Raw genomic sequence first — 132,140 nt, forward strand, 5'->3', positions numbered from 1 at the left:
CAAAAAGAGGCAAAAGATAGACCATGTTCTCAATGAGTTTATAGTCTAATGGTGGAAACAAACATGCAAACAAATACATAAAAAAGTAAACTCTACAAAGGATAAAAAATACACACTGAGTAGGACTGAGCCAGAATGTGCATCTCACTGTATGTCCCTGCCATCACTCAAGTGCTGCCTATGGAAACTGTAGGCGATGTAGCCCACGAAATTATTCCCTATGGATATTTATTCTCTCCATCACTCTATGAGTAGCAATAACCCTTGGATGACCCTTATTCTCACGCTGTTCTTCACTCAAACCATTCCCTTCCCTTTTGCCTTATACTTCCTCTCAGTTCCCCTCTCTTAAAAAAGTATATAGTAAGTGTTTAATAAATGCTTGTTAATTGATTGTAAAATCAGGAGGTTAGACTCTTGCTCCTTCTGTATCTAAATCTATAATCCAACAGATGTTATTATATCTCTGAGTCTTTTCTTGATGACAATTACTTCAACAAGTGAGCATGAACAATTTTATTTACCTTTCTTGCTTATTTTTACACTGTATTCCAGAACAGGTAGCTCCAATCATAACTTTACCAACAGTGAATTAGAATGCTTGTCTTTTCCCTTCTAAAAATGCATTTTCCCATCTTTTAGTGTTTTTGATCTCTTGTTCCACAGTATGGATAGAGAATGCAGGACCATGGCTAGCTCCAGACAGGCACAGTGGAAAGCCACCCTTCTGGTTTGTTGGCAGGGAGGGGGAGGGTGTTAAGCATTTTTTTTTAATTTTCAAAATATATGCATAAATACTTTTCAACAATCATCCATGCAAAATCTTGGGTTCCAAAATGTTTTCTCCCTCCCTTTCCCCTTCCCCTCCCTTAGATGGCAAGTAATCTAAAATATATTAAACATGTGCAATTCTTCTTTATATAATTCCACATTTACCATGCTACACAAGAAAAATCAGATCAAAAAGGGAAAAAATGAGGAAATAAAAATCAAGCAAACAACAGCAAAAAAGTAAAAATCCTATGTTGTGGTCCACACTCAGTTCCCATAGTCCTCTCTGGGTGCAGATGGCTATCTTTGTCATAAGGCCATTGGAACTGGCCTGAATCTTGTGGAAAAGAATCAATGTCCATAACAAGTAATCATCATATAATCTTGCCGTTGCTGTGTACAATGTTCTCCTGGTTCTACTCACTTCACTCAGCATTAATTCATATAAGTCTCTCCAGGAGGCCACTCTTCTGACATGATTTTAGGACATTATTGAGAATGGGCTCAAACTACCCAGATCACTTTAAGTCATTTTGCTAACTGGTCTACTTGAAGTAAAAGGATTTGAGTCTTTTGTCAGGTTATAGGTGAAAATTCTCTAGGCATTAGCAGCCAAGCTCTGACTGCTGCCAATGGGATATCACTTAAGTACAGATTTGATCACATCACCCCTACTCATAAAGCTTCAATAGCTCCCTATTGCCTTTGGGAGCAACCAAAATTTCTGTTTCATATTTAAAGACCTTCCTCAAATCTCCCTCTTCAACATTATTTACCTTCTTCCCATTACTCAACCTTCAGTCCAATCAGACTGCCCTTTAATTTTTCAATTCAATGAATTTATTAAGCACTTGCTTTGTGTTAGGTAGTGTTCTAAGCACTAGGAATACAAAAAGATATAAAAGATAGTATCTTCCCTCAAGGAACTTATAGTCTAATGGGGAAGACAACATGAAAATGAATATATGCAAAGCAAGTCCTATGTAGGACAGAAAGGAAATTTTTAACAGAGGGGAGACAGTATCAATCAAGAAGTAAATATTTGTTGAGTGCCTACTGTGTGCCAGGCAGTGTCTTAAGCAATGGGAATATAAAAAGAGATCCTCAAAGAGTTTATAATCTAATGGGAAGATGACATAAGACTTCATCTCCCATCTCCCTGACTTTGCACAGGCTGTATTCTGTTCCTGGGATGCACTCCCTCCTTACCTCTAGCTCTAGAATCCTAGAATTTAGAAAATCTAGAATTCTTATTTTGCTAGAATAGACTTTCTTTTTTCCTTTAGTACTCAGTTTAAACTCTCTCTCAACAAAGGCATTTCAAGATTTCTCCAGCTATTAAGACTCCTTCTAATAATCTATTTATTTTGCCTTCCTAAATATAGGAAGAAAGGAAACATTTATTAAGTGCCCATTACGTGTAAAGCATTTTACAAATAGTATCTCGTTTGTGATATTATAAGCAAATTAGAAGAATGAAGGATAGCTTACCTCTCAGATCTGTGGAGAAAGAAGGAATTTGTGGCCAAAGAAGAACTGGAATGCACTGCTGAATGTAAAATTTTAGGATAATTTGGACTATATTAAGTTAAAAAGTTTTTGTACAAACAAAACCAAGGCAGACAAGATTAGAAAGGAAGCAATAAACTGGGAAATCTTTTTACATTCAAGGGTTCTGATAAAGGTCTCATTTCTAAAATATATGGAGAATTGACTCAGATTTATAAGGATTGTGGGAGATCAAATGAGATACTAGTTGTTTTTTTAAAAAAATTAAAGCCTTTATCAAAATCCCACAATCCTGTGAGGAAGGTGTTATTATCTCCATTTTACAATTTAAAAAACTAAGGAAGCCAGAAATTAAGTGATTTGCTCAGAGGCACAAGGCTGCAAAATACCTGAGATTTGGATTTGAACTCAGGTCTTCCTGACTGCAGACTTAGTATCCTGTCCACTTAACTGCCTAGGTACATATTTTGTATATTTTTGTTCAATTGTTTCAGTCATGCCCAATTATTCATGACCTTTTGAGGTTTTCTTGACAAAGTTACTGGAGTGGGTTTGTCATTTCCTTCTCGAGCTCATTTTATAGAAGAGGAAACTGAGGCAGGGTTGGTACTTACTCAGGATCATAAAGCTAATGAATTTTGGAGGTTGGTCTTGAATTCAGGTCTTTCTGACTCCAGGCCTGGCACTCTATCACTATACTGCCTAGTTAACCTATAGATATACCAATAAATGAAAAATACATATATACTATACACAGATAGACATATATATTTGTGTATATGTAGATAGACAGATAGACAGACATGCATATATACACAGACCTCTCCCAGACAGAATTAAAGCTCTTTAAAGATAGAGACCGTTTCATTTATGTCTTATTTACTTAATATTTGGCATAGTGCCTGGCACATAGTAGGGACTTGATAAATGATTTTTAATTGGCTAAGAAAGTAATGGGAAACAAATACATTGAATTTAACAGTCTCCATTTATCTATTGGCAGAAAGCTTTCCTTGGGTAAGCTTAGCAAACTCATCAATCTACAGTTGGAAGTCTTTGCCTTACAATAAATGATAGCATTGCACAGGTGTTCACAGCATGGAGACAGAAACAGCTCAAAATGGCTAACGCTGTGTCACCATGGAAACCCTCATCAGATCCTTCACTAGCTAAGTTTTCCTAGTCTGACCTTTGCAATAGCTCCTCTTACTTACAGATGAGAAAGGAAAATGGCAAACCTGGCTCAGAAGCTGAACATAGACCTGTGGCCCCCACAGCTTCTCTGAAGGAAGTAACGCAAAGATTATAAAGACATAGTTGCTCCAGTCCCAGTAAAACACTGACATTAGTCATCTGTGCTTCTGTCGCCATTCATCCAATTAAGAGATCATTTAAAAAGCATTTATTAAATGTTTACTGAATACCAGGTACTATTAGGCACTTGGAATGCAAAGACAAATTAAAAAATAAAGCAAACAAAAAACAAGCAGATTGTCCCTGCTCGAATAATAAACAAAAGCATTAGATGGGAGGAGACATGTACACATGAATGAATGAAGCAGATTTGAAAAGTATATCAAATCAAAATTAAACCATCAGAAGGGAGGAACTAACAACAATGGAGATGAGGAAGGACTTTATATAAAAGGTGGCTCCTGAGTTGAGTTTTGAAGAAAAAATAAAGATTTTTTTTTCTTTCTATTTTTTTTTTTTCTTGAGGCTCACATTAATTGACTTGCCCAGGGTCACACAGCTAGGAAGTGTTAAGTGTCTGAGATCAGATTTGAATTCGGGTCCTCCTGAATTCAAGGCTGGTGCTCTATCCACTGCACCACTTAGCTGCCCCCCCAAAAATAAAGATTTTAAAAGATGGAAATGAGGAAGAAGTGCATTCATGACACAGGAGAATGACATGCACCTAATGAAATCCATACCCATTCTTCCTTCTTTAAAAAAAAAAAGTGGGGGTAAGGAGACATTCTTGATATTCTTTCTTATAAAGAATTATCACATTTCTAATAATTCTTCCTCCAGTAGAATTCTCCTATATAACAAACCAGAACATTTAATCCAAATAAATCAACATATTGTCCATGTCTGCAAATGTGCACCCCATTCTTCACTTCACCACTTCTCTGTCAAGGGAATGGAGCATCCTTCATCATCAGTCTACGAGCTTACAGATTAAAAGGATCTCATAGGTGCAGGGAATTTCACAAACAATCTGGTATAATGTGTGCCTCTACAAGAAAGCTTTCTACAACATCCCAGACAAAGGCTTATTCCATTTTTGCCTGAAGACTTTCACTGAGGAGGAACCCAGCAACTTTCAAAGCTGCCTGTTTCATTTTTCCAATATCTGTTTTCTTACTAGAGCTAAAATCTAACTTTATAATTTTTATCCACTACTCCAAGTTCTGTCCTCTGGGACCATCAAAGGGTCTGGCATTCAGAGACAGTCCTTCCTCAAAAAAAGTACTACTTTCTGTGAGGTGGTTGGAGGTCACAGGTTAAAAGTTCTCCACTGGAATTCTGGAGCTCAAATGCTCCCAGAATGCATGTTGCTTTGGACATAAAGCCTGAGCTGAAGCTCAAGGTAGACATTGGTTTACTGAAAAACAGCCCCAAATTTGAAGACACTCAGATTCAAATCCTAACTTGGCAATTTATTCTTTCTTGCTTTTTGTCCCTTTTCCCTCCCTTTTCCTTCTTTCTTTCTTTCCTTCCTTTTTTCCTGGCAATCATGGTTAAGTGACTTGCTTAGGGTCACACAGTTAGTAAATATCTGAGGTAGAATTTGAACTTGGGTCCTCCTGACAACCAGGATTGATGCTCAATCTGGATGCCACCTAGTGGCTCTACTTGATATCTCTCAACAAGTAACTGTGTTTCAGTTCCTTATCTCTAAAAATAAAGATTTATATTAGTTGACCTCTAAAGTTCTTTCTAATTCTAAATCCTAAGATCCTAGGAATAGCCTTCCTATTTTAAAAGAGGAAAGAATTATCAATCTAGAGCCAGGAATTTCATAGATTCCTCTTTTTTGTAGATGAGAAAACTATGATACAAAGAAAAGTGACTTGTCTGAAGAAACACAACTGCTAAGTATTTGAGGCTGCATTTGAACCCAGGTTCAACTGACTCAAAATCAATTTTATATCCTAATAATAATAGTAACTATCTCCCAGGGTTGTTGTGGGGATCAAATGAGACACATTCTCTCTCTCTCTCTCTCTCTCTCTCTCTCTCTCTCTCTCTCTCTCTCTCTCTCTCTCTCTCTCTGTCTCTCTCTCCATATAACATATATATATATATATATATATATATACATACACACACACAAACACATCCCCAACATTTTACAAACCATAAAATATTAGAAAAATACTACAGAACAACTAGGTGTCAGTGGATAGAATATTGGACAGAACCAGGAAGGCACATCTTCATTAATTCAAATCTGGCTTCAGACACTTACTAGCTGTGTGACCTTGGATAAGTCATTTAACCCTGTTTGCCTCAGTTTCCTTACCTATAAAATTAACTGGAGGAGGAAGTGACAAATTAGGTATTTTGCCAAGAAAACACCTAATGGGGTCCAAAAGAGTTGGACACAATTGAACAACAACTAAACAAAAGTAATAGTAGTGGCTAAATGGCACAGTGGATAGAGCACCCTGGAGTCAGGAGGACCTGAGTTTAAATCTGACCTCAGACACAACATTTACTAGTTATGTGACCCCTGGGCAAGTCACTTAACCCCAATTGCCTGACAAAAGAAAAAATTCAAAAGTATTAATAATTATTATTGTTGATGTTGTTAATATCCTGCTGCCTTTCAAGATTGTTGTCTTTGGGTGCCATCCTATTGCAAGAAAGGACACTGAAATTCAGGGAATTGAACTGAAAGCTCCTGCTGTTTCAGCCTTCCCCTCCAACATAAGAACCATTTGAAGATCCTAAAACTTCTCAGGACTGCATGCCTCTAAGATTCATGCATCCACGGTTAGTCAGAGGCCATGCATCCAAACATTATCATTTTACAGAGGATGGAACTGAGGCCCAAAGGAGCGTCTTCAATCCTCAGTTAGCAAAAATAAATAAGTTCCATGGTGATGGGATCCTACCATTCTGCCTTTATTGCTCAGCAAGAACAGAAAAGAAAGCATTAAGATAATGTCTCCATTAATGTACTTCAATCTCTTCCCTCTCCTCCCCTCCTCTTCTCCCTCCCCCACTTCCCCCTGCCTTCCAACAAGCACTGCCTCCCCTCTCCCAGGGACTCATCTCTTATTACTCAAATGAAGAGGTGGAGAAGAGTCCACTCTATGAATCCCTCTCCCTCTTAGAGTCTGCAGAAACCAAGAAAAAAAACCCTTTACCCAATCTTTAACTTCTTTGGACTGGCTCCTGCAGTACTGGAGTTCTTGTGAGTCTCTTGGATAGCTTTAAATTCAAGCCAGCATGGCAGAGGCAGACTGCCCACCTGGTGTGGACAGGCTTCCCCAGAGAGGTGTCCTGATGGACAGCAGCAGCTTTTGTCCCAGACTGGAATCCCCCACAGACTCTAGAGACAAATGGAACAAGAAAATGGATTTTCTCCTGTCAGTCATTGGATTTGCTGTTGACTTGGGCAATGTCTGGAGATTTCCTTATATCTGTTACCAGAATGGGGGCGGTAAGGAGAAAGGCTTTCTTTTGTCTTCTTTATTTATTCTAAAGGAAATTGAGTGCTTGTATTAACTTTGTAAATGTTAAAGCTGTTTTTCCCATCACCACCTCTACTTTTGCCTTTTTACAGTTTAGAAACTATATTTTTTATCCTAAGATAGGCAGAGGGGATCATTTAATACCTCCTGGGGTTTTCTTTGGCTTCTGGTTTAAAAACTCACCAATCTCTCTTCACTTTATACAGACAAAAAATGACAGATGGTGTTGTGGCAAATATAGTAGGCTGAAATGGGAGTTGAGAATCTGAATTCAGATCTTGGCTCTTCTACTTATTAGCAATGTGACCTTGGGAAAATCCCTTTGGGGTAGCTGTGTGACTTTGGATTAGTCACTTAATCCCTTTGCACTATTATTTCCTCTTCTGTGAAATGAGTAGATTGGATTAGAAGATTTCTAAATTCCTTCCCAGTTCTAAACACTACAAAATTATCAGTGAATTTTTCAAGGCACAAAAGAGTAAAAACCAAAATAAGGATGAAGAGAACAGACATTTATCAGGAGCTTACTATGTAAGCCAGGCACTATGCTAAAAGCTTTACAAATATTCTTTCACATTGTGATATTATCAACAATATCACAATGTGAAAGAATATTTGTAAAGCTTTTTATCATCATTTTTATATCATCTTGGGGTAGCTAGATGGTGGAGTGGATAGGGCACCAGCCCTGAAATCAGGAGGATGGAGTTCAAATCCAACCTCATACATTTGCTACTTTCTAGCTGTGTGACCTTGGGCAATTCACTTAACCCAAATTGCCTCAGGAAAAAAAAAAAAGATATCATCTCATTTGATCTGTTTTCAAAACAAGTTAAAGGTATTTTTTGTTCTTCATAAAATTGTGAAAGTCAAGCTACAAATTAATCCCCTCATGATTGTCAACTTCTTTCCTAAATTAAATATTTGCTGAATCCTTGTCAGAGAGTGATTTTAGTAAAGTATGAGTTTTCACTGGAGAAACGTCCTTTTTAGCCTTCCAAACGTAAGAAAGAATAGAGCCTCTTCTTTGAGAGCTGTCCATGGTACCAAAATTCCCCATGCCTCTGATAGAACGCTACAAACAAGCTTAGAAAGAAGTTAGATAGTAATAGAATAGTTCAGAGGAGGAAAGAGGAAAGAGGAAGAGAGAATGAAAGAGAACAATCTATCAACTGAATATTGATAATTGAGAAATGTGGAGTTTGTTTTCCTTTTAATCACAATCTAGTAGAATCATAGCTTCAAAGCAGAACTGTATGATACTTCAGTATCTCATAAGATATTTGGATAAGAAGTTAAAAATAGAAAGGATTCTGGAACCCAGGAAGTTCTCACATGTAGAGACTAAGTCTCTAATGTTCCTCTGGCCCCAAATGAAAAATTCAAAACCTGAGAATTAGGATCTTATGAGTTGTTTTTTTTTCCTTTTTTGATAAAGTAGGAACCTGGAGAGCAGAAAATAAAGACACACAGAAGGAGGATCCTAAGATTTAAAACTGGAAAGAAACATTAGGAATTATTTACCCAATGTTCCTTTTGGAAGAGAAGGAAACAGGTCCGAAGATGGAGAAGTGTTGCACAAATAAGATCAATAGATTTTAGAGTTGAAAAGATCCTGAAAGGTCATCATAATAGTTGTTCAATAAATGTTTATTGACTGAATGACTGATTCCCTTATTTTAAAGAGAAAAATCAGTCATTTCATAGAGATATGACGACTTCCCCAAAGTTACAAAGATATACCCAGGATTCAAACTCTCACTCTAGGACTTTCTTCACTGTCCCACACTTCCTACTGATTCTTCCTTGCTAAACTACAGGTAACAAAATTGCTCCTCCTAGTTGGAATTGCATATCTTGGCTCCATTTTTAGCAAAAAAAAAAAACCCAGTAATCTGTCTTACCATTTGCTATAACTACAGGGAGCTGCATCCAGTTCTCATGTTTCTTCCTTTTTGGTGGTGTCATTTGGGTCAGTGCCTGCTTCCCCCGAGGGGTTCTGTCCTTTACCTAGAGTGTCATGACTTGTAAATCAAATTTTAAAACCCTCAGGCTATTTATTACTTAATGGAAAGGAGGATAGACATATCATAATCATATATAGCTTTTTCTCTAAGTTAACATAAAATAACAGAGAACAATATTTCTGGGGCTCTGTTTTGTCTCAGATAACAGTCATTTGCACCAGAAAGTCAAATCTCTTTCTGGTCACATATCTGTTTTTGAGAATTCTTTTTTTCCCTGCCTCCTGGCCATAACAAAACCATTACAAAATAATTCACTGTGTATATTGAATTATTGTCATAGTCTCTCTTCCATGCAGTTTCAATCCATACTTCTATGAAAGGCTTCTTCAAGCAAGGTGACAGAGCAGAAAGGACACTTATCTTGTAAGAGAGAGATCCCATGTTCAAATCCTAGCTCAAATCAATTGCTGCTCCCTCACCCCCATCCTGTGACTTTGGATGAATCACATAATTTATCTTGGCTCCTTATTTATATAAATGAAGAAGCCTAAACCACATGCTCCCTAATATTCTTTACTTTGTTAGGCTTAGGAAAATTTCATTTTAAAAATTGAGTAGACATATCAAATGCCTTGCTCAATGAAAAGAGAACCCAGTTCTGCATATTATATATATATATATATATATATATATATATAGAGAGAGAGAGAGAGAGAGAGAGAGAGAGAGCTTAGCTACTATTTTTATTTGTTAAGAAAATGTGGAATTGTCAGCATCCCTTCTCCTTAAACCCCACAAAGTTGGAAGATTTGTCATCCTTCAATAACAAGGGAAGCATCTTCCTTTTGAAGAATCTTATAGACAATAATCATCAACAGAAACAAATAATGACATCCGTACAAAATTAGAGGCAAAACCTTATATATAAGCCTTAGCATGTATAGAAGTCCAGAGCAAAAAATGATGTTTTTGTTTTTTTCCTTTTCTAGGTCCTTCTGAAGTTCTAGTTCCTTTCACCTGATTACCTGCCTTTCTTCCTTTCTTTCCTTTCTTTCTCCATTATTTTCTATATTTAGTCCTCCCTCTTTTTTCTTTCTTGCTTGCTTGCCTACTTCCTTCCTTCTTCCCCCCATCCTTCTCTCTCTCTTTCCTCCTTTCCTTTTCTGTTTCCTTCTTTCTTTCTTTCTTTCTTTCTTTCTTTCTTTCTTTCTTTCTTTCTTTCTTTCTTTCTTTCTTTCTTCCTTTCTTTCTTTCTTTCTTTTCTTTCTTTCTTTCTTTCTTTCTTTCTTTCTTTCTTTCTTTCTTTCTTTCTTCTCTCTTCTTCCTTCCTTTCTTTTTTCTTTCTTTCTTCCTCTCTTTATTACTCCCTCTTTTTGCTTCCTTCCCTTTTTCCTTTCTTTCCTTCTTCCTTCTTTCCTTCCTTCCTCTCTCCTTACTCTTTCTTTCCTATATTTCTCCTTATATTTCTTTATTTCTCTATCTCTTTCTTTTTCCCTCCCTCTTTTTTGCTTCTTTCCCCACTTCTTTCCCTTCTTTTTCTCTCTCCTTCCTTTCCTCCCTTCTTTTCTTTATTTTTGCATAGTCAATGCGCCTATATCCCTGATTATGGTCATCATCTTACCACATTGTTTTTTTTTTTTTTCCTAGGGAACATGTCTTCAAAGTTAACTGAGTTAATATCATATCCCATTTTTTCTCCCTATTTATTTGTAATAGCAAATTGAGTCTAAGAAGCGCAGATGAATGAATCTGGTTTCTGGTTGCCATGTGAGATAGTCACAGAGTCTACTGTTCCTTTTTTTTGACAATGAGCTTTTGTGATTAGGAGAGGGAGAGTTATGGGAAAGAGAACAAAGAGAAACCTTGTCTGGCTGTAAGAAGTAATGCCTGACTCAGTATGGGGATAAGAGTGTAACTTTAAGCTTTCCTTTATCTCCTTCTATTGACATTGACTTTGATCTCTGATGATGCTAAATCTTCTGATCTACCCATCAGGGGGTTATAATTCAGTGTGATATAATGGAAAGACTGTTAAATATGAGGTCAGCATATGAGATGGGCAGTGATCTAGACAGATTAATATGCTCAACCTAGAGAAAGGAAGACCCTTTAAAAAATGTATTCTCTAAGTGACCATAGTCACTTTAAGTCTCTTTAAGCCTCAGTTTTCTCATCTGTAAAATGGGAGTGGTAATACCTATAAATCCTCATCTCCCAGGGCTGTTGTTGAATGCTAGACATTATCATTAGCAATTTCATTTTCCTTTCTTTTCTTCATCCATCAGAATCTAACCTTGGGTTTAAAAAAAGTTATCAATCACTTATCTATATTTGTGTGATGAATTTAAGGGTGGCAAAACACTGGAGCCTAATTTGCCATGTGACCTTGGGCAATAAAGTTCTCCCTCTTAATTTTTTTATTTTTCTCACCAGAAAACAGTCCCTTCTTGTTTTAAATTCATTATCACAAAAGGTAACAAGGAGTAGAGAATGAGCATTGAATTTGGAATCAGAAGATCTGAATTTGAATCTATTAACTCTCCCATTGTTTTCCTGGTAAGATCTTGGGCAAATCACTTCTCTCTAATACATAATTGTCCTTCTATTTGGAATGAGGACATTGAAGTAGATTACCCCTAATGTGTCTTCCACTATAAACTCTATGATCCCCATGTTCCTTCTTCAAGTAGTTTTATTATACCTAGAGTCTTGTCTTCAATAGAGAATGCAAAGTCCTAACCCTTAAAGGAATCCTAAACTCTGATAAGCAAGAAGATACAACTTACTTTGTAAGGAACACTGTGGAGGGGATTTTGGTTTGGGTATAGGTTGGCCTACAAATACAAATCTGACCATGTCATTGTCTTCCTCTAAAAACTACTGCCTCTAATGGAAAATAGAAACTGGTATTTATAGTCCTTCTTAATTCTAGTCTACCTTTTCAAGCTTATTGTTCATGACTTGCTTTCACAAGTCTGATAATTTTTGTCAAACTGGCTTAATTGTTGTTCCTTAAACTTGGTATTCCAACTCTCATGAAAACATTTTTTGCATGGACCTTTCCTCATGGCTAAAACATACACATTCTGCCTCTTAGAATCCCTAACTTCCTTCAAAGTTTAATTCACCCACCACTTCTTACAGGACACCTTTACTGACTTCCCCTCCCTGCTCAAACTGTCACCTATATACTTATCTACGTATATATTTGACTTAATTCCCCATTTTTTCAAGTAGATCATAAGCTTTTTGAAGACAAGAGCTGTTTTGTTTTGTATTGTCTCCCCAGATTCTAGTCAAATATCTTGCATGCAGTAGGAGCTTAATAAGTGTGGATTGGGTTGTATTGGTTAGGTTATTTAGTCGATAATCTATTAATGATTTACTCTACACAGCCTATTTACTAAATGCTTAAGATACCAAGGAACGGAGGAAAGACAATTCCTTCCCTCAGGATCTTACAGTCTAATGGAGGGAAGTCAACATACAAAAGAGAGAGAAGGTAACCAGTGCTAAGACATGATGTAAGAGCACAGAGAAGTGCTTCCAAGGGCACCCAAAAATAAGAGGAAGGCATAGATGGGACCCAGGGACAAAGGGTCTCGAGAAGCTGTGACTTCCAGGGCATATGTGATCTAACAAGATGAATAGTTTCCAAAGGCATCGTAGAGAACTCCAGAGGAGTTCAGATGGGTGGTTGACATCCAGTGAGCCTCCTAACCCTGAAATCCAGTCACTTTGTGACCAAAGTGATGAGAAGGCTAAAGATCATATAATACTGAAGTTAAAAGGATTGGTTGTATTTTTCCTGGAGAAGAAAAGGCTAAGAGGGACATGAGTGCAGTCTTCAAGTATTTGAAAGTTTGTCTAGTGGAAAAAAAGATTCAGTTTACTCCATTTGACTCCATAGGACAAGAGAAGCAATGGGAGGAAGTTGCAAAAAAGTTAATTTAGTCTGAATGTTGGCAAAACTTTTGTAACTGGGAGAGTCGATCAATTGATAAACATTTTTGAAGTGCCTACTAAGTGCCATGTACCATACTAAGCGCTGAGAATACAAAAGGAGGCAAACCCCAGCCCCTGCCCTCAAAAAACTCACACTCTAAAGTAGGATAAAATACCTTAAGAGGTAATTCCCTTCCCAGGATGTCTTTAAAAAAAATTTGAATGATAATTTCTGGTGATTGATGGAGGGTATATCTCCCTAGCTAGATCTTGACATCCCTTCCAGATTTTCACTCCTATCATCTATGGATTCTCATAACCTTTAAACTACATCCTAGAACTAGTTACCTGCTCCAAGCCTAGACCTCCTGACACTACTATCTATCCCCACAATACTGCTGAGAAAACAATCACAAGGAAAGCAACAGATTATGCAGTGAACACCCAGGTACAAATATCAGTTAAGGGTGAATAGTGTACTGGATTTGGAGTTAGGATTCAAATCTCATATCAGACACTCTCTAGGTGACCCTTGGTAAGTCCATTTATGTCTCTAAGTCTCAGTTTCACCATCTGTAAAATTAGGGCAATGATAGCATCCATCCATCACAGAGTTGTTTTGAAGATCAAATTAGGTTTAAGAGTGGGAATGGATTATAGAGGTTATCTAGTATAATCTTCTCCATTTTGCAGAGAAGTAGACTGAGTCCATCTGGTCCAACACTCTCATTTTACAAGGAAAGGCACTGAAAAAATAAGAAGAATAAAGGATCGGAGGAGATAACATGGATGATTTTATTGTTAGATTGTTATGCATAATGTAGGTCAAGTGATTAATTGTTTAGATAATTTGAAGAAAATTCATTCTATAATAAAGTTCTGGCCAAGGAAGGCTAAGGAGGTGTCATGTTGCTCTGGAGGAGTGTTGGATGTAGGGTCAGGAAAATGATGAAATCACATTTCATCAGTTTTTATATAAAACTATACACATTCATGTTAGGATTCTGCCATGTTTATATCCATTCATATATGTAAAGTGCTTTGAAAAATTTAATGTACAATAGAAATGTGAGAGGCATTATGGGGGGAGGGGAGATCATAATTCTGAAAATCTACTCACTTAGAATGGGTTAAAGAGGCAACACTACATATATACATGTATATATACCATATATACATATATACCATGAAGGGTATAGCACCCTTCAAAAATTTATAAAGAAATAAGAGGGGAAGCAGCTAGGTGAAGTGGATAGAGTACTAGCCCTGAAGTCAGGAGGACCTGAGTTCAAATCTGACCTTAGACACTTAACACTTCCTAGCTGTGTGACCTTGGGTAAGTCACTTAACTCCAATTGCCTGAGAAAGAAAAGGAGGGAGGGAGAGAGAAAGGAAGGAAGCAAGGAGGAATGGAGGGAAGAAGGGAAGGAGGGAAGAAAGGAGGAAGAAAGGAAGAAAAAGAAAAAAAGAAAGAAAGGGGAAGGGATAGACAGAGCAGAATGCAAATGTGAGGGAAGAAGACTAGGGAGGGATCCATGAGTGGGGGAAAGTTAAATAATAGCAAAGCAATTTAAGGAGCAGAATTAAAGCAGAATTAGCAGGGATAGGGAAAAACAAAATAAAATGAATGAAAGAGAAATTTGAACTATTTGCACGGCTGCCTTCAAAGTCAGGAAAGCTGGTTTCAGGTTCTCTCTTAGATCCATAACGCTGTGTCACTCTGGGAAAGTAACTTGACCTCTCAGTTCCCCCAAGCAATTCTGTAGGTTTCCAAAGAGATGCCAATTGGCATTAGTCAAGGGAATTTCTTCTTTGGGAATTCATTAAACTGATGAAATCACAAGTTGATACCAATTATTATTTAAAAAGATGTAACATGCTCCAGGCATTGCTGATAGAAATTACTGCTACCATGTTGACTTTCCTCTGGATTTGTAAGAAATTACCAGGCTGTGTGACCTCTGACATTTACTATCTTCCTTGGGCCTCAGCTTTCTTATCTCTAAGATCTCCATCTTTCTTATCTCTAAGGGGACTCGAGATCCTTTTCAGCTCTTTGAGTCTTTGATCCTAGGAACTTTTGGCTGTCTCTCTCAATGCCTACTCAATTACTGAAATACTTTTGAGATCTGAGATATTCATGCACAATAATGAAAGTATTTGACCAATAACCAGAGGGCTGCTGCTTTATCATCAAAAATCTGGTTAATAATGAATGTCAAGAATATTTGGTCAAGGAAGCCATGCTGGAACTAGTGTAAAAGAAAAGAGAATGGGTGAGTAGAGTGGGTGGGGGGAGTTTACAAAGCTACAATTCCAAACACCCAACTCTTGTCCTTACCCCATCCCAACCAGGTGCCTTCCTCATCCCCTATGCACTGATGGCTGTGTTTGGGGGGATTTCCCTCTTCTACATGGAGTTGGCTCTGGGACAATACCATCACATGGGAGTCATCCCCATCTGGAAGCACATCTGTCCTATTTTCAAAGGTGAGGATATAAAAGCTGAGTTTTGGGTCCAGAAAGAAAGAGAAAAAGAAAGAAAGAGAAAGGAAGGAAGGAAGGAAGAAGGAAAGAAAGAAAGAGAGAGAAAAAGAAAGAAAGAAAGAAAGAAAGAAAGAAAGAAAGAAAGAAAGAAAGAAAGAAAGAAAGAAAGAAAGAAAGAAAGAAAGAAAGAAAGAAAGAAAGAAAGAAAGAAAGAAAGAAAGAAAGAAAGAAAGAAAGAAAGAAAGAAAGAAAGAATGCATTAAACTCATCAGATAATACTTTGGAGGGAAGTAAAAATGAGTTGACAACTATAATAGTGCCCTATTAGGGACTCAGAATGAAGCAAAAAGAGAGGTTGGAAAGAGGAAGAAAAAGGAACTAAAGACTGGATGGGCACACAAAGAAAACTTTACCTGATCCCCAATTTTACTAAGAAGCTGATTTAGTATGGTCTAGTGCAGGGGTTCTCAAACTACAGCCTATGGGCCAAATGCAGCCCTCTAAGGACATTTATGGTGCCCGCTGGGTTGTGGCAAATGGGCTGAGGGATGGAGACAGATTGTGAGTTTTTGTTTTTACTATAGTCCGGCCCTCCCACAGTCTGAGGGACAGTGAACTGGCCCCCTATTTAAAAAGTTTGAGGACCATTGGTCTAGTGTATATAAGACATTGTTATTGGAGTAAAAAAATCTGGATTTTATTCCTGGATTTACCTCTCTGGGCTCAGTTTCCTTACCTGTAATATGAGGTCCTCCTTAATTTTGTTGTTGTATCTCCATCCCCTGGCACAGTACCTTGGTCCCAAAAGTCAGACTCTTAATTAGTGCTTGCTTCCTTCTACTAACCCCTCTGAGGTATCTCTTTCCTGGTGCAGGGATCGGGTATGCTGTCTGCATCATTGATCTCTATGTCGCCTTTTATTACAACACCATCATTGCTTGGGCCCTCTACTACTTCTACTCCTCCATGGGCATGTCGCTGCCCTGGACCCATTGCCACAATCCTTGAAACACCCCAAACTGTACCAACTATTTTGATCACAGAAATGTCACCTGGAGCAACTTCTCTCACTCACCTGCTGAGGAGTTTTACATGTGAGTAGGGCTGGGAGAGAAGGCAAGTAGGGATCCAGAGCAGGCATTGGGGTAACAAGATTGAAATGGAAGAATCCAAGATGCTTAGCTCAAATGATCTCCATTATGCTTTTCCATAAATTGGCTGCTCCATTCTCCAAAAAAAAGCAGTTTTTTTTATTATTAACAGAAAAGAGGGAAGAATCCTTTGGCCAACTGGAACTAAATGCCAAGCCCTAAAACAAACCATATGTTTATTACATCTCAATGTTCTTTATTTGGCATCATTTGGTAAATCTTACCATGTTTCCTTGAATTATTCATATCCTTTTAACTTCACAGACCAAAATTGATCAGCCAATTTAGGAATTGTTGGGTACACGTTTTGTTCCTAGATTTTTATTATCATAAATAATATGTCTATTAGCATTTCTGTATCTATGCACTTTTTGTGCTGTCGATAACCTTGAAGTATATGAAATCAAAGGTTCTAAGCTGGAAAGGACCTTAGAGTTCATCTATTACATCATTCTTACTTTAAAAAATGAGGAAATGAAAACCCAAAGAGATTCAGTTACCCATACAATGTCACACAAGGAATAAAGTGGAAGAGCTGGGATTCAAATCTAGATCCCTTGACTCCAAGCCCAGTGATCTTTTCATTGTACCACATTATTCCATATTATGGAAGCTCTGGGATAATGAGAATGAAGAATATAATTATTCTTGCATCAATCTATATTCTAAAAGTGGAAAGAGCTGCCTCAGGAATCAAAGGGTTGCTCCTCTCTTATTCTTAAAGCAATGGCTGGATAATCATTTGTTGCGATAATGTATAGGGGGGACCAGTGTTCAGGAATAGGTTGGACTAGATAGCTTTTAAGTCCTGAGATTCTCTGACACTCTGTGACTCTATGATTTGATTTCTCATCCTGTCTTTCGCTAGCTCAATGAGCATGGATAGCCTCCCTAGATCTCTTTTCTCATCTTGAAAATGAGGAAATTGGACAATATAGCATAGTGGAAAGAGTTTTAGAATCAGGAAGAACTCTGAAAATTACTGTGGAAGCTCTGACAAATCATTTCACCACCCTGAGTTAAGTTCCTTCATTTGTAAAAATAAAAAGTTTGGACTAAAGAGTCCCAAGGTCCCTTCCAGATCTAGTTAGCTCTATAATAGTAGAATCCTGTAGTCTCTTGATGTATGTTTTTTTTTTTTCAATCTGACAAAAAGAAAGAACTCCTGCTTGGGCTACCTCAATAGACTGTAATTAAAGATCAGAGAAGACTGAGTTAAATGAGAAGTATAAAGCACTTTTTGAAAAATCCCAAACCTTCAAAATACTAATTAGTAAGTGAATGCCATGGTCAGGGCTGGCTCTAGTGCCCTAGGATGATGTCAAACCTCCTAGAAATCTTGTTTTATGCAGAGGATTCAAGGTGTCACCAACAAAATACATACAGCCAAGATAGGGATCATAGTACCTAGGATCTGTCCTTGGTTCTGATATCGACACTGGCCCTTTCATTTGATTTTACTCAAGCATTTTCCTTGTTCATCTCTATCATTCCTTAACCTTGCTTAACATTCTTTCACTGTCTTGGAGAGGGGTGGTACTCCAAGTGCTGGGGTTCAAAGAGTGATTGAGCATCTCAGGTGATTTCCCAACAGGAGAAGGGTCTTGGAGATTCAGAAGTCAGGTGGCCTACAAGATCCAGGAGGCATCCGATGGCAGCTTCTACTGTGTCTTTTCCTCATCTTCACAACTGTCTACTTCAGCCTATGGAAAGGAGTGAAGACTTCTGGGAAGGTAGCTGAACCGGCTCACACCCTAATCAAGCTCCCCCAGAGCTCCTGTCAATCCTCCCACTCCAAATAAAAGCCCTGGATAAAGGAAGGTGAAAATAAGAATGGGACAAGAGTAAAAGATATTTATAGAGCATTTAATAACCCCCTTATTCCATTGGGTTCCATAAGGTTAGTGAAGGGGCATTATTGGGATAACTATAGAATAAGAAGTATAAATGTCTAAGGACAGATTTGAACTCAGTTCTTTCTGCTTCCTGGTATCACTCCACTACACCACTTAGCTGCCCAGTCTTGGACACTTATTAGCTATCACTCTTGGCAAGTCACTTAACCACTGTCTGCCTCAGTTTACCCAACTGTAAAATGAATCAGAGAGCAATTGATTCTGAGAGTCTTTTGGTGGTAATAGAGACTTTCTCTTATAATATTTAAATTTCACTCCTTACAGTGGATTAAAAGAATTTATCCTACAGAAGACATTTTAAGTATTGTCTCATCTTCTGGGACAGTATTCCTTTTGTGCCTTTGTATCAAGTTGGCTTGCTCTCTTTAGGAGAGCAAAGCTCCCTTCATATGATATTTCCTGCCATATTCCTCACTTCTTCCACCACTGTGTATATTGGTCCACTCCTTGCTTCCTGATCTTATCCTTCCCTTCCTAGGTAGTGTGGCTCACTATTACCTTCCCCTACCTGGTGCTTTTCATCCTCCTGATCCGAGGAGCCACCTTACCTGGAGCCTGGAGAGGAATCGTCTTCTACCTCCAGCCCAACTGGGAGAAATTTCTGAGCATATCAGTAAGCCAACGAGTCTTTTTTCTGGATACTCCATGTTTTTTCAGGGTCTACAGCCCTGAACTATGATTCAGGGGATCAGGAATAATGATACCAAATCCTGCTCAGAGGACTTGGATTCAAATCCTGCTTGAATATTTATTCCTTGGGTGATATTGGGCAAAGCACTTAACATCTCTAGAATTTCATTTTTTCATCTATAAAATGTGGGAAGCAGTTGGTCAGACAGATTGAATGCTCTCAATTCCTGATGGTCAAGAGGTTAGTCACAATAAGAGAGCTGTTACAATACCCCCTTTAGATCGGCAGCAGGTTTAGAAGTTAAAGAATTCGCTTATTCCCAAATTATTAGTTGCAAAATGAAAGTTTATTGCTGGATAGAAATCAATTTGCCAAGAGACTGACTTCTATAGTGCCAAAGACCTGGTAGGGAAATAGAGTTTGGGCACTGAGAATGCTATCTCAGAGGGCAGAAGGGTCCTGGCAGCTGAGCAAGCTACCTTGCTTAGCTCTAGGAAGCTGTTATATTGAGTATCTTGGTGGGGGCTTCAGGAGCTGAGGTTCCCAGGCTTAGATTTTTATCAGTTTTCAGTCCGGATCTCCTATTGGAATTAACAACACTCAAAAGGGCCCCTTTTGACCAGGATTTCTAATTGAATCAAAGGCTCTGGCATCCTGGAAAGATGATATATCTAGGGGAAGGGCTAAGACTCTGAAAGGGATTACAGATCAAAAGGAAATAATTTCTTAAAGGGATCACAACTTTAGTAAAGGAAACAGTTCCCTCCCTCTTCAAGCCTTGGTCATTCTGACTCTAAATGATGGTTCTTATACTAGATGCCTCATTATGGCATTGAGGTGACTCTGGGATCTCAAAGGCTATTCCAGCAGAGCTTTGGGCAAATCACCCATCATTTCAGTGCCCCAGCCAATTCCAAATCCGTGTCTTATGAGGATCAATTGAAATAATTGGATATTTAGCCTGCAAAGAGAAAACTCAGGTGGTATGAGAGCTGCTGTTCAGTAGCTGAAGGGCTATCATGTGGAGAAATCCAACTGTCCTGTTTTATAGATAAAGAAACTGAGACCTAGGAAGGCTGTGTAAATGATTTCCCCAAATAGATCTTAAGTGTCAGAAGCAGAATTTGAACTCAAGTCTTTGAGACTCCAAGTTCTGCATTTTATTATGCTATGATAGATCTCTCCCCAAAAATAAGCCCTTTCCATACTGAGTTATAGAGGCCCGCAGGTAGTGGGGGAACTCTGGGTAAAGTATACTTGAAGCAAGGATACTTAGAGCAGGGTGTTTACTCAGTGTGACTGATGAGATAATGGTTGTCTAGTTCACATATACTTAGTGTGATATAATGATGTAATCAGACTGAGGTGTTTAAGAGCTGAGAGAACTGGAGACAAGAGCTGGAGCTCCGTCTCAGACCCAGAGTCAGACTCAGACACAGACACAGAGGAGACACAGATGAGGACTCAGACACAAAAGATGGAGACAGAAACAGAGATCCTCCTGGTGGTTCTCCTGCCTTCATCACTCCTCCACCTAAGACCAAGGCTTGTCCAGAGATCCTCCAGAGAACTAAAGAGGACATTACATTGAGTAACTTACTATCTCACAGATAGTAAATAAACATCTGGAGTGGGATTCAAAGCTATATCTTCCAAGGAAGGCCAGTGCCCTACCCATACTTCCTCTCAGAAGAGATTCCAAGGACATATAATTATAATACTAGTGTGCAAAGGGAGCATGATATTCAAAACAGTGTCAAGCTCAAGTAAATACAAGATCTCTACAAGCCCCATATTGACTTAGAAAACTACAAATTAGTAGTTCTATATTGTATTTTGTTTTTATTTATTTTGTTAAACATTTCCCAGTTACATTTTAATCTGATCTAGGCTGTATGCAAGAGTTTTGCAGGCCACATGTGGCCAAGAGTATGATACCTTCTGGACAGAAGACATGACACAGACCTCAGATTCAGAAATCTGGTCTCCAACACTTCTAGTCAAGGGATCTTAGGTCATTTCCACCTACATTATCTAACTTCCTACTATTTTTCTATTAATGACATAGGTTTTCATCTGCTCTGGTAGAGAGGAGTACCACACTGAGAGTTCCCTTGGTTGACCAAATCACAACCCTCCAGTTAGTTGAGTATTATGCCCATGACCAATCACAACCCTCCAGGTAGTTGAGTATTATGTCCATGACCAGAATTACAATAAGTTGGGCTATAGAGATAAGAGTAGAAAGATACAAATATTGGTGTATGAGTACAGTTCCTTGCCCCAAGGAGTTTATAATGGGACAACTGCTCCTTCCTCAATATAAACCTTCTCAATACTAGTTTCAGAAAAATTCACATGGGAATGACTTGGGTAACTTCAGGTGTTTGGGACAGCCTAAGGTTCAACTGCTTGAAGTCTAGAGTTGGGGGATGTGTCATAGTAATTGGGCAGCGAGCTCAGGCTGAACAGTGGAATACCAGTGGAATACCAGTATAGATAGATAGATAGATAGATAGATAGATAGATAGATAGATAGATAGAGATAGAGATAGAGATAGAGATAGAGATAGATATAGATATATTGCTGAGACAATTGGGGTTAAGTGACTTACCCAGGGTCACATAACCAGAAAGTGTTGTGTCTGAGACTACATTTGAACTCAGTCCTCCTGACTTTAGGACTGGTGTTCTACCCACTGACCCACCTAGGTGCCCCAACACCAGTATATTTTTTAAAAACCCACAGTTGGGGAGTTCTGGGGCTGCACCTTTCCTGATAAGCTCCTATGAGAAAATAAAATAACCAGACTCCAATAGTACAGTTCTGCACTAGAAGATTGTGGGATGCTGACATACTTGGGAAGAATGAACCACCCTCTCTTTCCTTCCTTCTTCAATTATTGGTGTTTTTGTGTTTGTGTGTGTGTATCCATCTAAGCCCCTGGCCTGGACTGTTCCATTCCTATAATTCCCCTCAAAAGGCTGATAAATAATTGCAATGATGCATTCAAATGTCCCACTTTTCTGGTGAAATCTGAACTAGGGAGGCCAGTTTTAGCTGGCTCAGATGGCTTCAGGAAGTCCTCTCAGGACATGAATTCAAGGACTCCCTCCCTTTGACTCAGCAATACCACTACTAGGTAAGTAAGAAAGCCAAAAGCCGGCCTTTGAGCTCCCATATAGACCAAAATATTTATAGCAGCATTTTAAATATTAACAAATACCTGGAAGGAAAGTGGGTAAGAAGGCTTTTTCTGATTTCTCCCCAGTGCCTCTTACCCAAAAATGACTTTATATTTCACAGAGTCACTGAATTGTAGAATACGAAGGGCCTTTAGCAACTAACTCCTAAATGAACCCTTCCCCCAATATACTCATAAAACAATTGTCTAGCCACTCTAGCTTGTAATTGCAGTCCTCCAAGGAGAGATGAGACCTCCCCAACGCAGTCCACTCCATTTCAGATAGCTCTCATTGTCTCGATTTCCTGGACAGCTACCCAGAGTCCGTCTCTATGTTCTGCTCTATGGGGCCAAACAGAACAAAGATAATCAGACCTCAAGTTTCAGAAGAAAATTATTTGTTTTCCATCTGTCCTGGATATAGCTGTCGTTGAACCAGTTGCATCCTCTGATAGAGTGTAAGCTGCCTGGGGTCTTTGGTCTTTGTATCCCTCTCCTCAAGCTCACTTTCTACGAAGGGATGTAGCATTTGACACAATTCAGCCAGTGCTTACTTTTATTAATTACTAGATTGTTGTTGTTTGTCCTTCGTTGTCGAAGAGGACCATGACATCGGGAGTTGGATTTAAGGGAGGCAAAATAACAAGTCTCACTTTCCTATCCAAAGCCTGGGTCCAGTGACAAGATGTAGATTAGGAAAACTAAAGATGGCCCTGTGTGCAGTGGGAGACATAAACTAGATATTGGGGAGAGCAAGACCCTAGTAAAATGTCCCTCCCCCCAAAAAAGCTTCCATTTATCTTATTTGAGGGTTGGGAATGATGAGTATATAAAGAAGCAAATACAAGGTGACCAAGAGAGCTAACCCAAACTCCATGAAGGAGGGAGCATTCAAGATGAGCCATGAAGGAAGGTAAAGATTTGTAGAGTACTATCCAGACATGGGGGCAAGGAGAGAAGAAGTCAGTTTACACAGGAGGAGACAGAAGCTAGGAGACTATAGGAAAAGGCAAGAGATAGGAGATGGTTCTTTCCTAAAAGCAAAGGACTCTCTGACCTCCAGAGATCATGTCCAGCTGGGTGATCTTTAGTGACAGCCTCTGAAGGCTCCGTGGGGATCTCTTTCCCTCCTCTAACATTTGCTCTCCTAAGTCTGCTTCTCTGCCAGCTGTCACTTGCTCTAATAGGTACCTCTAGCTTACGGGGGTTTCTCCTGAGAAGATCAGAGAGACCTAAGTACTAAGCTCATTATTCCTTCAGAAAAAAAAGAACAGGCTTACAATTCTGGCCTTTAGAAATGCAAATAGAAAACTGAACTACACATCTCATTTACCAGGCTAGGCTTTATGTCTGCCAGGGATCCTGCCCCTTTTCTCTGAAGCCCATTGACAATGGCCTTCCTGTCTGTAATTACATTGGACTGCATTAGAGAATTTTCATTAAAATTAATCAGCCAGATATAAGTTCTAATTAAAACTTTCAATAGCCAACATCACAGATAATTCATTTGACCATATGTGTCCCTCCTCAAATCTTTCAACAAGCTGAGGGTCTCTTTGTATCCAGGCCCCAAGAGAAAGCGACCCAAGCCCTGGATTTCTTGGCTCTGATCTGCCTGGATAATTCATAGAAGTGCCTGGATGGAATATGTAAGCTGTTAGAGGATCGAGAGAAATGGGAACCAAAAGGAAGAAGATGCTGAGGAAGCAAAGGAGGTGAAATTTAGGAAGTTGAAGGAAAGCATTAGCACTGTGAGAAAATCTAGAATGGATGGTACCCCCAAAATATGGAAAACATCCAAAGGAAGCTTCCAGGGCATTGACTGAATAGGTGGAATCTATGAAGGAGATTTATAGAAGGACTTAGATGAGAATCTTCAGAGGAAAAGGCGTGGATGGGCAGGGGATAGATTATCCACACCATTGACATCATGGAGCATGTTGAAGAAGGGCAAGTATGGCATCCCAACTGAGATGCAGAAAACTAGAATAAACCTTAGAGCTGAAATAGATCTTAAAAGTTGGGGTACAATGAGATCCTGGCAGTGGGAGTTGGGAGATCTAGGTTCAAAACTCAATCCTGTCATTAACTATTAACCACTTCCTCTCTCTGGATCTTGGCTTCCTTATTCCCTTAAAATGAGATGTTTCCCCAAAAAAATGAGATATTTTTTTTCTTTTTTGCTGAAGTAATTGGGGTTAAGGGACTTGCCCAGGGTCACACAGCCAGGAAGTGTTCAATGTCTGAGACCAAATTTGAATTCAGATTCTCCTGACTTCAGGGCTGGTGCTTTATCTACTGTGCCACCTAGCTGCACCCAACTGAGATGTTTCCAAAGAACATGACCGGGACAGTGAATGGACTGAAGACCATACTCTGGAAGATTTGGGGAAAGGAACTGGGAATGCTTAACATGGAGAAGGACATTTACTACGCATCTACCATGAGTCACACATCGTATCTATAACATGCCTGGCACTGAAGATAGAAAAGCAAAGAAATAAGACAATCCCAATGAATAACAATTTCTGGTCTAATAAGAGTTCCTGGCCTAGGCATATAATATAAATCAATCGACTGATAAGCATTTAGTAAGTGTTTCAAAGGCCAAAGTCAAATAGTTCCTCCTCTCCAGGAACTTATGCTCTCCTGGTGACTCCTGAGGTCCTTTCCCATTCTGAAATCTTTTGTGAAGCTCTTCATAGAGCAGAGCAGGGGCTAGAATCCCCAATATGCCAACCACAAAAAGATAAGACCTCACTCTTCGTGTCTTTCCACTTAGGTGACAGCAATTTGGTATAGTTAAATAAATGAAGGATAGTTACAACAGTTAGATAGATGGGTAGATAGATAGATAGATAGATAGATAGATAGATAGATAGATAGATAGATGATGGATGGATAGACAGACAGATAGATAAATAGATACATAGCTAGATGAATGGATGAATAGATGGATATATAGGCGGATGGATAGATAGATGGAGGGGTGGATAGATAAATAAATAGGTAGTTGGATAGATGGATGGATGGATGGATAGATAGATAGATAGATAGATGGATGGATGGATAGACAGACAGACATACAGACAGATAAATAGATAGGTAGATAGATGGATGGATGGATGGATGGATGGATGGATGGATGGATGGATAGATAATAGATAGATTATAGCAGACAGAAATTTCCTACAACTGTTAGCCATGCTCCTTCTGGGGCTAATCAGAACAAATCTAATCTCTCTTTCACATGATAGCTTTCTAGCTACTTGACATCTTTCCTGTCCCTTTCTAAGAAACACAAGGATAATAATAGAGACTTGAATCCAGGTATTGGTTCAGTCCCTAACTGGCCAGGTGGTCTAGGCAAGATTTACTCAAATGAAAAGGATCCAGAATCAGGAGTCACATGACAAATGACATTGAATCCTGGCTTTGCCATTTATTATCTGTTTATCCTTGGGCAGAGACCTTTCAGGACCTGAATAAATAGGACATATTTCCCTTATGACCTGATGATAACAGCTCATTTTGAGAGTTACTTTTAGTTGCTTTCACATGTTAGAAAGGCAGTTCTGTAGAAGAGGGATTAGGCCTGTTATGCTTGGCCCCAGAGGAGATAACCAGACCTAGAGAGTCAGATTTAAGCTGCAGAGAGTCTGATTTTAAGCTCGATGTAAGCAGAAACTTCCAAACTGAAAAGTCCAAGGTAAAAGGAGCTGCTTCTAGAGGCAATGGCTTCCTTCCCATGGAGCGAGAGGCTGGATGCTCACTTGTCAAGCATGTTGGAGAGAGAATTCTTGTTCAGGTGCAGGTTGGGCAAAGCGACCTCTGTGGTCCTTCCTAACTCTGAGATTTTGTGGTTCAATTGAATGCTCTCCAATTCAATAATCAGTGAGCATCTATTATGTGATAAAGACAGTCCTGGGCACTGGGAATACAAAAATTAAAGTGAACTCATTTTTCCTCTCAAAGACTTTACATTCTACTGAAAGATACAACATCCACTTAAATCAATAAGAAATTAATTATTAAATACTTGCTATAGGATAGACTCCATGCTAAACAGTGGCGTTACAAAGACATTTTTAAGGGCCTCTAGCCTCAATGAGCTTATTTTCTATTGGATGAAATGATAAGTTTATTCGAATAAACTTGTTCTTAACTGATTACAAACACAAGAATTTAAGAACAATTAACTAGCTGCAAAAAGCTCAGTGACATTGATCAGTGGAGATGAATTGGCAGTTCTGAGCCTTCTCTGGAGGGAGGGAACTCTCCAAATGCTGATTGCCCTTCCCATCATCCCACCTCAAACCCATACTCGACATACATTATATACAAAACCCATTACTTGTCACAACAGGTCTGGGTCGATGCTGCAGCTCAGATTTTTTTCTCTCTGGGTCCTGGATTTGGAGTCCTGCTCGCTCTGTCCAGTTACAACCAGATTAACAACAACTGTTTCAGGTGAGGATGCAAAGCAAGATCAATGAGACTGAATTTGTACAAGGTTAGAGCCAGGGACTGAAGTGGGTGGTGAGGTAAAAAAAAAGTTCTTTAAGTTCTGGGTTGGAATTCAAATTCTACCCCAGATTCATACCATCTTTGTGACTGTGGGTAAGTCACTTCCATCTCTCCTTCATTCATTCATTTCAAGAAGTATTTTTGGTTTTGTATTTTCAATTCCTAGAATAGTGCTTGACAAAAATGAAAATGTCCTGCCCTTAAAGAGATTACATTCTATAGTGAGGAAATATTATGTACAGATAAACAAATATAAAATATATTACATATATATGTGTGTGTATACATATATTGTGCTAGAGGGAAAAAAAGATACTTTGTGAACTTTATAGTACTAAATCAACAGTCATCAAAACAAATATAAGTAGGGGCAGCTAGATGGTGCAGTGGACAGAGCACCAGCCCAGAAGTCAGGAGGACTTAAATTCAAAACTGGCCTCAGACACTTAACACTTCTTAGCTGTGTGACTCTGAGCAAGTCACTTATCCCTAATTGCCTCAGCAAAAAAAAAAAAAACAAAAACAAACAAAAACAAAAACAAAACAAAACAAAAAAAAAAAAAAAAAACCAAATATAAATATGTGAAAGGCGTCAGTCAACAACCATTCATTAAGTACTTGCCAGACATTGTACTAAATGTTAATAACACAAAGAAAGAAAAACATGGGGTCTGGTCTCAAAAAAAAAAAAAAAAAACCCTCCAATTTAATGGAGAAGTACAAATAATCACGTCCATAATTATTCATTATTTGCCATTTACCATATTTGCCATTTACTCCCTGTTTAAAGAAAAATATAGTGTATTTAGAAGATAATGTTGAAGGGCAGGGCCAGAAGGGGAATAATCAGGAAAGAATTCCTGCAGCAGGTGGAGTTTGAGCTCAGTCTTGAAGGAACCCGGGAAAATCAGGAAGCAGACGTGAAGGGGGAGGGCATTTTAGGCATTGGCTATAGCTATATTTATTCACTCTGTCTCAGAAGACTAGAAGAAGGATCAGGTGACATTGAGGGTATGAAAATATTCTGGAGGCCTAGCTGTGTGACCCTGGGCAAGTCACTTAATTCATTTCCTCAGGAAAACAAAACAAAACAAAACCAACCAACAAACAACAACAAAACAAAACAAAACAAAACAAAACAAAACAAAACAAAACAAAAACAAAAACAAAAACAAAAACAAAAACAAACAAACCAAAAAAACAAAACAAAACAAAACCAAAAAAACCCTGACTAATAAGATGGGGAGGAGGGTAAAGTTGAAGGAAAAAAGGAAGTTTTCATTAATGGGCACACATAACCTACATCCTTTTATTGCTTGTCAGTGATCTTTGAAAAAAAATGCTGATCACAAACCAGTTCCAACTGTTCAATAATGACGAGAATCAGCTACACCCAGAGAGAGAACTATGGAAAATGAATGTGGACCACAACACAGCATTTCCACTCTTTCTGTTATTATTTACTTATATTTTTGTTTTCCTTCTCAGGTTTTTTTACCTTCTTTCTAGATCTGATCTTTCTTGTGCAGCAAGATAACTGTATAAATATGTATACAGATATTGTATTTAACATATACTTTAACATATTTAAGATGTATTGTGCTACCTGCCATCCAGGGGAGAGGGTGGGGAAGAAGGGGGAAAGTTGGAACAGAAGGTTTTACAAGGGTCAGTGTTGAAAAAATACCTATGCATATGTCTTGTAAATAAAAAGGTATAATAAAAAAATGATGATCAAAAGAAAAAAAAAAGAAAAGAAAATGTTCTGGAGGCACATTGGATAGAGCACCTGCCCTGTTCAAGAACAACTAACTAGCAGCAAAAAAATCAGTGGCATTGATCAGTGGGGATGAATTGGCAGTTCTGAGTCTCCTGAAGTCAGGAGTTCAAATCCACTGTGTGATTGTGGGCAAGTCACATAACCAAGAAAGAAAGAAAGATAGATAAGAGAGAGACTGTCATATGTGAGGATTACCATTTGTAAAGTTAACCAGCATAACTAGATTTTAGAGGTAAAAAAATGGAGAGGTAGGAAGGGGCCCGATTATTACATGATTACAGTGTCCAGCAGGAAATTTTATACACGATCTTGTAGAGGGATGGATTCGAGTGGGCAGGAAGACCAACCAGCAAGCTACTAGAGAGTCAAGATGTAAGCTGATCACCAGGGTGTTAGCTGTGTGAGTGGAGGGAATGGGAGAAATCAACAGGCAAACCAATTAAGTTATTACAATAATCCCAGTAGACGGTGATAAGAACTTAGACTAAAACTGTTGTGGCCATGAGGATATCCATATGCCAGAGATGTTTTGGAGGCAAAATGGATAAGACTCAGAAAGTGATTAAATGCAAAGATTAAGGCCAGCGATGCTCTGAAGGCAGAATGGACAAGACTCAGTGATTAATTAAGCAGAGAGGTTTAAGGGCAAGGAGTGATTCTAAGGCTGAGAATTCTGGGGACTAGGAAGATGATGATACTCTTGACAGAAAGAGGCAAATTTAAATGACGGGCAGTTTAGAGGAGAAGATAATTTCTATTTTGGATTCAATGAGTATAAGATGCCAACCTGGCATCCCAATGGAGATGCCCCATTGACCGTTGCAGGAGATTGCAGAGAGATGATCATTGAACTTTTGGGCGCTGATGAGATGATCAAGAGAGAACACATCACTCCTGTCTGCCTTTCTCTGTCATCTGCTGTGACCTTCAACCTACAGCTTCTGAAGGCTGCCATTCTATTCCTCCTTCCTAACCCCCAAGCCACACTCAGGCTTTCTGACTTGCAGGGATGCCCTTGTCGCCAGTATGGTGAACTGCTTGACCAGTTTCCTTTCTGGGTTTGTCATCTTCACCGTCCTGGGTTACATGGCTGAGATGAGGAACACTGAGGTAGAAGAAGTGGCAAAGGGCAGAGGTCTGTATCTCTTTTATCTGAATTCACCCTCCCTCAGTTCGGGGTCTAAGAATTTCACTGGCTGAATAAAAGAAGCAACAAATTGCTTCCATTTTTTCTGCTTTCATTATTTAACAGACTTCTGACTTGAAGTTATGAGACAGGTTCAAATCCTGGCCCTGCCAACTTACAAGCTAGGTGACCTTGGACACCCTGATTAACCTCTCCGGCCCTAAGTTTCCTCATCGGTAAATGAAAATAATACTTGTGGCCACCTCCGTAACATTTCAAGAAACATGCTCTGTAAACCTTAAATAGTTGTGAATTAAGATGATTTTTTCACCGCTGAGGTGGACTTGGCAAAGCAATTTGCCTACATTGAAAGCTCCCCTATTTCTGAAATATGTCTCACTTATCCCTACCACAGAGCCTGAAATTTTTATTTGGAGTCACCCCTTCAGAGAAAGTCCTCAGATAGTATAGAAATATGTTATTTGTCAAAAGAAACATGTTGACCCATTAAAATTTTATTACAGATTACTTTTTGATTTAGGGGAGTTTGGTTTGGGAGTGTGTTCGATTTTTTTTTTGTGTGACCATGACTTTTTAAGGATTTCAGGGGCGACTAGGTGGCACAGTGGATAGAGCACCAGCCCTGAATTCAGAAGGACCCAAGTTCAAATCTGGTCTCAGACACTTAACACTTCCAGCTGTGTGACCCTGGGCAAGTCACTTAACCCTAGCCTCAACAACAACAACAACAAAAAAAAAAAAAAAAAAATTCCTCCTATAGAAACTCCTCCTTCAAAGTGGATAAGAAATGGATAATCTTAGAGAGTTGCCTGGGACACTGACTCATGCAAAGTCACACATTAATACAGACAGAGTAGATGTAAACACAGGTGTTAGACCTCTAGCCAATAAATCAAGGCTGGTATAGGGATAAAGATAATGGATAAGAAGTCAGGGGGAACTGAGCTTGAATCCCACCTCAAACTCTTACCAGCTATGTGACGTAGACTGGTATCTAGCCTTTCTGTGACTAATTTCCTTAACTGTAGAATGAGAGGATTAGACTAGATGGCTTCTGAGTTCCCAACCAGCTCTGGCTCTTTGATCCTAAGATCCTCTCAGCGTCTCAATTTTTTGTCTCCAAAAAAGAGCAATGACAATACATGTTCACTCTATCTCAGAAGGCTAGAAGGATCAGGTGACATTGTGTGTATGAAAATGTTCTGCTTGGCATAGTAGATAGAACACCAGCCCTGAAATCAGGAGTTCAAATCTACTGTGTGACTGTGGGCAAGTCACATAACCTCAGAAAAAAGAAAGAGAGAGAGACAGAGACAGAGAGAGAGAGAGACAGAGAGAGAGAGAGAGAGAGAGAGAGAGAGAGAGAGAGAGAGAGAGAGAGAGAGAGAGACAGAGACAGACAGAGACAGAGAGACACAGAGAGAGAGAGAGAGAGAGAGAGAGAGAGAGAGAGAGAAAGAGAGAAAAAAGGAAAGAAAGAAAGAGAGAGTTACAAAGTACTTAAAAAGTAAAATGGGAATCCCAGTTTCCTGGAGGGCAGTAGGAAAACAAAGAGAGATTCATACCCACGTCTAGTTTCCCCCTTGAGATATTTGCACCAGAGCTCTCTCTGAGTCTCACTCTAAAACTTTCTCATCAGCCACTGAAGAAAAGTTTTGTTCTCTACAAATGGTTCCAGAAGCCACTGAACTCTCTTTGGAAAAATAAGAAAAAAAATTGTGCTTCTCTTACTCTTCACCAGGTCCCAGCCTGCTCTTCATCACTTACCCCGAAGCCATTGCCAACATGGTGGGATCCACGTTCTTCTCCATTGTATTTTTCCTTATGATGATCACCTTGGGACTAGACAGCACTGTGAGTGGTTTTGCCTGGCTTTGATATGGGAGAGTAGAATCTTAAAAGAGCACCTCATGCACTCCTCTACCTTCAAGGAAAAACAAATAAACTAGATGGTGTCATGAATAGAGTGCCAGGGTTGGAGTCAGGAAAACCTGAGTTCAAATCAGCATTAGCTGAATGATCCAGAGCAAGTCACTTCACCCTGTTTGTTCCAGTTTCCTCATCTGTAAAATGAGCTGGAGCAGGAAACAGCAAAGAACTGCCGTATTTCTGCCAAGAAAAATGAAAATGGGGTCATGAAGAGTCATTCAGGACTAAAGTGACTGAGCAACAATTATTCTTATACTTATCTTGACCTCATACTAGCATTGTGGGTTCTAGTTGAGCCCTTGTGCTGTTTATCTATTATATTTTGCTCTCCTCACATAATTGACTGAACTTTTCCAATCACATTTTCTGGATGATATAGTTTACATCACATCTTGCCTAAGAGTCATCACTGACATTGGTCCTATTTACTCCTTCCATATGATGGGAGACCCTCTGAGTTATCAGCTCTCTCTTCTCTCTCTCTCTCTCTCTCTCTCTCTCTCTCTCTCTCTCTCTCTCTCTCTCTCTCTCTCTCTGTCTCTCTCTCTCTCTCTCTCTCTCTCTCTCTCTCTGTCTCTCTCTCTCTCTCTCTCTCTCTCTCTTCTTCTCTTTCTTCTTCTTCTTCTTCTTCTTCTCTCTTTCTCTCTTTCCTTCTCTCGCTCTTTCTTTCTCCTCTCTCTCCTTCTCTCTCTCTCTCTCTTGCTCTCTCTCTGTGTCTCTCTATGTTTCTCTGTCTCTGTCTCTCTCTGTATGTCTCTCTCTGTGTCTCTCTGACTCTCTGTCTGTCTCTGTCTCTCTGTCTCTGTTTATATGTATACACACAGAAACACACATACACAGATACACACATACACTCCTACTTAATTGAATCTAAGATGGAAATCAATCAGTTGTTGAGGGCCAAATACTTGTGTGGCTCTAGTTGATATTAAGGCCAGAAGAGAAGTAGACTTTTCTCATTTGGGGGAGTTCTTGTGAAGTGTAGGGAACTCCTAATGTGGAAATATCTCCACTGGTGTAGATCAGTAACTCATCAATCAAAAAGCATCTAAAATTAAGTCAATAAGCATTTATTTGGTACCTACTATGTACCAGGCCCCATGCTAAGTTCTGGGGATACAGAGAACAAAGACAGTTCCTGCCCTCATGAAGATCCCAGTCTCATGGAGGAGACAACATGAAAATAGCTATGCACAAATGAGCTATTAATGAAACCTCATTACCAGAGCCTTGAGGATGTGGGATTTTAGCTGGGACCAGAGAAAGCTAGGAGGCGGAGATGAGAAGGGTGGCGTATTTCAGACAGGGGCATAGGGCAGCAATGAAAAAGCTGGAGATAGAACATTTTGTGTGAAGTCTGATGGGGCAGCACCATTCTCAGTCTGTAGAAGCTCCTTGAGGACAGAGCTTTTCTTTTGTCTTTAAGTGACACGTTATAATCTATATTTTGTAGAATCTGTCACTTACAGAAGACTTGCATAGAGTATAGCGTAAGTAAAGTGACTTGCCGATGTCATACAGCCAACCTGAACTTAAATCCACATCTTCTGGACCCCAAGCTCTATCTACCGCCCCACACTGTCTCCACAATCATATATGCTGATAAGTGGATGGTGTTTGTTTTGCAGTTAGAACAAGGTTGAGGATCATTTTCCTTGGAAGCCCAAGCTATGGACTTCAGAACAGGGAAAGTTCACATTTCCCAGCAAGCATAAACTCATAGATTTGGACCCAGAACAGACTTTGGAGATCATCGAGTCTTCATTTATAGAGAGGGAAACTGAGGCCCCTAGAAGATGAGGCTTGGCCGGGGAAACACGGCCAATGTGTCTCAAAGGCAGGACCTGACCCCTGGGTCTTTCTGACTATTCTGTTATCTCTCTTTCTGCCATGCTGTGATGTCTCTCACATCCCCCATTATAATCCGTTCGTCTGTGATACATCAGACATATCACAGACTCATGGGTTCAGAGCTGGAAGAGATCTCAGAAGTCAACGAGTAGAATTTTCTCATTTTACATGGGGAGAAACTGAACCTCCGAGAAGGGAAGGCATCTTGCCCAAAGCTCACCCACCCTGGCAAAAGCGAGACTTGAACCCTGATCCACTGACCCTCTGATCCCAAATCTGCTGCTGTGTTCACTGCTCTTTCCAATCATGTCCTTTGTGTTCCTGCTCTGGGCTGAAGTATGTGTCCCAGGGTGTATCTATACAAATTAAGAACTTTCCTGTTTGGGCATTTTAGAATGTTGAGAACTAGACCTTCCCCAGTGTTGTTTTTAATCTATTGAAGAAAAGAAAGAAGGGGACAAATTAGGGCATCTAGAATTGTCCCCCAGGAGAGGGACAGAAGCATCACTCCGACGTAGAGAGGGGTGGGAATTCAAGCTTTGGTTGATATTTTGTCCCACATCGACTTGCTCCACTGTGGTTCTCTCTGCAGTTTGGGGGCCTGGAGGCCATCATCACAGCTCTGATAGATGAATATCCGCGGACCCTCACCCAAAGGAGAGAGCTCTTGGTCCTGGGCTTGGTGGCCATCTGCTTTCTGGGTTCCCTCGCCACACTGACCCAAGTGAGTATGGCAGGAGTGGGGCGAGGGATACCCCTGGGCACTGTGGCAAGAAAAAACAGGATTCACACAAACTTGAGGATGCTCTGGTTATACTATGGTTTCTGTTTCTCGCCCTAATGTTTCCCACCTTTGGGGAGGCAGGTAGCCTAATAGATAGAGGGCTGAGTGATAGATTTGAAGTCAGTAAGCCTCTCACACTTAGGAGCTGGATGGTTCTGGATGAGTCACTTCTCTGGGCCTCAGTTTCTCCATCTGTAATGTCTGGCTAAAAATATTTGGCTATAAAACCTAGCTCCGAGGATTTTTTTGAAGGCACAGATGAGATAATGGACAAACTGTTTTACAATTATCAAAGCATTCTATAAATGCTAGTTCTAATCCAAAAAACAGTGCGATGTGCTGAGTGAAACGAGCAGAACTAGGGGATCATTATACACTTCAACAATGATACTGTACGAGGATGTATGCTGATGGAAGTGGATTTCTTCAACATAGAGAAGAGTTAATCCAATTCCAATTGATTAATGATGGAAAGAACCAGCTACATCCAGAAAAGGACTGGGAAATGAATGTAAACTGTTATTTTTACCTTCTGAATCCAATTCTTCCTGTGCAACAAAAAATTTGGTTCTACACACATATATTGTATCTAAATTATACTGTAATATATTTAACATATATAAGACTGCTTGCCATCTGGGGGAGGGGGTTGGGGGAGGAAGGGAAAAAATCTGAATAGAAGGAAGTGCAAGGGATAATGTTGTAAAAAATTACCCATGCATATGTACTGTCAAAAAAATGTTATAATTATAAAATAAAATAAAAAATTAAAAAAAAATCCACAAAAAAAAAAAAAAAAAAAAAAACAGTGCGATGTGACCCTTGAAAAGTCCCCTTAAATGGGATATTCTCCTTTCTTAAATTGCCAGTCTAGTTCAGGGCTTTGAGGTACAGAGAGACTCACGTACAACTGATCTAACTGGGATTTATTCATAGCAAATGAACTCATCCAGTAGGCAAAGGAAATTGAGAGCTATATGTCTGGGCTCCTCACAGCCCCCCCAAGTCTCAATTTGGGTTCTGATTTCAAAAAGTTAAAAAAAAACATACAACTGACCCAGATGAGCCTAAAGTTTGTCGATTTGTTCTATGGTTTGGGGCAGTGAGGGATTGAGTGGTTTTATATTTAGGTTGAAAATGGAGCAAAAGAGTTTTTTACAAATACATCAGTCTAGGATAAGTAGATGTCAGTCACCTCTGAATATGATGATGAGAATGAGAATGAGGAAGAGGAAGAGGAAGAAGAGGAGGAAGAGAAAAAAGAAAAAGATAAAGGAAGAAGAAATAAAAGAAGGAGGAAGAAATGATGATGAATAAGAAGGAGAACAAGAAGAAGACCAGCTAGCATTTATGTCACACTTTAAGGCTTGCATAACACTTTCCAAATATTATTTCATTTGATCCTTACGAGAACCATGGAAAGTAGGTGCTTTTTTTGTTCCCATTTTTCAGATAAGAAAACTGAATCAGACAGGTTAAGGGATTTTCTTAAAGTCATACAGTTAGTAAGTGTCTGAGATTGTGTTTAAACTCAGGGCTTCCTAACTCCAGAACTAATGCTCTATCCATTGGGCTATATATACTACTCATGAGCAGGCCAGATAAGACTAAATGGGCTTGTAGAATTTCTTTGTCATTAGGATCTATACTCAGAGCTATAGTTGGGCTTCGTCTAGGGTACTGAAATCTATTAACGATGGATCTTTTATCCTACAGCTACACAGCTACACAGAAACAATTAAGTTCGGCACTTAGTTAATAAGAATAATGGAAAATAAAAAATAAAGTTACAGTTACCTCCCCCTAGTGGCCACATCCCAGAAGAACTCTTCCCCATGTACCCCTTTCTCATTTTGTCCCAGCAACCTCCTCAGCAATGGTTTTGTGCTGTTTGCACTGTTCACCCTACCCTCCAAATACCAGCAAATGAATCAAGGAAGTGCTTCTATTGCTTGTCCTAGTACCAGAATTGCTGGTTATTGCTCTGGTTGAACATTGAAGAATCATCATTATTCAAGTTGTTATTCCCTAGAGAAGGAGCCCAGTCTAACCACTGCCCACCCATGCCATCCCTGCAGAAGTACTCATGAAAACCGAGCTAGGTAAATTCAGCAGAAGTTGATGGCAAAGGCGAGGATAATCATTGTATCTCCAATAATTTTTCTTCCAAGTCATTCTGCATCCTTCAGAAAGATTCTATTCCTCTTCATCAACTACTACTAAGAGATCTAGGACTAAAGGAAAATAAATCAGAGCTGAAAGGAGCCTCCGAGGTCATGGAGTCCAACCCTCTTATTTAATAGGAAAGGAAACTGAGACCCAGAGAGGCACTGTCTTGTCTAAAGTCACACAACTTGGCCAAACTGAGAATCAGACTCATATCCTGGGGCCAGCTAGATAACAAGTGGATAGAGGACTGGCCCTGGAATCAGGAAGATCTGAGTTCAAATTCAGCCTTAGACTCTTAATGCTTTCTAGCTGTGGGAGGCAAGTCACTTAACCCCGATTAGAATTGATCATTGAATAATCTTCTTGTTGCTGTGTTCTGGTTCTGTTCATTTCACTTATCATCAGTTCATGTAAATCTTGAAGAGGCTTCCAAAGCAATCTCAATAGAACTTTGGATAGAAAATGCCATCTGCATCCAGAAAAAAGAATTATGGAGATTGAATATAAATCAATACATGCTATGTTCACTTCTTTTTTTCTGTTTTTTTTTCTCTCTCGTGGTTTTTTCCTTTTGTTCTGATTTTTCTTTCCCAACTTGATTCATAAAGAAATGTGTATTTTAAAAGTTAATAAACATGTATAACTGGAAAAAAATAAAACAATTACATAAAAAAATAAAAAGGGCTCATGGTCCCCTAGGAAGCCATTGGAGTTTTCTTTTGCTACCCCAGTTCAAGACTCTTTCTTGGAATTCCACTACATCCCTTTCCCTTTTGTTGGGAATTTTTCACAGAAGGATGCTGCAAACAGCCCTGAATCTAGATTTCTTTTGTTGTTCTAGGGAGGTGCATATGTGATTAAGCTCCTGGAAGAATTTGGTGCTAATTGCTCCATTCTGGCTGTGGTATTCTTGGAGGCAATTGCAGTTTCTTGGTTTTATGGTAAAAACCATCTTTTAAAAATAATTCTTTTGGGGCGTGGAGAAGGGGAAAGAGACTGCCCATGTCTCATACCTTTGTATAAGAAACTAAGTCTTATCAGCAATCAGGACCATGGTGCAGATATCTATTAACCCATTAGTGCCATATTCCTCACATCAGATTATTTATGTTTCAGCAAAAAAAAAAAAAAAAAAAAGAAAAGAAAAGAAAAGACAAGAGGGTCAGCTAAGTGGCTCAATGCATAGAGTATCAGTCCTGAAGTCAGGAAGACCTGAGTCAAATCTGGCCTCAGACATTTAACACTTCCTGGCTGTGTGACTCTGGGGTTTCACTTAACCCCAATTGCCTTAGCAAAAAAAGAAAGAAAGAAAGATAGATAGAAAGAAAAAAGAGAGAAAGAAAGAAAGGGAAGAAGAAAGGAAGAGAGAGAGGAAGGAAGAAGGAAGGAAGGAAGGAAGGAAGGAAGGAAGGAAGAGAGAGAGGAAGGAAGAAGGAAGGAAGGAAGGAAGGAAGGAAGGAAGGAAGGAAGGAAGGAAGGAAGGAAGGAAGGAAGAAAGAAAGAAAGAAAGAAAGAAAGAAAGAAAGAAAGAAAAGAAAGAAAGAAAGAAAGAAAGAAAGAAAGAAAGAAAGGGAGGGAGGAAGGAAGAGAGAGAGAGGGAGGGAGGGAGGGAGAAAGGAAGAAAGAAAGATGGAAAGAATGAAAGAAAGAAAGAAAGAAAGAAAGAAAGAAAGAAAGAAAGAAAGAAAGAAAGAAAGAAAGAAAGAAAGAAAGAAAGAAAGAAAGAAAGAAAGAAAGAAAGAAGGAAGGAAGGAAGGAAGGAAGGAAGGAAGGAAGGAAGAAGGAAGGAAGAAGAAAGGAAGGAAAGAAAGAAAGAAAGAAAGAAAGAAAGAAAGAAAGAAAGAAAGAAAGAAAGAAAGAAAGAAAGAAAGAAAGAAAGAAAGAAAGAAAGATGGAAAGAAAGAAAGAAAGAAAGGAAGAAGGAAAGAAAGAAAGAAAGATGGAAAGAAAGGAGGGAAGGAAGAAAGGAAGGAAGGAAGGAAGAGAGAAAGAGAAAGAAAAAGAAAAGATTATTTATATTTAAGAAAATATTAACTTATCACTTATGATGCCTCCAATATCAAATACTTCCATTCTTTCCAGATCCAATATTATTTGGGTCACTCACTTCCAGGTCTTGGTTAAAGAAAAATTTGGTTAAAGTCCATGGAAGCAGAGTAATAATAATAATAGCCAATAGATATATATATTATGGAACACTAAACTTTCCAAACATTCCCTACATCCAACCCCATGGCAAACCCGACTTCTAGGTTGGAATCTGTTTCCATCCTTTCCTTCAGTCTCCTAAGTTATGAGAGCACAAGACAATCAGGAAGTTCATTTGCTTTATAAAATTGTCATCTCCATACAACATAAGAGCAAAGGCATAAAACAGCTGTACTAGTTAACTCGCAATAGCCCTAACATCTTGGAGTTTCCTTCTGCTCTCATTGGACAGGCTAGTATGTATTGGCCACCCTCAATTCCTCCTCCATCAATTTATGCTTCATGGTGTTAGTCTCTTTAGTTTATCTGCTTCCATGGCCCATCTATATGAAGTCAGAAAGCTTCCACGCCTGATTATTGTAGGCTAAGGAACAGGGATTTTTCCCACTGCTGCCATGTTTCCAAATCATTAATCCTGTCTATCATCCCAGAATGAAAAAATGGATAAATAGATGAATTAATGGACAAAAATATTTATTAAGCACTTACCAATCACTTTGCTAAGTTTTGTGAATACAAATTTTAAAAGTAAGAAAGTTTTTATTCTCAAAGAGCTCACTATATGAAAAAACAGAGAGAGCAATCCAAATAATACTAGATCTGGAAAAAATGGAAGTAATTGGTTTTAGAGGCGCCACAAGTGACAAGTTAAGATTTCTTAAACAAGAATAATCTGATGTGAGGAGTGCAGCACTGAGGGGTTTACAGGTACCTGTAACTGCCAGGAGGTACTCTGTTGGGCCTAGGACAGACTAGTAATTGTAACTGCCAGAAAGACATGTTACAGGTATCTGTGCCTCGGTTCTGATTGCTGATAGAGTTAATCTGCTGTTCAAAGGTACATGAGAATGAGGAGGGTGTTTTCTGATAGAGGAGCCACATTAGGAAGCATGAAGGAGGATTTGGGTGGACGGTGGGATTGCAGGGACAGAGATGGGTGTTCCAACTGCTTACTCAAGGTTAGACCCTATTTTCAGGGCCGTATCCCTTGCTGAGATTGAGGTCAGTGAGGAAGAGAGCCGATAATACTGTTTTCCCCGCTCAGGAATCCGACAATTCTGCCACGATGTGAAGGTCATGCTTGGCTACAGCCCAGGCCTGTTCTGGAAGATATGCTGGGTCGCCATCAGTCCTGCCTTCCTTGCAGTGAGTATATCTATCCTTCCTTCAATGCCCGGAGCTGTTTTAGTGCCATCCCTTCCAAGAGCACAAAACACAATATTTATCATCACATTTCTTTTTATTACATTCTGAGGAAGGGAAAGCATTAAAACTTATCACCGTTTTACAGAAATGACGTTCTAGTAAGACTATGACATTTCCCTCTGGGACTTATCATTCCGGACTCATCAAAGACAAGGTTGGAAAGGACATTAAAGTTCACTTTATCCAACTTCCCAGACTTGGAAAAACAACCCGAGTCACAAAGCGAGGTAATGATGATGTCAGAATTGGAACTCAGATCCCTGATCAGATGGCTTGTTGTCTTGGAGAGGCAGGAGCTAAAAGAGGGAAGGAGGAAAATTTGGAATGCAAAGTCTTACAAAAAGGAATATTGAAAACTGTCTTTACATGTAATTAGAAAAATAATAGAAAAGAACCATCTTATGAACTTAACTGGACAGGGAGGTAGTAAAGTGGTTAGAGTGCCAGCCAGAGTCAGAACTCTTGATTTGAACTCTTCATGAGTTCACCTGACCTCAGACACTTACTAGCTATGTGATTCCAAGAAAGTCATTTGACCTTGTCTGCCTCAGTTTTCTTCATCTGGATAATGGGTATCATAATGTACTTGTTTGTCCTTCATTTTTTTAAAAAGAACTAATGACATAATAATGATAGGGTCAGAGTGTAGTGTATTCAGTTGTGGCTGATGAGACCAATATGAAATCAGAAGATTCTATCCCAGGACAGGTACAAATAGTCCATATAAAGATTTCTAGTGGCGACATCTCTAAATTCCCACGTCTTGCATTTCTTTTGAGCTCCTGCAATTCCGCCTTTCTCATAGAGCACAGCCCCTTCTCTGATGGGGATGCGCCATGCTGGGCGGTCCCGGGCCCATCTTCCATGTCATGCAATCAGTTCTAAAGTTCCTTGGAGAAACTTTGAGTGTCCCAGTGTTGCTTCTTTTGACCTGCACGTGAGCTCTTGCCTTGTGTGAATTCTCTGTAAAAGAGTCTTTCGGGCAAACGCACAGTCGACAATAGGATATCATAGCCAGCCCAGCAGAATTGTGCCCTCTGCAGTAGAGTTGGAATGCTTGGCAGCTTAACTCCAGAAAGGACCTCAGAGTCTGCTACCTCATCCTGCCGGGCAATCTACAGAATCTTCCTGAGACAATTCAAATGGAAATGACTCAGTTTCCTGGCATGGTGCTCATTGACTGTCCAGACTTCCCAGGCACACAACAATGAAATCATCACAATAGCTGCGTAGATTTTCAGTTTGATAGGGAGCCTAATACCTCTTCTTCCCCACACTTTTCTTTGGAGCCTCCTAAGCACTGAGCTAGCTCTGACAATGCGTTTATTAACCATGATCTATATGTATACCCCCAGTAAGTCTACTGCCAAGAGAAGTGAGCTTGCTCAGAGCATTCCAAATTTCCTCATTACTGTGACTAACGGTCTCATGTTTAGACAGGGTGGTACTGGCTGATGAAAGACTTCTGTTCTCTTGGTTTTAATTTTAAGGTCAAAATGAGCACAAATGGTAGAGAATCAAGTCATGCTTTGTTACATCTCAACCTCCGAGGCTGTATTGAGTGCACAGCCATCTATAAACTAAAAGTCAAGTACCAATACTCCCTCTACTTTTGGCTTGGCTTGTAGCCTTTTCAAGTTAAATAGTTTATCATCAATGTAGCAGTTAACTTTGGTGCCATTTTCTTCCTCAATGAAAGCATCTGACATCCCAGAAAACATCCTGCTAAAAAACATGGAAGGAAGTAAACAAGCCTACTTTATTCCATCCCTTGGTGTCCAAGAAAATATGAGAGCATTATCTATTCTCAGAACTTATGCAATCGTGCAACTGGTGCATAATATTCCAAAACTCCTGTGGATAATCAAATTCCACCATGACCTTCCATAACTGACAGTATCAAAGGCCTTGGTCAGACTGATGAACATTGTGTCCAGAACCCTGTTCTGCTCCTCGCATTTCTCCTGGAGTTTTCAGGCAGCAAACACCATGTTGATCATTCCTCAGCCCTTCTCTGAGAGTAAATGGTTTATTGCTGACATGGAAGGAAAGCTGAGTCAGCGCAAGGTTAGCAATAGGAGAGTAGAAAAGGAGTGGGTAGCTTCCAGAGATTTGTGTTTGCTCCTCTGGACTGGAATACTCGCAACATCAAGATCGGGTTGACAAAAACGATGGAGAAATTCAGAAGCCGCTCCATAAGAAATGAGAATTTCACAAGATTTAACTGCAGGATGAATCATCTGTTTCCAAAAAGGCAGTGTTTAAGTCAAACAAAAATAAAGTGCAAGCAAAGTTTAGAGAGATGAGTTTTTTTGGTTCAGTAAGAAGGTAGATGAAATTCAACATTACAGCAACAGCAATAATGATTCAAAGTGCTTCTATGATGCCCGATGGCTCTATATGGACCAGAGATCTCTTGTGCATCTCAATGATTCAGCACTTAAGGAGCCACACTGATCAATAGATCCTAGAGAGAGGGACTGAATACTTCCATAATCTTTTCAACAGACCATCAGCCACCAATGCCAAAGCACTGACCATATGTGTAGAGGGCTGGAACTCTGGAAAGGAGGACTTGAATCTAAGACAGCGGAGCACTCAATGTTAGATAATGGTTCTATAAACATATACTTGGATGATATGGTGATGTGATGGCTCTCCTCAGACTGGTGCTTGCTGAATGTGTGGTGGTGAGATAATCGGAGGCAAGGATTGGAGGGCAGAGGGAGAGGGTCAGAGTCTCTCTGCCACAGTGTGGTCAGCAGGGAAGACTTTAGGCTCCAGACTTCAGAGTCCAGGTTCCATCTTTGATGAGTCTCGTGACAGCTTGCCTGCCTCCTTCACTTCTCCTCCTGAAGACCAAGGACTTTGACTGATCCTCACTCTGACTGATTCTGAGGCCCTCCAGGGAGCTAGCCCAGACATTATATACATACATACATATATATATATATATATATATATATATATATATATATATATCTCAGACTGTAGTCAATTCCTCTCTAGTCAAACTTCCAACTGAAAAAGAGATATATTGAATACCATTGGGCTCCTATTATGTGACAAAGTACCCGAATTAGCTCCAGCTAATTCTATTTCAGCAAAAATCTATAAGTCAGGAGAGGACACTGCTCATACAGAAGCTGACTGGAATCTTCTGGTTGGTATAACAAGAGATTATCCCCCAGAAAATCAAGGATGCTTCTATTGTCCATTTCCATAAAGAAAAAGGAAACCTGTGGGGAAAAGGTACCTCTCTCTTAGCCACTGCCAACAAGATTTTTTCCTGAATCCTTCCTAATAGGCTGATCCTTCACCTGAAAGAGTCAATGTGGCTTCAGAAAAGATATTGGGAAAGCACCTATCTCCCAGACTTGTTGTAAGAATAAAACCAGATAATATTTGTAAAGCACTTTGCGAATCTTATAAATGCTAGCTATGGTGATCATGATCATTATCATTATTCCAGAAAGAGAAGATAGCCTATGCAAAAGCACGGAGGAGGGAGATAAGGTATCATACATAGGAAAAAGCTAGTGGGTCAGTTTGGTTGGAATGGAAAGTGCATGGAGATCAGTAATAGGATATAACCTTGAAGAAGGTGGTGGGATTCAGATTGCAGAGAGTTTATTTATCTTTGTTTCTTCCTACTTGCTACCTCCTAATACAGTGCTCTGCATACATCATGATCACAATAAATGTACATCAAATTTTTTTTTTAAATGAGTGAATGATTGTAATTTCCTTTTTTCTACACTTCCATCCCTCCCACTAGTTTATAATCATCAGCTCCCTCCTGGACCAGTCTCCTCTTGTACTGTTTGACTACCGCTATCCAGACTGGAGCATCTCCCTTGGACATCTGATCAGTGCTTCTTCATGTATCTGTATCCCCATCTATATGGTCTACAAACTTCTCTGGACACCTGGGTCTCTCCAGCAGGTCAGGAAGGCAGGATATACCCCCATTTTCTCTCCTGGCTTGGGAAAAACTAAGGGTGATTTCTTTGGCCCTTGAGTAATCACCACTACCAAGTTTGGTGAAGGAGGTTGGGGAAAAAAATAACAGACAATGAGTTCGAAGTGTCAGTCATTCACAAAGATGCATTTATCTTAACTGGGTCGCTGCTGAGATCGAGAGGACAAATGCTGTAAACTCACTGCACAGTTTAGTTCCATCACCTCCAGTGACCAGGACTGAGACTATAATCTCACCGTCTTCTACCCTAGTCAGTCCTCATCTGGAAGATTGGGTTCAGTTTGGAACACCACAAAGTAGGAAGGACATTGATAAGCTAGAAAATGTCCCAAGGTGGATGACTAGGATGAAGTTCTGGAGTCCATGTTCTGTGAAGAAGGGTTGAAGGAGCCAGACATGTTTAGTCAAGAGAAGAGAAGCCTTTTTTGGAGATGAGAGATCTCTTCAAGTCTCAGGGAAGTGGGATTAGATTAACTTTGCTTGTCCCTAAAAGGTAAGACCAGGCAGAAGTAGTAAGAAGGCAGATATAGGCAGCTCATAAGTACAAATTTCCCAACAATGACACTGTTCCAAAATGGAATGGCCCAGCACGTGAGAGAATGGATTCCCATGACTTCACATGATCAAGGGAACACAGGCCAGAAAATAGTAGAGGGGACTCATTTTCTGATTATTTTGAATTAGACAGCTTCAGAAATCCCTATTTAAAAAAGTTGTAACAGAAGATTTTGCAAGGATCCATGCTGAAAAATTACCCATGCATGTGTTTTGTAAATAAAAAGCTTTAATAATAAAAAAATCCCTATTAAGTCTAAAAGTTGGTCATTCCACTGGTTTTAGTCTTGTTAAGAATATTGGAGGCAGAATTAACCCAAGTCCCTACTGTCTCAGAGTTCAACACCCTTCTTATATTAAGAATGCTGCTGGTGGAGGAAGGGTGAATGAGTCATATTTTTGTTTATTTGTTTTTAAAGTAGGCTCCTAATTTTACTCTTAACTTAGTAACCATGAACAAAAACAAATATTCCACACCCAAATGAGAATTTAAAATGATTTACACTAACCTGGACATTTCTAATATTTACAGTTGCTTTTTTAAAAAATGTGTGCATTCACTTTCACAAGATAATGATTAAGAAAATCACAGGTCTGAGCCCAAAGCAAACATGCGTGGGTTTGTTGGAAAACAAGTTCATTGATTTAGGGCTAAGAGGGAACCTCGGAAGCCATCTAGTCCAATCTGATCACTTTACAAAAGAGGAAACAAAGGCACAGAGAGGAAAAGTATCTTTACATGATAAGTGGAAGAGGGGGGCAGAAACCTTTCCCTCATGCCAAACTCTATTCTGTGTATTTTTTCTGGATTTCATGCCTCTTGTTGCTGCCTTTGCTATTATTTTCTTATAAAGTGTTAGATTTTGAGTTTAGAAAACTTGGGGTTAGAATTCTGCCTCTAATACTTTCAAGTTACACGATCTTAAGTCACTTAAGTCAGAGCTTCAATTTCCTCATCTTTAAATATAATAATATAAAAAATAAATAAATAAATAAATATAATAATAACATTTATATAACACCTGAAGGATTGCAAAACACTTTCAAAATCATCCCATCTGGTCCTCATCCTCCTCCTGTGATGTAGAAGCTGTTATTATTCTCATTTTAGAGTTGAGGAAGTTGAGGCTCAAAAAAAAAAAAAAAAATGTTCAGTGCCTTATCCAAGATCCCACAGCCAATAAGTATCAGAGGCAGGTCATCCTGACTCCAAGAGCAGCTTTCTATCTGCTGGGCCACTCCACAACATTGGTTCAAATCTTCATTGAGAGACTTGTATGTAGAGAGCATTACGAATTGTAAAGTACGCTATGAATCTGCGCAATTATGTTTTCCATAGTTGCCGTCAGAGGGTGCTTTCCTCCTCTGATCTGAGGGCTGCTACGGTTTTGTACCATTACTTGCAAGGCTATTGTAAAAGGACAAGTGATGGCACTAGGGAATTGGGATCCTACTGGATTAGAGGGAAAGACTAGAGAACATGGCCAATTGCCAATTTCTTACAGAACTGAATTTTGATAAGATCCTGAGAAGCCATTTGCCTATCCCAACAATGTCTCATTTCTTGTATTTTCTCCCAGCGCCTGGAGGTTTGTCTAAGACCAGAAAAGAAGCCAAGTCATGGCCAGCAGCATCCTGTGCCTCAGCTCCCCCAGATCCACCCAGGCATCTGAAGCCTTCCCACTCTCCCAGATCAGGACATCCCCTGATGCAAGATCTCCTGACAAACATGGGCACACTTCTTCTAATTGTCCTTCATTATCCTCCTCAACTCCCATCATGCCCTCTGCCCGCCTTAGATCAAGCATTCTTCTCTGCCTCCAAGTTAGATGTACTATCCCATCTTCAGTTTGCCCAACTCTGTGTGACTCCCTGGATTTTGTCCATCAAATCTTCTTGGCAGAGATACTGGAGTGGTTTGCCTTTTCGTTCTCTAGTGTCCCCATTTTACACGTGAAGAATTGAGGCAAGGAACATTAAGTGACTTGTCCAGATTCCCACAAGTGTCTGGAGCCAGATTTGAAATCTTCCTGTGTCTAAACTCTAACCACTGCACCACCCCAATGTATCCCCCAATAAGTCTCTGGAATTAGAGTCAAACCTAGGCGAACTGACAGGGTATAGATGGGTGATGAGTTTGTGTCAGCCAACAAATATTTATCAAATACATAATTACCATGTACTATGTCATAGCATATAAACACAAAGATAGGAACCAATGTTTGAATTCCTACAGTAGCCCTGGCCAATTTTCCTTCGATGTGGCAAAGTCTTTAAGATATTTTCTGTGCGTACCAAAGTTCCATTCTGACGCAAGGATCACAGCTAGAGTTGGAGAGGACTTGAAGTCATCGGGGATAATCCCTTTAATTTTGCAGAGAAAGAGAAGTGACATGGCAAAGGTCCTGCCATCAGTAAGTGGCAGAGGGACAGATCTGAACCTAGCTCCTATAACTCTCAATTCAGTATTCTTTCTCTTACATCACAAGAGTCTCTTCCACCTTAGGTTGTGAAAATAGCCTTGATTCAAGACCAATAGTAATATGGAGGCAAGCTTAGAAGCAGATTCGTAACATAATAATAATAATAGCTCACATTCACCAATGCCGGAAGGTTTTCAAAGCACTCTACATACATGATCTTCTTTGAGACTCACAACAATCTTGCAGTTAAGTGTTATTAGTCCACTCATTTTACAAAGGAGAAAGACAAAGGTGAGATGATTTACCCTGGTCATAGTGGCTCTTTCTAAATCTAAATCTAAATGCTACTTGCTTGAAGATCACAAATCTAGAACAAAGGACTTCAGGACTTCATCTTACAGAAAAAGAAACCAAGGCTCAGGAAACAACTTGCCCAACCAAGATCACACAGTGAACCAGCCCCTCTGACTCCATTTGCCTGCATTCTGTGCCTTAGCTCCCCCAGATCCATCCAGGCAACTGAAGTCTGTTTGTATTCCTTCACAAGGTCAGTCCCATCTCAGACCCCCTGAGAAATCCATGTAAGGTCATTTCTGCTTACGTCAGACTAGACGGCCCCTCTAGATTCCACATTTTTATGAGAAGTCCGATACTTCTGGCATTGGAAATAGTATGGAGAGCTGCCTTCCTTTTGTGAAGGGCAAAGGGCAAAATTAGCCCATGTCAGATTGATGCTAATTGCTCGGCAGTCGGGGCACAACAGTAGGTGATGTGGCCTTTCATACACAAGGAAGGGCTCGTGGCTACTATGGCAGAATTTATACAGAAAGCTAAGGATGGCCCACTGGCCCAGGAACTCCTTGCCCCTTGGGACGTGATGGTGGAGGGGAAAGAGAGCAGGACTTCAATCAGAAATCCTCTCTTTGAATCCTAGTTCTGATATTCTAGGGCACGACTTTGGACAAACCATCTCAGCCTCAGTTTCCTTTATTTGTGGAATGTGAATGCAATTTTGGTACTCCCTTCCTCCTAGACTTCTGGTGAGGAAAACACTTTCCAAAACATACAGACATGATTGTTTCCTTAAACACTATTAGAGAACTGTTTTTTATCTTTATCTTTGAATATTCTTATGAGAAATTAGTATCAATCTTCCTATTTCTTTTATGTGCTCAGGTATTGATATATAGTGTTCCAGATTTCCTATTTCTGTTTTAAACTAATAAAACTTTAAACTTTTAAAAAATTGTCAAAGCTTGAAGTCTCTTAGAGTTTGGAGACACCTCTGGAAACCTCTCATGATCCCTCACAATTCTTAATTGTCTTTCACTTGATTCAATGAACATTTATTAAGCTTTGACAGTGTGCCAGACATGGGGGAACTCAAGGACAAAAATGGTCCCTCTCATCTTATAAGGGAGACTTAAAATGGATGTGGATAAGGAAGTAGAAAGTATAGAGAGAATAAACCCAGCATGAGTTTTGTGGAGGACTCTAACAAGTATATTTTCTTATTTAAAAATTAGCCAACAAGGGCATAAAGCTTTCAGATTGGTGAAGCACTTTATAACCAGAGCAGGGAAGGATCAGCCTTCTACAGGGATCAGGAAAGAGTTCCCAGTTCCAAACTAACTTGCTATTTTGTCATTTAGCCATTTCAGTTGTGTACAACTCTTTGTGACCTTAAATATATTTCCTTGGTAGATACTGGAGTGTGGATCACCATTTCCTTCTCCCAGTTCATTTTATAGGTGAGGAAACTGAGGCACAGAGGGTTCAGGACCTGCCCAGGATCACACAGGCTGAATTTGAACTCAGGAAGTTGAGTCTTCCAGACTCCAGACCCAGAGCTCTGTGTGCTATGGCGTCCCTAGCTGCTCATTGCTATTTTATACATAGACCATCACGGTTTCCTTAACTAACCCCAATAGATTTCTCTGGAGTGTCCCTTCACACGATTTTCACTCCTTCCCAACTGGATTAGCTAGATTGTTCCCATGTATCCTATGCTTTGGATTCATTGATGCAATGGCAATATCTAGGAGGTGTCCAGTTCATATCTACCTGACCCTCCTGATTAACATGATGCAAAAGTAAGTCCCTTTCTGTCAGGATTGAGATCACCAAAAGTGAAGCAGTTGGTTTTTCCTAAATGCATTTAATGGGAATATCCATTTAGAGTTGGAAGCTCAGAGGTCATCTGTGTCATGGTGAGTCTAAGTGAATGGCCTAAGGTCAACCAGGTGGCAGAGCAAGGATTTGAACTCGGGTCCTCAAAACACAGATTCAACCATCTTTCCCAAGCTTCTTAGGATCAAAGGCTCAAGGCTGGGAGAGACTTTAGGGAACATTCAATCCAATCCCATCATTTTACAGAGAAGGAAATGGAGGCGCAGTGAAACAAAGTGATGGTAGGAAGAATTAGCACAGCTATGGTGCGCCATAGTGCACAGAACACTGGCCTTGACATCAGATTCACCTTCCTGAGTTCAAATCTGGTTGTGTGATCCTGGGCAAGTCATTTCACCTTGCTTGCTCAGTTTCCTCATCTGTAAAATGAGTTGAAGAAAGAAATGGAAAACCACACCAGTATCCCTACCAAGAAAATTCCAAAGTGGGTCATGAAGAGTTGAAAATGACTGAAATATGACCGAAAAATGATGGAATAACAATCTTTGATTCCAAAATCAGCACTTTTTCACTACATCATGCTGCTTGTTTGTGGAACATGAGAACATAACTCACAGGGACAGGGCTATGATTTTGACAGTATGCCTCAGGAAAAAAAATCTTAAATATATTTGTATTTAATGTATTGCATATCAATATGCTGAACACAATCTGAGAGACAGTGAGAGATAGTGGGGAGTGGACCCACCTTGGAGAAGATCTGAGTTCAAGTCCTGTCTGGGGCCTACACTGGCTGTATAACTTTGGGCAAGTCACCACTCCATAATCCCCCAAGAAATCACTGAGACCGTAAACCACTGTCCAGCCGACAGCAGCCATTTCTAAAAGTTTCTGCGTTGGGCATTACCAACATGAATGATATCACAAGTCTACACTAAACACAACAAAATTTATCGTAATTCCAAAATTGCATAGTGGTGGTTGTTATTTTAATGGAAATGATTGCACAAGATGGTGTATATCTGTAATCCCAACCCCCAGGAAGCTGAGGTGGATTATTTGAGTTTAGGGAGTTCTAGGCTGCAATGAGCTAAATCGAGTAGGTGTCTCTACCAGGTTCAGTACCAATATGGTAATCCCTTGAGAACAGAGGGCCAGCAGGCTCTCTAAAAAAAAATAAACCAGCCCTGGACAGAAAAAGAGCAGGTCAAAACTCTCCTGCCAATCAGTGTTGGAATTAAGCCCATGAGATCCACATCCAGTCTAGTCAAGATAGGTCATGCTAGTCTCAAAAAAAATTCAATGTGAATATATGAAACCCTAAATAAATGTGCTTTCCAGGAACATAATTCTTTTCTAGGAAAATAAAATACAAATTTGGCTTGTTGACAAAACACGTGGACACGTGGACACTTTGATACTTGGTTGTTTCTAAGTAGTTTCAAAATACATAGTTGCCAATGATTAAATGATACTAAAAGTGGGAACACATTTGCTGATCTCTCTGCATCAAAAGGAAATATAGGAGGCAGTTAGATGGCACAGTGAATAGAGCACTGGAGGACCTGAGTGCAAATTCAGCATCAGCCACTTAACACTTAGTAGCTGTGTGACCCTGGATAAGTCACATAACTCCAATTGCCTTGCCAAACACTCACACACACACACACACACACACGGAAAAGAAATATAAGTCCCTTCATGGCTCAACTTATTCCCTATCTCCCATAGAAAATCTTTCCTGATCACCTTAGCCTCTAACACTTTCTCCCTTATCCTCTATAATTAGGTAGAAATTTATTTGTGACCATGTTGTATCTTTTCAATACATTGTAAGCTCAAGGGGAGGAAGGATTGTTTCATTTTTTTTTCTTTGTTTCCCCATTATCCAGTACAGTGTCTTCTATTATAAAGATGGATAGATAGGTTGAGGCTAGGCTATTTAGGACTCTAAAAGCTCAACAAAAATTCTTGCAATTGATCCTAGAGACAGTGGGATCTCCCTGGATTTCACTGAGCAAGGGGAGTGACCTATTCAGACCCAAACTTTTGGAATCATTTTATTGACTGTACTTACAATAGATTGGAGAAGGAATGGACTTGAAGCAAAGGGACCAATTAATAAGATATTGCAATAGTACAGGTAAGAGGTAATGAGGTTCTGAGCTAGGATGGGGGGATGAATAGGAAAGGCGATAGAAACAAAAAAGGTGAAGATGAAATAACCAGCAATAACTAGATTAAAAATCTGAGAATCTTGAAAAATGGTAGTGTTCTCAACAAAAGTAGGGAAAATTCAGAAGAGGTGAAGAGTTTGGGGGTAAGGATTTCAGATATTTTGACTTCAGATGTCTACAGGACATCTTATTTGAAATGTCTAATAAACCATTGGTGATGTGGGACTGAAGCTTGCTCGGGGATGACTGGGGATGATCATACCCATTTGGGAGTCATCAGTATGGTGATATGTATGGGATATCACAATCTCAATTGGCATTTTCCTCTGTGAATGCCATATTCATATGGCACTTGTCTGAGCTAATAATAATAATGCTATTAATAATAATAATAATAATAATAATAATAATAATAATAATAATAATAATAATAATAATGTTATTCTTATAACAACCACAAAGAAAATGTTAATGGTGCTGTGAGTAATGTTTGGACGGAGTGACCATAGAATATAGTGTTTCTTTTAACTGTTCAGTCACCTATTCCCCCCCCACCATATTTACATGCTGTTTGGGTTAGTTGTGTCTCAACCACATTTTTTAAATTAACGATTATAGGTCATGGGATTTGGAAGTGGACTCCTTAGATACCATCCTGCTCAAATCCTTCGTTTCATAGCTGAAGAAATTGAGTTTCTAAAAGGTGCCTCCAGTCACACTGGTCTAAATCACAAAATGAAGATTTGAACCCAGGTCATCTGCCTATATCTACATCTAATATTCCTTCCCTTACATTCTTCTGCCCCAGAAAAAAATCAGTTCGCTCATTTTGGCTGATTTAACAAGTGAAGAATTGGCCATGAGAATTCCATTTGACAAATTGCAATTTACGCTGCAAAACACTGTACTAGACATTGGGAGAGACATAAAATTTAAATGAGTACTGCTTTTATAGGATATTACACATCTCAAAAAGCATAAGATGAAATAATTCCTGAGTCCATAGTACATGTACCCAGTAAGTCCATAAAAAACCAGTGTGATATACCTTAGAGTCAGTCAGATTCTATTACATTTATTTAGCCTAATCAGTCCAGCCATTCTCAAATTGATGGGTACACACTTCACGTCCAGATCTTTGCTACAACAGCATAGTGGTTGTTTCCCTTTGTTGTTGTTGGAGGTTGTTTTGATATTCAAGGTATATTTTCTATTGTATTAAGTGGAAGAAGGTTTAAAAGGAAGACTAATAATAAACCCTACCCTAAAGCCACCATTCTATGGTAACACACCAAACCTCCACCTCTTACCCTACGTGGAAATATGGGAAAGAAGAAGGATTTTTCTGCCATCTGAGGGAATGTGCTATAAGATCAGAGAATTTAAGAACAGAGGAAACTAGAGGAAAGAGACAGCCAAGTCCACCAGTCCTGAAGGAAAAGGAACTGCTATCCAGCTGGTGTCCATTCTGTCCTCCCTAGTTAAAAGTGAATTCCCCAACCCGGGAAAAGACTGAGACAGTTTGAAGCTTCTCCACTTTGAGAAGATCCACCATCCAACTAGAAAAGATCACTAAGTGAATGATAAGGAAATATAAGGGAAAAAATTGATATTACCAACTCTGATAAGGCAGAGAAGTCCATGGATTACCAAGAAGGCATTGAGCCATAAGGGGATGCTTATATAATATATAAATTAATATAGAACATAGAAGCAAATATAATAAAAGCAGGATTTATGATCCACTCAGCAAAAATAATCAGCAGAAAAGAAAAATTTGAATCCACAGTGGCAAACTGGTTGGGAGTACCAATATACAAAAGTGAAGAACAATCTGGAAGAAGAGAAACAAAAAGCAAGATTTTAAAACACATGATCTCTGTACAAACAAAACATAGTGATTTCATAGACAAAAAGTGTAGAGATAGCTTAAGAATCCTCCCAGAAAAGCATAAGTCAAAAAACCTGAATGACATAATCCAAGAAATAATATAAGAAAACTGTCCAGAAAATAAATGAAAGAACCCACTGATAGCCAAATACCTATGGTGATTTTTTTTAGGACTAAATTTAATAATTCCAATGGGAAACAACAGATTCTGCAATTGACCAGGATGAAGACCTTCAAATTTAAAGGAAAGGAAATTTGACTAACAGAAGACTATTCTGCTGGGATCAGAAAGTACAAAAAGGAATAGGAAGTATGTCACTCTGCAAACCTGAGCCTAATCACAGGATCACACATTCCATAAAAGAGAAGCATTGGAAGGATTTTTAAAAAGGAGAGATGTAAGCAAATTATTTGCTTTGCAAATATCCAAGAAAACAGAAACACAAGAAACAAAGTAAATAATGAAAACACAAGAAATCAATTATTCAGGAAAAAAAGAGAGAAAACAAACTAGAAAGAAAAATATCAGGTTAAAAAAAAATCAAATCACCAAAAAAAGAGATCATTGAGAAATTTCTCTCTAAGTACCCAAAAATGGAGGGAGATCAGGTGTGAACCAGCTTTTCACAATGACCTGCCTCCAAATGAACCAATGTTTTGAATGGGCATAAACTGCAGAAGAAGAAGGCCCCCAAAAAGGTTGGAGGAAAGAAGAAGATAGGAGGAAAATAATTTACTCTAATCAAATCTCCAATAGAAAATGAAAAGAAAACCATATACTCTATTAGGAAGAAGAGGATTTGCAAGAGAATGAGTGAGGTGACAAAGGAAAGGTTTGAAAATGAGGAAAAAAATAAAGTGAAATCTCAGTTTAGTGACAGAGGGTGTCCCACTAAAGAACATTCCTATGTAAGGAGAAATTCTGTAATGGGAAATGGGGACCATAAAATAAATATAAAATAGTAATATGAAGTAGAAATATGAAACAGGTTTGGGAGAGCATAGTGATTCATGACATGAAGCAATCATGTTAATGACATTTATCACAGATTACAGATTTGCTCTTTATTAATAAAATAGCTCATAGGCTTATGACTAAGCAAGGCAGAATCATAATGATTAAGCAATTTGTTTCCACATTGGGGAACTTTTACAGTTTCAGGGGAGAGGAAGAACAAAGATAGGATTTGGAGAGTAAGGGGAGATATGTGGGAGGAGTAAGAGATGAAGGAGGAGCCAAGCAGAATCTAGTGACTAACCAGGCTCCAAAACTTATCTAAAGATATATATTAATCAAGACAGTCTCAAAGATTGGACAGGATGGATGGAATAGAGTTACTAACAATGGAGGCTGGGGGAATTGATTAAGTGTTGTCTTCACATCATTATATTCTAACAAGACAGTCTGGGAAAACTGACCTTTAGCATTACCTGACAAAGGGAACAAAATAGCTTGATTTAGAGTTCACATCATAACTATCTTAACTATGTTAATAAGGTAGCTTGTATATGATTATGATTGATAATAGGAACAGGATGGGCTCATTTTAGCATTTCCTGACTAGGGGGCAGAATAAGGTGGTTTAGAGTCCCATCAGTATACCTCCAGATATTTGGGGCTCTGTGAGACCACTATTTCAGAGAGAATCTGGACAGCAGCCTATCTAAGGAGAAGAGGAATAATAAATTTTGAAGGCAACTGGCCTCCAGAAGAGGGTGTGACTGTGGAGAGGAGATTTTTATGGCAAATTAGAAAGTTGATGATCATGGAAGGTGTGATTAAGGAATAGAAATAAACCACACCCATTAGAGACATATCATAGGGTAATACTTTTATCCTCTATTTCCTGCAAGAAAAAATGAATACTTCTTATAGTCAGGTACAACAAGGGGGGCGGGAAGAGTCAAGAAGGGGAGATCTACAAAGCTTCAACATAGAAATTATTTAGAAGAAAGAACTCAAAATAGGAGCTCTAGAAGTAATAAATCACTTAGGAAGACCGAGACAAAATAGAGATAATTGGTTATTCAATCAAGTTATTCAATAAAGGATTGATTATTCAATCAAGTATAAGGAGAATGAATCAAAGAATAAACAGTTTGAATAGATAGAAAGATATTCATCAAGAAAACAAAGTCCAGGACATTTTTTAAAAACTAAAAACAAAAGGAGTAGAAAAGAAAGAGAGGAAGGGGAAATTTATAGGTTACTTAACTAAAAGAAGGCAAAAAAGAACAATTAGATAACTATGAAATGGCTGATGTAGCAAATGATATGGCACCTGGTGATATTCTTTAGGAAAAACAGCAAATGTTGCAGTTTGATCTTGTGAAGAATTCGCAATGGCCATTCTTGGCAAAAAGAGTTTTGATTGTTTATCTAATCTATCATTCTTTCATATATTAAATTGTTTTAATTCATTCACAATTAAGCTTATGTAAGTTTTCTGGTTTTCTCAATTGCTCTTTAATTTTTTAATGAATTTAGTATTTCTCCTCTCTTTCTTCCTCTTTAAAGACAGTTCTATATCTTATCAGTTATTTTGCTGAATCTTCTTTAAGGCAAACCTATTCCCAAAAAAAGTTTTCCCCTAGATGTGAGAAAACAGGGACACTGATACATTGTTGGTGGAATACATCCAGCCATTTTGGAGAGCAATTTGGAACTATGCTCAAAAAGTTATCAAACTGTGCATACCCTTTGACCCAGCAGTGCTACTACTGGGCTTATATTGCAAAGAGATCTTAAAGAAGGGAAAGGGACCCACATGTGCAAGAATGTTTGTGGCAGCCCTCTTTGTAGTGGCCAGAAACTGGAAACTGAGTAGATGCCCATCAATTGGAGAATGGCTGAATAAATTGTGGTATATGAATATTATAGAATACTATTGTTCTGTAAGACATGAGCAACAGGATGATTTCAGAAAGGCCTGGAGAGACTTACATGAACTGATGTTGAGTGAAATGAGCAGGACCAGGAGATCATTGTATACTTCAACAACACTACATAATGATCAATTCTGATGGACATGGCCCTTTTCAACAATGAGATGAACCAAATCAGTTCCAATAGAGCAGTAATGAACTGAACTACACCCAGCGAAAGAACTCTGGGAGATGACTATGAACCACTACATAGAATTCCCAATCCCTCTATTTTTGTCCGCCTGCATTTTGGATTTCCTTCACAGGCTAATTGTATACTATTGCAAAGTCCAATTCTTTTTGTACAGCAAAACAACTGTCTGGACATGTATACAAATATTGTATTTAATTTTACTTTAACATATTTAACATGTATTGGTCAACATGCCATGGGGGGGGGGGAGAGGAGAGGAAAAATTAGAACAAAAGATTTGGCAATTGTCAATGTCAAAATTATCCATGCATATATCTGGTAAATAAAAACTATTAAATTAAAATATCAATAATAATAATAATGAATTTCCCCCTAATTCTCAAGTCCTCTTCTCTTATTAATTCCTTTCCAAAGTTTTGGAATTTTACTTGTTAGTTCCTTTTTATTTATTCATTTTATCTAATTGATAAGATCCTGAATGGTAAATGAAGAAGAGATTACAGACAAAATGAAAAGATACAATAAATACCAGGAATAGTAAATATAAAATGGGATTGGAAGAACATAGAAAAAAATTTTTAATAATTAATGATGAAAAAGATAAGTTCCTTAGTGGAACTCACAATTACCTAGAAGAAAGGGAATGCCCCATGAAATTGGGGCATGCTCTTAACTGACAGGCTTAATCCTAAAAAGAATTTAGCACCCTAAAAGAAAAGTGAGGTCTGAGAGGAGACATCATAAGACATAGTAGGGTCAAGAGAGACACCACATAGCATAGGGGAGAGGTAAGGGAAAAGTGCTGAGGTGAACTGAACCAATAGAGTACAGTAAACATGGCAGGGGCCATAGGTATGAATTCCCCACTTCATAAGGGGAAAACAGTCTGGGTAAACTAACTTGATTATGCTTGATAAAAGGAACAAGATGAACTTGTTTCAATTATTCCTGAGAATTAGCTGGTTTAGAGTTCACATCAACTCTATTCACTGAACCAACTATCTACCTCCGGAAAACACCTCAGAAATATAAGAGATAATAATGAAAACAATAATGAAAAAGACACACACAGAACAAAACCTGAAAAAAAGATTTTTCCTCTGTATCAGGGGAATCTAGAAAAGCAGACATGTTTAGATGTTATTTCAGTATGAATAGGGATTAACATTGTGCTTAAGAATCCTAGATGAAACCAGTGAGAGTGTTAAATGCATATGATCCAAATGAATTCATCAGTTAAAAAGTAACCAAAGTAACAAGAGCAAAAAGATAGCAATAAAACAAGAAATTTCTATTCCCTCTCATTTTTTAAACCAATGTAATAGAAAGAAAAATGGTAAGATATAGAATTGAATAAATTTCTGGAGAATTTCCTTGTACTGCATGGAAGTTTTACAAAAATTGGCCATGTGGACATAAAAACAAGATGGATGACTAGATGTTTTCTCTGGTCCTTCTGATTTCTCAAATTTCTCCAAAATAGGAAATGAAATTGCACTTCTCTTAAGAACTAAATGAGGTAACAATCTGATAAACCAACAACAGGGAAAGTTAGTCCATAGTCCCCAATTCAATCATTCATCCGTCATCCTTTTAGCAGCCTCCATACTCTGGCAGGGAAAAACAATACAACCTTTATTAGATTCACATTCAAAGATCTAAACATCAATGCTTCAACATTGCTTTAGGAATCATAGCATGGACCTGCTATTAAATGTTTATTGAGTCATCACTAGTCATTCAACCTAATATTCAATTCATTTTTTTTTGTTTTTGTTTTTGTTTTTTTGCTGCCGAAATTGGGGTTAAGTGACTTGCCCAGGATCACTCAGCTAGGAAGTTAAGTGTCTGAGGTCAGATTTGAACTCAGGTCCTCCTGACTTCAGGGCTGGTGCTCTATCCACTGCACCACCTAGCTGACCCCAATTTATTGTCCTTTGTACCATTAACAGTCAGATGAAAATTGCAAAATTAAGCCCATTACTCATTCTATAGGTTTCCATTTTTTTATTGTTCCAATGATCATGACAATGGACAGTTGGGGAAGAGCCTTGGTTACCAGTGTTGGGTTGTGTAAAAAAATGATAAAGCAAATCAGGATAAACTACTGGTCCCAGTTTCTGATAATAATGATGATAATAAAACTTCAAAATTTGTTATTTAGTGGGTTTTCAATTGTATCTGCTCTTCATGATGCCACTTAGGATTTTCTTGACAAAGATACTGCAGTGGATTGCCATTTTATTCTCCAGCTCATTTTACAGATAAGGAAATTGAGACAGGATGAAGTGACTTGCCCAGGGTCACACCACCTCTTGACTCCAAGCCCAGCATGCTGTCCACTGTACCATTTTCTTGTCCTAAAATTTTACATGTATTATTGCACTTAATCTTCCACAACTCTGAGAGATAGGTGTTAGTATTATCCCCATTTTAAAGATAAAGAAACTGAGCCTGAGAGAGACTAAATTATTTACCCAGAGTTACACAGTCGGCATGTGGCCAAAGCAAGAATAGGTGGCCTGACTTGCATCTGAGACAGGATCTAAATCCACCTCTTGTCTCCAAGTCTGGTGCTAGAGCACTGCCTCAGATTGTTCCATTGACTGATCATTGTCTTCTGGACAAAACCCATGAATATCAGGGGCAGACATCCCATTCTATTGGGACACCTCACTGAAATTTTCACACACTGGGATTTCAATCTATAATTTAACATTTGTGAATGACAAGGAAGTATGAAGTCACGGGGAATTTTCTCTCTCAACAGAGAAGGACAATCAGGCTGAAAACGTCCAAGCAGGAGGCTGAGACCGTCTGGTCACCAGAGTGAGAACTTCCTCTTGCCTGTTTACATCATGTTCTCCACGCATCTCAGCGTTCCCACATCTCCATGGCAACTTCAAGCTGCAATTATTGGAATCCTCTGTCTGCTGCTGTTTGTCACAATCCAGCCACAATAAGGTCACTCTGTAAGTTTGGCAAATATTAAAATACTCTGACAATGGTCTTTCGTGGAAATTAAGAGAGGGATTTGGTAGAGGAAATACCAGCAATATCAATCTGATGATCATGGTGAATAGATGACAATGTTGGTTCAGGGGAGGGACCATCATGGACACCCATGAGATTGGGTGAGAACCAGCCATGTTGGAGTAACAGAGGCTCATCAAAGAGACCTCTGGGTGATTCTTTCTCCAAAGTAGCTCATGGAGCCAACATACAGAAGTGAAAAAGGTAACTATCTGTATTAGCAGAGGTATCATATTTCTCTGGGAAATAATGACTGTTTGAAGTGTAAATAAAAGAACAGCAAAGTTCCAAGGGCATGAAGAATGGCAGAAGTGAACATTTCTGAACTGAATGGAAAGGGTGATCAAGAGGGTGAGGTTGGATGGAGGTGGTGGGATCTAGAAATTAAAAGAAGGGTCCTAAATTAGAGGGAAGAAAAATTTGGATTCGGGCAGCTAAGTGGCGCAGTGGATAGAGCACCAACCTTGAATTCAGGAGGACCCGAGTTCAAATCTGGTCTCAGACACTTAACACTTTCTAGCTATGTGACCCTGGGCAAGTCACTTAACCCCAGCCTCAGAAAAAAAGAAAAGAAAAGAAAAGAAAAATTTGGATTCTGTTTCTAAACTGATAGTCTAGAAGAGAAATTGTTAAAGAGGCAAGTGATAGATATTAAATCAGAAATAACTTTTACATATTTTTAAATGAATGCTAATGATGTTCACATAAAGCTAGAATGAGTAGTTTGCAATAGCTTTTTCCCATGTTCTTTTCTCATAGCTTCCACTGATTCTAGGGAAAGTTTCATATGGAAGGTAACACTTAAGTTTTTAGGGATTCCTAAAAGGTGGGATTGGGGAAGGAGGGATTCTAATATTGGGGGACAGTCTATGCATAGCCCTGGAGCTGGGAGGCATGATGTCATGTGGTTGGATAGCAAGAAGGCAAATCTGGCTAAAATGTAGATTGTAAAGAGGAGAATAATGTAAATAATGCTGGGAGAATGAGGAGTTCAAAACAATACCAAGGTTATGTTTCCAAGTGACTTGAAAGGATTGCTTGCACTCTTAACAGAAAGAGGGAAGTTTGCAAAAGGGGAAAATGAGCACTTGATATTTTTTCAACTCAATAGGTCTGACTTTATTTGTGTGGAAAGTGTTTTGTAGTTGTGTTTATATAGTTCCTGACTTTGCCTTGGCATATAGACTCTCAAATATTTTATATTATCTACAATTACTTTAAATGGAATTTCTTTTTATATCTTTTGCTGCTGGAATTTATTGGTACCATCTAGAAATATTGATGATTTATGTGGATTTATTTTGTATCCTGCAACTTTGCTAAAGTTGTGAATTTCTAATAGTCTTTTAGTCGATTCTCTAGGGTTCTCTAAGTATACCAGCATATCATCTGCAAAGAGTGATCATTTGGTTTCCTCATTACCTAGTCTAATTCCTTTAATCTCTTTTTCTTCTCTTATTGTCAAAGCTAACATTTCTAATACAATATTGAATAGTAATGGTGAGCTGATTTTCCTTGTGCAACAAGAGAAATATATAAATATGTTTATACATATTGGACTTAACATATATTTTAATATGTATACCATATATTGAATTGCTTGCCATCTAGGGGAGAGGGTGGAGGAGGGGAAAATCTAAAACACAAGGCTATGCAAGGAACAATGTTGAAAAATTATCCATGCATATGTTTTGAAAAGAAAAAGCTTTTTTTAAAAAAAGGGAAAATGAGTATTATTTTATATATTATAACATTGGGATACTTATCAGAAAACCAATTCAAAATATTCAATAGACAACTGGAAATGCATACATGAAGCTCAGGAGAGATTTGAATTGGAAATGTAAATTTAGGAATCATCTGCATGGGGATGAATGTTAGCTTTAGCAATAAGAGAAGAAAAAGAAATTAAAGGAATTAGAGTGGATAATGAGGAAACCAAATTATCTCTCTTTGAAGATGATGTGATAGAGTACATAGAGAATCCTAGAGAATCAACTAAAAAAACTACTGGAAACAATTCACAACTTTGGCAAAATTGCAAGATACAAAATAAATCCACATAAATCATCAGCAGTTTTATGTTATCAACAAAGTCCAGCATCAAGTGATACAAAGAGAAATTCCATTTAAAATAACTGTAGATAATATAAAATATTTTGGAGTCTATATGCCAAGGCAAAGTCAGGAACTATATTCAATAGCAAGGTGATTTAGGCCAGTTCCAATGGTCTTGTGATGGAGAGAGCCATCTGCACTGAGAGTGAGCTATGGAAAGTATGGATCACAACATAGTATTTTCACTTTTTTTACTATTTGCTTGCATTTGGCTTCCTTTTTCATATGTTTTCTTTTGGATCTGATTTTTCCTCTGCAACATAATTGTGAAAATATATATAGAAGCATTGTACATATTTGACATATACTGGATTACCTGCCATCCTTATAAGGGAGGGGGGAGGAGGAAGGGAAGGGTAAAAAATTTGGAACACAAGGTTTTACAAGGGTGAATGTTGAAAATTATCTATACAAATGTTTTAAAAATAAAAAAGCTTTAATTAAAAAAAAAAAAAAAAGGTAACTACAAGCACTGAATGAGCATACCTAATGTGTTAATAACTTTTCCTCCCAAAGCAGTAGTTTTCTGCCATTTTTGAACATGGGTTGTATGAGGAAAGAGAGGGAACTTTTTAGGAAGAATATGCGATGGGAGGACCAGGAAATCTGTTAAGTTCGTCCCTAGCTAAGGGAGGGATCTTGTGCTTCAAAGGTAGAAAATAAAAAAGCTCATTCCCATGTCTATAAACTAGCTTACTTCATACACTCCTGAAGTCTTTTTATCTTTGTAGCATATTTCTAACATCATTCTCTTTTTGAAATAACTTTGACATTCTTTAGATTCACTTATCCATGTGAATTAGATTACTAATCCATCTTCCTATCCCCAACAATGTCTTGTGTTTACTGTATGGAACTAAACATGAGATTTTGAATTTTACCTGTTGTAAAGAGTGTTAAAAATGACAAAGTACATAAACTTTGGTCCTTAAGAGAATTATTTGACATTTTAATTTTCTCTCTAGGAAACCTAGTCTGGTCCAGGAAGAGGGTTGCCATACAATTTCTAATGGCTGCAGAATTAATGATGAAGTCCTGAATGTTGGGTGTGATTGGTGGAGAGAAACTGAAGAATTGATAAAATATATATATATATATATTCCCTGGGGCAGGCAGGAAGAAAGTTCTAATAATCGTGATCAGTTTAATTTCCCTCACTCTGGAGGTAATCCAGTCAGAAATTCAAATTAAGTGAAATCCCTGAGGCTAAATTTTCCCTATAAAAATGGGTCATTAGAAATGAAAATTTCAGACCCAAATTCTTGGAATGGAGGAAGGTTTTGTATGTTTCTTGCAAGGAGGAAGAGGGGACACAAACCCAATTTACAGAAGCCAGAACCAGCAGTTACAATCCATAATCTCACCTTTCTCAGAATTTAAATTGGAGAGCCTTCCAAAATCTATTTCATGACACTCCCAATACATGCAATCCTTAATGTTTCCATGTTTCTTTTGCCATATCATATGTTCAAAAATGGTGGCAATCACCTCAGGGGGGAAGTTAATATACATGAGGCTTACTAAACGTGATCAAAACTTTGCTTGCCCAGGATATAAACCAGGTCATTCTCACTCAACCAGCACCTGTGGTTACTTATGTTGATTTAAGACAGTCTCTTTGTCAATGTAATGGCCCTAAAATTTATATCCCATTATCTTCTACCATGGCAACCGAGAAGGTTGAGATACTCTGGAACTTCTCAACTGTGGAAACAAACCTTAAAATTTTAATTCTCACATGGGCTGTGATTTCACTCCTTTGGGTCAGCCCACTAAGGCACTGTCTCCTAGAGTCTTTTTCCTTACTTTATGCCCCATGGTCTCTCTCCAGACCAACTTATAACCTTTTGGAGCACTGAGTCCCTTTGGGGATTTAGCCTGCCAGTTTAGGGCATGCCCCAACCTCATGAGCTGTTTCTTCTGGTACTTGTCCTTCCCATTAAAACTCATGACTTTCTATGCTCTCCCACTCTCATATTTACCATTCCTGGTGTCTATCTTATTCCATCATTTTCTATAACCTCTTCCCTAAACTTTTTTGGCCAAATTAATGGCCATTGTAAATTCACATGACCAGACCCAGACCCTAACATTTGGTGCCTGTGGTCATCTGGCATCTACATCAGCCACATCATAAGAACTAGGCTAAAAATTTTTGTCTGCTTGGAGAAAATAATTCAAAGGTAATTTACAGAATTACCATTATATACACAATTCTGTTGGCTAAAAGGAAACAGGATCTTCTCTTCCCAAAAGCATAATTTGCAAATGAGCTATAATTTTTAAGGATTTAGGCATCTCTGGGTCCAATCTTGGCTTCTAAGCAACAGGAGTTGGCTTCTATAAATGAATTAAAAATATGCCCTTTGTTCTTAGATAAAAGTATAAGACCTCTAGAGCCAAGTCTCAGGCCTATAGACCTTGGAGCCAGAGGACTGTTATCAGATCTACAAAATCATCCCTCTGCATTATTTCCGAATTACTTATACCTCTTTTTGTCCAAAAATTGTTTTACATATTTATGTATTTTTGCATCGTATGAATGTTAATTTTACTGTTGTGGTGAAATGACTATATATCCTGCAGTGTCAGTGCTGCACTTACACAAAAAACACAAAAACATCAACTTCTGCTCAATTTTTAAAAAAGGCATTTTCCTCTCAAACATTTGCTTCTGTGTCCCTGTTTTTCCAGACTGAGATTTGCCTTAGTTGTAGTTGGTTCAGTAATTTATGTAACACACCGATCTTTTTCGTCTTTGTAGTAGATATTTAAGATGCATAGTATTCCATTAAAACATTCCATTATTTGATGAAGTCAGGGGAGCAATTCCTAGTTGGAAATACACACCTGATAAAAATTCACAATGGCCATTCTTTGCCAAAAAGCACATTCAGAAGAGGTTACAGACAAAATGAAGAGGTAAAAAGACACCAGGAGTGGTAAATACTTAAGATTGGAAATACAGTCACCAAGGAGAGGATTTTGGAAGAATCCAGAGTATGCCATTGACTATTAAGCAGACTAATCCGCTATAGTAAGACTATGCCATTAAAAGGAAAACTTCCTAGGGAGAGATTACCTCATGCCAGGTTTCTATCTGAAAAGGACTTAACCAAGATCTAATAAACATTTTTAATAGGGAAAATATATAAGCTTGGGGTTTCTCAGAGGAGAAGGGAAAAATAAAAAAGGATGTATATTAAGACGTACAGACTTTAACATGGTAGTCAAGGCAGTCCGAGCACATCCAGGTTGCCTTATGAGTTGAGCAAAGTTCCGTTTCGTTTTAGCATTTCCTGAAAAAGGGCTAAACAAATTTCAGGATTCACATCACATTCATATACCACAATCTACTAAGCTATTCATACTGTCATACTTAATGAGCATTGGCATTATGAAAAGCCAGGCTTAATGTGTCAGGCTTGGTGCTAGAGATCAGAGATTGGAAAAAGGTCTGTCCTCAGAAAGCTTACTTTCCATTATCACACACTCACCTCATTGATCTTCACTCCTGTAAAGGACAACTCAAAGAAATGAAATGAGCAAAATCAACCATTTGGAAACTTTTGAAATTTATTCTATAAACCGATTATCTTGGTTCAGTTTTTCAGCTTTGTTGATGCATGATTCTATTGGGGTTTTCTTTGCACAGATACTGGAGTGGTTTGTCATTTCCTTCTCTCCAGCCCATTTTACAGATGAGGAAACTGAGGCTGAAGTGACTTGTCCTGGATCACACAGCACTCGAGTTTCATGGAGAACTCACGTTGCCCCATGTTGTTCACAGGGACTGGGTGTTCACCCTGTGGCAGAGCACTCAGAGCTCATGTTGGTCTGATCAGCCACAGATGGACACACTAACTCGACTCTAATATAGCGATGTCATCTTGGTCCTCTTCAAGAACGAAGGACACCAACCAACCAACAGCCAGCCCATGCTCTGCACACTATGGCCCCCGCTAGCTGCAGAATGAAAGTGGTTAATATTTATAGCAGCCCATGAAGGACTTATTAAAAACAATCCTTGGGGAGAAGTAGTCATATGATAGAATGATGGGAGTCACTTTGGAGCTTCCACTCATCATTCTCTGCCTCCGCTCCAGCTAGTCCCTTTTCTTCCCTCCTAGTTCTATTAATCTTAACGTTAGTTCATAACTGAAATTTAAGACTTTCCAGCAACATTGTATTTAGATAGGGGACTGCAGGACTAAAGCTTTCAAACCCCACAAGCATCAAGGTATAATGGCAGAATGATGGGCAGCCTATTGGGGGCTGAGCTCTGGCCACCATTGTAACATAGGCCAAAACCAATGTTTTAAAGTCTTATCCATGTGCCGTTTTTTAAACCTCATTTATTTCCCAATATGCCCCAACCCAATTAAAAAAACCACAGCTAGAGAAAATCGACTGACCCAATTGCCAGCAAGTTCCCATTGTACCCCAAAGGGGGAGTGGGGTGCTGACTGTTCTGAAGGCTGCACATGTGAAAGGGTCAGGCGACCACGCTCCTCTCCTTTTAATTCCTCAAGCAGATTCCCCCCGTGGTGTTTTAGCGAAGGACAAAAGGAAAGTGTGACTTCATGGGCAAGCCAAATGTTGACTGACGAATGCCCTAGGCCAGACACAAGCCACCAGGATTCATGAGTGCAGCACTTGCATGGCCACATTCTGGCTCCCTCAAGACCGCTCTGGGCTCACCGCCGTCTAGTCAACCACTGCTCATGAGCCCCCATTTTCCTCTGAACCTCTCTTGACCAGTCAGAAGGAACCTATTTTTGACATTATATTGGGGTAGGCGTGTTTGCCTAAGAGAGCACTAAAAGAAAATAATAAAGAAAGGAAAATGAATCATGTAACAAACACTAACCCCTCCCCATTTCCCAAACTACAACCTCCAGGGAAGATAGGTGGTTGTCAGTCTTCCCAACTTTGCTTCCTGGGCTGGCTAATCAGCCTCCAAGCCATTCGAGGAATAAAAAGAAGTTCTGGAAGAGATTCGGGCGTGCTTTCTCTTCTCTACTCCAAAAATAACTTGAAAGTCTGTGACTAAAAAGGAGTTTTATTATAGTCTTAGCAATTTGCCCAGAGATCCATCTCTCGGGCTTAGGGCCCGTAATCGCTGAAGGAGGCCGGTCAGCCCGCACAGTCTGTCTGGGCCGGGAGCCCCTGGGGCTGCACACGCCTGCAGGGCGCGTCTCTGCCTGCCCCGTGGCCCATCCGACTCACAAGAGTTCAGGATCAAGTTCCCACAGATGCTACAAATGCTCGCTTCCAACCACAATCCGGACCGAGGCGGCAGCATCCACACTGAGCTCCAGAAAAATTTTGGAAGAAGAGAGTGCCCGAGGAGGCGTCTTTCACCTAATTCCAAGTTTTGTCATTCGCTTTGGGGAGGACTTGCACAAGCTGAGGAAGAAACCAAACATCACCCGTTTAGAGCTGGGATAGTCCAGAGATTTGGAGAAAAACGGGACCCCATGAAGCCACCTGCGCGATGTCACACACAGGTACAGCGCCAGGGTCCAAAGCCAGCCTTCTCTCCCCCCCCCACTCCCAGGCCGCCTGCATCGGCCAGCAACGGCGCCTGCTGGGACAAGCTGGTCCTGAAAGCGATCCTCACCACAGCCCGAGGTAACCCTCGCTGGGGCCCCGGGCCAGGCCTGCGATCCGGCCCGGGGCTTCATCCCCCGCAGCTGTGACCTGGGCCACCCCGGCGGCCTGTCCTCAGCAATACCCTTAAACTGGAGTCTTTTTTCCCCTTAATTTTTTTTTTGCCTTCTCGCTATAAAGAAACAACTACTCCAAGTCCCCTCCCCATGTTTTTCTAATCACTGCTTCACCCTCTCCCCTCACCACCTTCCTCCATGGCACGTGCCTACAGGGGTCCCCTCTACTCCTCTCCCCGCCCCCACCCCTCTAAAACCCCCAAGTTCCCAGGCTGCCTCAGCTCTAGTGAAGAGTGATTCTAGAAACCATGGCCCCCCAACCTCTCCCCCCCCCAAAAGAGAAACAGACGAAGGCTTACTTAACGCCATCCGTCCAGGAGGTCCTGCGCACAGTAGGGACGTCTGCCAGTAAGAGGCATCTCTGAAAAGCTCAAACAGAAATCGTCCCTGCCCCGAGGGGGCGCCCACCTCCAGGCCCCGGGACAACCCCTGCCCCGGGGCCAGACAAGGATCCCCTCGCCGAGTGAGGCGGTTGGGCCCAGCAACATTCAATGTTCTTTCTCCATCTTAAAAAAATGTTTTTTAAATAAACTTTTTAAGAAGCTCTGTAGAGAGGCTATCAAAAAGTGAAAGGGGGGCTCGTGAGGTTACAGGTGAGGCTGGAATAGAAACGTGGGGCTGTAATAAAGGGCTGCTGCGTAGGGGTGGGCTCAGCTCCCTCCTCAGACACGTAAGCCCCCCGTGCCTCAGTTTCCTCATCTATAAAATGAGAATAATAGCACTTGGAGGCCGCCGGCCCGGCAGCCCCCGCCGCGGCCTCCGCCACTGCGCCACTCGTGGAGGCCCCACCAAAGCTTTTTGATGAATTGCCTCCAAATCCAGTCTTCTTCCCCCTGCACCGGGAGCCTCGAGGACGCCCAAACGCACGCAGCCGCCGAGGGCGCTTCGAGCGGACTGGGCGGTTAAGGAAACAACCGCGCCAGAGGGGCGTTGCTGCGCGCGCGACGCGGCGGTTAGAGCGAGCGCGCGACAGAGGACGTTACAGTCTGTTAGTGGGGGAGCGCGGGGCCAATCAGAGAAACCAGTGAGGCGGATGGGAGGGGCCTGCTTCTTCTTCGCCGGCCCAACGGACGACGCCGGACCTCGTGATACCTCGGGGCGGAGCCGAAGGGAGAGGAGCAAACGACTATAGGAAGGATCTTTTAGGGCGGATCTCCAAGGAAAAGCCAATCACAAGCGCTCACTCAGAGGTAGGCGTGACCAACTAGCCAGACGCTACTTAACGGACTTCGCGCGAGCCGTCCGAAAGTCGGGCGGAGGAGGGAGCCCGGCAAGGAGGAGCCAATGGGGCGGCCGCCTCCGGCGGGGTAGGGGGCGTGGCCTCGGCGCTGGGCGGAAGTCCCGCCTCCGGGCTCCCGCTGCGGCGCGCGGTGGAAAAGGAGGAGATGCCGCTGAGGCGGGCGGAGGCTCGCTGGCTGCGAGGGCGGCGGTGGCTGCTGCTCCTCGCCTTCGGGATGGGCGGACTCCTGCCGGGGCTGACGGAGGCCCCGAGCCCCGCCGGGACGCCTCCGGAGCGGACCCGGCCTTACGCCGTTTTGCGCGGGCAGAACCTAGGTGAGAGGCGGAGCCGAGGGGCGAGGCGGGGTTTGACAGGTGGAGAACCGAGGCAGGCGCGGCCGGCCCGGGGTCACCCGTGTGGGAGGGACCAAGTCCCGCTTTTAATTAGGTCTCCCGAGCCTGGCGCCTCGGGCTCCTCTCCTGTAAAAGGGCGGTGGGCGTTTGGATTCAGGGGCCTCGCTGCCTGATCCAGGTCCGGGCTCCTGGGAGGCGGCGGCCGCCCGCGCACCGTGGGCCGGACCCAGAGAGCGGGATCCGAGCCCCGCTGCCCCGACCCTTTGGCTTAACTTTGGGACAGGAAGGTCCTGGAGCTGTCAGAACGCGAGCGCTTTGGAAATCCCAGAAAAGATACCGAGCCAAATAACCTAGAAATTCTAGAAAATTCTAGAAATCATGGAACCCCAACCTCACCCCCGGGTGAGGGTGGTGGGCCGGGCTCCCCGGGGAGAGGTCTAACCAGTTAATGTTAAAAACTCGGAGGTGTCTAAGGATTTGCGCCTCTCCTTCAGAGATGTGGTGTTTGGTTTTTTCAGTGCTTATGGGAAGCATCTTCAGCATCCTGCTGGTCACCATGATACTCATGGCCATCTGCGTCTACAAGCCCCTTCGCCGCCGCTAACGGGGAGCCATGCACGCCGCAGACTGGCGCTGGGAACACGAGCCCTTGGAGCCGCATCTCCGAGCCGGACAGGACTGGGCAGCAAGAGCTCCACCTGTAATCAACCGAGTCAGAGAATGCACCTGCTAACAGTATTTTCCCCTCACCCTGTATGTAAATAATCAGACACTTAGGGACTCTTGCTTCCGTGTAATTAACAGAATCATCAAGGCTACTGTTTTAAAAAAGCAGGTCTACTTTTGGGTGTCTGTAAAAGCCCTCTTGGGAGAGATTAACTATTAATGTTCTTAGATGTTCACGAGGATTTAAATTAACTCTTAGGATTCACGTTCTGTCCAGTGGAAATAAAATGAGCAGAGTAGATTCCTTTTTAAGCAAAGCTTGTGGCTGACCGAGTAAAACCACGTCAGGGAGCTGTACAGCCGAGCGTACTTCACTGTGCATCAGCTTCTGGGTCCCCAACGTGGCACTGAAAACCAGTCTCATAACTTAGCAAGGCATGTCCCTTCTGCCTAGAAAGCACCTGCGTTTAACCAGAAAGGTGACGGGTGTTTTGGGACGTGCTTGTCTTTGTCTTAAAGCATCAAGACACACTTAATAGCCATCTGAGAAGGTCAAGACTTGAAAGTCCCACTAGAAAACAAGTTGTTGAGGTAGGCCCTGTGGCGATGCTCAGAAATGCAGTAAAGCGGGTGCCGTCTGGAAAGTTTTATCTTAAAATGGCCATCAAGCTTTAAGCTAAATGTAAAATCTAAAGCTAGAGACTCATTACGAACCGTGCCCAACCAGATCCCACAGAGTTCTTTTAAGGAAAACTGGCGCTCCTGCGGGGCCAGTCCTGGGGTGGGAGGGTGAACTAAGGCTTCTCGAGGGCAGCTTTTCAGCTCCACTGTCTCTAGTGGAGGTGAGTGTTTACACAAACTAAATCCTAACTCGTTGTAAATGCTGCTAATTATTTTGCACTGTTAAGAATGAACTGGAAGGGGTTTTGTTTCCTGTTTTTCAAGTAGAACAGTTCTTTTAAATACAAAAAAGTATCATTAGTATTTATTTTAGAAGTACTAGATTTAGTTGTTTTGATTTGTCAAAATGTTTACTTTCTGTCCTATTCAAATTATAACACTGGCTTTTTGTAACCAGGATCTGCTGTAATGATCTCTCAGTGTGTATGCCCACACATACATTTGTGTAATGTATCACTTGAAGTTTTTTGCTTTGTTCTCCATAATAGAGATCCATTTAGTTGGCCAAATTTTATGTTTTCAAGCAAAATATGAATTAAACTGAAATCCTCCTTATGCTTAAGACTTTTAAGTTGTGTTTTTTTCCAACCTAACCTGTTAAAAAAAAAAAAATCTGTTAAATCAATTCCCCACAAACCTGCTTTCTGAATATAGATGAGAACAAATGGAGAAAAGCCCTGTATGGATGTCGGAGAGGAGACTCACCTTTCTAAATTAATTGATTTAATATGTTGTCCTTGTAAATTCAGTGTTACTGTGTGAGAAGTCCATAATGAATGGTCCCGAAGTAGTCCAAGGAAACCAGAGATGATTAGCTAGAATTTGCCTTTGAGACACCGGTTAATCCCCATAATTCTCCTCATTCTACTTTTTTCTCAACTTTGTTGCCAGTTGGAAGGCTAGAACAAGTCATACATTTAACTTTACAACCTAAAAGATAGCCAGTGGTGAATGAGCAGTGCCCAGTGAGAAAATCATCACAACCAAACCTTAATAAACCCAGAAACTGCAGGCAAACTTTTTTCTTCAATTTTGGAGGAGAAAAAAAGCTTTTATTTTTCTGGCCATGGGGATAAGGTGGCCCTGCTGCCTGTGCTGCTTCAGAGCTTCATGTTTAGGGTCAAAAGGAAAAAATAACATTGTACTGATGTTGTAAAGGAATACCATAGATGCAGTGGTACTCAAACTTTTTGGCCAGTTCACTGTCCCTCAGACTGTGGGTGAGCCGGACTATAGTAGAAACAAAAACTCACCCTCTGTCTCCGCCCCTCAGCCCATTTGCCATAACCCAGCGGACCGCATAAATGTCCTCAGTTGCGCATCTGGCCCATGGGCCGTGGTTTGAGAACCCCTGCCATAGAACAAAGATGTTAACACTGGCAAAGGGGAAGCTTTTTTTTATAGCCATGGAAGTTCAAAACACGGACCTTTTGTGACAAACTAGAACAAAAGAGCAGCCAGAGGGCTGGAACATCAGTAGAGTAGAGGGAAGAGGGGCTTGCAGGACAGAAAATATTGGCTGTACTACTCGACTTTTAAGTCACTGAACTCCCATGCCTCATTAATAAAATTAAGCCAGATGATCCTTCTGTCTCCAAATCCCAATGTCTCAAGATGGGTGAACTGAAGCCATTTTCTTGAAGTGTAAAATTGTGTATGTTTTGTCAGTTTTGAGGAAGGCACTAAAGTCAAAGGGTGCCATGCTGTTACCCTCTGACCCCCCCCTTGTGCTGGGGAGACAGATACTTTTATCCCTTCTTTGCCAGTGGTAACCAACAAGCATTCTGGATAGAATGGGAACCACAAAGCTCTCAGAAACTCACTCTTCAGTGCTACGCTTTCTTCACTTGGAAATTAAGATTGGCAGTAACAGTAATTGTTTTTTCAAAACCAGAGATTCTTGGAATCAGTCTCAGATGACTCCCCCCGCTCCACTACACATACTTCTAGCCCTACTATCTTTTTTGGAACTAAAGTGGGGGGGGGGGGGGGGGAAAGAGTTTTGAAATAGGCACATCTACCATAAAAGCTCAAAGTGATATCAAAAAATAACTAGGTCATAGGAATTAGAGCTGGAAGAGCCCTTAGCAACCCATATGTTTCACACAGAAGTCTAACAAATCTTGTTGAATTGAATGGAACCCTCCACTTTACAAAGGTAGACTGGAGTTCATGGAAACTAAGCATTTTACCTCTGGTCATGTAGCTACTAAGGGTGAGACCCGGGGCTGGACATCAGTCTGACTTTCTTCTTGAAAATCATCAATCAAAATTTCCTAGCAGAAAGAAAGGACTTACTTGTCTGGCACATAGAAGGCACTTGAATACTTGCTGAATGATTCCAGCAATGCTTCTTGGATTAAAATTAAGAAATGGCTAGATCAGAATTATCTGAATACAACAGAATATGGCTGAGCCATAAGATAGATGGATAAAGAACTGGGTCCCCAAGTCAGAAAGACCAGAGTTCAAATATGGCCTCATATTTCAATAGCTGTGTGATCCTGGGCATTCACTTTGTCCTGTTTGCCTCAGTTTCCTCATCTGTAAAATGAGCTAAAGGAAGAAATGGCAAACTACTCCAGTATCTCTGCCAAGAAAACCCCAAGTGGGGTCATAGAAAGCCAGGTACGGGTGATAGCAACTGAACAATTACAATGGGAAGACTTGCACGTAACAAGCAGAACCAGGTGAATAACATACACGATGACTACAACATAAAGAAAAAACAAACTGATTTATATAAAACTACGCTCCCGGCATGTTCCCAGCAATGGGATATGAAAATATACTTTTTCTTGGAAGCAAGAGACCAAAAGTATGGAACTTTGAAGACAATGCCAGACTTAGGGGACATGTTACCTTATTTTAGATTCGTGGAACTTTTCTTTTTTTATTCTTCATTACAAGGAATGACTTTCCAGGTGGGGGAGCCAATATTTTCTGTCCTGCAAGCCCCTCTTCCTTCTACTCTACTGATGTTCCAGCCCTCTGACCACTTCTTCAAAAATATAAATGGCATAAAAACAAAAAGCATCATCAATTTCTTAAAAAAAAAAAAAAGCTAGTGGGCCAATCCTGATACTTTTACTGAATGCCCTTCTGTTGTACATGACAAATTATGTGTGCAGTCTACACTAGACCTGAATAGATTTAAAACTAATTTATGAGAATAAATTGAAACCTACTTCTCTTATGGATATGTATATCTACCATTTTACAGTAAGATGTCAGTCATCTTTCTATGGAAACTTAGGCAACCACTTTGGGAATTAAGAGGGTGTTACAGTAAAACCCTTTGGAAAATGCAAGATGTTCAAGTGCAAAAAAAGAAAAAAAAAAAAATCCTAAGGATATACTAGTTTTCCTATCATCTTTCTATGAATGCAACCAGCAAATTGCAACACAAATTTCATGGCTTCCAGGATCAACTTCACTGGTTTTTTAAAAAGTGAATGCTATTATTAATTTTGACAGGCTATTATATTATTAATTAAAAATATTCTACCAACGTCTCACTCTAATCATCCCTCAAAATGATGTGGCACTTTCCCCACACTCTCCATGTTTGAACATAAGCCCAGCACCAGGCCATCATCCACGGTCCAACCCCAGCAGCAAAGGATTAGCGACCCCGGGATAAAGGTTTTCAGTCACAGTAATTCATTACGACATGAAATTACAGGCGAGATGATGAAAACTCCCCATCTTGGGTTCACCAATCCTGCTCACTCTCTCTGGAAGCATAACATACTTTTACAGGGAAAGCAAGAACAGGGTGCCATCAACACCAGGAGATCGGAGCTCCTGGATCACTGCTGGAGAACCCTAACGAACAAAGCACTTTCCTCATAAAAATCCTATTTACTCATGAGAAAATTAACTCATTGGAGAAGCAAAGTAGCTAATATCAGGACTTAAAGGAGTTAAAGCTTGGATCTCTTGATTTCATCCAACCCTTACGGAAACTACGTGTCCAAAGAGACATCATGTTGCCCAACATCATAAAAAGCCGGTTAGCCAAAACTGACCAGCTCCTCTGAGTCCTAATTCACTGTGTGCTAGGACCACTGCACTGGCTTGTTACACTGGTAAATGGTAAGAGGCCAAGTCCAGGGACCTCTCTGCCACACCAAAGGAAATATTTAAAGTGGTACTGTGTTTAGGCTTTATTTGAGTCTCCTAACCACTATTGTCCTTATTTTTCAGTTGAGGAAACTGAGGCAGAGGTTAAGAGACTTGCCCCGGATCATACACCTAATTAAGTGTCTGAGTCAGGACTTCATAACTCCAGGCCCAACACACTTTCCACTGAACCATGAGCTATCTCAGTACAACTTCTAAACTTTTAAAACATATTCTCAAAGAAAATGCGATACTACCATTCTCTGACAAGGACTCCCACGAAGACTGACTTTGCCAAAGATTAAAAGCTGTTTCTAGTGGGGATTTCCATTATTCATTTTAAAAATTTGGCTATGAAAATGCCAGCCTTCAAACAACAGTAGTCTTATTCATGCTGTTTTAGTTATACTGTACACACTAAGATTAATTTCTCTTATTGATTCATTTTCTACAGCACTCACGGGAATTTGAAGGCATGAAATATTTTTAAAGCGATAAAATGAGGCACAGTTTGTAAATGAAAATTTTCTTCTTAGGCAAACTTCTTCAGATCCAGATATCTGAATATCTGGATACAGAATTGTGTTTTTCTAGCAGAATAAAAATGTTTATATATTTAAATAATACAATAAATAAATAACATTTGACAGAATGAGGCTGTTACAAAGCTAATTGTTTGAAAGTATTTACTTAATGCTAGAGTTAGTTGGAGAATAAGTTACTTATTTGCAGGTTTAGAACAGGTTCAACAAAGGTACTGACTAGTTGACAGTTCTGATGCATTATTGTTTGAAAAGATTTTCTAGAACAGTTTAAGGTTAATGAGTTCTTTCCCTTTTGAGTCTGATTAAACTCTTACCCAAATGGTCTTAGAAATCAAGACTGAGTTTCCCCTCCATCCACCCCATAGAGAGGAAGTGTGATTGAGTAGCTCAGGATGGTAACCACAGAAAGCCAAGGCCTGGTTTTGGAGTCAAAAGCCTTGGGCATAAATCTTAACTCTTCATGTTGACTACCCCCATAACCATGGGCAAATCACATTTTCCCTAACCTCCACTTCCTCTAACCTAAAAGTCCCTTTCAGTTCTGGTTCTATGATCCTGCACTCATCACTCCATTTTTTTGTTGTTCTGCTTCTTCACATGCAAAATGGAAGACACTGGATTAGATGGTTTCTAAAGGCTCTTTCTGGGCAATAGAATCCAACCACTCCTGCTCCAGCTTCCGAATTCTACATCTTCATCCTTACAGCTCATTTTCTACCTCAGAAGACAGAATGAACAGCCATTCCATAGTATTTTTATGGTCTGAGGAAATCCTTGTCAAAGCAAGCTTTCCCTTCCCGAGTACAATGAACTTTTCAGTCTTCTCACGGTTTGATGTTGTTAATGAGTGGAATAACTTGCTCGTTTTGTAAAAAATATTCAGATGTTCAAATTTTAAAAGGCATTGTCAACTGTCTTATTACTATAGATTTTCTGGGAATCATTTAATATCACTTTTGTTCCCCCCTCTAAAAGCAGAATAAGATATCTACAGGATCATTTATTTCTAAGAAAAAAAAAAAAAGGTAGCCTCATCACCTATCAAGAGGAAAGGTTTTTAGATGAGTTTCTAGATGTTGAAGTTGAAAGAGCTGTGGATTGGTCTAACCATTCTAGAAACACTCTGGAACCATTCCCCCAAAGTCACTAAAGTGAACTTAACCTTTGACCCAGTAATTCCACTACTAAGGAGATTCCCCTAAAGAGGGGAAGGACCCATATATGCAAAAAGACTCAGAATAACACTTTTTGTTGCAGTAAAAAACTGGAAATAAAGGGATACCCATAATTTGGAGACTAGTTTTAACTATGATAAGTGAATAGAAGAGAAAATTACAATATGATAAATATTAAGTATTCAAAATAGCTAATGAAGATTTGCAAGATATTGGGAATATAGCAGAATCAGGAAAACAATTTATAATAATGACATTAGAAAAATGGTTTTACTTAGAAAGGGCTACTAAAGAAGCCTTGTTGCTACAATTTATGGAGCCAGTGACCATCTGACTTAAAGCTGAAATTTCTATTCGTGGTGTTGGAGTTGGGTCATTTCAGCTGTGCCTGACTCTATCCGAGCCCATTTGGGGCATTCTTGGCAACATATACGAGTGGTTTTTCCATTTCCTCCTCTAGCTCATTTTACAGATGAGGAAACTAAGGCAAACAGGGCTAAGTGGCTTACCCGGGCCACCCTAAGTGTCTGAGGACTCAGGAAGATGACTCCCGGCCTGAAGCTCTATCCTCACTATGGACTAGACCCAAAGGGCCACCAAACTTTGATCCAGCAGAGTCTCTGCTGGGCTTATATCCCAAAGAGATCATTGAGGGAAAGGAACCCACATATGCAGAAATGTTCGTGGCAGCCCTTTTGTAGCGGCAAGAACCTGGAAACTGAGTGGATGTCCATCAGCTGGGGAATGGCTGAATAAGTTATGGTATATGGCATATGAATGTTATGGAATATTATTGTTCTATAAGAAAGGAACAGCAGGATTTCTCTTAAATGGAGAGACTTATAGGAACTGATGCAAAGTGAAGTAAGCAAAATCGGAGATCATGATACACCACTGCAACAAGATTACACTATAATCAATTCTGATGGGCGTGGCTCTCTTCAGGTGATTCAGGCCAGTTCCAATGCATTTATGATAGAGCCCTCTGCACCCAGAGAGGACTGTGGGGGCTGAGTATAATCAAAGCACAGCATCTTCCTTTTTGGTCTATTTGCTTGTTTTTTAAAAATTTTCTTTTTTCACCTTTTGATCCGATATCTCTTGTGCAACATAATGAATATGGAAATATCTATAAAAGAACTGCACCTTTAACATATATTGAATTACTTGTCTTTGGGAGGGGATGGGGAAAGGAGGGAGAAAAATTTGGAACACAAGGTTTTGCAAAGGTGAATGATGAAAAGTATCTTTGCATGTATTTGGAAAAATAAAAGGTAATAAATTTGTTGGGAGTGAGGGGGAATGGGAAGTCCTTGAGCAGGACCATGTTGCTTTTGCCTGGTCAGCAGTCACATGAACATAAGGGCAGGTTCTATGCACATGGTATCGCAACAAATTCATTTGTTCTCCATACATTCATAACACACTCATAACACACCTGCCATCTAGGGGAGGGGGTAGAGGGAAGGAGGGAAAATTCGGAATAGATGTGAGTGCAAGGGATAATGTAAAAAATTACCTATGCATATGTACTGTCAAAAAAAAAAGTTATGATAAAATTAATTTTAAAAATAAAATAAAATTTAAAAATATAAATGTGAATAACTTTCAAAGACTAAAATTCTGATTAATGTAGTAAGGAAAGACTGCTGCTGGATTAATGTTCATCTCACCTCTACCGTATTGCTTCTTAAGATCCGATAGAGTTAGCTTTTCATTCTTTTAAATTTTTCTTTTTCTTTCTCAAGACAAATATGTATATATACACACACATACACATCTATAGTATATGTGTGTATATATATATACACATTATGTATATACACATACATTGTATACCTAATATAAAATATACATTGTATATATTGTATACAATGTGTTCATTATATGCAATGCACATATTCTATCCATTCTCCATCATGAATATATTGTATAATGAGTCAGGAAACCCAGAGTTTAATGTTATAGTCATCTCACCTCTTAGCAGAGGTGAGAAACTAGAGATGTTGGAGACAGACTCTCCTGTCGCTGTTTTCCTTCACTATACTTGTTACAAGAAGGGCCGTGAAGAGGAGGGGGACCAGTGATAGAAAGTGTACCCCTTCCCACAGGAGATCAATAAAGCATTTTTAGAGAAGAACAACAAAATTCAGAAGGGGACACAAAACAAGGCAATTTTCTTATTGTTAAATTTAATAAAGTTTCTCAAATGAGTTGTACATAAGCCATCAACAGTTTCACATATGACCCCACCTTGAGTTGTCTGTACGTTAAGATGTTTGTGGTTGATAATGTTTAAGTTCTGGGGGCAGCTAGGGGGCGCAGTGGATAGAGCACCAGCCTTGAATTCAGGAGGATCTGAGTTCAAATCTGGTCTCAGACACTTAACACTTCCTAGCTATGTGACCCTGGGCAAGTCACTTAACCCCAGCCTCAGGGGGGAAAAAAAAAAGATAATTCTTAAGTTCATAATGAAAGAGAAAACTGAAACTTAAAAAAATAGAAAAACAGAAAGATGGATGGCTCAAATGTTGTAACAGTTTGTCCACAAAACAGGGAAAGAATTGAAGGAAGGTCTCCTGCCCTGGTTAGCTGTTATATGGCAGAGGTTCTTTTGTTTATGGACCCCAGTGGCAACCTGATGCAACCTGTGGACCCCTTCTCAAAATCATGTTTCAAAATGCACAAAATACAGATTACAAAGGAAACCAAGTCTATTGAAATATAATTACCAAAATATTTTTTAAAAAATAACAAGTTGACAGATCCCAGCTCTAGGAAAACTCTAGTTAATAGGTTCTGTTTTGCAAGAAGAGACAGAAAACTCATGCCCAGGAGAATATAGATCCCCTGAAGGATGGCATGGAGCCAATACAATTCAAGAAAAGCTTCAAACCTGCTTCTCCTTTCCTTATTCCTTATTCTTTTCCCCAACCTAGAAGACAGATGGAAACCCAGCAGTAACCTGCCCCTCTCCCAGCAGCCACTTTGCTAGAGAATAGGGCACCTGTTTCTGTCCCTTCAGAAATGGTGGGATGCAACCTTGGCTTTACAAAGAAATGTCATCAAGATGGGGACCCCATGCCATGCAGTCTCTGCAATGACTTGCTGTGACACAGAAATGGCTACCACCATGCCAACTCAACTCCACCCTCACGCCTGTCACTGAAAGGCTTACATTACGGGCTTGGGGAGGCCGAAACCATAAAGTGGTCAACTCTTTGTCCATTACAGCTATTAATGACCCGACCATGGCATCGGTGGGAAGAAAGGAAGGAAGGAGGGAAAAGGATAAAAAGGGACAAAGGAAGGAAGGAGAGAAGAAAAGGAAGAACTCCTCACACACGGAATTAAAGCATCTTCAAGGACTGAAATAAGTTACATGACCTAATCACAACCCCCTTTGCATTTCTTCTACTCAGCATGGTACAAAGAGGACCGTTTTCCAATTTTGAGCCAAAACAGAAAAACAAATCCTTGGGAATTTGGCTGAATTGCCAAGAAGAGCCTCTCATTGCACTGCACATGTGCGTGAACCACTCTCTGACAACATGAGTGATCCAAGCCTGGACCTTGGGCCCCCCGGCACTGGACTGACCTCCAGGGAGTCAGGAAACCCTTCCTTGGTCGCCAGCAGGTAGGTCCGAGGACGACTCACTTCAGTGAATCAAAACCATCCACTGCCAACAACACCCAAGGAGCTTCTCCATTACACTGAAAAGTCAGGTTTACAGAATGCTAATAAGCTGCATAGTTTGAGAAAAATGCAACGCAGACTCTCCGGACTGGCTGTGCATAGAAGGAATTTTAATTTGACAGTTACATAAAAGAGAAGTGATTATAAGGCATTAAAAAACATTGTCCTATGTGACTAGAAACATTTTACCAGCAACCTTAATGGGACGATCCTGAAACGGTCCCGAACAGCCACCTCCCCTCCATCTCCCAGGCTCCTCCCCCAGAATGGCAGCTGCCATTCACTCAAGGGTTGAAAAGGCCGAGATGGCCCATGGAGTTGTCTCAATGCAGGAAGGAATCCCTACGGGAACAAAAAGGTGGCCTCCGCTGTGGAGTGTAGCTGTTTATGTTCAACGGTGCTCTCGCGGGAAGGTGGGTATTTACAGAAGGGTTAGACAAAATAGTTAAATAGCTAAAGATATTAAAAAAGGCCTGAGAAATCTGGTTAAAATATATACTTATATTGCTACTGTGGTGGGAGTAGATTTTTCTTTATTTTTTTTTCAAAAGTAATAAAAAGAGTCTGTTAAAAAAATATATATCCAGAAAGGTGTTGATTTGAACTGTAAAAAGCAATTAGAACTTTCCCTTTGGGCTGCTCGAGAGCCATCGGTCAACAATGAGCTGACCTTCTAATGATAATTTCATTCTTTTCCCTCACGAAGGCGTCCCAGCTGGGACTTCTCCGGGATGTACTTTGGTGTGTGTTCCCTCCCTTAGACCCAGCACCTTGCACGGAAGCTTTCTTATTTTGGTTTCAAGCTGCCCCAATCCTCAATCCACAACTGCCAAAGCTGAAGCTTCCTAGGGCTGCCCTTGGGGGAAGAGAGCTCGGGGATAGAGACGCTGACCAAATGGGGCCCCACGGGGCTGCAGGATGACAGGAAGCGCCCTTCCAGGCTCAGCCTGGCCAGGGCAGAGCGTGGGCAGGGAGAGCCGCCCTGGGGGTTGGACAAGGAACTAAGCCCAAGGGGGGGACTCATCCTGGGCTCAGAGATGCTGTGCATTCTCCTTGAACATTCATCAGTCCCAAGGCTGGCCACAACAAGTGTCCGCGGGACACGGAGATCCTGCTTCCAGGTGTCTGGAAGACCCGCCCGGCCCCATTTCTTTGGTGAGCCAGGAGAAGTGGAACCCCTCCCCAAGGATGCTCTGCTCTCACGCCGAGGCACGTGGGCGTGGGCACTAGAGCACCAGCACACACACAAAAGCACCTCGACCACAGGAGGACGTTCCGTCGTTACTGGATAAATAGGAGCCCACAAACCTGGTGGAGTTTTGGGTTAGGTTCAGTCTCGGTGGAGGTGAGCCGCAAATCAGCACCAGCCCCGGGGGCTGGAGCCGCACGGACGCCACGGCCCAGACAGGAGGCGGCTCTGCCCTGCTACCCCCTCGGACCACCCGAAGGGCCCACCGGCGAGGAGGAGGCCGGCTTCCCGGGAAGTTGGGCCCAGGCGCAGGCCACGGAACACGGGCCCTACTTCTCAGTGAGAGACAGCCGTAAGACCTCCTGCAGCTGGGCCTCCTCCTCCTGGAGCCGCAGCTCCCGCTCCTCCAGCTCCTTGGCAGACAGTTCCATGGCCAGCTGCAGGTCCGTGTCAAAGTTCCGGGCCTCCTCCAGAGCTCCAGGCCGGAGACCATTGGAGCTAGTGAGCAGACTCTCCTGAATAGCCCTAGAAAAGACAAACACCCCTCTCAGTCCAGGCCAGCCCCTTGTCCTTCCAACCCTCTCCCCCCACATCACCGAGACAAGAGCTCCTCGGGGGTTCAGGGGCACGGGCCGGATCCCAGGGTGCGAGCTCGTCCCCCAGAGCACCCCGTCAGTCTCTCCTGAAGCCTCAGGGCCATGATTCATGGGGATTGCAGAAGCTTCCGAGCTTCAGGTGACTCAAAGGATGGTGAAAAAGCCCTGGAGAGGGAGTGGGCCACAGGCGGCCGGCTGCCATTAACACGCCATCCCAAGGCAGGCCAATGGAGAAGGGGCAGGAGGGATGAGGCAGGAGCCAGACACATCTCCAGCTGACCGGCCACGGAAGGCCGTGGCCATAATGACGTTGATGGGGCCCAAATATGGCCTGTGCGAGGCCCCACAGACCAGAGCCAGCCCACGGGCTGCGCCACGCAGGGCAAAAGCAAAGTGCCCTGTCCTTATAAACTTGGGGACAAAGAAGTGAGAATTACCCCAAAAAATCCATCAGAAAAGGCTCCTTTGTGGTAACTAGGAAAAGGCTAAACAAACAGTCAATAGAACATTACGGAGTCATAAAGAAAACATAAAGAAAAAATTCGCAGAAAGATGAAAACCAAGGGAACAAAGAAAAGAGAATCAAGAAAACAGGATCTGTAATGGCAACAATGGAACAGGAAAGAAGGAGCTGGGCCAACAGCAGGACCACGGTGCGCCCCTAAGAGTGGAGCTACTTGTGCTCCTTTGCAGAGGTGGGGGTCTACAGGCCCAGAACGGCGCACACGCTGTCAGAGCGCTCATGCAGCGGATCTGGCTGAGCTTCGCTTGGTCTTTTTCTTCTCTGATCTGTTATGAGGTTCACTGGATAGAGGTGGGGAGGTGAAGGTGATATAAACACAAAAGATACCAACAAAAATACGACTTTACAAACCGATTCGGAGCACGGGGACACCTCATTTCAAAGTATTTCTTTAAAAAGGAAAGGCTAATTAAAAACCGGTTGACATTATGCTCCATCCTTGGGGGAGTCCAGAGACATTACCTTTCGTACTGCGAGTCATAGACTTGTGGACCAGTGAGTCCCCCATTTGAAGGCAGCCCCGGGACATCCTGGGAAGACAAAACAAAGGCATCAGCCGCCGCCTCTCAGAGCGAGGAAGCCCCCGGCTCTCTTCCCGTCTCTGTCAAGAAGAACTAGAGAGAATCATCAGTACATGTATGGACGGCACGACTGAGCGGGCGCCGTCTCCCAAGGCTGACGCCCTTTAGTGTCGAGGAGCTGGACTGGCTGCCATCCCACGGAGACGGAGGCTCGGTGGGAGCAGCGTGGCGGGGGGCCTCGTGTCGAGCCGCCCGAGGTCTCCCCTCAAATGTCTTCACTAAGAGCGGTTAAAAATGGAGAATTCTGTGGATCCCGAGGGTCTCAAAGCAGGGTTGGTTCTAGTTGGCCCCAGCAAGCAGAACTGGGAACGTGGGTAGAAACTGCCAAGCAGCCGGTTTGGGCCCAATGAGAAAACTCACTAATGATTAAAGCTCATTAGAACTGGAGTGGGAGGATGACAGAGCATGGGAGAGGAGGAGGGAGGGGAAGAGCAGGGAAGGTGAGGAGGGAGGGGAGGAGCAGAAAAGGGCAGCAGCTTCTCAGGACCCGGCTGGGCTCGGCCTCCAGGCTGGCTTTCTCCCCGTTCTTCACCTGGGGACCCTGCCAGGGTCAGCTACGTTCTCGTGCAAATGACAAAAAATCGTGCAAAAAAGACGAGCCAGAGCGTTTTCTTCACTTCTTTTTTACTGTGAACGTAACACTACAGCCACTTAAGTAGAAACAGATTCAAGGACCAAAGGCTTTTTGTTCCTTGAGAAACCAGCGGCCTGCGGTGGTGATTTCCCTGGCCTAAGAGGATGTGTGCGCTCAGGGCACACGGTTTTGTTCCTTCACATCTGGTTAAGGATCTACACTCGAAGCTCCTGGGAGTGCAGGGACTTGGGAGCAGAGCCCAGGAAGTCAGGGGAATGGCAGCAGCGGTGGCCCCCTGCAGACCCCGAGAGCAAGGTCAGCTTAAGATGGCTCCCAGAAAGCAGAGGGCCTGGAACACCCCCTCCCCCCTGCCACAAGGCCCTCCCCCTCATGACTCGCAGCAAAGGCCAGCCCCGCAAGCAATGATTCCAACAGCAATTCCTATGTCTCATGTGAAAGCAGCCATGAAAATAGCCCTCCCTGTGTGACCCAGGGGCCTTTCTCAAATATCCATCCTCCTTGAGCTTTCTTCCAAGAGAAACTTTGTCTCAGCACGTTCATTTATCTGCTTTTCATCAGAAAAACGAAAACCTTTGCAATGCACCAAGACCCCCTTTATTCACAAGCAACAGAAAAAGGAGGGCCTGCTCCCTGCTCCCCTTCCGCGGCTGGAGCCGTTCACTGATTTTGGCTCCGACTTCATGCTTTGTGGGAGGATTTTACGTCGAGTTACTGCGAGTCCTGCTAGAAAAGAGGCAGAGTGTGAATCCCCAATATATGCAAAGACTAGGCCGGACCTCTCATCTGAAGCTAGAGGAAGCACCTTGGGTGCCCGGCAGCATTCTGCCAGGCCAGGGAAGCAACTCGACAATGAGAAGGAACATGCCAGGAGGGTGGGGATCACCCCAAGAAAAGCATCGCCAAGCCTAAGGCTAGCCCCAGTACCTTTTCAGCAACAAGAGTCCCCATCGGTGTGGTCCTCTAAGAAAATGCTTCGGAGCGCAACTACGAGAAAGTTTTCTTTCTAAGTCTGATAAATGTGGGAAACACCTCATTCACAGTTCTGACCTCAATGAACATGACGGACTATGTATCGAACAGAAACCTTATGAATATGAAGAATGTGGAAAAGCCTTCAACTAATCCCTACCCTTATTATCACTGCACGATGAGGACGCCAAAATGAACGACTTAATGCAGGCCTGTATTTCCTCTTGTAAACACTAACTGGATCTCTTCCACTTCTAGTTGCTCTCCATCTACATACAAACCTAGGCTCCCTTCATATACTAACTATGTCGCTTTCTATATTTCAGACAATCCATATTATATGGAAAGAAAATCCCAAACCAACCTGAGACGACCCTCCCTCGTATTTCAGGGCTTAATAAACAATTTTCTTCTTGCAAAGAAAAAAATCTTTTGAATGTAACAAATATGGACAATCCCTTCACCACAAAGAGTCCACTTAAGAGCACCGAGAAAACTCCATTTTCCTCTCCTCTGTCAATTTGATTTCTCTAAAGTGCACGTCTTTTCGTGGCCCTGTTACCTCCAGGAATAGATCTAAAACCCCACTTGGCTCCCAGAGCTCTTTATAAGCATTCACACTTTGCCAGACACTGCCTCTGGCCTCTTCTTCTGGCCTGCTGGGTCTGGACCGCTCGCCTTCCTTATCTCTGCCTCCCTGCTTCCCTGGCAATCCTCCTTTACGACTGTCGGGAATTTGCCCTGTAGATGTCTCATTTATATAGCCGTTTGTACTCTGGATTTTGAGCTCCTCGGCGGCAGAAACTCTCTGGGGCGGTTCTTTACTCAGCCAGAACTTGGCACAGAGCGGGAACTTAAGGTTTATTAACTTCGCGGATGGAGATCATCTGACCCAGAGGAATTACATCACTGGGTACTGGATGTGAATCGCTGAGCCAGTCACATACTGAAAAGGCCACGGAGAACAGCAGAGATACTAGAGGACCAGAGAGGGGAAAACGGCTCAACATCCACTAAATCGGTCGATAAACATTTGTTGGACACCTACTGTGTGACACCAGGCACCGTGCTGGGCGTTGGGGATGCAGGTGATGGTCCCTGCCCTCAAGGAGCTTACAAGGAAGTGGGAGAGATGGCAGGTAAACAGGGACATCCAGAGCAGGAGAAAAGGGAAGGAACTAAAAGGGGGAAAGCCTGGGGAAGACCACAGCATCCGCACATGATGGGACAATACTCCCGACTCTGATGCCCGGGAAAATTTTATCCTGGTTGTTTAAGAGGTAGGAAGGTGACCAAGAGCCAGCATGGCTTCCCAAGAACACATCCTGCCCTACTAACCTTCCGTCCCCTTGTGTAAGGCTTATTACAAAGTAAGAGATCGCCGTACGAACACACACTACAAAGTGGATCAGGGGATTGCTCCGGACAGATCTGAGAGAAGCACTGATGACTACCGAGCTCACGCCATTCACATTCAGGGAGACAGTCTCGTTCTAGACGGATTTTTAAGCGACGGGGGAAGAGCTTCATCTGAACCAAAATTAAACCCAACAAACAAAAACACGAGTTTCACCGCTTACTGATCACAATAAAGGGACCGATCTCTAAGACGGAGTTTCCCCCTTTTTTTACACCAGGATCAGCCACAGGCTAGTGATGAAGGTATTGAGCTCTCAGTCAGGAAAACCTGGAGTTAATCAGTCAATAAGCACTTATTAAACACCAACTATATGCTGCTAGGTACTATGTTAAGTGCCAGGATACAGTGCCTGCTGCCAGAGAACAGACATCCTAGCAGGGACACAGCCCGTGCACAAGCAGACAAATGCGGTGTAAGGTCATCCCAAGGGGAAGGTGCTACCAGCCTGGGACGGGGAAAAAAGTGAGAAGAGAGCTCGGAGACAAAGGTGGGGGCCAAGTGGGGGTGGAGACACCGGGCCAAAGCAGAGATGGGAGCTAGAAGCTGCCTGAAGCAGGAGACAGTGAGGTGGTCTCCCGTGCAAGGGTCTGGGTGAGGAGAAGGAAGCATGATGGACACTGTGGAGGCAGAGGCGTCGCCACCCACTGGCCGAACGGCTGCCAGGCTGGGGACCGGAAGGACGGATAAAGGGGGATGGGCACCTGGACGGTCACAAGAGCTCGGAGCGCAGTCTGAGAGGGTCAAGGGACGCCCGCTGAGACCCTCTTTGCCATCCTTGACAAGTGAGCCAGCACACCGCAGGTCAGCCCCAGGCCCTGAGGGCAGCAGGGGCAGCGCTGAGGCCGGACATATGTCCCTGCGGGCTGTCCCCACCTGGGAGCCGGGCCCCCGCTCACCCACCTGACTCCGGCTGGACTCCAGCAAGCTCTGCTGAATGGCAAACTGCATGATCTCATAGTCTTCATCCTGCAAATGCATGTTCCTGCCGTTGTCTTGCACGTGGTAAGATTCAGGGACCTCGAACACAGACTGATCGACCTCAAAGTGGGAGAGCAGCGACGCTGCAACACAAGAGAAAGAGCAGGGAGCTGAGTGGCGGGAGCGGGAGGCCCGGGAGCAGCAGAGGGACGAAGTGCCGCCTTGTGAGCAAGGGGCCCCCAGGAGCTGTGGGGACAGCGGGCTGAGCCAGGGGGGAGTCACAAGTAATTCAGGCCTCCCCACGCCCCAGCCCGCCCCTGGCCACGCCGCCCTATGAGCACGGGGCCCCCAGGAGCTGCGGGGATAGCGGGCTGAGCCGGGGGGAGTCACAAGTAATTCAGGCCTCCCCACGCCCCAGCCCGCCCCTGGCCACGCCGCCCTATGAGCACGGGGCCCCCAGGAGCTGCGGGGACAACAGTGTGATGATGGACAGAGCTGGGGGCGGGGTCACAGGTGACTCGGACCCCCCCACTCCCCAGCTGGAACCACACGTGCACAGGAGCTCAGAGCAGCCCACGGCCTGAGTCCCAATCCAATCTAACATCTCCAGTGGTTTGTTTTTAAAGCAGAGACCACGGCAGCTGGAACTGCGACTCAGCCAATGCAGCAAGGGCCCAAGAGGATACCAATGGGTACAAGCATCGTGCTGGACGGCGCAGGCCACATGACAGCATGGCGGATACGTACAAGGGCGAAGAACAACCTGCTTCCCCCTCCCCCCTGGGAGCTGCCAATCCACTAAGCAAGGATTTCTCAGGTCTACAAAGAAGTGGAATACATGAGGGGCAGGGAGGGGTCCAGAAAGGCTGAGGAAGGAGACACTGGGGGGAGGGAGGATCCAGAAAAGCCTGAGGAGGGCCGGCGGGAGGACTGCTCCGGGAGGACTGCTCCGGGAGGACTGCTCCGGGAGGAAGAGCCAGTCTCGACAGGGAGAGCTGGAGGGAGTGCTCTCCTGAGCTAATGCATGGCGGTGGGGGACGGCAGCAAGAGAGCAGGAGAAGATGAAGGGACTAATGGGAAATGAGGCTGGCAGGGAAGGCTGCGGCCGGCTGCAGCGTCCGATCCAGCCCACGCCACTTTTCTCTGCATTTTAAGAATGCATCCTCATTCTGGAACATGGGGAGCTGAAATCTGATCACTTAATTTAATTTCAAATGGACCTGTTAGCAACAGCACATTCAGGAAAAAAGAAAGGTCCTCCACACATTTTCACGACTTTTTCAAGGCATCATGGCAGGGTCAGAGGGCCTGGCCTAGAAGCCAGAAAGACCTGAATCCGGAGCGTAGCCCGGCCCTCGCAGCTGCGCGGTCCCGATCTCAGGCCCTCTGGGCCGGCTCACCTGGGTCAGTGTGTCCCCCGTCCATGCTGGCTACGGGCTCTTCGGCCGTGCTGCAGCCGTTGACGTTTCCAAAGGTGATCCGAGCGTTCAAGACATGAAACAGTGGAATTTCTAAGGAAAAAAAGGTTTTCATTAGAATACACGATGTCTACGTCTCCTCACTGAGTAATCGTGGTTTAGATTCACTTTTTAAATAGCCATTCATGACTCTGGGAGATGACGACGAACCACTACATAGAACTCCCAATCCCTCTATTTTTGTCCGCCTGCATTTCTGACTTCCTTCACAGGCTCATTGTACACTATTTTAAAGTCCGATTCTTTTTGTTCAGCAAAACAACTGTTTGGTCATATATACATATATTGTATTTAATTTATACTCTAACATCTTTAACACGTATTGGTCAACCTGCCATCTGGGGGAGGGAAGGAGGGGAAAAGTTGGAACAAAGGCTTGGCAATTGTCTGTGCTGAAAAATTACCCATGCTTATGTCTTGTAAATTAAAAGCTATAATTAAAAATAAATAAATAAATAACCTTTCATGGAATAGACCCGTGCTGAATGCTGAGGCTTTAGGCCCCAACAACCTCCCACTGGCTCCAGAGCCGGGCCCCCAGACCCCACAGACCCAGGGCCGTCCCAGGACAAATCGGTAGAGCTGGACCTTCCGACTCCACAAACCTGGACCCCAACTGCGTCCAAAGGTAATGAACCCAAACCAGAAGCTCTCCCGGGGCCTCGGCCCCCTTCAATAGGGAAGATCTCATGGGAGGGCTTGAATTTAACAGTCAGATAATATAAAATCCATCATCTTTGGGGCTAAGTGGTTTGTTTTCTCCAACAATGACCTTCATTCCCACATAAGACTCACTCTAGATATAAATATATGTAGGATCCCAGGACCGGAGAGTGGACATGAAAAGGGCTGAAAATAACACACCCAGGGCCGCCAGCTGGGAAGCAGCCCCCGTCGGCCCACGGGTCTCCCTGTGGCGCTTTGCTGCTCGTGCCAGGAAGTAAGGAAGACGCTGCCACGTGGGTCCCTCAGCCTGTCCCACGGCGGAGACTTAGGCCCGGGGCCCGGGGCCAGGCAGCGCAGCTCCTCCGCCCGGGGCACCCGCGGCCACCCACGTGAGCAGCTCCGCGGCCATCCCTGAGGGAGGGTCCAGAAACCTCCGGCTTCCCCCCCAGGCTCCCTGGCAATCGCCTGCCCGCTGCGGCTGAGCTTGCTTCGCTTTACAGAAAGGAATGGGAAATCCCAACCAGAGAAGGGCACGTACCAATTTTGACAGGAAATCCAGGCGGGAACTCAAGAGTGATGAAATCTCTCAGTCTAGCAAAATGGGCACTGGTTCTGGCCATGAGGTCAATAATAGGAATGACCTGTTCCACCAGAGACAAGGGGAACTCTTCACACATCCAGAGCATGGCTTTAAACCTGTGAAGTCAAGAGAGGCAACTCTGGGCCCTTCGCCGTGGCCCGAGGGGCTCCCCACCCCCACCGCGGCCCATGAGGCCCCCTCCCTCACCCATCTGGGCCACCTGCAGGGAGGGGCTCTCTCCCTGCTCAGATGGCATCCCCAGCCCTCCTGGCACAAGGGGGAGCTTAATACAAACTTTTTTGTTCCTTCATTCTTTGATGAACTAGAAAACTGATTACTAAGAAACACGCTGGAAGCTACCTCCGCACTCCTCACAAACACTACTAGTCATTCAATTTATTTAAACTGAATTTAAATTAAATGCATTTAAATGAACACATTTACTGAGAACCTGCTGTATGCAGGCATCTCCACCCTGGGGATGGAGGCGGCCTCCGATCCCCCAATCCCAGCCTCGAGGCCAGGGCCAGCCTCCACTCCAGGGACCGAGGGGAAGGTGAGCCCCCTTGCAGGGGCGGGGCTCCCAGGGAGCTGAGGGGCCCGCCCCACCTTCCAAGGGCAGGCGGAAGGCCAAGGAGCCCGCAGCCCGCCCGCCTCAGTCAGGAAGGAGTCGGGGCTGTCGTGGGTGACGGAGCCGCCCGGACACTAAGTGACAAGACTGAAGGACGGGAGCGGGCAGCCCCTGGGACTCAGGGAGCGAGGGCGGGAAGCTTACTTTTGGGTTCGGATCGTCAGCTCCTTGGGCCGCCCTATGTCCCGGTCCTTCAAGTCAAATTCTTCATTGAAATACTCCTCGGGCGTGATGGCCGTGGGGTTGTTGGCCGTGGCGCACTCCGTGGTGAGGTCCTGCAAAAGGACCCAGGAGAGCATGACGCCTCCGCCGCCCAGTCTCCGAGACCGAAGCCACGTGGGGCAGGTCTGGGGTCTCCTGGCGCCCCTGCACGAACCACAGGGACAGCTGGCACCCTCCCCCCCCCCAGTCCGACAACTGCTTCCACAGCCAAGAAATAAACCTGCGAAATCCCGCTCCATCCAGGGCCCGTTTTCTCATAGCAACCCTTTAACAAAAAGGAAGGTGGCCTAGAAACAGCCCGAGCTCCCTCGTCCCCTGCACTTACCCCCTGAGCGCCAAACTGGTGCTCCACGGTCCCCAGCAAGGACTCCAGGGGATTCCTGTCAGCTGGGGAAGGAAAAGCAGACCTTTAACCCCTGGGCCGGGGAGTGTGATGTAAAAGTCCCTAAGATGCAAAGGGGAGGAATCTTGGAGACAACGTCTCTTCTCTGCCTCCTCCCCACGCCCCTTTCACAGATGGGGAAGCTGAAGTCCCAGGGCCGGTGGATCCTCGAGAGCTCCTCACTCGGGCCTGGAGCCGGCCTCGGTGCTCCGCACAGAGCTGGCCGTGGTGGTGGGGAGCCGGCTCTCACGGCGGCCCGTGACGTGGCAAAACCGTGATGAGGAAGTCAGGATGTGAAGGGGATAACTGTACTATATATACACTGGAATAAATCTCTACAAATCCCTCCAGTATGGAGGAGCATGAAGCATTTTTGCAAAGACAAAATGGATAGCAAAAGTTAAAGAATGAAAAAAATGAAATCATCCAAACCAAACTCAAAGGAGAAAACACTAAGGAAGAGAGTTTTAAGACTATAAATAAAAACTTTCCTCAAAAGAAAACATGACAATAAACTGGGAAAACATTTTTACAGTTAAAGGTTCTGCTAAAGGCCTCATTTCTAAAATATATAAAGAACTGACTCTAATTTATAAGAAATCAAGCCATTCTCCAATTGATAAATGGTCAAAGGATATGAACAATTTTCAGATGAAGAAATTGAAACTTTCTACTCACATGAAAGAGTGTTCCAAATCACTATTGATCAGAGAAATGCAAATTAGGACAACTCTGAGATGCCACTACACACCTGTCAGATTGGCTAAGATGACAGGAACAAATAATGACAAATGTTGGAGGGCATGTGGGGAAATTGGGACACTAATACATTGCTGGTGGAGTTGTGAAAGAATCTAACCATTCTGGAGAGCAATCTGGAATTATGCCCAAAAAGTTATCAAAATGTGCATACCCTTTGACCCAGCATTGCTGCTATTGGGCTTATATCCCAAAGAAATACTAAAGAGGGGAAAGGGACCTGTATGTGCCAAAATGTTTGTGGCAGCTCTTTTTGTTGTAGCTAGAAACTGGAAGATGAATGGATGTCCATCAGTTGGAGAATGGTTGGGTAAATTGTGGAATATGAAGGTTATGGAATATTATTGCTCTGTAAGAAATGACCAGCAGGAGGAATACAGAGAGGCCTGGAGAGACTTAAATCAACTGATGCTGAGTGAAATGAGCAGAAGCAGGAGATCATTATACACTTCAACAATGATACTGTATGAGGATGTATTCTGATGGAAATGGAAATCTTCAACATAGAGAAGAGCTAATCCAATTCCAGCTGATCAATGATGGACAGAATCAGCTACACCCAGAAAAGGAACACTGGGAAACGAGTGTGGACTGCTTGCATTTTTTTTTCTTGCCAAAGTTATTTGTACCTTTCTGAATCCGCTTTTTCTTGTGCAACAAGAGAACTGTGTAAATATGTACACGTATATGGCATTTAAGATATACTTTAACATGTTCCACACGTACGAGACTACCTGCCATCTAGGGGAGGAGGTGGAGGGAGGGAAGAGAAAAGTTGGAACAGAAGTTTTTGCAAGGGTCAATGTTGAAAAATTACTTATGCAATGTTCTGTCAATGAAAAGCTATTAAAAAAAAAAAAAAAACATAAAATTTCCAGAATTCATAATGGGAGAAATAATTCTCTACACATCAATGGTCTGACTTGGATAAACACACTCTAACACATTCGCCTCCTTTTTATTAGTCTATCCTGACAATTGTCCTTAACAAAACCTAAACCAAAGTTCCATGGCTGGTTTTAAGAAAGGCTAACGCCAATAATGACCATTAAGATGAATGCTGTTTTTTTTAATGACTACCCGAAAATGGAAGATTCTTGTTCTCTTTACTCAGCAATACAGTCTCTTATTCATGCTCAACCCCCCAAAGTTACCTTTGTATCTCTTTTTTTCTTCCTCTGTCAAATGTTCTGTTCGTATTTTGGTTATCACACTTACATTGTTTACTGTGTATACCTTGGGAAAATTTTGAAGAAAGACAAGTTAACCACAGAAAGTCAGAATGTTAACAAAAGAACTTTAAAAATGAACAAAGAACAAAACTGAACCATAGGGGGAGAAAAACAGGAAACGGTGAATACAAGCTCCACTTCTGGGGACCCCCGGCTATGACCAAACCTACAAAGCTAGTCTTGGAAATCTAACAAATCATCAATCTTAAGTGACTGGGTTGATTGACCATCCAACTGGCACTGGTTCTCCCTACTATGCTATCGCTGGAACCTTTTGCCCATTTCAAACGAACACTGACTGAGGTTTCCTGGAAGAATTTCTTTCTACCCTCTTAAAGTAGCCGTCTTCTCTGCTGTGCTTAGCAGAATCAGGCTTTCAGAGAACTGGCCCAGGCGGCCATCTGCTGGACAGAGAGAAATAATGAACCCGGGTTCTCTAGGCCTAGAAGACTAAAGGAAGTGAGCAGAGGACAGGAGGGCGGTTTGGGTTGGTTTGTTTTTAAAACTATTTGGATGGCACTTAACCAACACCAATCTGGTTGGGGAATGGGTATTTTGGTTAACTGAGGGGAGTAACAGTCCCCAAGCCAAACACCTGAATTCCGAGGCATTCTGGGATCTTACTGTGCCTTCGAGTCATCACTATGAAACGCTTAGGACACAGCTCAGAAAAAGGGCCAGAGGCAGTAGAATGACCCAAGTAAATGAGCTTTATTCTACCATGATTAAAAAGCAAAACCACCCAACCCCTGATAGAATGACTGAAACTCTTCCAATTTGATTAGAATTAAAGAAGAAAAACTAATTCTAATGAGAGCCAATTTTTACTATTTAAAAACACAATTCATTATTTTATGTTAAATTTAGAACCTTTTTTAAGGGCAGGCCTGGGTTTTGCTCTCAGAGTCTGAGCTTCCCTTTTAGGAGTCAGGTCTCCCCAAGTAAGAGACACAGTGGCCGCTACGGATTCAAACGTTTCCCCAGACCCCAATCATCTTGAGGGTTGAAGTGCCAGAAGGCCCGGCAGAGGCCTTCATTTGCATAGGAGCTCAAAAGCCATACAAAATCTTATTTGAAGAGTTGCATTTTACCTTTGCTTCGTAACCATTAACAACTTCTGCTTTATCTGTCCTCCAGCCCCAGAATCCGGATTTAGTTCTGATAAAAAGTGAACACCACAAATTGCTACATGTACAACATGCCATTTAGATTCACCCCTCTAGTCTTTTCTTTTTTTTTCCAGCTGAATTTAGCAAAAGAGGTGGGACTGAGAACCTTGGAGACTAGGTTTACATTAAAGCAAAAAGAGGGCAAAGGTCGCACACCCCCTTTCCCCCCGCCTTGCCGTCTAGGGGGGCAAAGAGGAGGCGCTTCTGTGGGGGCCTCGGTAGGCCCTGGTCCTGGCAGGGGGCAGCTCCAGCAGAAGCGCGGCCAGGGCCTCACTAGCCCAGGCGGCTGGAGGCAGCGGGAACGCCATCTCTGTGTCTTACTGTCTGCGTGCCCTGCACGAGGGGCTTGCCCCTTCTGAGGGAGCTTCTTCACCTGCAGAACGGGGACAGTACTTGGACTCTCCCCGGCAGAGCTGTGGCGAGAACGGGCTACTGGGGGTGAAGCCCTTTCCGGCCGGGATTCTCTCCGAGGAGCCCCGGGGCTGCGGCCCGGCCCCGCCGGGTAAACGGTCACCCCGACTTAGCCCCACTGGAAAGCATCTCCAGTTCTGACTTCTGAACAAGCAAATTTCACTCAACCGAGAAATTCTTGGGAAATGAGAGCACTGGCTGCTGCAAGGGAGCACGGGGAGGAAGGGGGAGAGAGGTCCTCCCTGTGGGGGGCTACTCAGAAAGCCCGCGGAAGCCTGTGCCGCGGATGGGCCCTAAGTCCCAGGCTTGGCGAACAGGGCTAAAGCAGCGTCTGAGTAACTGAGTCCAACTGCGCCTATCTCAATACTGCCCCAGCAAATGGGCCTTAAAGGCCCCATCGCCGAGCCCGCGTGTCCTGCCAAGGCGCCACTCCCGACACCGGCCGAGGCTTTGGAGGCAGGCCCCGAGATCTCGCCATCAGTACCCAGGAGCCACTGCAAGCTCCGCCCCTTCGTCTAGGACATCACACCCTCCTTCGGGACCCCCCGGCCCAGCTCAGGGGCCTTCACCCTCGCTGGGCTCCGACACTAGAAAGGACGGTGAATCAAGGGGCCGAGTCGTCCAATCATAAGGAGAATCAGCTGGCAAATAGTCTAGCCTTTTCTTTCATTTAGATTCCCTTATACAGGGAGTGCTTTCTGTCCGAGTATTACAGAGCACTTTAAAAGAATCAGAACAAAGCCGCCTGCGCCAAGAGCCAAGACTACGGAGTTACTGTCCCAGGACGTCCGGAACCAGCGCCACTGGGGGGAGGGGGACCCACATCTCACTGGGGGGAGGGGGACCCCACATCTCACTGGGGGGAGGGGGGACCCCACATCTCACGGGGGGAGGGGGACCCCACATCTCACTGGGGGGAGGGGGGACCCACATCTCACTGGGGGGAGGGGGACCCACATCTCACTGGGGGGGACCCCACATCTCACTGGGGGGAGGGGGGACCCCACATCTCACGGGGGGAGGGGGACCCCACATCTCACTGGGGGGAGGGGGGACCCACATCTCACTGGGGGGGACCCCACATCTCACGGGGGGAGGGGGACCCCACATCTCACTGGGGGGAGGGGGACCCCACATCTCACGGGGGGAGGGGGGACCCACATCTCACTGGGGGGAGGAGGGGACCCCACATCTCATGGGGGGAGGGGGGACCCACATCTCACTGGGGGGAGGGGGGACCCACATCTCACTGGGGGGAGGGGGACCCACATCTCACTGGGGGGAGGGGGGACCCCACATCTCACTGGGGGGAGGGGGACCCCACATCTCACGGGGGGAGGGGGGACCCACATCTCACTGGGGGGAGGAGGGGACCCCACATCTCACGGGGGGAGGGGGGACCCCACATCTCACGGGGGGGAGGGGGGACCCCACATCTCACTGGGGGGAGGGGGGACCCCACATCTCACGGGGGGGGAGGGGGGACCCCACATCTCACTGGGGGGAGGAGGGGACCCCACATCTCACTGGGGGGAGGAGGGGACCCCACATCTCACTGGGGGGAGGGGGGACCTCACATCTCACTGGGGGGAGGAGGGGACCCCACATCTCACTGGGGGGAGGGGGACCCCACATCTCACTGGGGGGACCCCACATCTCACTGGGGGAGGGGGAACCCCACATCTCACGGGGGGAGGGGGACCCCACATCTCACTGGGGGGAGGGGAACCCCACATCTCACTGGGGGGGAGGGGACCCCACATCTCACTGGGGGGAGGGGGGACCTCACATCTCATGGGGGGAGGGGGACCCCACATCTCACTGGGGGGGAGGGGGGACCCCACATCTCACGGGGGGGAGGGGGGACCCCACATCTCACGGGGGGGAGGGGGGGACCTCGAGAGGCCACATGAAAACCCTGAGGCCCGAGGTTTTAGAAAGAAATAATCAGGTAAAAAGAAGGGCTAGGGGCCTCTGAGAGGCGGTTTCATTTCCCTGCCACTGACGGGATCAATGTTGTCACGCGTGGGCAGAAAAAAAGGAAGTTCTCTCTACCCATTTCCTAATTCGTTCCAAATCTGTGGATTGTCTTTCTCCTCTAAGTTTTAATCCAGGTGGAGTCCTGCCTTAGAAGGAATTCTAGCCGGTCCTCCCTTCCCTCCTCCCCCCTCGGACAGAGGAGGACTCGGCTTCTCTACGTGTGAGCCACGGCGGGAAGTCCGCATTCCTGCGCACTAGGACTGGCAATCCTGGCACTCCCCCCTCCCCCCCCCCGATCCAGGCAGCCGCGGACAGGGAGAGAACGGGGACGTGAAACCCCAGAGACTCCACCTTAGCTTTAGCCAGGAATCCAGCAAAACCCTCCGGAACGGTCTGCGTTTCCGATCCAAGGGCTTCCAAAGCCGTGACAAAATTCTCCTCCCTCGGGACCGCCCGGCTCGGGGCAGTCTGGCTGGCTTCGGCTTCCCTTCCTCGCCTACTTGTCTGTGGGGGGGGGGGGGGGGGGGGGTAACGGGCAAGACCCCAGAGGCTTTCAAGGAAGGGCCGTCCCCCCCAGCTCCAGCTTATCGAGACCCTAACTCCAGAGCCAGAAAGCTTCACGCAGACCGGAGCCCCCTTGCCAATCAAAGCAGGTAGAGGAGAAAAAGGGCGGAGGCCGGATCCCTGCTCTGCCCTGACCACCTGGCGCCCCGTTCCCTGTGACTGGCACAAAAGGAAAGCTTTCCTTCATCTTCTTGGGAAAGACTCCACTGCCCAGAGACAGAGCGGAAGGAAGAGATGGAGAAAGTCCCTCAACGAGCCCCCGCCGAGGGGAAGCAGCGGCCGTCACGGACAAGCTCTTGTCCCTGGAGAGCCCGTCAGAGCACCCAACGGCCGCGGGGCCCCGAGCCTCATTCTCCGGACTCGGCCGAGTGGCCGGGCCCAGCTGGCCCTCTCCCCTTCCTCCCCTTCCTCCTCCAAGTTCGGCTCTGACCTCTTCCTGAGAAACCTTCCCGGGCTCCACGTCCCCAGCCTCGTCCTGCTCTCCCCTCCCTCTCCCTAGAGTGCTCGGGGGCTCTCCTCTCCCCCATCCCGCCTTGCCTATTCCCTCACCTATCCTTCTCTCTGAAGGCCTCCTGAGGACAGGAGCCGAACAGGGATTTCCTCCCGACCCCCGGGGCCTGGCACAGAGAAGGCCCTTCCGGGGGGCACTGAGTGGGGGCACAGCCTCCTACCCCATGGTGAGCCACGCAGGCGGCCCCGATACTATCCTGGCACCATCAGAGCGGGCAGGGCTTGGCCCACAGCCAGTACTTGCATTACGCCCATGTCCATTTTATTGATTTGTGCCCCGCTAAACGTCAAGGCTGAAGGGGCCAATCTTACACAAGTTTTGTAGTCCCGGCTACTCACTTCCCAGGTGACAATATTTGGCCATTTGTGTCGGCATGAACACACTGCGTTAGCGACTTTAAGCTACCGAAGCGTCCTGGCCTTGCGGGCCCACCTTCCCCTGGGAGCAAACCATACTGACCACAGCCCCTCTCTAAGCAGCCGTTCTCTGCCCTGAGGGACGGCGGCCCCTCCAACAGGAGCCGAGGAGAGACCCGGCCTGCTGGCCACTCCTGACAAACTCCTCCCCAGAAGCTGCCGAGACTCCCTGCCGGGCCAAGGATGGCCCAGGAAGCCCTGCTGCTGAGCTGGAGCCAGGAGAGGAGGATGCTGGGACATCAGGGCCCGGTCATCGGCCGACCCCCAAGCCTCGGTCGTTAAGAAGGGGGGACACCGGAAGGGACGCCCAGAGGTTACCTGGCTGACGCGGCAAGGACGACGCAGCCCATTTTCCTGACACTTCCAACAGGCCACCTGAGCCGGAGTCCCTTCCAGGTGGGCTGCAGGTGACCCAGTGGGAGTGCGGGAGATCTGGGGCGACATCCAGGCCCGGCTACTCACTCCCCGGGTGACAGGAGGGGCATTTGGCCGTTCTGGGCCCTGATCTCTGGGAAAACTCCAGATTCTGCCATTATGCTAGGAAACCTTCCGATTTACTCAATTTCTAGAAATTGAGTAAATAAAATATAAAAATATATAAAACTTTTAATCCATATTTTTTTCATAAGCAGAAGAGTTAAGAAAAACCTTTGAAAAGAGAAAATTCAAGAAAGAATCTGAACAAATTAAAACATGCTTTCCTTCCTAACTTAAACTGCCACAAACGTGTGAAATGATTTACAGAGAAATGGGTGTGATGTCCTAGGCAAACCAACAGGGCTCCCCGAGCTCCCTCAACCGAGAACTGCTCCAGGGTGGTCGGGTGCCCTGAGAAACAAGGAGGCCAAGAAGCCTCCCCGTAGCCTTTGCTCTCGCTAGGACCCCCGTGCTGGGTTAGTGAAGGCGCCCAAAAGTGAATCCGGTGATGGAGATTTGGGGGAGCCGAGGTGCGAGGCTGTTACAGCGGCCCCTCCGGTAGAACAGAAAAGAACAAAAGCAGCGCCCACAGGCTCACGGCTCCCTCTACGCCACTAGGCTGAAGTCCTCGTTAACCAGACAGCCGTGACCCCCTTCACTGCACTGGCCCAGTCCAGGGCCAGCCGGCGCCCCTCGCGGGCTCGGGCGGAGCTGGGGAAGGCTCTCCGGAACCACCGTGGCTCCGCCCCCGTGGAGATGAGTGAGGAGGAGCACAGAGAACACGGAGCCCGCTAACTGAGGAGCTCCTACGACGAGCTGTGTAAGGAGCTTTGTAGCGTGAACTCCAGAACGAGCTCCAGAACCCGCGCGCCCCGGGCCGCAGGCCTGGCGTCCCACGTCCCACCGTCCACGCCCCCCACAGCCCCCTTCCCACCGGGCCCGGCGGGCCCGCGCCACGGACGGGCTCAGGCGGTACCTCTCGAACGCGATGTTCTTGGTCTCCAGGCTGGTGTTGATGACCGGAGAGGTGAGGCGCCGCTCCACCTCCCTCCCTTTGGGCTTCATGGAGTCCAGGGTCAGGCGCTCCATCTCTTGGGAAAGATCGAAGTGCTCGGTCGTGACGACTTTGTCATCGTGGTTGACCTCCATCAGCTCGGCCCAGCTATCTGTTAACACGGGGGGCAAAGGGGGCTCCTGTGACCAAAGGGATGGAAGAGAGCTCTGCTGACGCTGAGCCCTCCCTCAAATAACCCCAGGGAAGGAAATCAGCTGTGACGACCCCGCCAAGTGACCTTTGTCCTCACGCCCCCCACAGAGCCTCGGAGCCGCGGGGCCGGGCAGGTGGAAGGGCTACGGGGTCCAGCAGCCTCTTACAAGAGGGGCCCGATCGGCTCGCCATCTAATCTTTAAAAAGATGTTTAAGTCAAATAGCTTCCCCACAGTTTTGCATCATCTGCCGCTGCTCAGAGATTGCCGGAGCTCACCCTGCCAGACACGGCGCAGGCTGAGGGGGGCGAGGAGGCCTGACAGACAGAGCCCCCCCCAAGAAGTCCATAGGCCAGTCAGAGAAACACAAAGGGAACAGAGGCAAGATACAAGGGTCTGGCGAGCTCGAGGTGCTCTGCTTCGCTTTCTCGTCGGGTGCCGAGGCGTGAGCCCGTCGTGGCAGCGACAAAGCCCTACCGGAGCTCGGGGAGCCTCCACCTGCGTTTGGAAGCATTTCTCGGGCTGACATCGCGTTAAGGGAAAGCTAGAAGCCCGGAATCACTTACCCTCCCCCTTAAAAATAAAGCTACGCCTTCCTCTTATCCAGCTCATGTTTTCAAAGCCCAGTAACGTGATATCAACCCGTAGTTTGGCTCCGCTTTTCCAGATGCGACAGACGTCGTTGGGACATATCCTAGAAACCAACGGCACTGCAAAAGAAAACGGGGCAGTGAAGAACCCGCCGAGGAGAGAGCAGAAAGTCTCAACGGGGGAATCTCTTTTGTTTAAAGCGGGCTGGGGAAGAGGAGAATCTGGTACCAGTCCCAGCGAGCCAGAAGTTCGGGAGAGGAGCCCTCATCAGTCATCAGTACGCTTTTATCAAGTTCTTTCTGTGTGCCTGGCACACAGACCGGAGAGTCCCTACGCCCCAAAATCTCACACAGAAATCTCAATTTCCCCGTCTGTGTCTCTCTCGGTCTGTCTCTTCCTCTCTCTGTCTGGCTCTCTGTCTCACTCTCTCCCTTGCTGTCTCTGTCTATCTATCTGTATGTCTCTCGTTCTGTCTCTCTCTCTCTCTCTCTCATACACACACACACACACCCCATAAGGTAATTTGGAGGGAGATGGTAAACTAGGGCTGGGGCTCAGAGGTTAGAAAAGGCCTCCTGCACGAACTATGACCTAGGCAAAGTGGTAAGGAAGCTGAGGACTCTGAGGTGGCCACGAAGAGGACGTACATCCAAGCAAGAGGAGAAAAAGGGTGGGGGAGGGAGAAAAAAGGAGGAAAAGAAGGAAGGAAGGAAAGAAGGAAGGAAGGAAAGAAGGAAGGAAGGAAGGAAGGAAGGAAGGAAGGAAGGAAGGAAGGAAGGAAGGAAGGAAGGAAGGAAGGAAGGAAGGAAGGAAGGAAGGAAGGAAGGGAGGGAGGGAGGGAGGGAGGGAGGGAGGGAGGGAGGGAGGGAGGGAAGGCAGGGAGGGAAGGAGGGAAGGCAGGGAGGGAGAGAGGGAGGGAGGGAGGGAGGGAAGGAAGGAAAGGAAAGAAGGAAAAAAGGAAGGAAGGAAGGGAAGGAAAGGAAGGAAGGAAGGAAGGAAGGAAGGAAGGAAGGAAGGAAGGAAGGAAGGAAGGAAGGAAGGAAGGAAGGAAGGAAGGAAGGAAGGAAGGAAGGAAGGAAGGAAGGAAGGAAGGAAGGAAGGAAGGAAGGAAGGAAGGAAGGAAGGAAAGGAAGGAAGAGGAAAGGAAAGGAAAGGACAGGAAGGGAGGGAGGAAGGAAGGGAGGAGAGAAAACACATTCATTAATGTAAGTCCTGATGTAAGCCAGCCCTTGTGCTAAGGGCTCTAAAAATATTTCTTTCTATCCTCACGGTGACGTCGCCCCCCCTCATTTGCAGATGAAGCGGAGATCCCCCGACTCGCCCAGGGACTCGAGCAGGGAGAATCGGAGGCTCTGGCCCAGGGCCAGCAGGGCCTCCCTGCATGGTCCGGGGTATCTCCGTGGGCCAGTCTGCCCACACTGAGCCAGAGCACGTCACGATCGGCCTGCGAAGGGCTCCGAGTGCCCGAATGAGCCAGGCTGAGGGCTGCAGCCGCTGCTGGCTCTGAGGCCCGGGAGCCGGCTCTCCTCGTGCGGGAGCTCTCCCCCAGGCCCTCGGGCACCACTCCTCCCAAGTCCCTCTTACCCTGAGAACACCCTGGCCGTCCTCCGCTAACCAGCCCAAGTCACCACGGCCAAGATTTCTCAACGAATGCTGCCAGGAGTTCCCCAGGTTTCCCCAAAGTAATGTGCGCTAACACTGTAAAAAGGACATTCGCTTTGCAGAGTCCCACGGCAGGCTCCTCCTACTGTTAAGGGTTTACAAAGCATTCCTCCTGGAGGAAACAGAAGGGCTAAAAGATCAGAGAAGCAAAGCTGGGGAGTCAGCAGATCATCAGAAATAGAGAGAAAACATCTCAAAACGCCAACGATCTCTCATTTACAAAAGCTAGTTTTATTAAGGAGTCTGCCTGGGGGGCAGCTAGGGGGCGCAGTGGACAGAGCACCAGCCCTGAATTGAGGAGGACCCGAGTTCAAATCTGATCTCAGACACTTTCACTTCCTGGCTGTGTGACCCTGGGCAAGTCACTTAACCCCAGCCTCAGGGAAAACAAAATAAAAAAAAAAAAAAAAAAAAAGGAGTCTGCCTGGAAAACCTCTTGGAGAAGCCTCTATTTCCTAAAGCTAGTTTAACCTGGCCTTCAGCAGTTTCTTTCCAACTTACAGCAACAGGTTTCAGAGACTGAAAGGGCTTAAAATTTAAAATAGTGATAAATTCAAACCAACCGGCCACTTACCCCAGCTAGTAAACTCCCATTTCATCTGCACATAAAAATCAGGTGCCTGCGGGGACAAACAAAAACGCCAAATTCACCATAAATCAGGCACGTTACGTACACTCAGAATTACCCAACAGCATTAGTATAATTATAATTATGAGAAAATAAACGAGTCCAGTACAATTCCCAGATCCAAGACAAATTCACAAATTAAAAAGCTGGGAAAATGCAAATTAAAAAAAGACAGGAACCTCATTTGTAAGAGTAAGAGAACCCGTGACATATCTAGGAACGAACTTTGGAGATGCACGACTTTTACAAATACAGCGAACTAACGGCCCACTGTCTCTACGCCAAGAGTGTTAACAAAAATGACAAGATAACAAAAACGAGCCCGTGTCCCTGAATGCCGGCTAAGTTCCACCTTGTCCATGGCAGGACACATCAGGGCAGGTCACACCGTGGTTTGGACCAAACCAGAGGCAGGAGAAAACGCCCCCGGGACCCTGAGCCTCTACTTGAACAACTGGGGGGAGGGGAGGTTAGGACCCCCCAAGGCCACTCATTCTATCTCTGCACAGGGTACCTTACCCCGAGTTTCCTCATCCATCCCATGAGGATGTCGACAGCCCTCGCCTCCCAAGAGTGCAGTTTGTGAAGCGCTTAGCCGGGCATTTAGCAGGCTCTTTGAGAATGCGAGCTATTGTTGAGATTAATGATTATTCCCCAAAATGCTGGCAATCGCAGGAAGATGAAAATAACACAGGAGATGGAGAGCAGAGTGTGTCCCTTGCCGGTGACAGAGAAGGTCTCCCTAGGCAGCAGCTCTTAAAACCTTTTGGGTCTCAGGAGGCCTTTAAACTGTTAAGATTACTGTGGAACCCCTGAGAGCTTTTTTTTTCTTTACCACATTTGAAATTTAGACTGATATATCTTTAAATATTTATTGAAATTTATTTAAAAATGGCAATAAAGCAGCTAGGGGGCGCAGTGGGTAGAGCCCCAGCCCTGAATCAGGAGGACCTGAGTTCAAGTCTGGTCTCAGACACTTAACACTTCCTGGCGGTGTGACCCTGGGCAAGTCACTTAACCCCAATTACCTCAGGAAAAAAATAAAATGACAACCCCATCACTTGTTAATAAATAACATTTTTAAAAAGGAATTAAATTTATTTTCTAAGAGGGAACAAAATCTAAGAGTTGCCCTGGTTTCTACACTTTTGAAATCTCTTTAATGTCCGGCTCAATGGAAGCAAGGTTGGCAGAACTGCCTGTTGTGACGTGCGCTTGTGTGGAAGAAAAAGCATCAATACCAAGAAATGCAGATGGAAAAAAGTACTTTAAATGGCAAGTGAGGGCTTAGTGTTATCGTGAAAAGATCCTGCCCACAATGCTAAAGAAGGTCGTCCCAGAAACTATCCGTCCACACAAGGTGAGAAATAACGAGGCCGAGGCTAAGCCAACACTACAGAGTGCGTAGGAAAAGGGATAAAACATCCCGGGGGGTCCCAGAGGAGGGCCTAACGAGACCGCTAGGCCTTCATCATCGGGACGGCGCTTACAGCTCAGGAAGGCCCGAGTTCAAGTTCAGGCTCCGCAGACCGGCCACGACGTGGGGCCCTCGAAGACTGGCCCTTACGCCGTCTCTGGCCCCTCTGGGGAGCAGCTTCTGAGGCTGAAGGAGGAAGCCTGGGCCGCTCCCAGGACGCCTCGTTTACAACCTACCTCGAGGATCTTCTGCAGCAGTTCGGGAACGCCCTCCAGGGCCATGGAGGTGTTGTGATAGTCGCGGTGCTGGAGGATGGTGTACACCATCTCCGGGTCTCCCGTGCTCACCGCCTCGTGTAAAACTAGAATCCAAGAGCAAAGTCCGTTAAGATGCCAACAAAGAGCAGCCCTCCGGGCTATGCTGGGAGCTGGCATTTCCCTGGCACGGGCACTCCCTCCGCTAGTGCAAATTGCGACCCCTCTGCAACTGGGCAGACGTTCCTGGAGAGCCACCTTGGCCAAAAAAGGCCTCTCTCTGTGCTGACGGGGTTTCCTTACCCCTGTGCCCTTGTCCTGAGGTGCCAGCTCTCCCGCCTGGCCCAGCACCCGCCCGACCATCGATTTTCAAGGCACAGGGTCGGCCCCACACCCTCCACGGGTCGTCAGAGAGCTCGGACCCCAAGCAGCCCCCGGGGCCGATCTTCTGGGAAGAAGCCAGCAGGAGAGCTCAAGGAGGGCAAAGCTGTGGGGCTGACCCACAGCTAACAACCCCCTGCTGCGGTCAGAGAGCCCTTTCCGGGGCGGCTGGGCTGGGAGGATGTCATCCCACGGACCCCAAGGGCTAGGAAGATGCCTCCAGTCACCTGCTCCTTCCCCGGGGATTTCCCACGTGGTATCTGGCCCCCGCCGCACAAGTGCGGCCCTGACGGCAGCCCCTCCCCCCCCCGGGGGGCCGGAGATGGGGAGCAGCATCGAGACCACCGTGGGGCGGATCCCCTCACGGCCTCCCCTCGGCACTCCCCCCTCCCTCCCCTGTTCTCTCGTCCCAAGGAAAAAGCACTCATGAGTCAGCTAACACGTCCTTCCGATAAAACTGACTCAGGGCTGGCTTCGGGCTGACAGAACCTGAAGTGAAACGGTTTCTTTTTTTATCGGGGGAGGTGTGCTTGCCTGTCCATCCCTGGCGATTTTCCTTGGTGACATCTGCTTTATGTCGGAGCAGCACCCTCGCGGACTCCAAGTGTCCCAGGGAAACGGCGAGGTGCAGCAACGTCCGGCCTCTGGGGTCCAGGGCTTCCACATTCTGCGAAGGGAGCACAAGGCGTGTTCCATGACAGCGGCCCCCAGAGCTGAGCAGAGGAGGCGCTCTCCCCCAGGACCAGCCTCAAGGCCGGCCGAGAGAAGAGGGCCTTCTGCGGCCTGCCGCCTCAGGCCGGGACACGGCCCGGGACCGCTCGGCAAACACGTTTCGGCGTTCAACCGAGAACAGGAAATACCGGATTTTAATCAAACTGAAAGCAGAGGAGACAATTTCGGTACGAACCCCAAGGCCGGGCGCCAGCTGGACTCCCACCAAACCGATGCGCGCCGGTGCCCAAGCCGCCGAACCCGATCGAAGGGCTCAGGCCCGGGAGGGGCCGGCAGGAGCTGATTTATGGTCCTGACCCAGATCCCCAGGCACCTCGGCTCCAGGCGGGCCCGGCCTCCGGTCTCCTGGAGACAACTCCCAGGACAGGCCCTGATGCTCTCCCGGTTCTGGGGTCAGGAGGGAGACCTGAGCCCTCCTCTCCTCCGGGGCCCCCGTTACCCAGGGCAGGAAGAGGCCCGGAGCGGTCAGCAGCATGCTCTGTTGGGTGAGGTCACCCAGGAAAAGGGGGAGCCCAGCCCCCTCCAGAGACTCCGTCCCACCTCCCGGCTCTCTCCTGGAGCCTGTGCCTAGAGGCGCGGACCTCGGAGGCCAGCCATCGTCGCCTCACAAGCAGCCGAAGCCCAGGACAGGCTGGGCCCCCACAGGCCAGCTCTGAACCAGGGCCAGAGGTCCTTGCACTGCGCCACAGCACAGCCGGCCAGGACCTAAGCTGGGCACGTTATTCTCTCACTGTCCCCGACCACCCCAGCTGGAAACATCATCATCCGCCCTCTGAAGACCAAGAAGCCCTTGCCAGGTCACTTGGTTCCTGAGCTGACTCCAGGCCCCAGGCCCCGTCCTCCCCGTGGCCCCAAAGAGGCGGCTCTCCGAGAGAAAACTGGTTGAGCCGAACAGAAAGGTGGCAAAGGTCGCCCCAAGCTCAGCAGCTACAACAGAAGGGCCACGGCTTCACCTACCAGAAAAAGGGCACAGCCCCTGGGAAGCGTGACCAGGAACCTTCCTGGCCATGCTTCCCCACCATCCCTGAGGGAGCGTCCTGGAGCCCGCGGACAGACAGCCCTCCCACAGCCTCTGAAGCAGGCGGGCACAAGCTCTCCGCTCTGCCCATCTGCGGCCTCCCCTCCTTCCTCCAGCTGGGGTTGCCACGTGGAAGCGGACCGAGCCTGCTCTGTGCGTCCTCAGAGGGCAGAGAGAGGAGCGGCAGGGACAACAGGGAAGAGCCATCCAAGCCAGGCTTGGGGATGGGGAACTAACTCCATGGGCAGCAGAGCGGGCAGAGCAGGTTGTTCCAGGAGGGCCAGCCAGTCCCGCAGCCAGGCCCTGCGGCCTAGGAGCCGGGGAGTCCCTTCCAGCCCCCACGGTGCCCACACCGTCATTCCTGCCAGACCGCTTTGTAATCATCTCCCTCCCTCTCCCTGTTACTCTGCCCTAAACTTCTCTTCCCCGCGGCCTCCCACTGTGGCACTGCAGGATTTTCTACCTCAACTATTCAAGTATCTTTCCCCTCCTTTCGGTCCAATCCTGACTGTGGTTCAAGGCCCAATTCAACCCCTCCATGACGCCTTCCTGGCCCTTCCAGCTAGAAGGAGCCTCACGTTCTACTAAGAAAAACCCAAAGTGGATCCACAACGGGGGCCGGAGGCGACACCTGCCTCTCTAATGAAGACGCCCCCCAAAAAGTGCAATGAACCCACTCTTCTTATGTCGATAAACACGAACTACAGGTTGTCTAAATAGGAGATCCTTGTGCAGACCCCATCAATGCCGTCAATCTCCCTGGACGCCAGGGAAAGCGTGACCTTAAGGTGGGAACCCCCACGTTCTCCTAAGAGACAAAGAACCGTCTTTAGTGTTGGGAAGCATCAATCATGTGGGAACAGCTGCTGCACCTCCTTCAAGGCTTGTGAGAAGAGCATCTGGCCAAAGAGCTCCGCAAATAATTTCATTTATGTAATAAATATGCGTGGTGTGTATACACATACACACACACACTCACGGACACACATACACATACACTCACAGACACACACACTCACAGACACACATACACACACTCACAGACACACATACACATACACTCACAGACACACTCACAGACACACACACACACAGACACACAGACACATACACACACACACTTACAGACACACACACACACTCACAGACACACATACACACACACTCACAGACACACACAGACACACATACACATACACACATACACACACTCACAGACACACACAGACACACATACACACACTCACAGACACACACACACAGACACACAGACACATACACACTCACAGACACACACACAGACACACATACACACACTCACAGACACACACACACAGACACACAGACACATACACACTCACAGACACACACACACAGACACACAGACACATACACACTCACAGACACACACACAGACACACATACACATACACACATACACACACTCACAGACACACACACACACACATACACACACAGACACACATACACAGACACACACACACTCACAGACACACACACAGACACGCAGACACATACACACATACACACACTCACAGACACACTCACAGACACACTCACACACACACACACACAGACACACAGACACACACTCACAGACACACACACACAGACACACAGACACACTAACAGACACACACACAGACACACATACACATACACATATACACACACTCACAGACACACACACACAGACACACCCAGACACACACACACAGACACACTCACAGACACACACACACACAGACACACTCACACTCACAGACACACACTCACAGACACACACACACAGACACACACAGACACACTCACAGACACACACACACACAGACACACTCACAGACACACATACACATACACACACAGACACACTCACACTCAGACACACACACACAGACACACATACACATACACACACAGACACACTCACAGACACACACACACACAGACACACTCACAGACACACATACACACACAGACACACTCACACTCACAGACACACACTCACAGACACACACACAGACACACACACATACACACACAGACACACTCACACTCACAGACACACACACAGAGACACACTCACAGACACATACACACACAGACACACTCACACTCAGACACACACACAGACACACATACACATACACACACAGACACACTCACAGACACACACACACACAGACACACTCACAGACACACATACACATACACACACAGACACACTCACACTCACAGACACACACTCACAGACACACAGACACATACACACTCACAGACACACACACAGACACACATACACATACACACATACACACACTCACAGACACACACACACACACATACACACACAGACACACATACACAGACACACACACACTCACAGACACACACACAGACACGCAGACACATACACACATACACACACTCACAGACACACTCACAGACACACTCACACACACACACACACAGACACACAGACACACACTCACAGACACACACACACAGACACACAGACACACTAACAGACACACACACAGACACACATACACATACACATATACACACACTCACAGACACACACACACAGACACACCCAGACACACACACACAGACACACACACACAGACACATACACACACAGACACACTCACACTCACAGACACACACTCACAGACACACACACACAGACACACACAGACACACTCACAGACACACACACACACAGACACACTCACAGACACACATACACATACACACACAGACACACTCACACTCAGACACACACACACAGACACACATACACATACACACACAGACACACTCACAGACACACACACACACAGACACACTCACAGACACACATACACACACAGACACACTCACACTCACAGACACACACTCACAGACACACACACAGACACACACACATACACACACAGACACACTCACACTCACAGACACACACACACAGACACACTCACAGACACATACACACACAGACACACTCACACTCAGACACACACACAGACACACATACACATACACACACAGACACACTCACAGACACACACACACACAGACACACTCACAGACACACATACACATACACACACAGACACACTCACACTCACAGACACACACTCACAGACACACACACAGACACGCAGACACATACACACATACACACACTCACAGACACACTCACAGACACACTCACACACACACACACACAGACACACAGACACACACTCACAGACACACACACACAGACACACAGACACACTAACAGACACACACACAGACACACATACACATACACATATACACACACTCACAGACACACACACACAGACACACCCAGACACACTCACACTCAGACACACACACACAGACACATACACACACAGACACACTCACACTCACAGACACACACTCACAGACACACACACACAGACACACCCAGACACACTCACACTCAGACACACACACACAGACACATACACACACAGACACACTCACACTCACAGACACACACTCACAGACACACACACACAGACACACACAGACACACTCACAGACACACACACACACAGACACACTCACAGACACACATACACATACACACACAGACACACTCACACTCAGACACACACACACAGAGACACATACACATACACACACAGACACACTCACAGACACACACACACACAGACACACTCACAGACACACATACACATACACACACAGACACACTCACACTCACAGACACACACTCACAGACACACACACAGACACACACACATACACACACAGACACACTCACACTCACAGACACACACACACAGACACACTCACAGACACATACACACACAGACACACTCACACTCAGACACACACACAGACACACATACACATACACACACAGACACACTCACAGACACACACACACACAGACACACTCACAGACACACATACACATACACACACAGACACACTCACACTCACAGACACACACTCACAGACACACACACAGACACACACACAGACACACACAGACACACTCACACTCACAGACACACACACAGAGACACACATACACATATACACACAGACACACACACACTCGCGGACACACACACACACCTGCTGACATACCATCCCTCTTGTTGAAGAAATTCTAAATCTACAAAGAATTCAAATTAAACCAACAAATACACAAGACAGAAGAGAGGAGTGTTTTAGACGCCAAAGGGAAGAATCTCTTTCCAACCCCCGCTCTGCCATCTCGGTCTCGGAGATCAGCTGGCCATCCTTATTACCCATAGACACTCAGGAGAAGATGCGGTCAATTTGGGATAAGGAGACTATCAGAGGGAAGGCATTAGTTTCCATTTTCACTTCCCAGATGAAAAGGCCTCAGTTCAAATTTCATTAAGGACAAATCGGGGACTGTCCCAGGACTTCAGAGCTCCAGTGTCCCCAGTTTAACCTTAAATTCATCCCATCGGGAAAGAAAACCCAGGGCCCAGAGGTAAGGGGAGAGCTGGGGGTGGGGAAGCTAAATGGTCATTTCAGCCTCAGGCTATTCTTCCTAAAGAAACTGGAAGGCCAAATAAAAATAAATAAATAAATGAAAATAAAATAACTGTGGAAAAAAAAATTTTTTTAAATTTTTTAATTAAAAAAAAAAATAAAGAAACGGGAAGGTCAAATAAATTGAACTTTGCAGTTCTCCAGTGGCCGTCATGTTTCTTTGGCTAACTGACCTCGTCTTGATAGAAAGTTCTCTGGCCTTTCATTTTCCCTTCTTACACACTGCCCCCCCAAGCAGGCCTGGGACTACAGATTTTCACAGGCTCTAAAACCACAGTCATTTCCTTAGGTGGTCCAGAAACAAAACAAAAATGGAGTCTTCTCAGCTTTGAGGCCGAAGCCTCTAGAATTCTGTTGTTCGGTCACTTCAGGAGGGCCCACGACCTCATTTGGGGTCCTCCTGGCAAAGAACACGCTGTGCTCTGCCATCTCCTTCTTCGGCTCATTTTACACATGCGGCTTAAATGACTTGTCCAGGGTCACACGCTAGTAGGGGTCTGATGCTGGATCTGAACTCAGGAAGATGAGTCCCACTGCTCCACCACCAAACAGACCAACTTAAATCAGCTAAAAGGGAATTTAGAGGAAGCAGAAACGTCCCCAGTTGTGGTTATAAAACACCAATACTCTGCCCGCAGCAATCTGGGAAGAAAAACTATTTCTATGTGCAGCTCTCCAGTGGCCGTCATGTTTCTTTGGCTAACTGACTTCGTCTTGATTAGAAAGTTTTCCTCTGGCCTTTCATTTTTCCTTCTTACACACTGCCCCCCCCCCCCCCCCAAGGATGACTGGGACTCCAGGCAAATGCAGAATCTTGGGATATCAATTAAAAAGAAAAAAAAAAAAAAAAAAAAAGCCCAACCCAGTCCAAACAAGAGCTAAGTGACCTGGGGAGCCACTTCTCATTCACAAGCTCTTAGCAAAGAGCAGAAAATGAAGGGCCTCCATTGTGGCAAGTCAGCTCAAGGCCACATGGAGAGAGAGCTAAGAACAGTCAACAGCTGGGCTCCATCACTTTCTCTTTCTGCCAAACACTGAGCGCTTCAAATCCTTTCCCTCTCGGCCTTTAGGTTGTGGGACCAAGATGTCTGGCTTCACCTTGGCACCCAAGCTCAGAGATGGGTTTGCCCCCTTTACTTTTCCTCCACTGTTGGTCCCGACACCTCTGACACATCTGGGGATCTTCTCACTCACCTGACAAAAGAGGCAAAGGAAACGGAAGCAAGGATTCTGACAATCCTACAATGGGCCGCCCAGCCTTCCCGCAAGGCTGACAGAAATCTGCCCTTCCAACCCAGAACCTAGGGAGCCCCAGTGCAGATCTGGGAGCTCACATTACGTGTCACAGTGCCTCCCCATCCCTCGCAAGACCTGCGACTAGTTCTGTGGGGGGGTTTCTGTTCCCCCCACTCCCCTTTTTAAATCATTTGCTTTTCTCCACGTTCCAAAAGTGTAAGCTGGTGGGCAACGAAGGCCTGGGCTCCATTATCAGCTCGGAGTGAACGAAGCAAAGGCAGCCCCAAGTCAGATCTGCACCGGCTTAGGCCCATGACTAATATAATTAGGGAGCCGGCAGCATGTGCAGACAAGCACCTTGGCTTCTGTCAGCGGCCGCTCTGCTAGCACACTTGTGCTCCGGACGAATGGACGACCTTGAACAAGACGCTCAGAACATCCGAGGGCAGGGATGCCCCGGAGTGCAGGCTCGGGGCCAGGAAGGGCCAAGTTCGAAGGCAGCGTCAGAGCCTGGCCAATCCTGTGACTCCAGGCAAGTCATTCTTCCTCAGTCTTCCTCAGTTTCCTCAAATGTAAATTAGGGATCCTCACAGTACTTTCCTCCCAGGGTTACTGCGAGGCCCAAATAGAATAATATCTGGAAAGCACAATGCCTAGCATACAGCAGGTGCTTAATACATGTGTTTTCTTCCCCATTTTCCTTTCATTTACAAACTAGGAACCGAGTCTCAAGGAGCTCCAGGTCATACAACTAAGAAGGGGAACAGGATTTGAACCCAGCTCTTCTGAGCCCTTGAAATACAGAAAGCCCACTTCAGGCCACACAGGATCCAGCCTAGGAAGAGCCCTCAGAGATAACCTCAGCCAACCCTGTCATTTGACGGAGAAACAGCCAAGGGAGACAAAGGCCTCAGCCAAGTCTTCGGGGCCATTAAGTCTGAGGATCTCAGGTCCCTCTGGGGTCTGAATGATGACAAGCAGGAGAGGGCGGGCTCCTCCTGGAGCTCTTCAAGGGTTTGCAAAAAGCCTTCATGAACACTTAGTCATGGGATCCTTGGCAAAGGCCCTTTCTAGCCCCATTTTAAAGGTAAGTAGCCTGAGGCTCCCACAGCTAAGCAAAGTCTGATTTTGGCCCCTGCAGAGGAGGGAGGATCCTGACTACTAACAGGATAGGCATCCTTACCACCAGGACCCAACGCCTGGGCTCAGGAGGAGCGGTAAGACCCAGCCATGTACTTTCCACAGAGGAAAAAAAAAAAAAAAAATCAAACTCTAAATTAAGAAACTTAACCCCAACTGCCTCATAATAAATGAATAAATGAAATTAAGAAGCTGATCACCAGCATCGCAAAACTACCCAAAAAAAGCCCACCACAAGGGGATCCTGGCAAACACCTTTCCCGGCTCATCTGGATGCTCCCAGAGTTAGAAACACGCTGTCCCTTCTCCACAAGTGGTCAGCCAACCCAGGCCAGAAGACCCCTAGAAAGGAGGAGGCAGCCCGGGCCACATCCACCTCTCTGGCAGCTCGCCCATGGTCCCCATGGACATCCCACCCAGGCCTCCTCTTCTCTAGGCCCCTCCCAGCAATTCCCAAGGGAGCTTCCCCTCTCTCTGGACCACTCTTGTTTCCCTCCACCTCAGACAGAAACCAACCGAAATCCTGGTTCCGTTCCACAGGTGGAGGAAATGAGAAAGCCCAACCACACTGAAGGGCTAAACCCATTTTCAGGACGTTTTCACCACTCCCAGTTCACGAGCATGGCTACTGGTCCCTCCATTTATTCTGACACTGTGGATTTGTACACAGTTGTTCGCATGGTCTTCTCCCACCCTCTACAGTGACGTGCCCCTGGAGAGCAGAACTGCCTTTCACCTCTTTCTAGCCCCAGCCCTTAGCACAATTAATACACCAATAGTATTTAATAAAGGCTGCCCACCCGCCGGCCCATGGATTTGTTCTACAAAAATAATCCACTATAAAAATTGAATTCTGGGACCACATGGATGACTATTTGAAGTCAAGAGGCACCAAGAACTTTTAGTGAACAAAGCTCATTTTACTACTATCAACAGAAAGAAAAGGTGATTTTTCTACTATACATTTTCCACTACAAATGATCATTCACCTTTTATGATTTAACAAAGAACTATAAAGCATCTTAATTCTGCTGTCTACCCACAATGAACTGCAGGAATATGTACACCCTTGGGAGGATATCTGCTTACTTTAAAATGCCAAGTACTAAAATATGTCCAAGTTACAGCTTAATTCAGTCCTTAGTCCATCCGCTCCTGGGCACCAAGGACAGACAACACCGGACAAACAAAAAAGAGCCCCTTTTCTCCAGATGCTGACATTCTGCACGGTCAAGAGAAGGCCAGACCTACCCGACGAGTAGCCACAGAGTAAAGGCAAAGGTCAATCTTAATAGACTGAAAAAGAAAAGTCCGCAGTCACTTCATACAACTGTCCTCATCTGTTCTGCCACGCAAAGGCCCGTTCAATTTGTGATGAAGTTCGAAAAAACTGTATACACAAAATTGTTTTAAAAGGGAGAGTTCGGGACAGGGCATGAAGGCCAGAGACGGAGGGGAAGGGCACTGGGGGAGACGCGGCGACCCAGCATTCCCAGCACCTCCAAGCCTGTTTGAGATCTGGGGCTACTTGTTCACGTGGGTGCACAGGCACGGAGGTGGAAGCACACCCATCTTTCTCTCACACACAGAACCAGAAATAATAGACTCCTGAGAGCTTCCAATATTAACTGGGAAAGACCAGACAGACCAGCAGCTGGCACCCTTCTGCCAGTGCCCATTCTAGCACTAGTTCTGCAGAAGGAGTCCCAGCTCCCACCTGAACCCATAAAAACGCATCCGTGTTCACCAGCGTCCAGCCCTGGAAATAAAGCCCTGGGTCAACGGGAGGAATCGTGCCGGCCAGTGAGGAGAGGCAGGCTGGTCCGGGGCTGGTGAACCACTGGGACAGGGAATGTGTCAAAATACCTGTTGGGACCATGTTGTCCAATTAAAGGCACGAACCTTCCAAAGACATTCAACCAGTGTGGGCAGAGAGGGCTCATGCAACACAAACCAACCGCTGTTCCCGGGAAGAGAAAAGGACGCTTAGGTTGCAAAGGGGCTTCAGGCCACTGTGACAGTGGGCTGTCTGAGAACTGCAGCGGGCGGCTTCCTGGCAAGGGTGAAGACCCAAGCTTGGCAGCAACTTTTCACTCAACACAGCAATGCTTAGCCTGCGGGTTTTTTCAGCCAACCAAACGAAAATCATTTGTGCTTCTCCACTGCATTTTCCTGATGATCTCAGGGCTGCCCTGGAGCCACCTAATAGCCTGGGCACACCTGTCTCTGCCCCACAGATGTACCAACATTAAAGAGCCCCCAAAACCAACTAATACACCAATAGTATGGAGCCCCTCAGACCGACTAATACATCAATAGTAAGGAGCCCCAGAAATTGACTAATTCACCAATAGTAATTAGCCACAGAAATGACTAATAACTGACAGTAAGGAGCCCTGAAAATCAACTAATACACCAATAGTAAGGAGCCCCAGAAATTGACTAATACACCGACAATAAGGAGCCCCACAGACCGACTAATACACTGACAATAATTAGCTGCAGAAATTGACTAATACACCAATAGAGCCCCAGAAATCAACTAATACACCGACAGTAAGGAGCCCCACAGACCAACTAATACACTAACAGTAATTACCCGCAGAAATTGACTAATACACCAATAGTAAGGAGCCCCAGAAATCGACTAATATACTGACAGTAAGGAGCCCCACAGACCGATTAATACACCAATAGTAAGGAGCCCCAGAAATTGACTAATACATCAATAGTAAAGAACCCCACAGACCGACTAATACACCAATAGTAAGGAACCCCAGAGATCGACTAATATACCGACTAAGGAGCCCCACAGAACGAGTAATACACCAATAGTTGTAATATTCTCTCTAAAATGTAATGTTCTCTTGTTGAAGTTTTCTTGGAGCAGCCTTCCTTTCAGTTCAGTAATCACCACAAGTGCAGCCAGGTGTTAGTCCAAATCCTTTATTGTCTCTTTCCAAGTCTTGTCTCCTTTCCTGGGGCCCGATTAGCTTTCTTAGAGGCCTGTCTCTCTCCTTGGTTCTGAGAGATTAAGCTCTTGCCTGCCTTCTCTGGCTACTGAATCTCCGCGACTTCTTAAGGGTTTGTGCTTCAGCCTCCAGCCACAACAAAGGTAGAAGGTGGAATGAAGCTGTCTCAGCCTCTGAGAGCTTCTAGTGCGCTTGTCCCTTCTAGTTCTGAGAGCTTCTCCTCATATGTCCCTCACTGAGTATACACCAATCGCAAGGAAACCATGATTTGTTGTAGGATTAAATCAACGCTAAACTAGATTTAACCACTGTCTCCTCAATTCCACTCAGTACCTTATTTCAAGTTCTGGCCCATAACATCTCCTTGTAGGGTCAGATCAATCCTACTAAACCGTGCTAAATTAGATAATTATTGTCTCTATCAATTCCACTGACTTAGTACCTTGTTTCAAGTTCTGGCCCATAACATCTCCTTGTAGGATTAAATCAATCCTACTGAACTAAATTAGATAACTATTGTCTCTATCAATTCCACTGACTTAGTACCTTGTTTCAAGTTCTGGCCCATAACAAATAGTAAGGAGCCCCCAAGATTGACTATTGCACAATAGTAAGGATCCCCACAGACCGACTAATACACCAACAGTAAAGAGCCCCAGTTTTACTGCAAAATGTGCTCCCCGACCTGACCTCTCACTCCCAGAGTTTCTACACCAGCCATCTGGCACTACACAACCGGACAAGCATTCATTAATACTTGCTAAGAGTCTGGTATAAAGAAAGCCCTGCGCTCAAACCCAGACCCCAAGGATGTGAGGTGTGTGAGCTGTGTGACCATGACCCACGTCTGAGGCTCGGTTTCCTCCCGGGGAAAACTGGGGCAATAGCAGTGCCCTACCCACCTCGGCAAGGTTAGTGAGAGGGTGCTCTACAATTGTGGCTTATTTTCATTTCCACAGGCACCGAGTGCAAGCTGGGCACTGGAGGAGCCAAAAAGTTACGAGCCAGTTCCTGACCTCAAAGTGGCCAAACCCAAGCGATAACATTAGTGATAAGACAGCCAACCGTCCCACACCACGGAGTAATAATCCAAAGGATGACCCATAAATGCATTAGAGACAGAATAAAGTCCGGTGGGTGGTTGGGGCAGGCCGGCTTCCGCATTTGTGAAGAGCGAGCCTTGAAATGAATGAACCCAAAGGCATTTACAAAGCAGTTACTACATGATAAGAATGTCGATGGTCCCCAGGGTGCAGAGCTGCAGAATCTCCAGGAAGATTATCTAGTTCAGCCTCCTCGGGAGGACCTCCAGGGACAAGGCAGCCAGCTCAGCCTCCTCCTGGACAGCTCTGATGGGCAGCCTCACTAACGAGTCTGGCAGCTCCGCACCTGCTTGAGCCCCCCCCCCTCTGGCACAGCCCAGGGGTCACCCTGGATTCCTCTCGGTCTCACCCCCTAAATCAAATCTGTGGCAAAAGCCTGTCCCTTTGACCTTTGTAACACCCGCCTTTCTCTCCTCAGACCCAGCCCCGTTCCGGTGTTGCCCTTGCCCCTGGACTGCTGCTGAGGAAGGGGGGTTTCTGCCTGCCTCAAACCTCTTCCCGCTCAAGCATCCTCCCCTCAGACACCAAAGTGACTTTGCTAAAAAGCCCAGAACCAATCACGGCACCCCACACTCAATAAGCAAAGTCCTCTGGAGGTCAACACCCTTCCTAAGCTGCTCCCCGGCCCAGGGGCTCACCTGGCAGGAACGGCCTCCCTCCTCATCCCTGGCTCCCGTCAGGGCTCCACTGAAGCCCCTTCTACTCCAGGAAGCCCTTCCTCAGGCCAGTGCCTGCCCCCAGGCGCCTGCCTCTGGCTGCTGCTCTCCCATTAGATAGAGTATGAGCTCATCCACACAAGAACTGTCTCTAGCCTTTCTCGGGATCCCTGGGGCTGAGCACAGAGCCTGGCACCCTCGCCCGAGGAATAAAGGCTCATTGACCACACTTGGCCCAGATGGCCCCTCCGCCCCTGCCCACCTCTCTGGACACACAGGAGGCTTGGTAGTCCCTAGGTCACAGGGACTCTGCCCCCCTCCACTCCCCTCCTGGGGGGATGCAGCCACGGTCTCCTGCAGCTCTGCACCCCTCACCGGCCCGGGACTGTTTCCCCTCCAGCCCCAGCAACCTCCCCCTTGCATCACTACAATTAGGGTCCCCCGAAACTTCTGACCCCCAAACCCGCCCCCCCACCAAGCAGTCAGTGTCCCCCGCAGCTGTCAGCCCCAGGCCCGCTCTTGGTCTCAGTTTCCCCCTTCACCTGGGAAGTCGGGGTCCCCCACAGCTCCTGCCTCCCCCACCGCCCTCCCAAGCAGTCCTGGCCCCCGCAGCTCCCAGGCCCAGGCCGCTCTAGCCTCAGTTTCCCCGCGGCGTCGCTGGGAGCGGAGGTACCTGCCGGACTCAGTTTCCCCCCCGGGCGGCCCGCTCACCTGACCGTCCAGCTCCTTCTCCAGCTGCCGGTAGTCATTGTTCCAGACCAGGGCGTGCAGGGGGAACTGGCTGCTGGGGCCGTCACTACCACAGGACATGCTGAGGCTCCCGCCCGCCCCGGGGGACCCCGGGCGGCTCCAGACGGCGGGCCCGGCCCGACCCTCGGTTCCCGGCCCCGGGTCCCGGCCCTCCGGCCCTCCGGTCCTCCGGCTCTCCCGCTCGCTCGTAGCCGTCAGAGCCCCCGGCCTCGGCCGCTAGCCGCCCCGCTCGCCTCCGCCCCGACGCCGGCGCGCTCCGCCCGCGACTTCTCCGCCCGAACTGTCCCAAACAGGGAAAGGCTGGGCCAAACCATCCAGGACCGGCTCGGGGGGAGAACCCGACCTGCGGCGGCGCCGTCTGGGCGCTCGGGAACTCTCCGCGCTCGACGGTAAGCTTAGGGGGTCTCCCCATCCACTCCCAGCACGGGCAGTCTCGACCTGAAGACTCTGAAGCTGGAAGCCCAAATTCGGCTTCTCTCCAGCCTTCAGACCTCCCCCTGTCCCGAGCGGCGCTGTTAGTCTCGACCACAACTCGGGCTTTTCCATTGGTTCGCTATCGGAGGGGGTGGGGAGAAGGAAACGGGTAAAACCATTCAAGCAACCTTTGGCCCCGCCCCAGATCCTGACGCCCCGGCGGCCATATTGGGCAAGGGCGGATTCTTCTATGATTGGTCAAGAGCTTCTTTGCCTGCGAACTGGAGGAAATTTTTAAATTAAAAGGGGAAGTCACTTCTACACCTAAATTAAAGTTAGCTCCTCTGACTGGAAGTCAATCGACAAGCATTTAATTAATCCTTCAGTAACGTTTGTTAATGTCTTGCAGAAATAAAATGCAGGACGTTCCTTCCCACCGGCAGCTTACAACCTAATGAGAAAGATCACATGCAAACAATTATATATGGAGGATGCTATGTGCAGAAAGTTTTAAAAAGCCCTGGAAATAAGAGAAGTTGGGAAAGCTTCCTGTAAAAGGGGAATTTTAGTTCGGAGTTAAAAGAAATCAAGGAAAGTAGGTGCTGGAAAGGAGGGTGGGAGGGCATTCACGGCACAGGGAGCCGGAAGGTAGGAAGTATCTTGGAATAGCCAAGTGGTCAGCATCCTGGATCCTGGAGTCCACGTGTAGGGAGGGGCTGAAGACTGGAAAGGTAGTGATGAGGTCCTGAATAAATAGTTGAGGTTGGCAGAGAAAGACTGAAGTATATGATGCAGTGACTACCCTACTGAAGGGGATCTGTTTAACCTTTTAGTTCCCCTGTGGAATTACATCCAGTCAGAAATCCAAGTGATGTCAGACCTCTGAGATGACATTTCCCCTATAAACTTGTCCATGCTCACATCATATCGGCTCTGCTTAGTGGTGTCTTTCTCCTTCCCCCATGTCTAGTGATGTCTCCCCTCTAACCCCACCATGCCTCATGTGTCTTTCTCCTTCACATAACTAACACTTTTTCAATGCTAAAGCCTTCTCAGAATTTAGCCTGCCAGTTAAGGGCATATATTAACCTCACGGGGTGTTCCCTTTCTCCTGGTTAATTGTGATTTCCACTAGGGAATTATCTTTTCCATCATTAATTGTTAAAACCTCTTTCTTTGCTAACTAGATGCTCTCCCAAATCTATTTCACATTTACCATTCCTGGTGTCCATTGTATCTCTTCATTTTGTCTGTAACCTCTTCTCCTAAATAAAATTACTATTTGCCAAGGAGAATGGCCATCGGGGCCTACAGCCTCATTATTCAATTCTAAACCCCAAACATCATTTGGACCAAAATTGCTCTCCCAAATCACCTAAGTAGGAAGGGGCAGGTGATGAAGGGCTTTGAATGCCAGACAGCATTTATAATTTGATTCTGGAGATCATAAAGAACAACTGGGGTTTATGGAAGAGGTGAGGAATATGATTGGACTTCTTTTGTAGGAAAATCACTTTGGTGATTGAATACTGGATGCATTGAAGTGGGGAGAGACTTGAGGCTAAAGAGCTCAACCTCCTCCCATTACAAAGAAATCAATAGTCACCAAGGGCAGGAGATCTTGGAAATGGACTTGTTATTGTTTAGAGAATTCATGGGAAATTGGCTCACAATTCTTGTTATGTTTTAGTTTGGGGGAAGGATGGAAACTGACTTTGTTATTGTTTAATCTGAGGGAGATCCAAATGTTATTTAGTCTGGGGAGTCTTGTTTAGTCCTGAGGGGATGGAAATTGACTTGATGTTTAGTCTAGGAGGGATGGAAATTGACTTGATGTTTAGTCTAGGAGGGATAGAAATTGACATTTTGTTGTTTAGTCCTGAGGGGATGGAAATTGACTTGCTGTTTTGTCTTAAAGGGATGAAAATTGATTTTGTTGTTGTTGTTGTTGTTGTTGTTGTTTAGTCCTGAGCGGATGGAAATTGACTTGTTTTGTCTTGGGGAGGGATGGAAATTGACTTTTTGTTCTCAAATTGAGAGATGGACTTTGAGTTCTTTTTGTTGTTTAGTTTTAAAAAGTTGGAAATTGACTTTTGTTTTGTCCTGGAGGTATGGAATTTGACTGTTTTGGGGCAGTCCTGAGGGGATAGAAATTAACTTCTTCTTGTTTAGTCATATGGAGATGAAAACTAATTTTTGATTTTTGTTGTTTAATGTTGGGGAATGGAAATTTACTTTTTGTTGATGCTTTTTTATTTAGTTGTGTCTGACTCATGTGACCCCTTTTGGGGTTTTCTTAATAGAACTATTGGAGTGGTTTGCCACTTTGTTCTAGCACCTTTTGCAAATGAGAAAACTGAGACAAACAGGATAAAGGAACTTGCTCAGGTTGCACAGCTACTAAGTGTCAGGCTATATTTGAACTCTGAAGATGACTACAAACCAGGCATTCTATCCACTGGGCCACCTACCTGCCCAAGGAATTGGCTAACCCAAAATTATCACATGTAGAATGTGAAAATCTTAACTCCGATTCAAACTCCAAAAATGCCAAGCTTTCATGAATGTCTCCCCACTTTGACTTTCCAATAGTCACTTTGGAGAGCACAGCAGTGTTTTTCATCAGGCCGTCTTTGAAGGAAAATTGATCTGAATTAAATTGCAGCTGTTCATCAGACTAGCCTGTCTGTCGATGCTGTTTCTCAGCTGCCCACAATTAACTATGCTATGCTCTTTGCTGCTGTTCTCAGAAATATTCATAAAGCATTCCTTCTGTTCTCCCTGCTTTAGTTCTAGACACAACAGCTGGTTAGGAATACTGCTGTAATCCATTCTCCACACAGCAGATCCAGAAGCCATTAAATTTCCTGGAGCAGGGCCTCAGTGCTTGGAAACCAATAAAAATAATCAGCATTTATACAGACCCCTTAACATTTGCAAAGCATCCTATACTCAAGATCTCATTTGAGTGTGGCAACAACCAGATGAAGTAAACTGTTCAAATAGAATTCCTATTTCAAAGATGAAGAAAACCGAGTCATTTGTTAGTCACAGACAGCCCATTCAAAAGATGTGTGGGACAATGATTTTTGCCCAAATTAAAATCAGAGACTCTCAAGATAAAAAAGCAAAAAAGGGATTTATTATGATCTTGTGAAAAAGGGCAACTCCCAACAGACAAGGCATCAGTAGAGGAGTGCAAAGTGCAAACTGTAAAATACACAATTACATAGACCCTAAAAGCAGGCCCCACCCCTGACTTTTTTTCCCATTTTCTTGGGAAGTCTAAGCTTATACTCTAAATGCTGAAATCTATCCTAAAAAACAAAAGAATACTAATAAATAAAAAATCTTTACCCATCGAATACTTAAATGTTAATTAAGAGCTGGGGGGAACAGGAGGAGAAATGTTTTTAACAAAAATTTTTAAGTAAAAATCAAATACAGATTTAAATTTCTAGTAGCAATAATTAGATATTAATACATATATTTCTAAAACTTATGCCAGAATAAACAAGTTCACAATTTTAACACACACTACTTAATAGTAATTATCTCATACAATTTCAGAATGAGAATTCCAATTTAAACACACACAGCTCCAAAATTTAAGGTGGCAGAAAACTGCCCTTTCAAGTCCATCTACAGGGCTCTAAGAAATTGATGGCTCTAAGACCCTAAGGAAGAGGGCTAGAGAAATTTGGACCCAGGTGTCTGGCTGCAGATCAGTGGCCTAGTGACTAGCCCACCCTCCATTCCAGAATTGCCAGGGTGCCATGTCAAAGATGTTGGGACACCAGGGCAAGCCTCAGAAGAATCTAAGCCAGTGAGGTTCACCAGCCAAGCTAGGACAGATTCTACAAGCTTCCCCAAGGGAGAGAAGCTTAGAAAATCCCAGAGAGAGTGTTTTTTTTTTTTTGTTTTTTTTCTTTTGCAGTTTTTTCTGTAAGCCTCAGGTTCAGGCCCTCAGAGGCTTTTAGTCACATAAATTATGCCTACTTAAAAATACTGTTATATAAATATATATATAAATAGAGTTATATATATATATATTTATTTATATATATATTTTTATTTTTAAATTATTTATTTTTAAATATTTATTTATATATATATATAAATATATATATAAATAGAGTTAGCTGATTGAGAATGCTAAGCAACTTAAAACCTAGTCTCAAAAACCCCAGAATCTGCTAAACTGTTTTTAGCAGTTTTGTAACTTTAACTATTTCTTCGGACCCAAATTGGCCAGTTCTAGATCCACAGAAATATGTCAGTTTTTTTTTTTCTTTTTTTGATGTAGGCAGTTAAAAACTTTCCCTATCTCAGACCTAGTCCTTCCTCTTTCTGGCTAAAAGCTATTTGCATAAGTTCAATTATGTACAAAACAAGTTTTTTAAAGTCCCAAATAGCCAGATGGCTAACTGAGAGAAACACAGAAGACAAAATAGAGGTTCACCCACATACACGCAAACTGCTTTTCTAAATCAATCCAGCCCCGGTTCTCAGTCCCATGTTGGAGTGGAAGCAAGGAGGAGAGTTCTGGAGCAAAGGGGACCCTGCAGGCTGGCCAGGTATTAAAAATTCCTTTGAATTTACACCCAGCCCTTCACTGGGTGGGGCACCTGTCCAAACAAAACAACAGTATTTAATCCCTATACATTTTGGAACTTCGTCCCAATTCTTCCTAAAGGGCTATCTTCAAGAGACACTGGATAGGTTTTTAGAGCCAGCTACCTTAGATTGTGATGGAGGACTCACCCAAAGTTACCAAAGAAAAATGGGATGAACTCCAGCCACTTAGAATTTCACAATAGCAAAGGGAAATAGGAGCCTTTTACAGACTCTAACAAACTAAATTTTCCCAATCCCAATCCCAATCCCAATCCCAGTTACACAAGTGGCTCACCAGTTCTTGGCAAAGGGAAAGGCCTCTTAACTACTCTGAGTCTCTCCCCCTTCACCAGTTGCTTGCTCTACCTAGGTTGTTCCTTTCCCACAATTCACAATATCTTATCCTCTTTACAGACTTTTCTCAGCTGGCTTATCTCCTGAACCGAATTTATATTCTATCTCTGCTAGCCCATTTCTGTTTTTGCTTTCTCCTAGTATCTCTCTTCAGGAATTTATGTGATTGAAATGGGAGTTCCAAAAAAAGAGTCCAAAGACCACCAGAGAACTCTCTGGAGGGTGCCTTGCTCAAAGAGTCATTATAGGAGAGACCCCTGATGAACAAGAAATATCCCAGACGAGCTCCCAAAACTGTGTAGGACAATGACCTTACTCAGATTAAAATCAGAGATTCTAAAGGTAAAAAACAAACAACAAAAAAGAATTTATTATAATCTCATGAGAAAGGGCAACTCCTAACAGACAAGATGTCAGTAGAGGAGTTCAAAGTGCAAATTGCAAAATACAAAATTATATACACCCTAAAAGTAGAAGTGTACCTCTCCCACACCTTTTCTCTCTGGGGGAGTCTGGGGGAGTCCAAGCTTACACTCTAAATGCAGATATCTATCCCAGAAACAAAAGAATACTGGTAAATAACAAACTTTTTACCCATCAAGTACTTAAATGAGGGGATCAAGAGGGGAAATGTTTATGGAAAACAATTAAACACCTACAGCTTTTAGTTATAGCTCAACTTGTTACTGCAAAGTCTCAAGTCACAATTAGGACATGGGTCAAAACCACATTCCCATGAGAGATCTTCACTCAGTTTATCCCATTCAAAGGCAAAATTTGAATTCCAAATTCAGCACTTAACTTACTCCCCACTTGCTTGTTATCCAGATTAGCTTGCTTCCTGGCAATATATATTGCAATATAAATTGCATTGACACAGAGCCTGGAAAAGGGAGTTGTGTGCCAGGGCAAAGTCTGAAGGCTTTGAGTCTTATCTCAAAGATGTAAAGCTTGACTTGTTCCAATATATACACATAGAGGCCACAGAGAAGAAAATGTCCTAGAATTAAACACATATGCAATTGTAAAGATTAAATTATGACCAGGCCTTCTTTCAATATGTCATGGTGGTAGAGATAGAACGCACACTAGGAGTGTCACTGGGCTGCCCCTAGAGAAGGTGGATTCCCTTTCCCTGGAGGTCTTCAAACTGAGGCTCCATTACTACTTACTGTGGGTGCTCTAGAGTCAATCAATCAGTCAATCAATAAGCATTTATTAAGCATTTTACTATGTGCCAGGCACTATGCCAAGGGCTGGAGATATAAAACAAAAAAATGAAACAGTTCCTCACTTCAAAGAATTTTTCATCTATCGATCAATTAATCAATAGTCATTTATTGAGTGCTTACTATGTTGTTTGTCCAAAGAGGACCATGATCTCAGGGAGGTGATGTCATGATATATACTAGAGAATTAGACAGAAGGGAGGGAGGACACCGAACTCACTTCCTCCTCCAGAGCCATCTGGGTCCAGTAGCCAATTATAGATCAGGACGACTGGAGATGGCTCTCGAGGCAATGGCCTTTTTAAGCTAAAGTCTTCGACAGATCGATTTGCCCGAGACTGCACCATTCAGTGCACCCATTCAAGGCTAGATAGCAATTGAGGCAAATTTCATCTTTCATCTACTCAAAAAAAAATCTAAATAAATCAGTCTGGGAGGGGAAGACCCTCAGGTTGTCTGGCCAAAGCAGAAAAGATTGCTATTGATATTTGATATGAGTCAATCTGGACTTCACCAGACCTTCACCAAATGAGGCTTAGCCTGGGACTATTGGTGGCCAAACGGTGAGAATCCAGAATAGTTTTGGTTTAAGACAAGATCCTTAACAAAGAAATCTTGGCAGTAAACCCTGCCAGGCCCTGACGATACAAACAGGCAAAAGGGAGTCCCTACCCTCAAAGAATTTACAGCCTAATGGAAGAGGGACACCTAGGTGGTGAAGTGGATAAAGCACTGGTCCTGAAGTCAGGAGGGCCTGAGTTCAAATCCAACTTCAGATACTTACTTGTTGTGGGACCCTGGTTAAGTCACTTAGTTCTTATTGCCAAGAAAGACAATAAATGTGATATATTTTGACATATTTAACATGTATTGGATTGCCTGCCATCTAGAGGAGGGGGTGGGGGGAAGGAGGGGAAAATTGGGAACACAAGGTCTTGCAAGGGTCAATGTTGAAAAATTACCCATGCATGTGTTTTGTGAATAAAAAGCTTTAATTAAAAAAAATAAATTAAAAAAATGTGAAAATGGAAAGATTATGACTTTATTAATCACTTTGATTTGTTTAAGCTCCCTTACTATCCAGAAGAAGCCAGACTGCCTAGCTCAACAAAAGACAAAACTGAGCTCTCCTTAAGAAGAGTTTGTTAGAAGTTCCTTGGCAAATTGAACCCAGAACTTCTCCTGTTATAACAGAGGCGATGAGGTCCCTAGGTGGAGTTGGCAGAGAAAGCCTGAAATATTAATAAGATTATTCCCAGAAGCAAGCTGGGAAAGGCATTGATGAGGATTAGCTCAATCCTACAGGCCCATCCCCTATGGAAGTTTTGGATAATTCCACCTCACTGTATCCAATCAGAAAGCCAAATTATGTCAAACCTCTAAGTTTAAATTTCCCTTATAAATACGTAATGTTCTCTTTTAAGGTTTTCTTGGGGTCTTTGGGAGCAGCCTTCCTTTCAGCTCAGTAATCATCAGTGCAGCCAGGGGTTAAAGTCCAAATCCTTTATTGTCTCCTTCAAAGTCTTGTCTCCTTCACTTAGGGCTTGGCTAATTTTTCTGGAGGCCTTCCTCTCTCCTTGGTTTCCAGAGCTTGAGCTCCCACCTGCCTTCTCTGGCTTCTGAATATCCCCAAATGCAAAGGTTTGTCCTTCAGCCTGCAGCCACCACAAAGGTGGATGGAATGAATCTGTCTCAGCCTCCGAGAGCTTCTAATGCACTTGTCTTTCTGGCCCTGAGAGCTTCTAGTTTATATGCCCCACACTGAGTACAAACCAATCATTATATCATTAGGAAACCATTATTTGTTGTAGGATTAAATCAATGCTAAACTCGATTTAACCATTGATTCCTTAATTCCACTTAGTAACAAGTTCTGGCCCATAACATCTCCTTGTAGGATCAGATCAATCATACTGAACCGTGCTAAATTATCTAACTGTTGTCTCTATCCATTCCACTAACTTAGTACCTTGTAAGAATCCTTTGTTTCAAGTTCAGAGTTCTGGCCCATAACATAAATCTGTCCATCATCTACACCATCTTTGCTAAATCCCCTTTAGGTTAACCTGCCACAGCACTCTGTCTCATGGTTTCTTTCTTCCCCTCTTCTCCCCCAGATTTCATGGTGTTTAATTATATTCTCTCCCAAATCTATTTCATATTTACCAATCCTGTTCATTTTGTCTCCTGATAGATAAATCTACCTTTTTCCAAAGCCCTTGTGAATTCTTCACATGACCAAACTCCAATGTCAGGTGCCGATTGCTCTCTTCAATTCCATCATTTGGTACTGAGCCTCAAACACATCAGAGGGAACCCTGGGTCACTTATGGGTTGCACTGTTGGCTCCCTGAGGTCCCATCCAGCTCTGAAATGTACATTGACGGCATTGAAATGCTCTGTCTACTTTCTGCCAACCATGAGTATTATTTCGTTGGTCCAGATCTTTGGAGATAAAGAAGCTGCTTTTGGCTGGCCAATTATGACTCAATCAATGCTGGAAGACTCTGCAGATGATGAAACATTCTCTTCTTGGCCATAAAGCAGGAAGAGCTGATGAATAATAATGGCAATTATATGCCAGGCATTGTGCTTTACAATTGTTTCCTCATTTGACCTTCACAACAATGTTGGCAGATAGATACTATTACCCCACACATTTTACAGATGAAGAAACTGAGGCTTCCTAGAGCCGTACAGCTAACAAGTGTCTGAGGCTGTTTGAATAGATTTGAATAAGTCCAAGTCAGGGGTTCTAAACACTGTAGCCCCTACTACACCAGTTATATTGGAGGATTTTTAAAAGGGGGAATGACTCTCTTTTGTTCATTTTATGTGTGGCCAGTAATCCTCCTAAAGAGGCTACCCTTCCTCGTGGCTCAACAGAAAGATCAAACTCTGAAAAAAATGACAATTAAAGAATTTGTTTCATATAAGTCAGAGTCACCCTGGATTTGGGGCTACAGTTTTATTCTTCCCCAGGTACAGGAAACTGAACAGTCATTCTGGCTTGAAGGTATCTCGTCTCCCAAGCAGTAGGTTTCAAAAGTTTGGAGCTCCTGGGTTCCCCGTGACTGACAGCAGAAGGAGGATTTGCATCAGAAAGGATATCACTGACACAAGAAGGAGCTCATCTATTGGACTGATTTACCAGAAGCCATGAACCTGAAAAAATTTGTTTGGACAGTGCACTACTAACATGAAATGCAACATTGCCTTTTCAATGGTCCCACAAAGTGCTATTGGCAATTGGGATTAAGTGACTTGCCCAAGGTCACACAGCTAGGAAGTATTGTCTGAGGCTAGATTTGAATTCAGGTACTCCTGACTTCAAGGCCTGCACTCTATCCACTGCACCATCTAGCTGCCCCCAAATGGGCTTCTTAATGAAGAGGAAGAGTAGTCTTATAAAGGCTGCTGGGCACTGTTAAAGAAGGCAATCCCCAGCTTTTCTAGTTGTTATCTTAATTCCCTAATTTAATGATCATTCTGTGAGAAAAAAAGGAAGGAAAGAAGGAAGGAAAGGAAGAAGAAAGGTAGGGAAGAAGAGAGGGAGGGAGGAAGGAAGGAAGGAAGGAAGGAAGGAAGGAAGGAAGGAAGGAAGGAAGGAAGGAAGGAAGGAAGGAAGGAAGGAAGGAAGGAAGGAAAAGAGGGAGGGAGGGAGGGAGGGAGGAAGGAAGAGAAGGAAGGAAGGAAAGAAGGGAGGGAGGAAGGAAGGGAGGGAGGGAGGAAGGGAGGGAGGAAGGAAGGAAGAGAAGGAAGGAAGGAAGAGAAGGAAAGAAGGAGTAATGGAAAAAGGAAGGGATTTCCTAAACATCGACTATGATTCAGACACTACGCTTAGTGTTTTACAATTATATTATTTGTCCTCACAAATACCCCATAGTTTGTTTTTCAGTTGTGTCCAACCTTCCATGACCCCATTTGGGAATTTCTTGGCAGAGATAGGGAAGAAGTTTGCCATTTACTTCTCCAGCTCATTTTATAGATAAGACACTAAGGCAAACAGGGTAAAGTGATTTGCCCAGGGTGTCCAGTGTCAGATTTGAACTCCTGAAGATGTCATCCCGATTTCAAACCTAGAGCTGATTTTACTAGGGTGCTGCCCCTATAATGGCAAGCACTATCATCTCTATTTTACAGTTGAGAAAACCCTACAAGGTAGGTGCTATTATTATTCAAATTTTACAGCTGAGAAAACTGAGGCAGAAAAGAGATGAAGTGATTTGCCCAAATCCTCCTGATTCCAGTTGTAAGGTAGAAAGTACCATTCTAATGGGAGGCAGCTAGGTGGTACTAGATAAGAGTACTGGGTTGGAGTCAGGAAGATCTGAGTTCAAATGTGATCTCAGCTTTGTAACTTTAAACAAGTCAGTTCATCCCTGCCTCAGTTTCTCCAACTGTAAAATGGAGATAATAATAATAGTACCTCTCTTTCAGGTTTGCTGTGAGGATCAAATGAGATGGCATGATTTGTAAAAAGCACTTAACACAGTCCCTAGTACATAGTAAGTACCAAATAAATGCTTATTCCCTTCAGATCTCTTTTCTCGCTTTCCCTCTGACCCTCAGCATCCAGCAAAAATGAAGGGATTAGAAGAGAAGGCCTTTATGGTCCCTTTCATAGTATCTTATTCTCTCAAGGAATGGAGAAATTGATGGAGAGAATCAGAGGTTTAGGGATCTTTTCCCAGCTCTGTTGCTGACCTCCTGCATGGTCCTGAATACATGGCTTCCCATTTCCAATCCTCCATTTTCTCTTCTGTAGATAAACTTTGAGGTCCCTGACATCACTAAATCCTTGGTTTTAACATGCGATGACCCCTCTGTAGGCTCCAGCTTTCTCCTATGTAAAATGAAAAAAAAACCCAATAATTTTGGTGCACAGAGCAAATATTGCTAAAATGCACACTCAGATCAACTCTGTGATTCATGATAACAAATATAATGAAAGAAGCAATTAAAACACATTGAGCTGATCAAAAAGGAAAAAAAAGTCTTTATTATGTTCCTAGGTGACATAGAGCCAGTCACTTATCCTCTGTCTGCCTCAGTTCCCTCATCTGTAAAATGGGGATGATAATAGTGATGTGATTTAGGAGAGCAAATGATGAGATTGTAGGCACCAAATCCTGGGGTTTGGTCATGTGAAGCATTCACAATGGCCATTCTCTTTGGCAAAAAGTAGGTTTAGTTAGGAGGAGAGGTTACAGACAAGATGAAGAGGTAAAATAGACACCAGGAAAGGTAAATATGAAATGGAGTTGGGAGAGCATAGAGTTTAGCAATTAACAATTAAAGGGAAGTTCCCTAGTGGAAATCACTTTGCACGGAGAAAGGGAATACTTCATGAGGTTGAAGTATGCCCTTAAGTGACAGGCTAAATCCATATAAGAGTTTAGCACCCTAAAAGAGTAGCTATAAGAAGGGGAAAGATACCACGAGGGATGGCGATTTACAAGGAGAGACCACATGGCATGGGAAAGGTGGCAGGAGAAAGGCACGACCAGACAGACCAAAAGGGATTCAGCTAAGATGGGGTGAGCCCTGGCCAGATTTATAGGAGAAATTCAACTTCAGGTTTGACATCACTTGAATTTCTGACTGAACATGGTAAGGAAGGGCTGCCTGTGACCTCCATATTGAATGGGACTATGAGGCTAAACTGATACCCATCAATGCTCCGTCTTGCCTGCCTCAGGGAGCAATTCCATCAATACTTCACTCTTTCTCTGCAAGTTGCACCCAGTTACTCAGGTCTTCATCAAAAGTACTGACTTCCCAGGGTTATTGTAAGGATCAAGTGAGATAATAATTATAAAGTGCTTAGCCAGTGCCTGGCACATAATAAGCACTATGTAAATATTATTATTATTATTACATAATCACATATCATATTAATACATATCATTAATATTATTATACATTATTAAACACTATAAGTACATATTTATATTATCAAATAACATATATAGTAAGCACTATATCTTTGTATTATTATATAATATATAGAAAGCATTATTTATATTACATTATGATTATATAGTAAGCGCTATATAAATGTAAGTACTATAAACTTATATTTTATGTTTATATTATTTATGGTTATATTTATATTACATAACGTATAACTATATAGTTAGCTCTGTATCTTTATATATTTATATTAGATTAAAAACACACAGCAAATACTATATAAATGTTCGTTAGTGTTGTTGTTTGTCCTTGGTTCTTGAAGGCAATCACAATGTCAGGGGAGTGATGTCATGATACGCAAGTGCATTGGGCTGAAGTGAGGGAGGGCTGTGCAAAGTGATCTGCCTCTCTTTCCCCTCCGGAGCCATCTGCGTCCAGTGGCAAGATATAGATCAGGCCGATTGGAGAGGGATTATTATTATATGATGGCTAACAGCAGAACAGAGCTAGTGATGGAATTAGGAAGATATAAACTCAACTCTGTCTCTGAGAGTAGCTGTGTAACACTGACCAGCTAACTCCCAAGAGTTGGATCCTAAGGCATCCATGGCACCAGACTGCTGCTGAGCCCCAGGATTAGGAGGCTGGCCTGGTGAAACTAAGGGTCCTAAACTCCAGGCTTCAGTCTTGATGGAGTTCCTCTTCGAAAAAAAGGGTCAAATTCCTTTTCCACTTCCGAATCCTCCATACCCCGCACTCGGCACCCCTGGAAAGAGCAATCAAGGCTGAGGTTTGACCCTTGCCTAGGCTTTCCCCAAAAGGATCAGAAAGGACCCCTTCTTGCTGTCCAAAGTAGATCAGGTTTCTAGGACAGCTCTTTGATTTTGTCACTACAAAAGGGACGCTTAAAACACCCAGGTTTCCTAAGCACCCACTTACAAAGGCATAAACCTGAGACAGTAACCCAGTTCTCCTAAATGTCCCTCCTAGGAAGGTGACACTTTAACCAGCGGACGTCTGGTCAGACTGGTGAGTGTGCATTCCTTCTTCCCCTGGGCCCTGCATGGTTTCCACAACTCCCTGAAGGATCATGGCCCTGGAGAAGCCAGGCCAGGGCTAAGGTGGCCAATGCATCCTCCACAGGGATGTTCTTACAGAGCAGCGGGCACAAGAACGCGCAAGGCCCCTCTCAGGCTGGAAAAGCCTCTGTCTCCGGAGCACCAGGACTACCAGTGGCAGGGCCCCAAGGCTGGACTCTGCTCAACAAAGGGTCCAGGGGCCCTGTGGGAGCCGCTGCCATGGACACGGGGAGGGAGACCAAGTCCTTAATCTTCCTTTCACCTCCAGGAATGGCCCAGAGCGATGAATCCATGCCATGTGTCAAAGAAAAAAGTCATGTCTCTCTTTAAAGCCAGAGAAGGACAGAGACACACAGAGAGAGGGACAGGGAGAGACACAGAGAGAGAGACAGAGAGACACAGAGAGAGAGACAGAGACACACAAAGAGACAGAGACAGAGAGAGAGAGAGAGAGACTGTGAGAGACAAAGACAGAGAGAGAAAGGTTCTTCCTGGCACAGGAAATAAAT

The 132,140-nt window shown here is 43.9% G+C and overlaps 3 protein-coding genes and 1 long non-coding RNA gene across 4 annotated transcripts; 2 read left to right on the forward strand and 2 right to left on the reverse strand.

Annotated features, from left to right (window-relative positions):
* Positions 1 to 6,744: 6,744 nt before the first annotated feature.
* LOC141544019 (sodium-dependent serotonin transporter-like) lies at positions 6,745 to 46,082 on the forward strand. The gene is given in 13 exon segments (XM_074269705.1): positions 6,745 to 6,958; positions 15,257 to 15,391; positions 16,263 to 16,482; positions 18,134 to 18,272; positions 18,934 to 19,068; positions 26,638 to 26,741; positions 29,586 to 29,713; positions 31,467 to 31,579; positions 34,098 to 34,229; positions 37,300 to 37,399; positions 39,712 to 39,812; positions 43,651 to 43,818; positions 45,990 to 46,082. Coding segments are annotated over 13 exon segments (1,782 nt in total).
* Positions 46,083 to 64,817: 18,735 nt separating this feature from the next.
* LOC141558286 (uncharacterized) lies at positions 64,818 to 68,070 on the reverse strand. The gene is made up of 2 exons (XR_012487025.1): positions 67,289 to 68,070; positions 64,818 to 66,669 (listed from the first exon to the last, which is right to left on the reverse strand). It is a non-coding gene; the product is annotated as an uncharacterized LOC141558286 (long non-coding RNA).
* On the forward strand, positions 67,968 to 70,470 carry C1H12orf76 (chromosome 1 C12orf76 homolog). The gene is made up of 2 exons (XM_074295245.1): positions 67,968 to 68,543; positions 69,080 to 70,470. The coding sequence occupies exons 1-2, from the start codon at positions 68,375 to 68,377 to the stop codon at positions 69,163 to 69,165; spliced, it is 255 nt and encodes an 84-aa protein (XP_074151346.1). The 5' UTR covers positions 67,968 to 68,374; the 3' UTR covers positions 69,166 to 70,470.
* A 9,069-nt stretch (positions 70,471 to 79,539) lies between these two features.
* ANKRD13A (ankyrin repeat domain 13A) lies at positions 79,540 to 118,288 on the reverse strand. Its single transcript, XM_074295262.1, has 15 exons — positions 117,984 to 118,288; positions 104,333 to 104,465; positions 103,400 to 103,524; positions 101,693 to 101,738; positions 99,432 to 99,575; positions 98,636 to 98,825; positions 93,283 to 93,349; positions 92,114 to 92,195; positions 90,144 to 90,205; positions 89,741 to 89,871; positions 88,924 to 89,081; positions 87,642 to 87,752; positions 86,224 to 86,384; positions 82,221 to 82,288; positions 79,540 to 81,164 (listed from the first exon to the last, which is right to left on the reverse strand). Exons 1-15 carry the CDS (start codon positions 118,080 to 118,082, stop codon positions 80,969 to 80,971), a joined length of 1,773 nt encoding a protein of 590 aa, XP_074151363.1. The 5' UTR covers positions 118,083 to 118,288; the 3' UTR covers positions 79,540 to 80,968.
* Positions 118,289 to 132,140: the final 13,852 nt, after the last annotated feature.

The sequence above is a fragment of the Sminthopsis crassicaudata genome, chromosome 1 (assembly GCF_048593235.1).
Source record: "Sminthopsis crassicaudata isolate SCR6 chromosome 1, ASM4859323v1, whole genome shotgun sequence".
Taxonomy (NCBI): Eukaryota; Metazoa; Chordata; class Mammalia; order Dasyuromorphia; family Dasyuridae; genus Sminthopsis; species Sminthopsis crassicaudata.

Excerpts from the sequence above, each read along its gene's own strand:
- ANKRD13A (XM_074295262.1), bottom strand. The coding sequence starts at position 118,082 with ATGTCCTGTGGTAGTGACGGCCCCAGCAGCCAGTTCCCCCTGCACGCC. Across the intron at positions 92,196-93,282 it reads TTAATGGTTACGAAGCAAAG|GTATACACAGTAAACAATGT; the intron begins GTAAAATGCAAC and ends AATTTTCCCAAG. Across the intron at positions 89,872-90,143 it reads ACCAGTTTGGCGCTCAGGGG|GACCTCACCACGGAGTGCGC; the intron begins GTAAGTGCAGGG and ends GTCCTTTTGCAG.
- C1H12orf76 (XM_074295245.1), top strand. The coding sequence starts at position 68,375 with ATGCCGCTGAGGCGGGCGGAGGCTCGCTGGCTGCGAGGGCGGCGGTGG. Across the intron at positions 68,544-69,079 it reads TTTGCGCGGGCAGAACCTAG|TGCTTATGGGAAGCATCTTC; the intron begins GTGAGAGGCGGA and ends TGGTTTTTTCAG.